This window comes from Malania oleifera, chromosome 11, assembly GCF_029873635.1.
Source record: "Malania oleifera isolate guangnan ecotype guangnan chromosome 11, ASM2987363v1, whole genome shotgun sequence".
NCBI lineage: Eukaryota > Viridiplantae > Streptophyta > Magnoliopsida > Santalales > Ximeniaceae > Malania > Malania oleifera.
Window position 1 is genome coordinate 12760350 of NC_080427.1, and position 144179 is coordinate 12904528.

General features: G+C 36.7%; 1 protein-coding gene and 1 pseudogene across 8 annotated transcripts; one reads left to right on the plus strand and one right to left on the minus strand.

Moving 5' to 3' along the window:
- The first annotated feature begins 1310 nt into the window (after window positions 1-1310).
- On the plus strand, window positions 1311-36155 carry LOC131167405 (multiple organellar RNA editing factor 8, chloroplastic/mitochondrial-like; annotated as a pseudogene).
- Window positions 36156-37384: 1229 nt separating this feature from the next.
- Window positions 37385-76157, minus strand: LOC131168156 (uncharacterized). Of its 8 annotated transcripts, none has more exons than XM_058127410.1 (9): window positions 75766-76157; window positions 70238-70463; window positions 56979-57126; window positions 40377-40465; window positions 40254-40296; window positions 39344-39400; window positions 39143-39236; window positions 37763-37857; window positions 37385-37665 (listed from the first exon to the last, which is right to left on the minus strand). In XM_058127410.1, exons 1-9 carry the CDS (start codon window positions 75920-75922, stop codon window positions 37570-37572), a joined length of 1005 nt encoding a protein of 334 aa, XP_057983393.1. In that variant the 5' UTR covers window positions 75923-76157; the 3' UTR covers window positions 37385-37569. The 8 variants fall into 8 exon arrangements, with proteins under 8 accessions (XP_057983393.1, XP_057983394.1, XP_057983390.1 ...); XM_058127411.1 differs by having other exon boundaries at window positions 70238-70400; window positions 75766-76118; XM_058127407.1 differs by having other exon boundaries at window positions 37385-37857; window positions 75766-76121.
- Between the last annotated feature and the right edge of the window lie 68022 nt (window positions 76158-144179).

Genomic DNA, 144179 nt, shown 5'->3' on the forward strand with positions numbered 1-144179 from the left:
TGAATATATATGTTCAAACCTTTTAAAACAAAACCCCAAAACATTTTTCTCCAAAAAGATTTTCAAGAAGGGAGTGTAGGAGAAATTTATCTTTGAAAAACATGATAATAAAAGGCCTTCAAGCAATATATTTATAAATGAAATATAAGCTCAAGCCATTATCAAATAAAACCCCAAAAAATATTTTTCTCCTAAAAGAAATTTTCAAATGAAGAGTAGAGGAGAAACTTTGGTCTTTGGAAAACATGAAAATAAAAAGGCTATGAAGCACAAAATATATGAAAGATAATAAAATAAATAAATTACTTCAAGAAAAAGGAGCCTTTGAAGCAAAAATATATGAGTGGATATATGCTCCAAACTTGCTTCAATAACCCTCAAAATTTTCTCCCAAGAAGAATTTTCAAAGTGAATGAGTAAGAGAAATATGAAATTTAATGCACAAAAGGGATATGAAAAATGAGGGAGAAACAAAGAATGTGTAGATATGCTTTCAAGACATTTCTCCTCGATTTTTCAAGTGTCTTTGGCTTGTAGTTATAGGAAAAAACCAAAACTAGCCGTTTTATGGTCGTTGGGGTATTAAAATATGATTTAATTTGAAAACTAGGGGTTTTTTCGGTCGTTGGGGAGCTTTCTGCGCGAACACTCTTCAGTGTTTTGCTCATAAAGTTTTCTATACAACTCCAAATTGAACATTATTAGTATCAACAAAAATCTAAGAGAAAATTCCACAACTTTTATGTTGAACACTTTTTAAGATAATAATTTATGGACTAATAAAACTGCCCATTAATGAGACGGAAGAAACATTAAGGGAGTTTTTCTGCTACGGACACCTTTCAGAGTTTTGACCATAACCTTTTCTATACGACTTCAAATTGAACGTTCTTGGTGGAAAAAGAAAGCTAAGAGAAAATATCATAACTTTAATGTTGAACATGTTTTAAGATGAGAATTTATTGATCGATAAAAGCACTCATCAATGAGCCGGAAGAAACATGAAGGGGTCTTTGAAAAACTTGCTTTGGAGTTTTTCTTTTCAAAAAAAAGATTTTGCACTTGAAATTATTTTTGCACATATGTGAAATAATTTTTCATGAAATATAGAGTGCCTAAGGTCAGTCTAAGGTCAAGTATGATGTAATGACCCAAAGAATAATGGTATTTAAATAATAAAGAGGGAGGGAAATGGAAACAGAAACAGAAGGAGACAGCAGGCTTCGTCACAAAATGTAGTGGCAGATGCTCTAAGCAGGAAATCAGAGGGACCCATACTAGCAGCTATGGAGATTCAGCACTCAATTCTGATGGATTTGGAGAGGCTCAACATAGAATTGATAGAGGAGAGTCCTCAGGCAGTCATTGTCAATCTAGTGGTTCAGCTTACATTATATGAGAGGATTAAAGCAGCTCAGGGTGATGATGCAGAGTTGGAAGAGGGAATGGCTAGGGTGCGAGATGGTCAGGGTGAGGAATTTAGCATATTAGATGATGGAGCCTTGTGGTTCCGTACTAGGCTCTGTATTCCTGCAGATACTGAGATCAAGAGAACTATATTAGAGAAGGCTCACAGATCCGTATACATCGTACATCCAAGTAGCACTAAAATGTATAGGGATCCGCGGGAGTACTTCTGGTGGAGTGGAATGAAGAGAGAGATAGATGAATTTGTACAACAGTGCTTGACGTGCCAGCAGGTTAAAACTGAGCACCAAAGACCAGCAAGGCAGTTGCAGCCATTGTTTATTCTAGAGTGGAAACGAGAACACATTTCGATGGATTTCGTTACGGAATTACCACCAGCGCGACAGGGGTTGAATGTGATTTGGGTGTTTGTTGATCATTTGAAGAAAGCCACTCATTTCATTCTGATTAAAGTTGTTATTCCATGGACAGATTGGAAAAAATATATATTCAGGAGATAGTTACCATCCATGGTGTGCCGGTATCCATAGTCTCCAACCGAGATCCTCGGTTCACTTCACAATTTTGGACGAGTTTTTAGGAGGCTATGGGTACACAGTTAGCATTCAGCACTGCTTTCCATCTCCAAACAGATGGATAGAATGAAAGTACAATTCAGACACTAGAAAATATGCTTCATGCTTGTGTGCTTGATTTTGGAGGCAGTTGGATTCAATTTATGTCGTTAGTTGAATTTGCTTATAATAATAGCTATCAGGCTAGTATCGGCATGGCACCTTATGAAGCACTGTATGGTAGGAGGTGTCAATCTCCTCTTTTCTAGAATGAAGTAGGCGAAAGGTGAGTTTTAGGTCTAGAAATAATACAGCAGGCGTCCAACAAGGTCCGACTAATTAAAGAAAGAATCAGTACAGCGCAGAGTCGGCAGAAAAGTTATGCAGATACTCATCGCCGGAAACTAGAATTTGATGTGGAGAATCGGGTATTCTTGAGGATAGCTCCCCTGAAAGGAATTATGAGATTTGGAAAGAAGGGCAAGTTGAACCCTAGGTATATTGGTCATTTTAAGATACTAGAGAAAGTAGGACCAGTTGCCTATAGGCTAGCTTTGTCGCCAGCTCTATCCAGAATACATGATGTATTTCATGTTGCTATGTTAAGGAAATACGTTCCTGACCCATCCCTCATAATCAGTTATGCAGAGATAGAGCTTAAAGATTCACTAGTTTATGAAGAAGCGCCAGTACATATTTTAGACAAAAAGACACAGGAACTGCACACGAAAGAGATCCAACTAGTGAAAGTTTTGTGGAGGAACCATGCTGTAGAAGAAGCTTCATGGGAACTCAAGGATGAAATAAAATGGAAATATCCACGAGTATTTCAAGAGGTTTAGTGGTATACAGGTAAAGTATAAGCAGATAGATAATAGTAATTTTATTTTGTTTAGCACAATGGAGCTGTAATGTAATATATAGGATAGGTAGTTTTTTAGTTTTGGGGGAATTTTCTTTTATAGTTGTAATCTCCCAGAACTACCCATGTAACCACGGTATTCCTCCACCATAAGTGAGGCCAGGTAATAAAATAAGTAGATCGTTTTGCCTTTAAAGAATAATTAGTTATATGAATAGTAAATTTCGAGGACGAAATTTTATGAGGGAAGAATGTAATGACCTGAAGAATAATGGTATTTAAATAATAAAGAGGGAGGGAAATGAAAACAGAAATAGAAGGACGCAGTAGGCCTCATCAACGAACATGAAGCATTCATCGACGATGTTGCACTTTGGATGTAATAACCCAGAAGATTTACACAGGGCCTCGTCAACAAACACAGGAAGTTCGTCGACGAGAAGATACCGAGAGGGGTTTTGGACAGTCTGAAATTCGTCGATGAGGAAGTAAGGTTTGTTGACGAATTCACTTAAGAACTCGTCGACGAGATGAAGTATCTCGTCGATGAATCTGAGCCTATAAATAGTGAAAACCCATATTTTTCATGCGAAATTTGCGCAGGAAACCCTCTATTTCTCTTTCTATGCCCCTCTCCCCTTCTCTCTTCGATCCTGACCCCATATCTCGTCGGATCGACGATATGAAGCCACCACAACGCTCTTGGGGAAGTTCTTTGCAAGTTTGCTGGAGCAGATCGTTGGGGGAGGTGGTTTGAAATTCATTCCAAATTCAAGGTAAGGTGTTTTATTCAAAATATGTTTTCCCTGCAGTTATAGGAAATGTTGTATGCAGGAAAATACTGATGTTTTGTTCTGGGGGATGTCATTTTCAGGATGTTGAGTGGAGAACCCTGTGGGTGTAGGGCTAGAGTATTGTTGGGGCTTTTCAGAAACTAGGTAAAGGAAATATGCTATGCTAGAAGATTTGATTATATTAACAAGAATTTTACATATGTGCATGTATACTAGTTATTATGTAGTTTTTACAGAATATGAGATTCTAAAGTATGTGTGGCCTGAGTAGATATTATTTAATGTAGAATTTTATATAGTTTTTCTAGTATATGATGTTATACAGAATATACAGATATAGCCGGATATTCACCAATATTATACATGTAGATATAAGTACATATACAATTTTTATTCAGATAGCTTCACAAATATATATATATATATATATATATATATATATGTACACCGATATTTATTCAGATCAGTATACATAGTATTTACAGAATGCTATGTGTTCCTAAATGTCATACCACTCAAAGTATACAGACAGATTACATTGATAGAAAGTACAAACAGATTATATAGTTATAGCATCAAGATGCTACAGATATTACAGTATTTATATTTCAAATTAATTGTGTTATGGTTATTTTTGAAACATAATGAAAACAGTAAAAAGAATATAGTATATATGTATATAGTATCAGATCCCTGTAGAAAGATTATAGGCAGATACAGTTACAGAGCACGGTACTGTTGCTATATACATAATAGAGTGCAACCACATATCTCAGATAGTGTGTAGGTATCATCAAACTGTGCTCGGAGAGGATTCAGCTCCCCAGTTCACTGGGTTGAGGGGGCCAGTTTGACGAGGTAGTAGTCAGTCCCGAGCTTAGGAGTGGATGTATTTTGGTTGGGTTGAGATAGTGTAGAGTATGATGACTTACCTAGAGGGCCGACCAGAGTTAAGTCCCGCCTATGGGCCGCACAACCCTGTCATGGGGGGTCAAATCATGACATACAGAATTCTAGAGAAAGAGCACAGTTATTTATGTGTATATGTATACAGTTTTACAGCTTTTGTCGTATGTAGTATGATATAGCAGTATGAAAGATAGAAAGTTCAAATGATACAAATATTTTAAGCTACTATACATGTGTTTTACAAATTTTCCAGATCATGCAGTTTTAAATACTATTATTATAATTTAACACCTTGGTCGCCACACATTAGTAATAGCATATTTCAACTTACTGAGTGTCGTCTCATCCCATTACTTTACCACTTTTCAGGTGAGCCAGCTAGGCGAGCAGATCAGGCTCGCGGATAGAGAGTTGACTTGGTTACCTTGATTGTAGGGTAAGTTTGTGACAGGGTTTTTGAATTTTTGGGGAAGATGATACTGGAGGGAGTTATTGTATATGGTTGTGGTCTTAATGTACTGAATTCTAATATTGTTTGGTATATATGGTTGTATAACTTGTATATCCGCTGCATATATATGGTTATATATATATATATATATATATATAATGGTGAGAATTTTGAGGACGTTACATATAAGCTTCAAATTAAATCATGAGATGCATGTACAATTAAATCTAATTAATTATTACAACCCAAAAATAAATAAAGTCTTCAAGCTTGTCCTCCTGATTCCCATGGAATACGCCGATTGGTGCAAGCTTGAAGTGCATTTACAGCTTCCATTTTGTGTCCTTCACTTGTGCTTCCAAAATTATAAACATGTATATCCACTAAGTGCACAAGTGAGATGTTGTTGTTTGTCATAATTAAAATAGGGATCGAACTCAAAAAGTCAACATATTGTATGTTAAAAGAAAGGGCACATTCGTTACACTTTCTCATTTAGAGGTGCCAAATGCAAGGATAGGAAAATGAAATAGGTAATAAAAAGAATCAACCCCTTAGGACCCAAGGAAGAATGGGTGCCAAAAGAAATTACTTAATTGTTTAGTACAATTCTTCCTTAGATTTTAGGAATTGTTATAAAAAAGGGTAGTGATGATTAAGTGCTTGGGAAGTGATTTATGCCTAAAATGTCAAAACTTAGTATACATATTTTCTATACTAAGAACTTGACAGAATCAAGCCAATATTAAAAACTAAAGTAATATATCCAATTTGAGTGCTTAACATATATATCCTAACAATTGGTTAAATTATGAAAATATTGGCTATAGCATGCTACCCTTGTGCTAAAAAGGAATGAGAATTCGAATCTGCGTGAATGGGACGTTTGTCTCCACATAATTCATATCATTCCTCTGAAATGTTCGAAGTAAAGGTTAAAGGCTTAACTGGCTATATTATTTGGAACCTTTTTCTGAGACAAATAAATCATAAATCATCAGCTCTTAAAGTGTCAGAAGCATGCTTAAATAAACCCAATTCCAAATGAACAAAGGAGCGTTCCTCAATTATTTAATTCTTAATGCTTAATTCATGTTTAAATATGAATATCATAAGCTAAGCATATTTTGTCCATTGCATATGACTGAGCTTTAGGAAATTAATCTTATACTTTGTATCATTTATCCCTAAACTCATCCAAGAGCTTTCAAGAAAGATCATATACTTGAATTGCTAGCTTTCTACATTCTTTTTGGAATATACATCTTTAGTGGAAAGTTTGGGAAGTATTATCAATGATGGGTTCTCTAAGTTAAATTCTCATACTAATACAAGAACCCTCACTCAACCATGAACTTCAAAGCATTAGTACCATGAAATGTGGTTTGTATTTTCATATACATACAGTTGAGTCAAAAAGAAAGAAATTTTTTCTGAATACTCTTCTGAATTCATAAATTGAATTATCCTTTTAAGAGTATTTATGCATACTCCCCTCATAAGCTCTCGACTTTAATTCAAATAAATCAGAGCTTTTGAATGGTATTGAATGGTTAAGATGGTTGCACTAGGTTTCAATCTAAAAGAAGGTTCAAATGTCTAAGAAACCTATTCACAATTAGTCAAAATGGAAAGTCATTCGCACTAGTGCCCCTCACAAGTTGCAAAGAAGTAAGATAAGCTTAATTCACTGAATGAATATTAGTGACTTCTTGGTCCCTTAAGCCTATGCATTCAAAGTTAAATGTAAAATTATTGAAAATTGAGGGCGTAAGATGACAAGTAGTTGGGTGCATAACTGAGGGGGAGCAACAGCAACCTTGAAATTCATCAGATAAACAATGTAAGGCATTGTGCTTATTTTAGGAATATCTTTATGCTTTATGTCGTTGTGAGAACTGCATATCACTATCCATATCTTACTATATGTTTAAATATATTTGATATATAGTTAATATTGTTTACAACATGAACTGTTATTGAGATATACTAAAATGAATGTTGTAGAATTTTTTAGGATACCTGCATGCTTGAATTGAAGGTCATCTACATGGCTGATGCATAATTGTGAATTGCATGCTAGTAGTTGATTTAGGGTTGTTGCATGTTGAATCTTAAATGATGAATAATTTAAAAACATGTACAATCATTGTTATGTCAAAATTCTTTGTATTTTCCTAGTCACTCTAAATCATATACATATTTTCTTGTATAGGAAAATCTATTTCATGGACTTCATTTGGTCTAATCTTTAGATTCTGAACTTCACTTAGAACCTCAATGGTTAATCATGGTATTTTAAATTTCATATCATCTGTCTTGATTAAAGTCCATAAACTAGGAAAAAGCATGATATAGGGGGTGTCTTGAACCCCAACAACATAGCTATTGCATAATCTTTTGAGTATAGCCTTGATGGCTATCGAATGCTGAATGAAATGCAATAGGCTATGTAATTATATGCTAAATGTTTTGTTGACTTGTTTGAGTCCGATCTCTATTTTGATTATGACAAACAAAAGCATCTCACTTGTGCACTTATTGAATACACAGGTTTATAATTCTGGAAGCACAAGTAAGGGATGCAAAATGGAAGCCGTAAATTCACTTCAAGCTCACACCAATTGTAATGACCCGAATAAAAGGTGGAATTTAGATAATCAAGAGGGAGGAAAATTGAAACAGGAACAGAATGAAAGCTGCCAAGCTTCGTCGATGAACACAGGGTTTCGTCGACGAGGAAATACCGAGAGGCGATTTGGGCTACTCTGAATTTCTTTGATGAACATAAGGCCTCGTCGATGAATTCACTGAAGGATTAGTCGACAAAATGATGTGTCTCGTCGACGAACCTGACAGTATAAATAGTGGACAACCGGGATATTTTGTCATTTTCTTTTCAGCACCTCTCTCTCTCTCTCTCTCTCTCTCTCTCTCTCTCTCTTCTCTCTCTCCTACGACTCTCTCTCCTTTTTTCTTCGTTTTCGGGCTAGTTTTACGCTGGATTGACAAACCGAAGTCACCACGATGCTCCTAGGAAAGTTCTCTCCAAATCTGCCGGAGCGGATCGTTGGTGAAAGCGAGTTGGAAATCATCCCTGAGTTGAGGTAAGGCTTTTTAAGCCGTATTTGGTCTTACGATAGTTATAGGAAATGATGTATGCATGGAAATACTAAAGTTTAATACTAGGAATTTTCAATTTCAGGGTATTGGTCAAGAAGTCCTACGGGAGTTAGACTAGATTGTTTTGGGGGCTTTCTCAGTAGCCAAGTAAGGGGATAAGTTAAGCTAGTTCTTTTTGAGAAAATGTATGTATGTATAGCATGTGATTTCTGGAAAGTAAATATGTTATTATATATGATTTATAATTTGGAAAATACAGTTAAAATGATGGTATGTTAAATATGCGGAAAATCTATTTAGTGTGGCATGAGTAGAAAATGTTGTGAATGGTATGGATTTTTATAATGGAAAACTGGCGTACGAACCGAGATTTTTATGTATTTTTCCAGCGTACGAGCTATGCTATGATATGTTTGCCGGCGTACGGGCCGTGCTATGATGTGATTTGCCAGCATACGGGCTGTATTATGATTTGCCGACGTACAAGCCGACCTATGATAAAATGTGTAATATCGGCATATGGGCCGATGATTTTTATGATATATGAATATATGCAAAATGATATGATTAATGTGAAAATTAATTATACGAAATATCCATGTATCACAGTTTCAATATATGTTATATGATATCAGAACCTGGTTGGCTTGGTCTAGGCTAGCACTTGCACGGTATCGTTGCTATGTATCCATAGTCTTCGTGATCATGATATTTGTGTTAACGCCGCTGTACGGAGTGGTGTGAGATTGGATGGTCGATGTGGTTATTAAGAAGTGTGTGTAATCGCCCCTGGTGTACGGACCAGGTTAGGCAGACCCATCAGACTTACAAACTGTATGTTTGACTTGGCAGTGGTCGGCCAACCATTGTCAGGTCCTGCCTTCGGGCCACACAACCCATTCATGTGGGGGTAATACATGACAATAGCCAGCTAACCCACCAGGGATGTTTTTATGTTACTATTATGATATGAGATGAGATATGTTATGAAAATGCAGTATGTTCTGCCATGTTTTGATATATATATATATATATATATATATATATATATATATATATATGTTTTCCCAGATTTGACAAACAGTTACTGGATATGTTATGTATGGTATAAAGTATAACACGATATGCTTGTGTTGCCACACACTGGTATTAGTTTATTTTTCTTACTGAGAGGTGTCTCACCCCTAAATTTTATAAACTTTTCAGGAGCCCCAAATAGGAAAGCAGGAAAAGCCTCGCTGAGCTAGAGTTGCTTATCTACCCTCTGTGAAGGGTAAGTTTTGTTAGGACAGTTAGATTTTGGGGGAAATGTCCCTAGATATGATTTTTGGGATGTATATACTTAGATACACTAATCGTAGTAACTCCAGTATATCATGATATATGGTATTGAGATGTGTATGATTGTATGTTCTCTACTGCTTAGGCTTCCGTATTGTGGTCTGATGTATCCCTGGTATCTACGGGTTCACGTGGATTATGATCAGCTGAGCTGGAATATAAAATATTGATTTTATTATTATTATGTTCAAAAAAAATGTGGAAAATGAGCAGGTCGTCACAATGTGGTATCAAAGCCTAGGTTGCTAGGTTTTAGGAAATGATTTGAGGTTTTGTTCTCTAGTCTGGAAGCAGGACTTCCGTGGTAGTTTCTGTGTTTTTCCTGGGGTGACGATTTCAGGAAAACCATAGTAAGCTATTGTCGGGTTGTGTTCCTAGAATGTAGGATTAGGGATTTAAAATGAGTTAGAAATGTTGAGATAAGTGGTGAGGATAGGATTTTTGAGTGGTGTTTGTTGTTTTCAGGATGGATTTGGGAGGAAATAGTGCCCATGCGAGTGGCAGTGATCGAGTAGGACCATCAAGTGCAGCTGGGACCGACTCTGATGCGGTATTACGTAGCGTGGCTCAGCAGGTTATGGCTGAGATCGCTAGGAGATCGAGAGAGCAGAGTGGTCCATCTGTAGGCCATGGGTGCACTATAGAGAAGTTTGCGAAGATGAATCCTCTGACATTCTCGGGTGGAGTTGATCCTACAGCCGCTGAGAACTGGATGTAGGAGACCGAGAAGGTCTTGACCATGTTGCAGTGTACTGAGGAACAAAGGGTCCTCTTCGCCACCTATAGATTGACAGGAGAGGCCGAGAGGTGGTGGACCGCAATTAGACTGTTGGCGCAGCAGAGGGCGACCCCTATATTTAAAGAATTGTTCTTCGATAGGTATTTTCCAGCTATTGTCAGGGAGGCAAAGGTAGAAGAGTTCCTGAGTTTGAAGCAGGGACAGCTATACGTCCAGCAGTATGCGGCGCGTTTCATCAAGCTCTCTCGTTTCGCCCCATACATTGTTCCTGATGAAGCAAGGAAAGCCAGGCAGTTTGAGAGAGGCTTAAGGAAGAGTATATTCAAGCAGGTGGTGGTACTTCAGATCTAGGACTTTGCTAAGTTAGTCGACAGGGCAGCCTTGGCAGAGATTGGTGAACGTATTGATGCAGAGGAGTAGGGACAGAGGAAGAGATCTGCTGCTACCGGTTACCAGCAGGGTTATAGACCGAGTCAGTGGAGGAGAGGAAATCATGGCAGGGGACAAAGGCAGGAGATGGGAGGACGCGAGGCGCAGGCAGAGCAGGGTCCTCCAGTCTGTCAGACTTGTGGTAGGAGGCACTAGGGGGAGTTTCTAGCTGGTGGTATGGTGTTCTATCGTTGTAGTAGATCGGGGCATATGGTGCGAGACTGTCCTACCCGACCAGATGGTGGTGTGGTGTGTTATCGCTGTGGTAGATCAGGGCACATGGTACGAGATTGCCCTACCCCACCAGATGCAGTTCTAGCTCCAAAACCCTATCAAAGAGGACATCAGACAGCCCAGGGAGGTTATCAAGCGCCACGTAAGGGCCAGCAGAGGAATATGATGCCAGCCAGGGTGTTTACTCTGACGCCAGGTGAGGCTGAGACGGCGGGTGACGTGGTGACAGGTATGGTTGCTATGTTTTCTTTTAAAGTCATTGCATTATTTGATTCAAGAGCTACGCACTCGTTCGTGTCTTCGGGGTGTGTTAAATTATGTGGGGCTGAAACACAATCATTAGATGTTGAACTATTGGTATCTACACCGACTGGGGTAGCAGTGAGGTGTAATAGGGTGCTCTGAGGTTGTCCAGTTGATATTCAAGGAAAGACTTTGTCGGATGATTTGATAGTGCTAGACATGCACGAGTTTGATGTTATCTTTGGCATGGATTGGCTAGCGGCCAATTTTGCTAACATAGATTGCCGAGCACGAGAAGTGATATTCAGACCTTCAGGGAAAATAGAATTCAAGTTCGTAGGGTCACGAGTGCAATCCCCGCCTCAATTAGTTTCAGCTATTCAGGCCAGTAGACTACTGCTAAGTGGTTGTCCAGGGTTTGTGGCTGTTGTGAAGGAGATGTCAGAGAATGAATTGAAACTTGCCAGCACACCTGTAGTAAAGGAGTTTATAGATGTTTTCCTGGATGAGTTACCAAGATTTCCAACTAATCGTGAGGTAGATTTCTCTATTGATCTACTTCCAAGTACAGCGTCGATTTCTAAAGTACCATACCGGATGGCGCCCGTAAAGTTGGCGGAATTGAAGAATCAGTTGCAAGATCTTCTTGATAGAGGCTTCATACGATCTAGTGTATCTCTGTGGGGAACTCCAGTTTTATTTGTGAAGAAGAAAGACGGGACCATGAGGATGTGTATAGACTATAGGGAGATTAATAAAGTGACAATCAAGAACAAGTATCATCTACCTCGTATTGATGATTTGTTTTACCAACTCCAGGGTACACGGGTGTATTCAAATATTGATCTCAGATCCGGCTACCATCAGGTAAAAGTGAAAGTAGAAGACATCTCGAAAACGTCCTTCAGGACCAAGTACGGGCATTACGAGTTTCTTGTTATGCCATTTGGTTTAACCAATGTTTCTGCTGTATTTATGGACTTGATGAACAGAGTCTTTCACCAATATCTAGACTAGTTTGTTATTGTGTTTATTGATGATGTACTGGTCTATCGAGGAGCTACGAGGAGCATGAGAAGCACCTGAGGTAGGTTTTGCGGACACTTCGGGAAAAGAAGTTGTACGCAAAGTTCACTAAATGTGAATTTTGGCTGGAAAAGGTCGTGTTCTTGGGGCATGTTATATCTGGAGATGGTATTTCTGTGGATCCTAGTAAGATTGAGGCGGTAGTGAATTGGGCTAGACCAAGGAATGTCTAGGAGATCAGGAGTTTCTTGGGGCTAGAGGGCTATTATCACCATTTCGTTGAGGGATTCTCAGCTTTGTCAGGACCTTTGACACGAATGACGAGGAAGAATGTCATAATTGAGTGGGACGATAGCTGTGAGCAGAGTTTTCAGGAACTGAAATGGAGGTTAGTCACAGCACCAGTATTGGTTATTCCGTCTAGGGGTGAGGGGTATGTCATTTACAGTGATGTGTCCTTGAAGGGACTTGGCTGTGTATTGATGCAACATGGCAGGGTAGTGGTGTATGCATCCAGATAGTTGAAAGAATATGAAAAGAACTACCCTACCCACGATCTTAAATTAGCTGCAGTCGTATACGCGTTGAAAATTCCGAGGCATTACCTGTACGGCGAGCAGTGTGAGATTTTCTATGACCACAAGAGTTTAAAGTATTTCTTCATGCAGAAGGAACTGAATATAAGGCATAAAAGGTGGTTGGAGCTGATTAAGGATCTTGATTGTACCATCAATTATCACCCAGGGAAAGCAAACGTGGTAGCTGATGCGTTGTGCAAAAAATCTAGGGAACCAGTGTTGACGGCTATGGAGATCCAGTATCCGATCATGATGGATCTGGAGAGACTCAGCATAGAGTTGGTAGAGAGTGATCTTCCAGTGTGTATTGCCAGCCTAGTAGTATAGCCTACTTTGCAGGAAAGAATTAAAGCCACTCAAAAGGAAGACCCAGAATTAGCAGAGGTGATGGACAGAGTGCAAAATGGTCAAGGAGAAGAATTCAGTATTGCAGACGACGAGGCTTTGCGGTTCTGTTCCAAATTATGCGTTCCTACTGATACTGAGATCAGGAAGACTATTTTAGAAGAGGCTCACAGATCCTTGTATACAGTTCATCCTGGTAGTATGAAGATGTACAAGGATCTGCGAGAGTCGTACTGGTGGAGTGGCATGAAGAGAGAGATTGCCGAGTATGTGGCCCAGTGTTTAACGTGCCATCAGGTAAAGGCTGAGCACCAGAGGTCAGCAGGGCAATTGTAGCCGTTATTTATCCTAGAGTGGAAGTGGGATCATATATCTATGGACTTCGTGTCAAGACTGCCGACAACATTACATGGCCAAAATGCCATCTGGGTGATTATTGACCGTTTGACTAAGACCGCTCACTTTATACCTATCAAGATCAGCTACTCCCTCAGCCGTTTGGCGGAGATTTACATTCAAGAGATAGTTCATTCTCATGGGGTGCCTGTATCAATTGTATCAGACCGGGACCCGTAATTCACGTCACGATTTTGGAGGAGCTTACAGGAGGCTCTGGGGTCTCAGTTATCATTTAGTACAGCATTCCATCCTCAGTTAGACGGGCAGACTGAGAGGACGATACAGATACTAGAGGATATGCTCTAAGCGTATGTATTAGATTTTGGGGGTAGTTGGATTCGATTCATGCCACTGGTAAAGTTCACATATAATAACAGTTACCAGTCCAGCATTGGCATGGCACCATTTGAGGCTTTATACGATAGGAGATGTTGATCTCCTTTGTTTTGGGATGAAGTGGGTGAGCGGCGAGTTGTGGGGCCAAAACTGGTACAGCAAGCGAGTGATAAGGTTTGGCTTATCAGAGACAGGATCAGTGCAGCTCAGAGCCGACAGAAGAGTTATGCTAACCATCACCGCAAGAATTTAGAGTTTGACGTGGGTGATCACGTATTTTTGAAAATAGCTCCGATGAAAGGGGTTATGCAATTTGGGAAGAAGGGTAAACTTAGTCCTAAGTTTATCAGTCCATTTAAGATTCTAGATAAAGTGGGTCTGGTAGCCTACAGGCTAGCTTTACCACCTGCGTTATCCAGGATCCATGACGTATTCCATCTTACAATGTTAAGGAAATACATCTTAGATCCTTCTCATAACATTAGTTATGATGAGTTGGAACTTAGTGATTCACTGTGATATGAGGAGGTACCAATACAGATTCTGGATAAGAAAGTATAAGAGCTGCGTAACAAGAAGATTCCTCAGGTAAAAGTTATGTGGAGGAATCACGCAATTGAAGACGCTTCATGGGAATCTGAGGAACAGATGAAACAGAAGTATCTGCATCTATTCCAAGAAGTTTGATTGGGTAAAATGTAAGTCACTAGGCTGTATTTTCTATTGCAGGTACATGTAATGGTTTAATTTGTGTAGCATTTTAGTTTTGGGAGAAGTTTCTTTCGTATATGTAATCTCCCAAGACTCGAAATGTAACCACGGTATTCCTTCGCCATAAGTGAGGGTAAGTAATAAGATAAGTAGACCATTTTTTCTAATCAAGGGATGACGAGTTACATGAACAGTAAATTTCGAGGACGAAATTTTATAAGGAGGGGAGAATGTAACGACTTGAATAAAAGGTGGAATTTACATAATGTAATGACTCGAATAAAAGGTGGAATTTAGATAATAAAGAGGGAGGAAAAATGGAAACAGGAATAGAAGGAAAGCTGCCAAGCTTCATCGATGAACACAGGGTTTCGTCGACGAAAGCTTTAAGGATTTCATCAACGAACACAGGGCTTCGTCGACAAACCTGGCAGTATAAATAGTGGGAAAACCGAGATATTTTGTCATTTTCAGCGACTCTCTCTCCTTCTCTCTTCATTTTTGGGCCAGTTCTACGCCAGATCGACAAACCGAAGTCACCACGATGCTCCTGGGGAAGTTCTCTCCAAATCTGTCAAAGAGGATCATTGGTGAAAGCGAGTTGGAAATCATCCCTAAGTTGAGGTAAGACTTTGTAAGCCGTATTTGGTCTTACGATAGTTATAGGAAATTATGTATGCATGGAAATACTAAAGTATAATACTGGGAATTTTCAGTTTTAGGGTATTGGTCAGGAAGTCCTACGGGAGTTAGACTAGATTGTTTTGGGGGCTTTCTTAATAGCCAGGTAAGGGGATAAACTAAGTTAGTTCTTTTTTAGAAAATATATGTATGTATAGCATGTGATTTCTGGAAAGTAAATATGTTATTATATATGATTTATAATTTGGAAAATACAGTTAAAATGATGGTATGTTAAATATGCGGAAAATCTGTTTAGCGTGGCATGAGTAGAAAATGCTGTGAAATACTGTTTTCTGGAAATGTGTGAATGGTATGGATTTTTATAATGGAAAACCGGCGTACGAGCCGAGATTTTTATGTATTTTTCCAACGTACAGGTTGTGCTATGATATGTTTGTCGGCGTACGAGTCGTGCTATGATATGATTTGCCAGCGTACAGGCTGTGCTATGATTTGTCGGCGTACAGGCCGACCTATGATAAAATGTGTAATATCGGCATACGGGCCGATGATTTTTATGATATATGAATATATGCAAAATGATATGATTGATGAGAAAATTAATGATATGAAATATCCATGTATCACAGTTTTAATATATGTTATATGATATCAGAACCTGGTTGACTTGGTCTAGGCTAGCACTTGCACGGTATCGTTGCTATGTATCCATGGTTTTCGTGATCATGATATTTGTGTTAACACCGCTGTACGGAGTAGTGTGAGATTGGATGGTCGATGTGGTTATTAAGAAGTGTGTGTGATCGCCCCTAGTGTACAAACCAAGTCAGGCAGACCCATCAGACTTACAAACTGTATGTTTGACTTGGTAGTGGTCGGCCAACCATTGTCAAGTCCTGCCTTCGGGCCACACAACCCAGTCATGTGGGGGTAATACATGACAACAGCCAGCTAACACACCAGGGATGTTTTTATGTTACTATTATAATATAAGATGAGACATGTTATGAAAATGCAGTATGTTCTGCCATGTTTTGATATATATATATATATATATATATATATATATATATATATATGTTTTCCCAGATTTGGCAAATAGTTACTGGATATGTTATGTATGGTATAAAGTATAACACGATATGCTCATGTTGCCACACACTGGTATTAGTTTATTTCCCTTACTGAGAGGTGTCTCACCCCTAAATTTTATAAACTTTTCAGGAGCCCATATAGGAAAGCGGGAAAAGCCCCGCTGAGCTAGAGTTGCTTATCTGCCCTCTGTGAGGGTAAGTTTTGTTGGGACAGTTAGATTTTGGGAGAAATGTCCCTAGATATGATTTTTGGGATGTATATACTGAGATACAGTGATCGTAGTAACTCTGGTATATCATGATATATGGTATTGAGATGTGTATGATTGTATGTTCTCTGCTGCTTAGGCTTCTGTATTGTGGTCTAATGTATCCCTGGTACCTATGGGTCCAGGTGAATTATGATCAGCTGAGATGGTGACTCACTCGAAAAATGAACAGCTCGAGAGCTATCCCAAGTATAGGAGTTACGTCGTGTAATATTAAGCCCAAGGGCTAGATCGTCTCCTCAGGGAATGCGTTTAATCTCAGATTTTGCGTTCTTCCAATTGAAATTAAAAAGGTACTGAACTCAGTTCAGATTCAGGATTTTCAAAGTTGTTGAGATTTATTTAAACTAATTAAAATAACACGCAAAGTGAAACCCTAAAACTAACGTACATGGAACTAAGAAACAAACAATCGAAACCCTAGCCTACTTAAGGAAACACTGGGACACGCGTTAATTAAAAATGGAAACCTAGAACATGAAATTAAAAACACACAATGGAAGCTAAACCCAACACACACACGCGTAATAAAAATCGAATTTTTAACTAAATAAGAGTTCGAACCAAAATTAAACCTTTAATAATTAAACCATGAACGAAAACGGGGTAAAAATTCAAATTCCAATTAAACTAAGATTAAAACAATTAAAACCCTACAAAAAATAAATAAATTAAACCTACTAACAATAACCCAAGAGGAATTCGAAACTCAATCTTTAATACAAAAAAACAACTCCAAATTAGCAATACTTAAATAATTATTTGTTTGCAAAAAAGAAATAAGGAAGTAAAAAAAACAAAACTTTAAGATAAACCCTACAAAAACATTGTCACTTAAATAATAATAATAAAACAAAAGATAAAAGTAAAGAGAGAGAGAGAGAGAGAGAGAGAGAGAGAGAGAGAGAGAGAGAGAGAAGAGAAAAAAAAGGCCATGGGAGGCTCTGTTTGCTGCTGCAGTTGCTGCTGTGGTGGACCAAGGGGCTGCTAGCTGGAACAGGGGGCTGCCACGGCTGTTGTGCTTCGAGAGAGAGGGTCAAGGGGCTGCTGGAGATAAGGGTTGAAGCTGGCATGGCCTGCTGGTATGGGATTGCAGTGATCTTTGAGGTTGTAGCTGAAAAAGAGCCTCGGCTGCACAGCAGGATGGTTGGAGATCTGGCCAAGGAGCTATGGAGGTCTTTGGGCTGGTGGCTACTGGAGAGTTGCTGCAGATCTATGGAGCTGTGATGGAGTCGTAACTGCTGGAACAAGGGCTGTAGGGAGTCTGGAGTGGAGCAGAGCAGAGGAAGTCGGCTGGAGCTGCTGCAGAAGAGCTAGTATTTGGTGGCTTCTCAGCTGGAATTGTTGACTAAAGGAAGAAGCAAAGGACTGAAAAAGAAGGGAGGACTGAGTCTCGGGTTTGCAGAGCTTAGGGAAAGAAAAAGAAAACAAATAGAAACAGAGAAAGAGCGAGAAGACGAGAATAAATCAAAGTAAAGAGAAGAGAAGAAGAAGAAGAAAAAGAAAAAGAAAAAGAAGAAAAGGAGAAGAAGAGAGGAGAGTTTAAGGGAGGGAGAAGGGTGCCGGAGGCACACACTATGTGGGAGAGCAAAGAAGGATTAAATAGGAGAGGCTGCCCTAGACCCGGATGGAGAGGATTGACCCGGATGGGAGACCCGACCCGAATTGTTATATTTTTTTTCATTTTTTTCATTCTCTGTTCATCGCAAATCTGACTCTTCTGGAGCCCGTATCTCACAAAACTTAAAACACGAAAGTTGTAGATAATCCTTTCCTCTTTCTCCAAAAATTTGAATTGTCTCGATCGAAGCTCGGACGGAAAAGGTATGCATGAAATACGAACAGGTGTCGGTTTTGGTTCCTAGGAATTTTCCTACGACAAAAAACTACCAAAACTTCATAAATAGTGCAATAAAGTTCAAGAATGATGATTTTGGCACTTTATTAAAATATTGGAGAATTTTAGACATTTAATTAAAAATATAAACCGTAAAGCCCGGGTTAAACGTCCAATTACGCAGTTTCGGCACGTAATCACACCCCCCAACTAACGTTTTGCTAGTTTCTAACAAATGACGTGAATGAATCTCAGGGTGGTGTCTACAACTACATACTCCAATAATCATGAAATCAATGCACATGCAACATAATTATACCACTTCACATACAAGAACATAACTGAATTTCACACAAGCTCGTTCATATTCATGCAAGTTTCATCGTTTATATGTGATTTGAGAGCAGTATACTCATATAAAGTTAATCAGTGGCACATTCAGAGTTAATGCAATCATATAAGTTCGAGTATAAACAGGTAAACTCTCGAGGTGTGCGTGATGTGTGTGACTCAGTACACCTAAGACGCCAGTGGACACCTACAGAACGGTCGCTTTGACTCGGCCTAACTAGTATACCCTCAAGAACACTCAAAGAAAATGGGTTCACTCATCATATGTGAGGAGGAGTGTCGCGATCAAACATCCCACATATTAAAGGGAACAACGCTAAGTATATGGAGTGGACTAGTTTGGAAAGGATCTAGCCTATCTATGAGGTGTCGAGTCCTTCACCCTAGCATCTTCTCAACTACTCGCCATATCCAACTGAAAGCACCCTAGATCAACTTATTCACAAACTTGTTGTGAATGCATCTGAGGCATTAATCAGTTGAAGAATCTTCATACGTGGAAAATATGTGTCGTCCTTGACTTTTTGTGATATGTATTTGGGCCAGCATTGACATTTCATTTCATGTGCATGTGTATTGCTTATTATTCCTTCTTTTGCTCATTCTTCATTTTCTGTCTTTTCTTGATCAATTAGGAAAATCATAACACTTCTTTTGTAATCTTCATACCATCAATGGGAATTGAGCTCGAATAGGAGTTCATGAATTAAGTCTATCTCTAGGGGTGGCTCAGCCTTCACATCTTGAGTAGGCTACAAGACTACAAGACCTAGGTTTCTATCTCCCCACTAGGTGTCACCTCTAGGCTAGCAAATCAAAACATAGACTAGTGTACAAAGGAATCATCCAGCAAAAAAGAATTGAGTTCCATGAACTCTGATTTGATATTAACGCTCAAAAGGATGATAAATAGCTCAAGGATATCTCACAAGGTGTCATAGTCACCACGGGTGTTCTCTCAGTGCTCACAAGGAAACCCTAAGTGCAATGAATCACGTGAATGTGTTTATTCAGTCTCGTGAGATGCCGTGTAAATACAGGAAATTATATAGTCAAATTAACACAAATGTACTACCAATCGATTCTTCATGGAGTCATAAGATCATATAGAAAGAAACTACGCATGATTGACTCAAGTGTGTAATTCGTAAGTTATGCGCAAGTATGTGAAAGGTATACACAGTGTTAAGCATGGCATAATGCAATGTAATCCTTCAGTGCTCCTCCTTTCTTTCTCTCTCTTTTTGATTTTTTGATTTTTTGATTTTTTTGTTTTTTTTGTTTTTTAAAACCCAGTACGTGTACGTGCACAGTGTCACATGCGAATGCTCATCCCCCCAAACTAAAGTAGAAAATTGTCCTCAATGTGAAAGCATAGGGGAAATAGAAAATACTATGCACGGGAAAAGTAAGGCATACCTGAGTGGCGAATTAATGGAAAACAAATATTGAACTACAAGAAAATAGACCTAAAAACTAACTAAAAATAAAATAAGATAAAATAAAAGGAAAATAAGGGAAAGAAAAACATCACAATTGTCTTGGCGGAGGCTCTGGAGGAATTTCGTCTGGTGGCCGCAGGTCTATAAATTGCATCGGCGGTTCTCCAAATTTGAGCCGCCACAGTGGATCAGTCTTCATACCTGCACGAAAATCAACCTCAGATAAATAAATGCGTGTTAAAATACCAAACAATTTGTGTGCAGGTCGACCCTCTTGTGTTGACAAGAAAAGGTCTTTATTCAACATTGTTTCCAGGAAATGTGCTTCTTTACGAACTAACGGTTGAGAGAAAGTGATCGGAATAATTACCTGCAGTTCTTCAGAAGCATTAACATTAAAGGTTTTACCTAGTTCTTTGAAAATTATATGCTCACCGGACTGGTCACCCTCTTTATCGGGTGTACATATCATCATACCACTGCAAGAGTCTGCCTCCACACTAGGCTCCTTAACATCTGATTCAGGCAGGAGTGACGGTTTCACGATTTCTGAGCTCGGAGTATGAGGTACCACAGGTTGGTACTCCGTATGAGTATCAATCTCATCATCAACTAACTGCTCCGCTTCTAGCCCCGTTTCCTTTGATTTTTCTTTGACCTCTTCTGGTTCAGCCATGACTTCTAGTGCTGGGACAACTGGTTGTTCAACGATGAGCATCTCAGGTTGGGGAAATTCTTTCTCGCTTCTTGAAGTAGTGGTGGCCTCTGCTGTCTCAAGAGAAATATCGTGTATTTGTTGGTGTGGCTGCTGGTACTCTTGAGGACTAGGTTGAGGTTCCACGGGCAATTCTTCATTTTCTAAGATGTCCAACTGCGTGCTTATCACATTAATGGTATCCTTCAATTCATTATTATGATCCACTTGAGTTTGCATGAATTGTTGGAGCATGTTCGCCATCTGTGTTATGCTATCCTCCATAAATTCTGACGACGTACAGCTCAGAGGGATCTGTTGTGGCTGATATTGAGGCGGAGGGTTGTTTGGGCAGTTTGGTGGCTCGTATACGTCTCCACCATCGATTGTGCTAATAGGGTGTGCAGTTATGGGTACCTGAGTGCATCGTGTGTTGCACTGTGGGACATTGTCAGCTAAGTAATCAAAGAATGATAATACCTGATCTGGATCCTCGTTGACGGGCTCTCCATTAGACATAGTCTGGACAAAACACTTGCAATCAGGGGTAAGAGCACTATAAAAATAATCAGTTAACCTCCATGAGTCGAACCTGTGATGTGGACAAGTGCTTAGTAGATCCTTGAATCGTTTCCAGCAAGCCCCAAATGTCTCATCATCATGTTGCACAAAATTAAGAATCTGTTCCTACAAAAATTGAGTTTTCTGTGAGGGACAAAATGCATGCAGGAATTCACGCTCCATATCATACCAATTAGTGATAGAATAAGGTCTCATAGAATGAAACCAAATCAGTGCCCTATCCTGCAAAGTAGCAAGAAATAAATTCAATCTAGTAGATGCGTCAGCTCTAGCATGAGAGAAAAACATGTTGTAGGTTAACTTAAACTCTGCTAGGTACTGATAAGGGCACTCAGATTCCGTCCCGTAAAACTCGGGTAGCAAGGACGTCCTCCCGCGCTGCATCATGAAATTAAGCTCGTCATAAGGCAAAACAGTGGAAGAGGATGCAGTGGCATATTCAAGCTGCAAAGAGTCCATTATTGTGCGCGGTGCAGGTGCAGCCATTTTTCAAAACTCAGAATTTTTTCTGTTTTTGTTTTCTATTTTTTTTTTCTTTTTCATAAAACTAACAAAAATGATGGGAAAAACTCAAATTTGAGACTAAGACTGACAGTCCCTGGCAATGGCGCCAAAAACTTGACTCACTCGAAAAATGAGCAGCTCAAGAGCTATCCCAAGTATAGGAGTTACGTCGTGTAATATTAAGCCCAAGGGCTAGATCGTTTCCTTAGGGAATGCATTTAATCTCAGATTTTACGTTCTTCCAATTGAAATTAAAAAGGTACTAAAATCAGTTCAGATTCGGGATTTTCAAAGTTGTTGAGATTTATTTAAACTAATTAAAATAACACGCAAAGTGAAATCCTAAAACTAACATACATGGAACTAAGAAGCAAACAATGGAAACCCTAGCCTACTTAAGGAAACACTGGGACACGTGTTAATTAAAAATGGAAACCTAGAACATGAAATTAAAAACACACAATGAAAGCTAAACCCAACACACACACGCGTAATAAAAATCGAATTTTTAACTAAATAAGAGTTCGAACCAAAATTAAACCTTTAATAATTAAACCATGAACGAAAATGGGGTAAAAATTCAAATTCCAATTAAACTAAGATTAAAACAATTAAAACCCTACAAAAAATAAATAAATTAAACCTACTAACAATAACCCAAGAGGAATTTGAAACTCAATCTTTAATAAAAAAAAACAACTCCAAATTAGCAATACTTAAATAATTATTTGTTTGCAAAAAAGAAATAAGGAAGTAAAAAAAACAAAACTTTAAGATAAACCCTACAAAAACATTGTCACTTAAATAATAATAATAAAACAAAAGATGAAAGTAAAGAGAGAGAGAGAGAGAGAAAAGAGAAAAAAAAAGGCCATGGGAGGCTCTGTTTGCTGCTGCAGTTGCTGCTGTGGTGGACCAAGGGGCTGCTGGATGGAACAAGGGGCTGCCACGGCTGTTGTGCTTCGAGAGATAGGGTCAAGGGGCTGCTGGAGATAAGGGTTGAAGCTGGCATGGCCTGCTGGTATAGGATTGCAGTGATCTTTGAGGTTGTAGCTAAAAAAGAGCCTCGGCTGCACAGCAGGATGGTTGGAGGTCTGGCCGAGGAGCTATGGAGGTCTTTGGGCTGGTGGCCGCTAGAGAGTTGTTGTAGATCTATGGAGCTGTGATGGAGTCGTAGGTGCTGGAACAGGGGCTGCAGGGAGTCTGGAGTGGAGCAGAGCAGAGGAAGTCGGCTGGAGCTGCTGCAGGAGAGCTGGTATTTGGTGGTTTCTCGGCTGGAATTGTTGACTAAAGGAAGAAGCAGATGACTGAAAGAGAAGGGAGGATTGAGTCTCGGGTTTGCAGAGCTTAGGGAAAGAAAAAGAAAACAAATAGAAACAGAGAAAGAGCGAGAAGACGAGAATAAATCAAAGTAAAGAGAAGAGAAGAAGAAGAAGAAGAAGAAAAAGAAGAAGAAGAATAGGAGAAGAAGAGAGGAGAGTTTGAGGGAGGGAGAAGGGTGCTGGAGGCACACACTGTGTGGGAGAGCAAAGAAGGATTAAATAGGAGAGGCTGCCCTAGACCCGGATGGAGAGGATTGACCCGGATGGGAGACCCGACCCGGATTGTTATATTTTTTTTCATTTTTTTCATTCTCTGTTCATCACAAATCTGACTCTTATGGAACCCGTATCTTACAAAACTAAAAACACAAAAGTTGTAGATAATCCTTTCCTCTTTCTCTATAAATTTGAATCGTCTTGATTGGAGCTTGGACAGAAAAGTTATGCACGAAATACGAACAAGTATCGGTTTTGGTTCCCGGGAATTTTCCTGCGACAAAAAATTACCAAAACTTCATAAATAGTGCAATAAAGTTCAAGAATGATGATTTTGGCATTTTATTAAAATATTGAACAATTTTAGACATTTAATTAAAAATATAAACCGTAAAGCCCGGGTTAAACGTCCAATTACGCAGTTTCGGCGCGTAATCAGTTGGAATATGAAATATTGATTTTATTATTATTATGTCTAAAAAAAATTGTGGAAAATGAGTAGGTTGTCACACCAATAGCTTTATTCCATTAGAATCAGGAAAGCAAGTTTGAAGACTTTATTTATTTTTGGGTTGTAATAATTAATTAGGTTTAATTGTGCATGCATCTCATGATTTAATTTGAAACTCATACTTACCTTAGACTGACCTTAGGCACTCTATATTTCATGGAAAACCATTTTATAAATGTGCAAAAATTATTTCAAGTGCAAAAATCTTTTTTGAAATGAAAAACTCTAAAACAAGCTTTTCAAAGACCCCTTCATGTTTTTTTTTTGGTCACATTGATGAGTACTTTTCTCTATCAATAACTCCTTTATCTTAAAACATATTCAATATAAAAGTTGTGGGATTTTCTCTTAGCTCTCTATTGATATTAAGTACGTTCAATTTGGAGTTTTTTTGAAAATGTTATGTTTAAAATACTGAAGGGTGTCCGTAGTAGAAAAATTCCCTTCATGTTTCTTTCTTCTCATTGATGAGGAATTTTCTCTATCAAAAATTCCTTATCCTAAAAAGTGTTTAACATAAGATTGTAGGATTTTCTCTTAGATTTCTTTTGATACCAAGAACGTCTAATTTGGAGTTGTATAGAAAAGGTTATGTCTGAAAAATAAAAGGGTGTTAGCGCAGAAAGCACCCCAATGACTGAAAAACAACTAGTTTTCAAATTAAATCATATTTTAATACCCCAACGGCCATAAAACGGTTAGTTTTGGTTTTTGCCTATAAATACAAGCCAAAGACACTTTAAAAATTTAAGAGAAACATCTTGAGAGTATATCCACACATTCTTTGTTTCTCCCTTATTTTTTATACCCCCTTTGTGCATTAAATTTCATATTTCTCCTACTCTTTCACTTTGAAAATTCTTTTGGGGAGAAACTATTGAGCGTTATTGAAGGAAGCTTGGAACATATATACACTTGTATATTTCTACGTCAAAGGCTTCTTTTTCTTGAGGTAATTTTGAAAATATTTGAGCATATATTCAAGTTTATGTATATTGCTTGAAGGCCTTTACTTTTTATTCTTGTTGTTTTTCAAAGATCAAATTTTTCCTACTCTTCTTGAAAATCCTTTTGGAGAAAAATATTTTGGACGTTTTATTTAGAAAGGCTTGAGCCTATATTCAAGTTTATATATATAGCTTGATAGCTTTTTTATTATCATGTTCTTCAAAGATCAAATTCCTCTCATACCTTTTATTTGAAAATATTTTATAAAAATTTATTTTGAAATTGTCTTGAAGGCTTAAGCATATATTTAAGCTTATACATATATTGCTAGAAAACCTTATTGAATTTTTTTTTATAAAGGTCAATCATTTTAAATGAAAACCCTTACTTCTACTATTCATTTATTTGGAAATGTTTTTATTAGAGAAAATCTATGGGTTAGTTCAAGAATGCTTTGAGGTTATATATTCATTGATATATATATGACAATGGCTTAGGCTAATATTCACTTTCATATATTTTGTTCAAAGCCTTTGTTGGCCATACAAGGTTTAAAATCTTCTTATCTTGTTTTGATGCTAACAAACCAGTGGAATTTAACATATTTGTGTGAGTAATGTTGTTTCAGGGCTCATATATGAGAAAGCAAGGTTAAAGTGCCCACAAGGATCATATATGAGAAAGTAAGGTCAAAGTGCTCACAAGGATCAAATGAAGCTTAAAAGGGTCAAAGCATGGATTTAAAGATGATATATGAAACCTTGAAGAATATGAGGACATGAATGAGTTGTTGAAAGCCAAGGCATATTAAAGTCCAAAGAGCCAAAGAAAGGCAAAGTGAGAAAGCTCAAAGAATATGAAAGCTTGAAGAAAAGATGGACTCAATCCAAGGACAAAGCATGAAGACTCAAGAACTTAGAATGTTAATATCTTAGAAGTTTTCATGTAATTACTTTAATGTTTAAAATATCGTTTGAAATATTTTGAAGCTCTTAGGTTTCTTGGACCTAGATACCTTTTAAAATGTCTGAAAAATATTTTTATAAGGTTAAAAATTATTTTAAAAAGGTTAGAATCATTTTTGGAATGAAAAGCATCAAAAAGAGTTTCTCCAAATGCTGTCAGTTTTTATACAGCTGCATTGAGGTGAATTTTTCTCTATCAAAAGCTCATATTTTAAAATTTGGTTAATATGAAAGTTGTAGTATTTTCTCTTAGCTATTTTGACACCAAGAACACCTAATTTGGAGTTATACAGAAAAAGTTATGGCCGAATCACTCAAGCAGGGTCATTGCTGTCAGACATCTAAACACTGTTCACGGGAGGGACTTCAGATGACTGAACAGCTGACCTCAGACGTCTGAAGATTTTCTGGACAGAATATACAGAAGGCAGTAGCAGTTCAGACTTCTGAACTCGCGACTTCAGACGTCTGAACACTGTTCAACGGGAAAATTTTTTAAATTCTAATATTTTAAAATATAGTCATTTGAGCTCTAAACTTTCTAAAATTTTGGAAAATACTTGAAGGAAACTTTTGCAACATGGAAACAAGTTTGAAAGCCTATAAATACATGGTTTTTCAAATCAAAATACAACCATGAATTAAAAAATTTGTTTTGAGAAGCTGAAAGCAATCTTGTTCTTCCAATGTTCTCTTGCTCACTCATTGCAAAACTCTTTTTCTGAGATATTCTGAAGTGCTAATCCTTCCTTCTCTGAATTCCTACTGCTAATCCTCATCTAAGAAGGATATTGGTGAATTTTACACTTGAGCTTCGTTCTATTTCATATTGATATTTTACATTCAAGTATATAGTGCTGAAATTGTACTAACTTGCTCTTTGGGAGAGTATACTTGTACGCAGATCTTATCTTGTGTTTCTTGTAGTTTTTTGATGTTCCAAGGATTGTTTGGATCGTTGGCTAAGTAAGGGGATATTGCTTAGAGAGGCGGGCTCTAGCCTAAAGAAGTGACCGAATGAGGGGACATCATTTGGAGAGGCGGGCTCTAGCCTAGTGAAGGAGTGTTTGAGCGTGGGGTATCGCTTGTAATCAGGTTTTTTTCCAACCATCAACGGAACAGGTTTAGTGAATCCTTTGGTAGTTTGCCAAAGGCGAGGATGTAGGCTGGGTATAAGCCAAACCTCGTAAAAACCTCCGCCTCATTCTCTCTTTCCCTTACTCTTTATTTTCAGTACATATTTGAATTGCGTGGATGGTTTAAATTTGAAAATCATATAAACTACATATATTTGGAAATCAAACAAACTTAAGGTTTGATTTAGGTTGCGGAAACCGAAAGGGAGTACGTTGGTTACACCATATCGTGCGAAAACCTTACGGGAGTACGTTACTTGGTTAACATCCCAAAGATAAATTTACTAAGAGTTTATTTGAGTTCTAAATATTTGGAAAGAGTGATTTGATTCATCTATACAGGGCTTTACATCAGCAAGCATAAATTCTCATTCACTATGGGGCTTGGTTCAAATTTGGAAAATATAAACAAACAACCATCTTGAGTTGTTATATTACCAAAGTGCTAAATACTTTATACCTTGGTTTGGTTGTTTGTTGTTTAATTTGTACTTGACAAATAAATAGATTGTTTGGCTTGAAGATATTGTTTAATTGATTGGTTGTTTAATTGTGTTATTGATCGGATAAAAGAACTAAGTTCTCGATTGATTAAATAATTAAACAAACAAGTCAAGAATTGGTTAAAAGAAATAAAGGAAGTTTAAGGTATCTCAAAAGGAATTAAAATAAATTTTTAAAAGCCAATTCACCCCCCCTCTTGGGAAGCTATTCCTAATTTCAGCCTTATTTAAATTAAATTTTAAAAGGTTATTTTCATAAAGAAAATCATTTTCCATACTCTCATTGGTTTACTTGAAAATTATTTTGAGAGGAATACCATACTCTACTGAACTTCATTTTTAAATTATTTGAGAGTGCATATTAGAGTTTTCATTGTGTACATCTCTGCTTGTCTGAGAAGCATTCTCTTTGTACGCAAATTTTTATTATTGTTGTATTCCCGACGTGCGATCAAAAGAGGATTGCATTGGCTTATAACGTGCACCGGATTAGTTCAAACCCGATTAGGAGAACTAGGAGCACCATCATGTAAGGTGTAGTTGTAGGTTGTGGCTCAACCCTGAAATTTGAGCTAGGGTTTACCTCATCCCGTAAGGAGAGGTTGTAACAGTGTCGCTCCACCCGGTAAGTGAGCAAAAGTAGTGGAATCCTCTAAGCTGGTTTGGCTTGAGGCGGAGACGTAGATAGGATTGGCCGAACCTCGATTACAAATCTTCTTTCTCTCTCTCTCTCTCTCTCTCTCTCTCTCTCTCTCTCTCTCATATTTAAATTTCACACTTTAATTTCTGCATGTGTATGAATGTTTATTTATTGTCATTCTTATTTTCATGTACGCTTTAATTTTTAAATGAGATTTAATGTGGTGAATCGGTGAAGTTTAAATTAAAAAAATATTTTAAATTCCAATTCACCCCCCTCTTAGGATCACACCATAACTCTTATGTTTAAAATTTATAGCATGCTGACTCTCACTATGAAGGATGAATGCATAATGAATGAGTTGATAGATAAAACTTCATCCTTAACTGTAAACGTATTTATGTGTGCATAAGATTATTCAGGGGAGCTAAGCTCCATCCTTAGGCACAAAGACTTTAATTTAACAATATTATGGATATCATATGTGTCAAATTATTATTGTTTTTTTTTTTTTGAGTCCTAAGCTCTTGCAAACCATGAACATCATATCCTGCGTTTATGAATCTATGATTAGATATGGATTGTTCTTGGAATTTATAAACACTACAAAAAACTTAATTTTAGTTTTCTGATGCATATATGTTCTATAGGATTGACTATACTGACTGGATGATAAAAATGGTTTAATCTTTATCCAGTAAAATTGTTTAAAGAATCAAAATGATTGCTAATACTGGTTAGCTCATATCTTGAAATCAACCCTCACAATCCGTATAAGTTTTTGTTTGCATCTAAGCTCGCATTAAAATTGAAAGTGGGAGTTTTTGATATTAAGATTCTATCTTTTTAACTCACCCATCCTTTTTGGCTTAAATTCCTAATTTTAAAAGCTTACTGTGGCATGAATGTTTAGGCTTGTTTTGCTCACAATAAATCTTAAGTGGATATATGTTACTTAATGTTAACCCTATGGGTCATACCCTGTTTTGAAAATGACAAATACTTAGGTATTTAATGTCTGCCGAATTGATGTGTAAGTTCATCTTGGCAACATCATATGATGGAGCACTCAAAGACCTGGAGGAAAATGAAGACCCTCACTATAATTTATTTGTTGTAATTTCGATTTGGGTCTGTAATAGTAATTAGGAGAAAAAGGTTTGTAATATTTTATGCATATCATGCATGTAGGAACTACAAAGCTCAAAGATCTTAGAACGACTCTAGGTCCCTATACAAAATCATGACCATAGATGGACCTTAGGGAACACCCTTCAGTCAACCTTCGACTGACATCGAATTTTTTTGATGCCCTAAAGAAGGCCTAGAATGACCAAAGGACACTCACACACACACACACACACACACACACAGATATATATATATATATATATATATATATATATATATATATATATATGGTTATATGGAAAAGGTTATCGTATAAGTTAAAAGAACCAAAATGCACTAAATATGCATGTTCGGTCAACCGAACCTCTCAAGCATATATCTGTCAGTCAATCGAACCAGTGCCGAGTCAACAGTTTGACCACTGCCCGATCGACCAAACTTGCCAAGTTCATTCTCACCCGATCAACCAAACTCCCTTCGAGTCAACTAGTTGATCGTACGGTCGACCGTGCCTAAATTGTATACCAACGCCCTGGTCAACCGAGTTCCCACGTGTGAGAACTCAACGGTCCGGTCGACCAAACTACCCAGTTCAAAAGCTCCTGGTCGACCAAACCATGCTAAAAAGGAAAATCGCCCTTGGGACACCATGTCCGGTCGACCAAACTTCTAGTTCATTTCTTACCCAGTCGACAGAACTCGCACAACTCAGTCAAACGAACCTCCCTTCGATTGATCGGTGCTCTCAGGTTGTCCCATTATTTTTACCGTGGTTAAAATATTTAAATGGTGTTAATTAGGGTTAAAATGGTTTAACGCAATATTAATAATACCCTACATGTCCTAACGACTATACTTTTTCCAACCTCTATAAATAGCCTATCATTTGCAAAGATTAATAAGGGGATTAGGATTTATGATTAAGAAAAATCCTTAGAAAATATTTTTGGCCCAAAATCCTCATACTCCTCTACTTCGTTTTCTTTGAACATCCAAGCCTAGAGAGAGTGTTTAGATTATTAGTGTTTTATCCTAATAACCTTATACTCTCATTGATATTTGTATTATTTGATTTTTTTTTGAGAGGTTGGCTAGGGTTCTTCCTACAGATTTAACTTGATAAAACTTGTGTTGAGAAAACTCTTTAGCTTGAGGATCTTTGCATTGTCATTGCAAGATTCCTTAAGTAATTATTTTTGTGTAAAAAATATTTTATAAAGCTTGTTTTCAAACAACTCTTATGCTTAATACAATTTGAGAAAATATTTTTGAGTATGTTTGAATAATATTGCTAGCATCTTTGAAACACTAATCTGATATTGAGATTTCATATACTTTGCTTTCAAAGATTTGCTTGCTTGAATATCTCTTTGTGCTTGAATATTGAGAAAATATTGTTTTGAGATATTTAGAATACTCTTGGTAGAAATCTTTGAAACCCTAGACTTATGATTGAGATATATTGATATAAAGTTTCAAAGATAGTTCTAGCATACACTCTTGTGCTTATTTGAGAACACACATTATAGTGAGTGTAGATTGCACACATTCGCATCAATGAGCTTATAGTTCCTATCGTGTTGATGTGCATTGTTTAGTGACTGTGCGTAGTGGTACAAATCTGCTTATTGGAGAAGCACTGAAATTGTACACAAAATTTATATTGTAAATCTGTTGTATTCCAGACACAGGCCTGAAGAGGGAGACTAGCCCTGGTAAAATAGTCCCGGACTGGCTTAGACCCGATTAGGAAAGCTAGGTGCGTCATCCTGGTAAGGCGTGTTGGTTAAGATCAGCCCCTTGAATTGACCTGGTTGTAATCGATGCCGCTCCACCCGTTAAGTGAGCCTTTAGTGGAATTCTCGGGCTTGCGAGCTAGAGGCAGGGACATAGGCACAATTGGCCGAACCCCGATAACATATCGTGTGTGCATTTAATTTTTCTGTTATTTATTTATCACACGTGTATGTTATATTGTGAATGACGCGCATGATTTAATTTTCCAACGTTATATTTATACGCACATTTGGAACTGCATAGACAAACCTTAGGTTGCAAATACATTGCTACTATTTAGGTCAAACCTAGGAAAAAAGTTTTAAATTCCAATTCACCCCCCCCCCCTCTCCCCTCTTGGGAATATACCAATTCCAACACTTACGCACAAAACTTTGTCATATGATCTAGCATAAAATTTTCTGATATTCTTAAAATATATATAATTGCATTTTCTGGTTAAAATATAAAATGGTCTTAATTGTCTACCAAAAAAACATAGCTTGCTTGATCTTTGTATTTAAGTTTCTTTTTCAAGAAACATTTTTCCCAGTATTTATTGATATCAAAAGGGGATTTTTTTTTTTATGATTTTTTTTGCAAGAAATGAACTTACAATAGTTAATATCTTTTCTATTGCTTCCTTTTTTTCTTTTTTTTTTTCTTTTTTTTTTTTTTGCATAGAGGCAATCATGACGTGTTCAAAATTTCAAATCTTTTGTCATGAAATTCATAATTTTTTTTTTAAAAGTCCTCTTGAATAATGGGAGATTTCTTAACCTTTTTGCCAATAACAAAATGGGGAGAAGTTAGAGCAAAATTATTCTTTTACCTTTAGCATCTCTTGTCCTCTTGTTATTCAAATAATGGAAATGATATTGACCTTGTTTGTTTTTAATTGAATTTTTTCAAAATCAAGCTTCAATACATAATGCACAATAATCCAAACTGAACTCACAATGCTCAACTTTAAAATAAATAAATAATTCAGAAGTCTTCTTGTTTGAATATGCTTGAATTATATTGAATATTCTTTAAATCGTGCATATTGTTAAGGGGAGCCTTTTCAGGCAACTCAATTTTGCTCCTATTTTTGTTGTCATAAAAAATGGAGAAATTATTGACTTTTTGAGTTCGATCTCTATTTTGATAATGACAAGCCACAACATCTCATCTATGTGCTAAGTGTATGAACATGTTCATTTTTTCTAAGCACGGATGACAGATGAGAAATGGAAGTCGAGAAGCACTTAAATGCGCACACCATTCAGTGTATTCCATGGAAATTCAGAAGAGCAAAAGCATGAAGACTTTGTTTGTTTGTTTTTGGGTTGTAATATTTAATAGGTTTAAATTGTGCATGCATGATCTCATGATTTAATTTGAAACTCAACCATGACCTTAGATTGACCTTAGGACCTCCCAGTTTACATGAAAACCTTTTGCATAAAAATATTAAACTCATACAAAGGTTTTTGAAATGTTTTTAAAGTTAAATCAGGGCTAAAATGCATATTTTCAAAAGGCCCAGTCGACCAGCCAGACCTCACGACTAGGATTTCATTTTGTAAAGGCCCCAGTTGATCAGACCTCACAACCCAGTCGACTGGCCAGTCCCTTGGCCATAAATTATAAAGCCTCAGTCGACCGGCCTCCTTAATATACCTATTGAAGCCCACTTGATCGGCCTTCATATGTATGATAAACAGTAGATCGGTTCATAGGGCCAATCGACTGAATTGCGGTAAAATGGAAATCGCCTTAGGGTCAGTCGACCAGACCTCAGATTTTTAATTTCAGGGCATATAACAGTCAAATCTTTTGAAAAAAATATTATTTTAATGCCCCAACAATAATATAATGGTTATATTTTGAAATTGCCTATAAATACTAAGCCAAAACTTTTGGAGAATGTTAGAAAAATCATTGGGAAGTTTACTTGCATATTGTTTCATTCCCAGACATTTTTATACTCTCAATTTGGAGATCAAATTCCTATTTCTCCTACATTCTTCTTTTTGAAAATATCTCTTGGAGAAAAATTTCTATTTGGGGGGTTTTTTGAAAGGCTTGAGCTTGTATCTATGCTCATATTTATTTAGCTTGAAAGCCTTCTTATTTTTCATGAGATTTTAAAGTCTATATTTTTCCATACTCTTCATTTTGAAAATTTTTTTGGAAAATTTTTTTTGAGTCATTCAAGTAAGGCTTGAGCATATATTTATATATACATATATTGCTTGAGAGTCTTCTTGCATTTCTCATATTTCAAAAGTCGATCATATTGAAAAAGAAAATCCTAATTTCTCCTATTCTTATTTTCGAAAATATTTTTGGGAGAAAATTTCTTGGGGTCAGTCAAGAAAACTTTGAGCATATTTAAACTCATATATTACTTGAAAAGTTTCTTGGTTTATCAAAGGTCAAATTAAAGAAAATCATTTTCCTACTCTCATTTATTCTGCAAAATATTTTTTAGAGGATTTTATAATCTCTATTGAGCTTCATTTTAAAATCAGCTTATAGAAGAAGCATTTCTTTGTACAAAAAAATTATTTTTCAAATCTTTTGCATCCCTACGGTTCGGGTAGTAAACCATGCTAGGCATGGGGTATCATCTAAAGAAGGGGGCTCCGCCCTACTGAAGGAGTGTGTCAAACATGAGGTATCGCCTGAAGAGGAGGACTTCATCCTATAAGAAGTGTGTAAAGGGGGGCTCCACCCTGTAAGGAGTTATAATGGTTTTACTCCGCCTGGTTAAGGGAGCTGGTTGGTTGAATCCTCAAGCGGGTTGGCTTGAGGTGAGGACATAGGCACAGTTTGCCGAACCTCGTAAAAAATCGTTGTATTTGCTCTCTATTCCCTAAACTATTTATTTTCCGCACTTGTATGGTATATTTAATTTGATATGCATGCTTTAAATATTTCCAAATCTTAATATCTTTGATATTTGTGATTGCTTAGAAAAATCATATTCACCCCCCCCCCCCCCCCCCCGCGCCCCCTCTTGGAAATACACTATAAACATCACCTTAAATTTTGAAAAATTAAAAAATAAATTATCTTTTTGACAAATATTTTAAAATTTAGAAATAAAAAATAAAAATTATTTTACACATTTAAACAAACTCTCTATTTTTCTATTTTTAAATATGAATCTTGAAAATATTAAAACAATCTAAAATTTTTATAATTTTTTTAAAAAATTAAAAATTTTAAAATGAAAAGTAATTTTCACAACTAAACGAACCCTTAATATTTCATAATTCTTTAAAAAATAAAAATGAGAAACATCATAACTAAACAAGCTAATTTCCTCAAAGTCAAGGTTCTTGCCCGGGAGGCCATGTTGGCTCATAACACTCTGCAAATTAAAAAGATATCGCAAGACTATGGTTGATAGTTGTGTTCATGCATATATTTTCTCTAATATTAAAGAAATTCTCCTTGAATATTCTTTGAAAAATATTAAATTTATTCCAATAACTACTAATAATTATCTTAAAATATTCCTTTAATATTCACAACTATTTCAAAATAACCTTATAATTATATCCGAAGAGCCTTTCGTGTAGTCTGTCGCTCTCTCCTCCCCAAGCAAACCCGAGCTTAGCTACTCGTTTGCTCCTCCCCCTCCCTCCCTGCGCCTCGTCCTCGGTCCCTTCTCCCTTCCTCTACTTTTTCTCTCAGCCTCCGCTCCCTGGTCGCCGCTGGCCACCTCTCTCGGTCGCCGACCGCTTCCCTCCGATGCTTCTCGACTCGCCAGACTGGCGTCCTCTCTCAACGATCCAAGCCCCAAGTGGTCAAACTATCCTCCCAATGAGACGATCTTGCTTGATGGGTGTGATTTCGATCACTGGCTAGTTGCGATGGAGAAACCCGAGGGTGACCCCACGAGAGATGATATTATCGATAGCTACATCAAAACCCCCGCGATGGTGGTCGGAAGTGAGGATGAAGCTAGGATGAAGATTTACTCTGTCTCGACAAAGCACTACTTTGCTTTTGGGGCCCTTGTTTCTGAAGAGCTTTCATACAAGATCAAAGATTTACCCAGAGTCTGTTGGGTTTTTCCTGATTCTTGTTTGGATGTTAGGAATAAAGATTATGGAGGGGAGCCTTTTATTGATGGGAAGGCGGTTCCCTATGACCCCAAGTACCATGAGGAATGGGTAAGAAACAATGCACGAGCCAATGAGAGAAGCAGGCGCAATGACAGACCTCGCAATACTGATAGATCAAGGAACTTTTGAAAGAAGAAGAGAGAATATGCAGAAGAGAGTGCAGGGGGGTAACATGCCTCCTTTCCAGTCTCCTGTGCCCAACACAGTAGGAATGCAGCAGCCCAATAACATGGGTGGAATACAACCCAACAATGCGAGTGAGATGCCACCAAACAATGCAGCAGCAAGTGGAATGCCACAACCCAACAACATGAGTGGTGTGCCGCCTCCCAATAGTGTTGGTGTACCACAGTCGAACAACATGCCGCCGCCCTACAACCCTGGTGGTCTTCCACAACGCAACATCGGTGCTATGCCTTGCCTCACAACAACCCTGGGATGCCACAGCCTCACACCATTAACCCTGGTACGCCACAGCCTTGCAACAACCCTGGTACGCCACAGCCCAACAACATGAGCGGCATGCCCTACAACACATCTGGGATCCCACAAGCCAATAATACGAGGGGTATGCCTCCAAACAATATGAGTGGGATGCAGCCCAACATGGGTAGAGGAATGCCAGAGACCAACAATATGGGTGCAGTGCAAAGTAATATGGGGAGAATGCCTCCGCCACCAAATGCAGGATGGTCCCGTAATGTGCCCAGCAATGATGCGCGGAACACATCACACTTGCAGAACAGGGATGCTCCCAACAATGGTAACATGAGCTACCAAAACAGGGAAATGCCTGGTGCAGTTGCCAACGGAGAACATCAGGATAATTACAACCCAACCAGGGACATGTGAAGCATTTTTCGTGGAAACCACTCGCAGCTGTTTCTTGGTTCTAAGATTGATAATTCTTGTTTGTTTGATCTCTGTTGTGCTTATGAATTGTAGGTATCCCTGTGGACTCTGAATTTATGGAATTCCTTGTGACAGAAAAAAAAAAATCCTAAAATAGTCCTCTAACTATTCACAACTAACTCAAAATATTCTTATATTATTTTTTTAAAAAAAATTTTTAAAAAAAGAGAAGTGTGAAACATCGACATAATGCGTGCCCATTATTTAGCAATAATGATTTTAGAGACCATTTGACATCCCTATCAAAAAATAGAGAAACAGTAAAAAAAAAAAAAAAAAAAAACAAAACAAAACAAAAAAAACAAAAAAAAAGTGATTAATATGAGTGATTAATATTTATAAAACTAAAATAAATTTAAAACTTAAATAATAATAATAATAATAATAATAATAATAATAATAATAATAATAATAATAATAATGCTCATTTTGGTTTTTTAATCAAATAATATTATTAAAATAAAAAATTATAAAATAATACACATTAAAAAAATATTATAATAAAAAATTATTATAATAATTTTACTTAATTGTTATAGTTTAAAATTTCATTTTACAATAAAAATTTTATTGGACATAACAATTAAAAAATAGTAAAAAAATTTTATAATTAGTTATATTATTATTTTTTAAAATTTATGAATATTTTTATTTCAATAATATTTAAATTCATATCATTTTATTTTTATTTTTATTTTAAAACATATAAAATGAATAATTAATCTAAAATAACTATTTCAGCATATCAAAATTACGTTGTCAAAAACACTATACAAAATAAAAAAATATATTTTTTTTCGCAAATAGCAGAACATCAACAATAGAAATAGAAAAATGACAACATAAACAAACATGTTTTTATAATCTATTTCTTTACTATGCAAAAATAAAAATAAAAAATAAAAAATAACAATGATATGAACCAGACCCCCTAAACAAATGCATTTATATAATATGTTTCTTCATTATGCAAAAACAGAAATAGAAAATTAAGAATAATAACAATACCAAACACGTCTTGAAAACTTTTTGTCTTTATATTTACTTTAGAACAGATTTATTTTTCTTAGTTCCTTATTGACTTATTCTTGGTTCTTATTTGGTTTGTAGAGTGGTTCATTTCAAGCTTAGCATGCAGTCGGGATTGGCCATCAAACAGCTCGAATAAGCTCAAGAGTCGCTTTGAAGATGATAATCCACAAAACACCATGACTTGAAAACAAACTAAATGGGGAAAACCTGATTTTCAATATGATAATCCATACACGTCTAGCTTCTAATTGGAGAATAAATACGCTTATTACTATTCAAATAGTGGTTTATTCTGTACAGAGATTGTAACTTAATGATGCACCCAAATAACTTCCTCACAAGCATAAACAAGAAATAGTTTGCTGGAGTGATGGAAAATGAAATAAAAGAAACAAAAAAATACTACATAACTTCCCAGCAATTTTTATAGGAGTTAAAAGGGAGAACCAATAGGAGCTGCGAGGCCAAGATACCGCATTATCCTGAACCGACGAACTTTCCTCACTGATTTCAGAGGGAAAGTAACCTCCTACAAAACAATGTCGGCGCACGTATAAGTACGGGAAGCACAACAAGAGTTCACCATGAGCACTCCAGACTCCAGACATATGAAGAAGACTACTTACATCAAAGTGAACTTTAGGCTTTCTTTTTCTCTTGCCCCTCCCTTTTCCAAGGAAATCATCCTCAGTTCTGCTTGAACTCGATGAATTCCATTTATCTGTTTAAGCTAAAAGTGCATGTTAGCATAGCAAAAAGGAAGGAAATGAGTTAACCCTGCTTCATATTTAACAAGTATTCATTGAAGTGAAGAGCACAAGTTAAAAACCTAGGTTGCATCGGGTTTATGGAATAGAGCTGGGCAGGAATAGAATTGAAATTATATTGGGAAATAACAATTCAAAATTATAAATATTAATATATCTATATATATATATATCACTCTGCAAAATTTGTTTTATCTCATTCAATGTGAAATTCAGTGAAATTTGAGAATGGTCATTTCTTTTCTACTCTCCATTATGGATTAATAAAAATTCTTGTATAGTCATTGACTTTATAATGACACTTAGATTACCACTTCACCTAAGAGCTTAAGCTACTAATCTGTGGCCAACAATGTATATCAAACCTTTTTAACACTCCCCCCACACATGCAGCTCAATTGCACACGGAGAGAAACAAACAATAAATACAACCATTACATGGAATAAGATAAATTTAACAACCATGCAACAAATGCAGGCAACAAGACTAGAACGGCAGCCATGATTCTAACACCATGTTAGATTTCCACTTTCACCTAGACGCTTAACAAACCACATTTTCTTTTGTAAGTGCTATTATATCCCATACTATGATCATTCCATTCTTTGCCTATTCCATTTTCAGGAACCACGCATACACTGACACTAAGGTACTTAGAAATCAGAAAATCATTTTATGCACTCATATATCATGGGAAGTTAGGATACAAATTGCATAACAAAAAAGGAAGTTTGGCTATTGTTTCAAGAGCTATTGTGGGAGGTTCAAAAGAAAAAGACCTACTGTTCCAAAAGAAAATGTGATTTTTTAGACATGCAACAAGTTCGACATCTACTGAAGTGTGTCTGAAAACCCAAGTAGAGAAGTTTGGGAAAAAGCAAATTTCAAATTCCAAGGATGAATAAATGATGAGATCGAGCAGTCCTAACATCATAAGGTAATTAATGCTTTGGAAAAAAAAAATCAGCAGGGAAAATGAATCCTTTGCAGCAGATAGAATCTCTGCTCTTGTTAATTTTTATTGTCAAGGATGAAATAAACATCCACAAATGAACTATGCTATTTTTCATCCCCCGGATACATAATGAGTTGTTTTTTACAAAGATACACTTATGCGGTGGTTTCACTTCTTGACATGATGACATCACAATGTTTCTTCTTAAGTCTTTTCATTAAAAATAATCAAAGGAAAGGTTTAAGACAAAAAGCATAACTGCAATTACAAATAAAGTACATACCAGATGACTGGTCCAGTCGATTTGAGTTACTGCACCCATTAGGGCTTCCAAACAATTGTCCGCATGAATTTATCCGTTCCTTCCTTCCTAAGGCCTGCAAACATTTTGGAACAGAATGTCTAAATGCAAAATTGGGCTAGCACATACGGCAGCAACAGGATTAGCAAAATGCATCAATATTGTTGCTAGAGATCAATGTACTTCTTGTAAAGCATCTTGAAAATCTTCCATTGGGTTAGAGCTCCTTTCTTCAAAGCACTGAAGAGAACAAAAACCAAATCCAACTGTCAGGCTCAAGATCTGAGAAAGGGCAATAACCACACTGCATATTGGCAAAGTCCAACTCAACTAGTTCATTAAAAGAATAGTGTAAAAAATGTCCATGAAATCAAAACAGACCCCACAATCAATGGGTCCCATCATATTTCCCATCATAGTACACAAATCATAATACAGGAGCCAGTCTCATTCCTAAAAATAAAAAATAACAACACTAAAAAGCATTGTCAAACTAGCACTGTGTTAGGTGGGTGACAATGCAATGGGATAACAAGGGGAAGATAATGACTACGCATAACTTTCCAGGGATTTGTATTGATAAATGAACTGCTTCTGTTAATGCCTTGTACTGTTGCCTTGTTGATTGTATAAAACAAGTAGACAATGTTATCATTGTGTTTTACTATACTTATTGTGGTGCACTTTACTCGTCTATGGACGCTTTCAGTGGTTGACTCTTGCTTATATAAACCGTGGTCATATTTAAGTTTACTGTCGTGTTACTATTCCTGTTGAGAGACCTTTGTGGTTCTTGTGCCTGTGGGCGTGAACATGTGAACTTTGGGTGAGTCAGTTGAGGAAGGGTTAAAGCCCTCATTGGTGTCAACACTTCCGGGTCCATGACACACTGCTTCTATATAAAATGATACTGATACACCTATGTTCTCAATGATTTTCAGTGGGCACCTGCCCAGCATGACCAGAGGGCAGAGCAGATAAGCCAAACCCTTAATGCTTGTCTTGAGCAAGGGATTGTAAGAGAAAGAGTCTCATTTGTTATGCATTTGAATAAATGAACATATAGAGCACTAAGAAAATAGTGTATGCTTACTTCCTCAAGCAGTGAAAGATCTCTAGTTGGATCAACCCAAGCACTGAAAGATATATCAGTCAAATCTTCTCAGTAGTTGCATTTCAAAAAGATATACCCAGCAACACTAGTTAGAAGTCTTACCTGCGATGGTTCCCATAATACTGTACTAAAACATGCCCATCGATGCCTTGGTTCCTTGAATTAGCTGAAGTTGATGTTTCGTCCATGATCTGAGGAAGCCCACGTATTCATTAGATAAAGAAAGAATGTACAAACAGGAGAAAAGACATCACCTAAACGAAATCTGAGAATCCCCAGAAAGCAAAACAAAAAAGGGAAACACAAAAACACAGCAAGCTCAAATCAGCACGCCCTTAGAAGTGACTTCCAGTCCCACTGAACATCTGTCAAACACATCCCCTTAAAAGTTTCATTGCCCACACACCACAAAGAAGCCATAAATAGCACTTTTTTCCCACATCAACCAATATGGGAACTTCTTCCCCAAAAATACGTAGATTACATTCCCTCCACAAGCCCTATAACACTGCAAATAAAGCAAAATTCCATAATGCAATACCTTCCTTCTTCCTACCAAACCCCACAAAAGATATTGCCAAGAACTCCTTCACTGTTCTCAAACAAACCCAACTTTCTCCATAATAATTAAATAACTTATTCCAAACGTTCCATGCAAAATCGCAATGCAAATAAATGATGAGAAATAGATTCTGAACCAAACAAAGCATACAAATATCAGGTGAGATAAAGCCTTTAAAGGTCTCGTCATCTGCAGCAAGTCATTAGTAATTTATTCTTTTTAAGCATAACCAACCAAAGAAACGCTTTGATTTTATGGGGGATTTGACATTCCAGATTACTCTGTAAAATGGAAAGGAATGATTAGTACCAACCAAGAAATGAAAGAAAGATTTACATGAAAAATCTCCCAAGGAGTACAACAACCAAGAACGACTATCATCCTCAGACGACATCCTACAGTTGTTCAACATAACCAATAAAGAAGATAATTCAATGGTTCCCCTATCATTCAAGGCTCTCCTAAAATGAAAATCCGAAGAAGGTAGAGGATCGCCCAAATCTACAATAAAAGAATAGATGGGATCATTTTTCCCTGAGCTCAAACGGAATAAGTGAGGAAAAAAAGGTTGCCAAAACAACATTCCCAAACAACATCTTTCCAAGAATGAATATTACAACCCTTATCCATCACAAATTTGGTATGGGGAATAAAGAGAGAATAAATCTGGGAAATAGATTTCCACGGGCTTTCTAAAGAACATCTAGAACTTAAATTAGTAACCCACCCATTCCCATCGAGACCAAATTTACTTTTGATAACTTTATGCTACAAGGATACCACCTCTAGCGGGAACCGCCAAAGCCATTTAGCCAAAAGAGCAGTGTTCTTGGACACCAAATTTCCCAACCCCAAACCACCCACTTTCTTAGTCCTACACATCACTTCCCAATTTACTAAGTGATCCTTAAAACCCCCTACCCCTAACCACAGGAAATCTCTCATAATTCTCTCAATCTTACCAGAAACTCCCATTAGAGTTTTTAAAATAGACATAAAACACAACTAAATACAAGAAAGACAAGCTTGAATTAGAGTAATCCTCCCTCCCAAAGAAAAAAAGGTTCCCTTCCACCCGTCTAACCACTTAGACTCTCTCTCCACCACCGAATTCCAGAAACTAGCTACTCTAGGATCCCCCCCTCCCCCCAAAAGGAACCCCTAAATAGGACATCAGCCAAACCAACTCTGCACACCCCATTTCAAAAGCTAATTCCCTAGCACACTCCATGGGAACACTAATAGTTGCAATACCCCTCTTTCCCATATTAATCCTCAGCCCCGATACCCTTTCAAAATTTGAAGAAGCCCCACTATATTTAGAACAAAGAACTCATGGTACTCTAGGGAAAAAATAGTATCATCCACAAACTGAAGGTGAGAAACCATAATCTCCTCCCTAGCCACGTTAAGACCTTTTCACTCACCTTCTATCACCACCCTATCAACCAACCTACTCAAAACATCTGCCGCTTAACACAAACAAAAATGGAGAAGGAGGATCTCCTTGTCTAATCTCCCTCGTGGCCCTAAACCAAGATTTAGGCTCACCAATCACTATCACTGCAAAATTCACATTAGATATACACCCTTTCATCCATTCACGCCATCTTTCCCCAAAAACCCTTTCTTAGTAAAATCTTATCCAAAAAGTTCCAACTCACTCTATCATATAAACACAAGCCCCTTCTTCTTCCTTCTCCTAATATCCTCAACGGTTTTGTTTGCAATCAAAATTGCATCCACAACCTGTCTTCACCCCACATATGCACTCTGGGCCTCAAAAAGCCCTAGCAAGCACCACACAGCCTATTAGCTATCACTTTAGCGATTATTTTATAAACACTAGAAATTAAGCTAATCGGTCTATAATAAAGAAATCTTAATTGACCTATTTTTATTACGCACCAAATTGATAAAAGTATAATTAATATTCTTGCTAAGAATTCCGTTCCAATAAAATTCAAAAAAAACTTTCATAAGGTCATTCTTCACTGCCATCCAACAATCTTGATAAAAAGCTAAATTAAAATTGTCTCGCCTAAGAGCTTTATCCCTCTCCATCTCAAAAATTGTGGTCCTAACTTCCTATTCCTTAATAGGTCTCTCTAACTAGGCTATTTTATCATTAGACAAAGGATCCCACTCTAATCCTTCAACCATAGGTCCACTCTCATCCTCCTTAAAATACGAATCAATGTTTTAAAAGGCGAATGCATAAGGCGAGGCATTTTAACCCTTAAGAGGCAAGGCATAAGCCTTAAGGCGTTGGGGTGTAAGCCTTTTGAGAATTTGTTTTTAAGATAAAAAAAAAAATGTAGATAAATATATGTATTGTAAAAATAAAGAAAAAATTAAGAAAACCACAAATATAATGTGAAAAATAAAAATTAGATATACTTTGCAAACTACTTGTTGGCCATTCAAAAATTGCTAAGTTGACTACTTGACTTAAATCATGCCGAGATAGCTATACTATTGTAAAGTTCAAACTATTTTCATGATCAAAGATAGAACTCTAATTTATTTTGGAAAACTTGAGGTTCAAGAACTTGAAAAATCAACTCATATTATTGCATTGCTTGTATATAAACATGCAGTTAAAATTTTCTAACCAATTCAAACTTGAGAATTACACACCCAAAATGCGTAAGCCTCAACTAAAAAGCCGCAAAAGGCATGCCTTTTTGTAAAAATGTGTAAGCCTTAGCAAGTAATGTGTTAGCCTTTTTGGAACTTGGTACTTTAGATTGAGGCATTTTAGGCATGCCTTGCCTTGAGGCGAGCCTCAATTGAGCCTTTTAAAACAATGATACAAAGTATAATAGAAATCTATGATCTCCAAAGCAATGCTATTAGAGTCTGATAATAGCCCCCCTTTTCACCCCCAACTCCCTAATAAAATTCTTTCTCATTTTTCCATTAGCCGTCCTATGAAAAAAATATAGAATTACAATCTCCATCTCTAACCCACTTAAATTTCGTCTTTTGCCTCCAACTTCTCATTTCCTTAAAAACCTTCCAATTCCTTTTTCAAAGAAATGCTTTTAGCCTCTTCATCCCTTGAATGTCTTAACTCTTCCAAATTTCCTATAGTTGACTTTTTAACCCTAATATCTCCCAAGATCTCCCTATTCCATAGTTTCAATTTATCTTTCAACCTTTTCAACTTCTTCATAAATCTAAACCTCTCCCAACCCCTTTCCACATCCTCACTCCACAAATCCCTAACCAAGGATTGAAAAGAGCCATGATCTAACCACATATTCTTGAACCTAAATGGGGTGGGGCCCCAAAGAACTTTCCTAGATTCTAGTAGTACAAGAAAATGATCGAACGTGGGTCTAGCTAATACAACTTGAGAAAAATTAGTAAACTCCTCCTCCCATCCATTAGAAAACAAGAACTTATCGATTCTACTAGCCACCCCCCTAGCCCTGCCCATTGACCACGTAAATTTGGCATTACTGAAAGAAAAATCCCTCAACCCACACTCCCAAATAACCAAATCAAACTAGTAAGATAAGGATAAATAAGATTTACCCCCAAGGGAACCTCAACCCACAGTTCCTTATATTTTGGGTCCCAAAGTCAAATCAAAACATCAAAATGTTCAATAGTAAGAAAAGGATCTGAAAAGTTCCTAAGCTTGAGAGCAACAAGATAAGCTTCCAGAGTTCTTGGGAGATGGTCACACCCTCACAAGAACTTCGATTGAGTGATTGTTGCATTACCATCTTAGCTAAAGGTTTTTAGAATAGAAAGGTTCCCCAAAATATAGTTATTATCTAAAATGGTGTACAAATCAATGTTTTGATGAAAGGTGAAAGCACATAGAGGATTTTAACCCTCACAAGCAAGGCAAAAAATTTTAGGGAATTTTATTTTACAAATAAAAAATTGAAATAAAGAAAAAATTTTAGGGAATTTTATTTTACAAATAAATAACACATTATTATAAAATAAAGAAAAATTAAGACAATTTTTAATAAAATTTTAAAAATATCAATACAATTTATAGACTACTTGGTCATTCAAGGAAAACAAACTTAAATTGATTATGTAAATCATGTCAAGAGACAATTACAACATTATGCTCAAATACCTTCTATGCTTATGAGTTTGTTTCGATGATTTCTAAAACAATGGTTCTAATGTTGAAATATCTTGTGTGCTTGTGTCATTCGCATGATTTGTTCTCAGGATTTTCAAAACGCTAAAGTCGTATTATTTTAACTTGTGATATTATTTGTTTTAAGAATTCAACTTTACATGAAAAGTGTTTCCAAGTTTTCTTTAGAATCAGTCTTACTTTAGATGCATCATTGGGCACATCTTTAGATGCATCATTAGACATGTCGACAAATGCAGTTTCCAGAAATCCAAAAACTGATTGTCATGAAATTCAGAAAATGAGCTGGTTCTTGTTGTAATTTGAATTATTATGATTTATTAACTAAAGACAATAAGACACAATTTTCAAAGGATTATATGAGCAAACATTTTGCAAGATTAGAAGATAATTCAAATTATGTTGACTTTAAGCTTCATTGTCTTAAAAATGAAAATATTTGTTTTGGAACAAAGTTTTTCTTGCTGTCCATGAGCAGCATGTTCTGTTCTTCATGTAACCATAAGCTTCAAATTTGAATTTAAAGTATCTCGTGCATTTTTTTGATAGCAAAAGAACAGATTTCATTAGAAAGAGAAGAATTTACAAAAAGAAGAATGAGACATCTCCCATCAAAATTCTGGAAAATCCAGAGAAAAGAAACTAAAAGCACAAAAAAAATACATTGAAGTATCAAAGCAAAAAATTCCTCCAATGTTGCTGAATTTTGGAAAAGCTCACTCCTTTAAAGCATCCAAAACCAACACACCATAAAGAGGCCAAGTAATGAATATTTTTCCAAAGTAGCTGCCTATTCAATTTTTTCTCTGAAAAAATCAGGGCATTGCGCTGCAACCATAAACCCACCAACACTGCAAATATTCAATATTTCCAAAGAGCAGCCCCATCCATCCTACTTCAAATTTTCCAAAATCCTCACAAAATAAATAGCAAACATTCCTTCCACCGATGCTTGACAAACCAAAGCTTCTCCCAACATGCCAATTAATTATTCCAAATGCTCCAAGCAAAATCACAATGTAAGAACAAATGAGATGCCAACTCAAAATTCAAGTAACAAAGCACACAAACATCTAGAGATGAGGCCTTCAAAGGTTTCCTGATTTGGGACAGATATTAGTATTGATTCTATTAAGCACAATCAGCCAAATGAAGGCCTTAATCTTTAGGGGAGCTTTGGCCTTCCAAACACATGTGAATAGAGGAAAGTAAGAATTTGAATGAGTAAAAACTAAGAAAGATTTACAAGTATAAATCCCCAGATGATTCAAAGCTCAAGACCGGGTATCCCTAGCTAAAGAAAGATGACAATTATTCAAAAACGACAGCAAGGAGGAGAGTTCTTTCAACTCTATCATTTAGAAATCTTCTAAAATGAAAGGTCCAACAAACTAGAGGGCTAACCGAATCAACCACAAAGAAAGAAATCATGCTGTCATGCCCCGATCTCAATCAAAAGAGATGAGAGTAAGATATAGATAAAAGATCATTCCCCAACTACAGATCTTTCCAAAAACGAATCCGAGAACCCCCTCCCCACCACAAAATTAATGTGAGGAGTGAATAAAAGATTAATCTGAGAAATAAATCTCCATGGACTCTCCAACATCGCAAACTAACAGTGGAAGCTCACCCATTCACGGATTCACCTCCAACTCATGCTTACATCTAATCACTTTATGCCAAAGGGAATGATCTTCTAGGGAAAATGCCAACCACTTAGCTAGGAGAGTGATGTTTTTAGACACCAAATTTCTAAGACCTAGCCCCTCCCGCCATTTTAGACCTATAGACCTCCTCCCACCTAACTAAGTGATCCCAAAAGCCCCAACTCCAAACCATAAGAAGTCTGTCATAATTTTCTTAGTCCTTTTTGCAAACCCCAATGGAATGTTAAACATAGACAAATAATATAAGGGGATACTAGATAAACAAGCCTAAATGAGGGTGAGTTTGCCCCCAAGGGAAAAGAGTGCCACCTTCCAACCATCCAACCTCTTGGCCACTCTTTCCACCACCAGGTTCCAAAAATCCATGGATCTAGGATTGCCCCCCTAAAGGGACCCCTATGTAAGTCAAAGGCCACTCTAAAAGACCACAACCCACCTCAGAAGTTCACTGCCTAGCACGCTCAAAAGGCACATTAGTATTAGCAAAACCACTCTTCCCCAAATTTATTTTAAGCCCCACCACCCTCTCAAAAACATGGAGGATACCCAAAATAGATCTAAAAGAAGGCCTATGATCCTCAAGAAAGAAAATAGTATCATCTGCAAACTGAAGATGACATACCACTATTGGCCTAAACAAGGCTTACGATTCTTAATTTTGATGATAACAAAGTAAGGTTATCTAATTTGTTTCAAAGCTGTGATGTTTCAGGAAAAATAGATATTGGAGCTTAGCATACTTCATATGATCACAAGGAACAATTTTGAAAGCTCACATCAATATTGGTGATCAAGATTGAAAGCTTGAAGAATAATAAGGCTCAGAATTAAAAGAACTCAAAGCAATAAACTCAAGATTTCAAGGAGTTCAAGAATTGAAGAGATAAATGAGTCAATAGGACAAGCTTTGTAAGTACTTCAAGCATATTCAAATATGAAATTATTTTTGAAGCTCATTAGGAGCAAGAGACCTAGAGACCAAAAACTTAAAATCTTGGAACATATTTTTCTAGAAAACAAATTGAAAATTCCAAGAATTGAGAAGCAAAGAGAGTTCTTACAAAAATCATTTTAAAATCAGCATTTTGTCTTGACAAGGCCTGACTGGAATCGTCAGTAGGCTGTCAAATTAAATGGTTTTAAAATACACAGACAGAAGGTTGTCAGGCTACTGCCAGGACCCTGACAGGCGCCTGACGAGGTAATCTAAGAAGCCTGACTGGGTTCTTCCAGGCGATTACCACCCTACTGATTTTGTTTTTAAACTGGGTTTTAACGTGACAGGTGCTTGACCAAAAGCACCAGGCTACTGCCACGCGGTAGATTTCAAATTTTGTAACGAAAGTTTTTTAAAATTTTGATTGCTTGGGGCTCAAGCTTAGTTAAAACTTGGGCACTACTCCAAGTAAACTTGGGGATCAAGTTAAATGCTTTTCTAAATCTATAAATAAGCCTCAAGATCATTGAATTAAATGACCAAGCATTAAATTCAGCATTCATACTCTCAATTGCTCTCAAGTATTCAAAGGCTCTCTTGCTCACTCATTGTGCACGAATTCTACTAAAGTTTTGCTGACTCTCAACACTGATCTTGTGCCTCAATTCTGAATCTTTCAATCATTGAAAGACTTAATCGATGATACACTCCCTTGAGCTTCAATTTAAATTTCATATTGAATTACTTTGGAGTATATAGTTTGAAATTGTACTAATCAATTCTTTTGAGAGCATCTCTTGTACAAATTCTCTTGAATCGTTTCTTGTAGATTGATTGACGGTTCAGGTCCTTGAATCCTTGTTGGACCAAGCGAGGGTTATCGTTTCGAGAGGCACAATCTAGCCTAATTGAAGGAGGGATTGTAACGGTGTTGTTCCGCCCAAAAAGGAACTGATTTAGTGGAACCCTTTGGTGGTATTGGCCAAAGGCGAGGACGTAGGCTGAGGATAAGCCGAATCTCGTAAAAAACTTGGTGTTCTTCTCAACCCTACTCTTTTAATTTCTGCACTATATATATATTCTTGTGTATGCTAAGTGCAGGTTGCAGGGTTGAAACACTAAATTCAAAGAAAACTCTTAATCTATAGAAAGTACGTTTCAATTAACCGTTTGCGGAAACCCACAAGGGAGTACGTTGGTTAATTTTCGGAAATCTTAATTAAGAGAATGCAATAAAAATCAATCCAAAATAGGGTTTGCATACAAATTACAGGGCTGTCATCAAAAGCTAAAAGCTTTCAAAGAGTTGCAAAATCTTGATTGTTTAAGTGCTTGTGTTGGTTATCTTAAATCATTGTGTGGTTGATTGGATTGTTTAATTTTTCAACTAATTGTGGTTTTTAGTTGTTGATTGAGAATTGATTGATTAACTTAAGTTTTGCTGTGAGAACTAAACAAAGAATTTAAAAGGAACTTAAAATTTTTAAATAACCCAATTCATCCCCCCCCCCCCCCCCTCTCTTCTTGGGAACACTATTCCACTTTCAACCACCACGCCCTCTCTTCCCACTTCCAAATCTTTCACCAATCCCTAATCCACAACCCTATCCACCATTCTACTCAACACATCAGCTACTAGGACAAACAAAAAAGGGAAAAGTAGGTCCCCTTGTCTAATGCCTCTAGAAGCCCTAAACCAAAACTTACATGACAAATTACCAAATTACTCCCTTGCTGTCCATGCTCACTTGTGCTGTTCTTTGAGTTTCCATAAGCTAAAAATTTGAATTAAAATTGTCTAATGTTTTAATCAAGTTGTTGACAGCATGTGTGCATTGGTAATCTTATATTAAAATTTAAAATTGACTATTGTTGTGTATTAATTCTAGTTATTGGCAGCTGGGCATTAACTCTAGTTGTTAGAAGCCCCAGCAACTCTTTCCTTGTGTTGTCTATAGATATGCAAGTTGTTCTTCAAACACTGAAAAAAAAAAACACACAAGAGTCTCCATAACATACAAGAGAGCTGCTGTGCTACACAAAGAGAGAGTTAAATTATTATATTCTTTGAGAAAGAAAAAGTGAGCAATATCATCTGAGAGCTTCCCTTGTGAATAACTTGATAGAGTGAAAGAAAGAGAAGAAATGCTGTGCTGAATTGCCTTCTTGAAAAACAGATAGCTCCACTAAAATTCTTGTGCTTTGATTTATTGTCTTGTTGAAGTACATTTTGAGTTGTATTATTTGCTATCGTTTGTATCTCTATTGTGAAGGTTCATGTTATCAGATTTAGCAGGATTTGAGCAAAGGCTTTCTAGCTGAGTGGGGTTTCTATTGAAAAGTTGTTTGGATAGGTAGTCCAAGTGCTTTGCAGCACGGTTTTGTTAGTGGCTTTTTAGCCCAATTGGGGTTTTACCCAGAGTGTGGACAATTTGACCATACGATCTCTAGCACAAGCTTTGCACTATATCCAGGCTGCAAACGAACCAAACTGCTTGTGAGTGGCTCGGGAGCTCGACTTTGTAAGAGCTTGTTCAAGCTTGTTTATTATATAAATGAGTGATTTCCAAACTCAATTTTTAGGCTCGTTCGAGCCTAAACACGGATGAGCTTGGCTCATCTTGGCCTGTAAGTAGCTCGCTTAAAGCCTGGATTTGGCTTTGTTCATGGAATCATTTAATAAGCTTAAAAGTGATGGGGTTGTCTAGATTAGTTATTCATTTATTTAAAACTTCAACTAAACTAACAGCATACTTGTAAAATTGATTCAGGTGGGGAGGGGGAAGTTCTTATAAATGTGGATGAGGGCTATTCTTTTCTTCCCTAAACAATGTGAGGCATGGGAGAAGACCTAGAATCTTTTATAAACATTGATGAGAGCTATTCACGTCTTCCTAAACGATGTGCGACAAGGGAGAAGACCTTGAATCCACTTTACAAGGCAGGCACTCCCCTCTTAGGTTCTATTTGTCCCACATTGGCTACATAAGAAATTGGAGAGCCCACTCCTCATAAAATATCACCTAGCACTACTGAACGGTCATGTCCTGGGCAACAGGCTTGAGCTTCATCTACTCTAACAGAATGGGCCTGCTCTTGGAGTCCACTTTGTATTCCTGATTCATAGCCCAATTATATTTTAGCTATTAAAAAATTAAAATTTTTCATAAATGGTTAAAACACTAAACAGAACTAGAAACCCCATGCCTGCAGAATGGTGAAAGGAGCTGAGCTCTAGCCCATATTTTTGAGCTTGCTCCAATCCGAGTCCATTGTGGTCTGCCCCTTCCCCAGACCCCGCATAAGCAGGAGCTTTGTACACCGGGCTGCCCTTTTCTTTTCTGTTTTTTTTTTTTTTTTCCCAATCCAAGCCCAAGTTGAGCCTTTAGTCTACTGAAACAAGCCTGAACACATTAAGCCTCGGCTCGGACTGGTTCATTTGCAGCCCTACCTCTTGGGTGCCATATATTGGACCAACACATTATAAAGTTCAAATTTGTTTTCAATCAGTCATGATCTAAGATACAATGCCCAATTGTTTTGGAAAGGCTTGGGTTCAATATGAAATTAGGATGTAATCCCAAGAGGGGGGTGAATTGGGTTATTTAAAATTATTTGCAGAATTTATTTACTTCAACCCTTAACTATGTTATCTTTCAAAACAAACAATATTTCTACTTAGCTATGTAAGTAAGAAATCCTAAGTTTGAATGTGAATAACAATATACAATATGAATTTAAAAAGAGAAGTACATTCAGTTAAGTACTAGTTCGGAATATAACTTTCAGCTTGATTCAAGAACAGTTACAATAATGTACTCAATAATAAACTCAGTGATTTGATTTATGCCTCAATATAATAACCAATATGAAAATCTGTTTTCCAGCAACAAAAGAATTTTCTTTCAAAACTGATTTTTGAATGCCACTAGTTTTGATTTCAGTTCTTATTTTTCAAACAAACTTTGGTGCTTATACTTTCAAAATGGATACAAGTTTAATCACAACCAATCTGTATTTAAAGAGATCTAATATTTACCGAACTCAGACTTTCAGCACAATGTAATATTTAACAAGAATGAATATTCAGCTGGTTGATGATGAAGTATTTAACATTCACAAGTATTCAATTTTTAACAAGATTTAATATTTACTATGACTCGATATACAGCACTACTTAATATTCAGCAAGATAATAAATAAAATAAACCCAAGCACGCAGGTTATATCTTGCAGAAACTAAAAAGAGTAGGGAAGAAGAAGCTGAACACCATTGCTTTTACAAGGTTCGGCCGCAGCCCACGACCTTGCCTCCAGCAACTCGCTGAGAGGATTTCCTTTACCAACTTCATTACCAGGTGAAGTTACAACCTTTCTCCCTCAAAGGTGAAGTTCGCCTCTCTAACAAGAATCCCCTCCCGCTAGGCAACGATTCAATCCCCTGAACCGTCAAAAATACAACAGCAGCAAAAACTTTGCTTGTACAATGAAAAGCTCCTCAAATGAGCAAATTAGTACACGTTAGATTCAAAAATAATACTTCAAAATAACAATATGAAAGTTGAAGCTCAAAGTATATCACCAAAACTAATTAAAGATGTGAGTTTTCGAAGATCAAATCAGTTTCTCGAAGTGAAACAATCAAGAACACAGCAGTCGCCTGTTAGCCAAGAGAATACAAAATAGTGTGCGTGCCATTTGCTTGTTCAATCAGTGTTCTTGCCCTAATGTGCGAGAATAATACGTTTAAATAGTGCACTAGGGTTTCAAAGACTTTCCTTTGAATTTTCTCTCAATTTGGAAATCATTTACTCAAGATTTGGAAACAAGATCAGCGTTGTTTAACGTTTAAACACTCGCATCAGTCGCTTGTACCCAAAGGGTTAGTCGCCTGTGCTCTTTTAAAATCAGCGTATTCTGAAAGTCAGAATGAGATCAGTCAACTGTGCCCGATAAGTCAGTCACCTGTGCCTATTTTGTTTAAATATTTTCAAACACAGAAGCACTGCAGTTGCCTGATGAATAAACATCAGTTGCCTGCCTTTTAGTAAAACTTGTTTTTCAATAATTTTTGGTTCCAAACTTAATTATCCATGATTAAAATCAGGTATCTAAGTCTAATGACATATCGTAGGAGCTTCAATCAATCAATATTGAGTTTTGAAGTACTTACATGAGATTTTCATATGATTTTCCTATCTTAGTGTCAAAGTCTTTCTGTTGTGAAGCTTCCAACATGTCTTCTGAGCTTTTGTGCATAGCTTCAATGAGCTTCATGTTTCACATGACTTGAACCTTCATGTTTATCATGTCTCATAGCCTTAAGTGTGATTTTCCATTCAACCTCTTCAAGTATATCCACTTGAAACCATAAGATCACTTAAGTCCTGAAACTCAAACTTGCATAGACATGTTAAGTAACCTTGATTTGTTATCATCAAAACGAGATTACGTCTTGTTAGGCCAACACAAGAGTTTTAGAGAATAACTAAAATTAGGACACTCCTTTCATATAAACCTGTGGTCAAAGTTATTCTATCCAAATCTAACTTAAAATTGGCATGCCTAGAATGCAAACTTCAACTAGAAAGGTGCAAAAGGCATGCCTTATGTACAACTGTGCAAGCTTGCTATATAATGCATTTGGTTTTTCATAGTTTGGTAGTCTGTGCTTCAAGGCATTTTGGGCATGCCTCGTATAAAGGTTTGGAAAGATCGGTAATATGCAGCTTCTCGCCCTCACACTTGCTGTCGCCTATCACTCTCATTCTTGCTCTCTCCTAGTGTTTGTTTTGATGGATTCGTTCAGGCAAATTAAAAGTAAAATCTCCAATTTGCAACTGCAGAAGGTTTGCAAAACTCAAAATCACAGCAGGTGGATTACAATTACTTTATCAACAACTAGATGGGTGTGCAAGTGTTTGCCTTTGCTTTTATCAAAATTGGAGGTCATTTAATGCAGGAAGTTCGGCAAGTTAAAATTATTGGTGGTGAGTCAAATCAGAAGGGCAATTTTATGGAGTTGTGTCTATGATAAAATGGCAACGGTTATTCAATCTTCACCAAGGAGATCACAACGGGGATGATTGACAGAGGCTTTTGCAAGAGTTGCAAGAAATTTTATGCTTGGAGAAGACAAGTAAAGTTGTGGTTCAACTTTCAGGGATTCATGAATTCATGATCACCATAGCATGAAAGGAAACGTACAGTTGTTCAGAGGCAGCGAAGGGTGGATAGCAATGCAGGAATTGTGGAGGTTACCAAATAGTGAGTGCTGGAGTGACTTTTCATGGAAACTAGGGGTAACACCAGAGAGTAGAGTGGGCTTCAAATGGGCTGCGCCAGAGTTCTTAACACTACAATAAATATGGCCCAGTTATTGGGAAATAAGGCAGGGATTTTTAAGGGAAATCTGGCCCATTTCAATTTGTTGGGCTCTTAAAAGAGCTTTTAAGGGTTTTTGAGTTCTCCAATGCACAAGAGACTTCGCAGGCCAGAATAGACAGCCCCCTCATCAAAGGCCCATGTTTCAGAGGCACACTGTGAAAGTGAAGAGGCTGTACAGTGGAGTACACCTCAAGGCCAACATTTACTTCAGCAGATTGGGAATGATGAGGCTTGTGATGTGGTGCGCTTCAAAAAGGAGGGATAAAGTAGGTCAGATTTGGGGCAACACAAGCAAGTGGAGGAGACATAGCTAATAGCTTCATAGTACATCCTACCGGAAAAAATGGTTTGTGCTAGTTGAAAACATAAGTCTTCACATAGTGGGCAGAGAGCTGAGGAAAGGGATGTTTTGAAAACTGATAGGCCTTTCAGAGGGGTTTCTATGGAGAACAAAATCACAATGTGCAGGCGGAGGATAATATGATTGCTGATCAGGCTGGGAATTGAGATGGTGTGAATTCTAATAACAAGGAGGGAATGTACGGCGTTCCAAAATTTTGGGCAGCAGGAAAGTCCACATCACCACAAGTTTATACTTGTCTAGGACAGGAGCAAAAAAAAAAAAAGGCCGACTCAATTGAGAGGCATTTTTCAGGTTTGATGTTAAGTTTTTGTAAAGACATAGTTATGGTAGTTCTTATATCAAGGAGCCCTCAACTGGGTCAAAAGTAGATAAAAAAAAGAGAGAAGGTAAAATTCTATTAAGGTGAAATGGGGTGATGTTTGAGACAAAAAGGGTGAGCGGGACAGTCGTTTTGATTATGATGAAAGGCAACTTATAGATGAGGTAATATGATTGCTGATCAGGCTGGGAATTGAGATGGTGTGAGTTCTAGTCAAAACAAGGGGGGAATGTATGGCATTACAAAATTTTGGGCAGCAGGAAAGTCAGCATCACCACAAGTTTATACTTGTCTAGGACAGAAGAACAAGGAAAAAAGGGATGACTCAATTGAGAGGCATTTTTTAGGTTTGATGTTAAGTTTTTGTAAAGACATAGTTATGGTAGTTCTTATATCAAGGAGCTCTCAACTGGGTCAAAAGTAGATCAAAAAAAGAAGGTAAAATTCTATTGAGAAGGAGAAATGGGGTGAGGTTTGAGACAAAAGGGGTGAGCGGGATTGTTGTTTTGATTATGATGAAAGGCTACTTATAGATGAGGTTCATGAACAACTCAGGTTTGGATTGGATTCTTCTGATTTATTGGGTGGTTTCTCCTTTAAGCCTCCATCTAAGTCTTGGAGGGAGGCTCTAGATTTGGAGAATGTTGGAATAGGCGAGGAAAAAGACAAGATTGAGCAGACAGAACGAGCACCTAGCTTGCTGGATAAAATGGGGTTTCAATTGGCTAATTCAAAGCGAAGGAAGTCCAATTGGATGGTGGTAAACGTAAAGCTAAGAAGGGTCAACAGGAATTGGCGAATTTGCTGTACTCTACTAACTATGATGGAAAGGGACTAAAAGGGGTTTTTTTTTTTTTTTGTTAGTGCTTGATAGGTTTTTCGGACAGTGGGCAATTCTTTTTGGGGTTATCTCTTATTCTTTGTTTTTTAGCTTTCTCTTTTGAGCATTTCTAGTCCTCTTTTGATTGTATTCTCTTTCTTTCTTCTTATATCTTTTTTTATCCAAAAAAACAAAGGCAAGGCAAGACTAAATTTAGACTTTAAAACTTTGGTAAGCAACAATACAAGAAGACAAACAAGATCATTTACAGGTCATGCAAAAAAAAGATGCAATAAGAAGTGTCTATAAAAAAGGAAAAAAAAATAATAATAAGGGCAGCCTATATGTGTGAATCATAAATTCATATCACACAATTACTTTTTATGATTTAGTTCCATTCATGCCTAAAATGAGAGACTAGCTTCAATCTTGGGTTTTCAAAGCTCGTGGGAAAGAACATGCTATTACAAACTTAAAATGACAGTTTCATTGGACACATTAGTGAGGAAATTGGGGGTTGTCATCTCACAGGAAAAGGGCATGATACCCATTTCTCACGACATATCTTAGAAACAAAGACTAAAGAGTGTTTACAAAAATTACAAAAAAGAAGTGTGTGCAAGTAATATGAAAATGTAAAAATAAACAAGCGGGCCACCGTTATGAATCATAAATAGGATCAAATTATATAATAATTATGACAAATGATTTGAAAATCCTAGGAATGATTCCAATTATAGAAAGTACTATTTAATTATTCCAGGAGTCAATCTGTGCTTCTAGGAGTTAATTCATAGCAGGCACAAGTGCTGAAGAACATTTACGTATTGTGCGGAAATGATATTTGATTAATTGTCAATCCAATAATCCAAATGATTTAAAATCATAGTAATGATTTCAGTCATAGAAAATACTGTTTAATTATTGTAGGACTCAATCCATACTTCAAGAAGTTAATTCATGGGAGGCACAAGTGCAGAAGAGAATGTACATACTGTGCAGAAATGGTTATTAGTCATTTCAATAGTCCAAATGCTAGACCAATGCTCCAATTAACTGCAGTGAGAATTCACACTACTTCTAAAAAGTCCAACCCACCTATAAAATTTACATTATTCCAATAATTTCACTGTTTAGAAACAAGAACCCCAATTAAGCAGCATTCTCTGACAAAATATTTTTATAATGGACCACCCATGAGGCCAGCTGCCACTTATATGGCACATATTAATGACCATGACTCATGAGTGCCACCAGCTACTCTATTACAGGGTTATATAAAATTAAAAAAATAATAAAATAAAATAAAATAAAGGCAGCCCGGCGCACAAAGCTCACGCATGTGCGGGTTCTAGGAAAGGGGCGGACCACAATGGATCTATATACGCAGCCTTACCAGCTACTCAATCGCAGGGTTATATATAATCCAGAAATATAAGCACTTACAGAATAAAAATTGAATGAACCATCCCCTCTCAAATTAAATTGCAACTGGAGTATAATAATAACCTACTTCAGCAGGCCACCACATTTGGCAAGCCGTTTTAGCCCACACAATGCTTCCTGGAGTTATGCTGACATCATTGATCTCTGTTATTTGGGACTTAATTGGAGTGAAGTCCAATGTCTCAGCAGTATCACATTGTTGTTCATCAAAATTCCTACCATAGAATATATAAAAAAATGTTAATCGGTACAAAAGAATCAGATCCAAACTATGCATATTAAATTAGCTGTAAAAGATCAACTCTAAGACAAGTAACCATGCATGACTCAAGCTAAAGAATGTACTTATCATTTATTACTACTCATTTGATCATGAAGGAAATTAATTCTGAGAAAAATAAAATAACTTGGAATTCAATGACCTATAATAATCAAGCTCTGGCAGACAAAGATCATGCGAATGTTCACAAGGGGCAGAGAAGGCAGAGATAGGAAAGGCTCAAGTAACGACAAGGTGGTGACAGTTCAAAGAGAAATGCCTGTGGTTAAGGGAAAATCAGCCACATGTGAGGTCTATAACTGTCAAATGCCAAGGCAGAAAGGATCAGAAATGAGGAATCTTTGTGCTGATATACATGACAACTCTGACATGTGAATAAGGAAGGCTAGTAAGTTTTTGAAAAGAAATAGCGAGGATAGCTTTTTTATTTAGGAGGATTTGAACAAGTCAAAGCTAGAAACAGAATTGAAGGCTGGCAAGAAAAACCTCATTAAGAAGCGAGGAATGGGAAGATTAGTCTTATGGTGAGAGTGTGTTGGACAGTGCTTTTTATTTGTGACGAAGGCTTACATTTAGATGAGGTACATGATAAATTTGGTTATGCATCAGAATCTTCTAATTCACTGGGCGATATACCTTATGATCCTCCATGTCCACATGACAGTTTAGAGGGTGTACCCATTTTGAAGATTATGAGAAACGGGTGAATGAGCTGACTGAGGCAGGCATTTGCCACCCTGATTTCTTGTGTGCGGGAGTCTAAAAGGGAAGAATTGAAATAGCCCATTTTCTTCAGCAAGTTTGAACTCAGCTCTCATCTGGTCAACTAACAGTTCCTTCTCAGATTCACACACACTACTCGTATCATCCTCCATATCGAACGAAGAGTCGAAATCTGTTCCCTCTTCGAAGGAGCCTTCTGATTTTCCTTAAAATCTGACTGTAAAGAAGAAAACTGATTAGTCAAATTTATGTTCAAATCCTATAAGCCAATTTGAAAGTTCCTGATAGAGTTGGAGCTTTCCTCTCTGCTATGAGAAGGATCATTGTATGCTGAACATTTACAATCTGTTCTGCCTTCCTTATTCCTGAGAGAGTTGGAGCTTTCCTCTCTGCTGTGAGAAGGATCATTGTATGCTTAACATTTACAATTATCTGTTCTGCCTTCCTTATTACTGACTACAGCCTTCTGTGAATTCTGTCCATCATTAATCTTCTCCTCCCCCCCCGCCCCCAAAAAAGTTCAGTTAGCCTTCATGACTCGGGCCAGCATTTAGAGGGCAACTTCCAGCCTCATTAGAAGGAAAGGCCCTCTTCTTCTCGACCCACACTAGTTTTGTCCTCATAGAACCAGCAGACTCGGGCCCCTGCACACAAGGCCTACTTGTTTTCAGCCCTACAAGCTCATTGCGATTTTTAAATTCTGACCTGTAATGTGCTTAATAGCATGGACAGATTTAGGAATTAATCCCTCCTAATCCCTGCTATTACAGGATTCAGTGTTCTCTGTATTAACCACCTTCTTCGCCGGAGCACCTCTGACTATGTCAGCAAAGGAGCTCGCTGAAGGCTTCTGAGTAGCAATTGGCTTTTCACCATCCTCCCCTACTCTATGTACGTTCCACAACCCACAATTGACGCACCTTAGCGTGCCCCTAAGGATGTCTGCTTCGGTCTTGCTAAGCCTCGACAATCCAGCAAGGCTACCAAAAACACCTCCACCCCATACACCATGCTGCCTCTTGCATTCCAATGTCCAACCACCTCCCTCCACTGTTTTCCTTCTTCAAGGGAAGAAAATTGCCCCTCTCGTTCGAAAGAGGCCTAATGCTAACTGATTGTCCCTTTAAGATGGTGAGGGCCCCTCAACCCACCACTTTTCCTCCGTTCCCTTCGAACAAAATCTCCATCATCTTCATCACACAAAGTCCTCCTTGTTCGGTTCATGAAGGAAATATGCCATCTTGCGAACTCAACGATGTGAAACAGTGAGGAGTCTAAACAGGTCACATTGAACACTTTTCTTTCTATTTTGATGTCAGAATGACCTCCCATGTCTAGTACGCCAAGGCAAAAGAGAGAGGTAGATGGTCGACTATGGCCAAGTCCAAGGGAAAAATTGCAATTGAACAGAGTGAGATCTCTAAGGAAGAATCAGCAACAAGAAAGGGCAGCAAGAGCACCGGAGGCAAGAATCTCTACATATGTGTTTATATGGGGAGAGAGGACATGCATTGCCATGCTCAAGTTCTAGGCAGCATAGGTCGTGGAAAGATATCATCATGACAAAAGTTGTCATCCATAGAGTCATCGGATGGCTCATCGTGCCTTGAGTCATCAGAGGACTTATCTCGTCGGAGGAATCATAGTGTAGGAGGGCTCATTGTCTATGTTCAGAGAGACAGAGCAGAACAGAGGAGAGAGGAGCATATCAATCATCAAACCCAAGTCAATCTGTGAACATAAGGGGATATTGTGCAATGTCAATTGTCAATCATCATGTTGAAAATCGTCTTCCTCAGAGAATCATTGGAAGGATCATCGTGTCTGGAGTCATCGGAGGACTCTTCTTGTCAGAGGGTTTCGTAGGGCTCATCATCTTTTAGATATTCTCCACCACAACAGAATTGTTCTTGTCAGTGTACTTGAACTTTCAACAATGGAGTCACCTTCAGCAACAAACTTATTAGCCCAAGTTGGTTTCTCATGGAGATCCCAATGACAATCAACAGTATGGTTTTGCTTGCCACGATGGGCTCCTCATCAAATACACTACCTCAGCATTCCAAACCCCGTCCTTGTCCTCCAAAACTTCCCTTACTACAGTTGGAGGTGATGCTAAACATGGCTAAACTATCACAGGAAGAAGCCTAAGGAGAATATTGAGAGCCAAATTTGGTGATCCGATGGATTTGAGCATATGCTTCGTTCATGGATGGTATGGAAACAATGGCAAGAATCTGATGGCGGATAGGTAAAGCGCACAGCTCAATTCAAATAAAAACTTAGCAGCCAAACTGCCCTTTACCTCTTAATCATCTCAATTTTGGAACTAACTGATGGATGGATGTTAAGTTCCTCCAACATACCATTCAGAGTGATATAATACTCACTAATGGACCAACCTTCTTGGTCATTTTCAAAGAACTTCTCATATAGGTCAAAAACACGAATTTGATGTTTACCTCAAGAAAAGCTTTCACAAAGATCATCCCATACGACCTTGGCTGTTCTATGAAACATCACATTCGCATCAATTCGCAGCTCCATGTTATTCCAAAACCACACAAGCAATATGCCATTCTCTTTCATCCAATATCCATGATCCTTGGTGTTTGGAGACAGAGGAGAATGCAACAAATACTTGGACTACCCTTTCGCGTTAATATACAGTTATACATGCACGCCAACTAAGATCACAACAGGTAGCTGGAGGATCTAACCAATTTGATGGCTGTGATGTGTACGTTAACAGTGTCAGCCGAAGCTCTCTCTGTAGAGGCCATCAAAACCACCCCCTATACGCTACAATTAGCGCACATTAGTATCTGGAATGAATAACACAGAAATTATGAAGGATCAGGCAGCAGACACAAGCACAACGGGCACTTAACAAACTGCATGGCAGCACAGCAGCTGCAGGAATTATTGATGACAGCAACTAGAAGTGAGTGCAAACTGCAAAGTCATTGAACACCAATCGAAACCACCAGAAACTGAAACAAGATTGCAAGCAAGCAAACAATCACGTACACGTAAAATTAAGGCAGCTTCATCAAGCAAACACCAGCCAAAACAGTAGAACAGCACAGGAAGTATACAAAACAGGGCATAACTGTTTCACATCAGTAAACCAGCAGAAATGGACAGCATCCTACAAAGGATGCTGCGCAGCCAAACCACGATGAAGAGGGTGACCCTAAATGACGCAAACCAACCAGAAAATCAGATTTGAAAATTAATTAGGGGAAGATGCGGAAAAAAAAAAAACCAAAAAATGGAATATCTAAAGAAACAGCTCTGATAGACTTGGAAGTGATTAATGCTCTGATTCCCTGCTTTAAAGTTAGAGATGGAGGAGAGAAGAATAAAAGAAGAGAAGAAGAAAGCAAGAAAGAAGGAGGCAGCAGTTTACCTGAGACTTACGTAAAACTCCAGGTCTGCCCTCTTAATAATAATAATAATAATAATTAAGGACAAAAATACCCACACTCACATAACCTAATTGGAGAAATAACATTTCTATTCTAACATCAAGTACATAACAATGACCACAATACCCTTATTAACTCATGCCTACTAACATGGCAATAACAGATGTCAAATGACCAAAATTACTAGTGAAAAATACAATTGGCTCATCTATAAGCCCATATCTGTACATAGACATGAGTCAAAATATTAGGTTTTCACATAACTCTAGCACCACCCCTTAAATTATCTCATAAGCTTATAAAAGAGGGGCTCCAACCAAAAGATAGAAACAAAATCAACTATGGAGAAAATCCTACTCTCTGCCGACAAGCTCTTGGGCAACTCTCCAAAAATCATAGTCACCTGCAATCCACAAAGTTCAATTAGTGATTAAAGAATCTCACATCATTCACCATTCTTTCTCAATCCGCCCTTCATTCAAACATTTGTCCAAGCTTGCACCAACAAAGACCACATCCATTTTCACACTGATTATCAAATCCATCATTTGGAAGGGCCACCATCACTCTATTTGAGAACACGCAATTTGAGCCCTCGTGTTGACAAACCTTCTTAAGAGATCAAATTAGAGATATATCAATTCTTCGTCATAAAGAATATTCAAACATAAATTGTACCACTTTTTATTTAATACATTTTTTCCAAAATTTCCTTGCCCTAATTCCCAAGGCAAAAAATTTGCAACTACAATTTTTGCCTTGGAAATTGGGACAAGAAAATTTGGAACAAATGCAAATTTTATATTAAATAAAAGAATGGTAAAATATGTGTTTTTATGTTCTTTACAATAAAGAATGGATATTCTTTTTATTGGATCTCCTTTAAAGATATGTCAATTTGAGGGCTTTCCCGATGAAGCAGCGGGGGATCTTATGGATTCATGAGAAGATGGATTTGTGTTCTATTAGAATACCACTCTACCTAAAAGCTTAAGTTGTTAGGTTGTGGACCAATAATATATATCAAGCTTTAACACTCCCCTGCACATCCAGCCCAAAAACAATTTGAGAGATAAACATACAATAAATAACACCCATTATAGGGAATAAATTTTTTTTTAAAACCACACAATAAACGCAAGCACAAGACTAGAACTTAGGACCTCATGGTAACCAGCTCTAATACCATGTTAGAATACGACTTTACCTAAAACCTTAAACTATTAGGTTGTAAGCCAACAATGTATATCAAGCTTTAACATGTACTTTGTGGACAGAAGCTTGATTACAAAGGATGGATGCTTGAAGGAAGTGTGAATTGCCAATAGTTGGAGAATTTTTGCTCTACGATCATGATTGATCGTTGAGACTTGTAGGCTACTCTGATTTTGAGAGAGTTGCCCAAAAAACTATAAGCGGTGGCTTGCAACAATTTATGTGCCTCTAAGTTCTTAGATCCCCTCTTTAGAGAGCTCAATACAAGCTTTACGAGAAAGGGACTATGGCTAAGTGAAACCCTAGGTGCAACAACAATTTAACTCATGCCCCAAGCACTAATGAGCACATTGAACTATCCATGCCCAGGAACAACGAAGCAATTATCAGGGGAGCGCTCTACCACTGAGCTAATAGCCCATTGTGCGAACCTTCCATTGGCGCCCACCATGCAACGAGCGAGAGAAACCCCATCCCTTTCTTTCCTTTTTACATCCCCATGTGTCACGAGCTAAGCTTGTTCAGAGCATTATGCTTGCCTGTGACCGCTTATCTCGTGTGCTTGGGATGGGTTTCCATCATGTAAATACTAGTGTAGGGTTATTTTCTGCTAGTAGAGTCTTTGTAAGCCAAATAAGGCAGTATGACTCCTCGGTCACTTTGATGTTTCCTAGTGCTAGGATGATAATTACATAAAATCCTCTTTAGGGGGAGGGTGAGTGTTCATCAGTCATTGTAAAACTCACTAGAAATTGTCAACGTGCTTAGCCTACTTGCCTCCCTCGCTAAGTACAACATGTCAACGGAAGATTTGTTAATGAATTACGTTAGCTTCAATGTTTACTGCTTGCTTGCCACGGCTTTCATGAATTGATTACTATTTCCGCTGCTATCTGAATGAATGTTAATGAAAGTGCTTTGTGGATGAATGTTGGTAAACGATAGACTAGCTAGTTAAGCAAGAGTGCTTTAGCTAGCACCGCACGGCCCTTCACAACGGTGTGAAAATAGTCGGACCGTGACATTTGGTATCAGAGCCAAGTCAGTGACACTTGGTGAGACCCCAAGGTTGAGTTGCTACGTGAATTCGATTGCCTGCATTGTTGGATTTGGGAAGCTTTGGTAAGTGACCATGGCACCAAACACTGCTGAGAGGATCACCGTGCTGGAAGCACAGGTTGAGACAACAACCAACACTATGGCCGCGGAGGTGGCCCAGATGAGAAAACTTGTTGATGAGGTGATGGGATCACAAAAACATCAAACAGGTTTGCTAGGCGACTTTGTCAGAGGACTTTCGCCACACAGTGGAAGCTTTGCAGGCCCGAATGGCAGATCTGGATGCAAAGATGAATGTGATGGTTCTTGCTATGGGGAACTCCAACACTCCGGGAGTTAGCAAGATCAAGGTGCCAGAACCCAGGACGTATGGGGGTGCCCAAGATGCCAAGGAGTTAGAGAACTTCTTGTTTGATGTGGAGCAGTACTTTCGCGTTGTGAGGATGGAGTGGATACTGCGACCATGTACTTGGTTGGTGATGCCAAACTGTGGTGGCATACCAAGTACAGAGAAATTGAAAATGGAAGTTGTGTAATTAATAGTTGGGCAGACTTGAAGAGAGAGCTCAAGGCCCAATTCTTTCCTGAAAATGTTGAGTATAATGCAAGGAGAAAACTGAGAGATCCCAAGCATATGGGGTCGATCAGCGAATATGTGAAACAATTTTTTGCTTTGATGTTGGATATTCAGGATATGTCGGAGAAGGACAAGTTGTTCTATTTTCTAGAGAGGATGAAACCGTGGGCAAGAACTGAACTTCATAAGCAAAGGGTTCAAGACTTGTCAACTGCACAAGCGGCTGCAGAACGCTTGACTGACTACGCTGGTGATGATACCGCTTCGTCTAAACGGTTTGGCGAAGAGGAAAACAGTGGAAAGTATTTCAAGAATGGCAAACCCAAGAGTGGGGGAGCCGACTCTAAATCATCAACCTCAAAGGAAGCTTTGTCGTCTCAAGGGTCCAACACACCCAATGAAAAGGGGAAGAGTAAAATTTCATGCTACTTGTGTGGTGGATCTCACAAAATGAGTGAGTGTCAACACAAGAGTTTACTCAATACCTTACAAGCTTCTACTTCGGGAAAAGGGGTGGAAAGCGAGGAGGAAGAGGATGATGCCCCAAGGGTGGGTTCAGTGCGGCTGGTGAACGCATTGGAAAAGCAGGCAAAAACGCCAAAAGTTACACGAGCAAAAGGGTTAATGTTTGTGGACTTGAGGATAAATGGGAAGAGTACTCGTGCTATGGTGGATACGGGGGCTACTCATAATTTTGTTTCGCAGTTGGAAGCATGGAGACTCAACTTATCCTTAAAGAAGGATACAGGACGCATGAAAGCAGTTAACTCTATAGCCCAGCCTACTCTGGGAGTAGCCAAGCAAGTAGCTATAAAGCTTGGACAGTGGGAAGGTCATGCAAATATCACAGCGGTGCCATTGGATGACTTTCCAGTCATTCTAGGAATGGAGTTCCTAAGGGGGACGAGGGCAATGTTGATGCCTTCGCTGGTTCCCTGTGTCTGATGGGAGATCACTCGTGCATGGTGCAAGTCGTTGCAACGAAAGGAGACGACAGGAAGTCCCTCTCAGCCATATAACTCAATGAGGGATTGGGTCAGGGTGAGCAAACACGTTTAGCTACGGTGGTGGTAGACAAAGAAGTAGGCCAAGAGCTGGAGCCTACGACGATCCAAACGGTGTTGGATGAGTACAAGGAGGTGTTGCCAGATAAGCTGCCTCACAATTTGCCTTCACAACGGACAGTGGAGAATGAGATCGAGTTATTATCAGGAGTGAAACCACCTGCTAAAGGGCCATGTCGGATTGCGCCTCGAGAGATAGTAGAGTTGGGGAAACAGCTTGATGAATTGGAAGCAGGATGTGTTCGCCCTTCCAAAACGCCATTGGGAGCATCGGTGTTGTTTCAGAGGAAACATGAAGAGCATCTACGAAAGGTGTTTGACAGACTGAGGGGAAACAGTCTAAATGTGAAGAAGGAAAATTTCTCTTTCGCTCGGCGGAGCAACAAATTCCTTGGTCAAGTGGTTGAACAAGGTCGTATCCGGAGGGGTATGGAGAAGGTAAGGATGATTCAAGAACGGAAGATCCCCACGACAGTGAAGGAGTTGCGTTCCTTTCTTGGCCTTACTAGATACTGCAGGAAGTTCTTTCAGGGGTATTTCGCAGAGAATGACTCCAATGACAAAACTACTAAGGAGGTATTATTGGCCGCACACGTGGGATGATGTGGTTGATTATACCAAAACTTGTCTCACTTGCCAACAAGACAAGGGGGAGCGGAAGAAGTATGGTACTTTCATGGCCGCACCAAAGTACTGTTCGGCAGAGGGGACGACACAATTGTTCCTTGTGACTATTGTGGGATAGTGGGGTTTTCCCCATGTTATTATTTGTGAACAAGATTTAATGTTCATTGACAACTTCTTGACAGAGTTTTTCAGGATATTCAGGTCACATCTTGACATCTCTTCAAGTTATCACCGACAAACAAATGGACAGATGAAGAGATTCAGAGAGCTGCTAGACGAGTACTTGTGCCATTTTGTCAACGACAACCAGAAGAATGGCGTGCAACTACTTTATGTGGCTCCGTTCTATGGCAACACCCAAAGGCGCTCAACAACCAACAAGAGCCCTTTTGAGCTTGTTACAGGCCAGCTGCCGCTGTTACCTCACACAGTGGGCGAGCCGTACAAACGAAAGAGTCCCAGGGCGCATCTTCACCAGTGAAGGAAAACAAAATGCAGAGTTTGCCCGAGCCTATTTGGAGAAAGCTTCTGAGCAGATGAAGAAGTGGGCAGATCAAGAGAGAAGACCGCAGTTTCATGTCAACTGCCTCAAGCCATTCAACGCCAACACCAACGAACTGAGCAAAAGTCAGTCAAACAGCGTAGAGTTGAAGACAGTGCAACTTGACAGACATGAAGTTGAAGAGATCCTTGCAGATAGAAAGTTCATATCCTCAAGGAAGAAGCGGCAGAAGTTCCTAGTGAAGTGGAAGTGCCTTGATGACAAAGAAATCAGCTGGATTTCTGCGGAAGATTTGAAGCCATTCGTGGACAAAGTTGAAGTGTACCTACCACCAAAAGTCTACGAGGACGTCGATTGCATAAGTGGGGGAGAATGTCACAAGCTAAGCTTGTTCAGGGCATTATGCTTGCTTGTGACCGCTTATCTTGTGTGCTTGGGATGGGTTTCCATCATGTAAATACTAGTGTAGGGTTATTTTCTACTAGTAAAGTCTTTGTAAGCCAAATAAGGCAGTATGACTCCTCGGTCACTTTGATGTTTCCTAGTGCCAGGATGATAATTACATAAAAACCTCTTTAGAGGGAGGGTGAGTGTTCATCAATCATTGTAAAACTCACTAGCAATTGTCAACGTGCTTAGCCTACTTGCCTCCCTCGCTAAGTACAACATGTCAACGGAGGATTTGTTAATGAATTACATTAGCTTCAATGTTTACTGCTTGCTTGCCACGGCTTTCATGAATTGATTACTATTTTCGCTGCTATCTGAATGAATGTTAATGAAAGTGCTTTGTGGATGAATGTTGGTAAACGATAGGCTGGCTAATTAAACAAGAGTGCTTTAGCTAGCGCCACACGGCCCTTCACAACAGTGTGAAAATAGTCAGACCGTGACACCATGTCACCGCACAAAAGGGGCGTGAGGATGTGAAAAAGGGGATCCTATCAACTTGTTCCAACCTAGGATAATAAACTCATGAGTTGTACAAGGCATGGGCTTGCAAGTAGGTTAACCATATTTTAATAGTCAAGCACACTTGTTGATATTAAGCCCAATGCCCACTTTTTCTAAATGAGACCAACATAAATATTTTATCAACTAAACCCATTAAATTAATTGGTGGAACACATTTATTTTTGTTTCAACTAATCAAATTATTATTTCAAGCATTAGTAAATTTCTAATGCGTACAAATGCACCCACTTAAAGGCCAAGTTCTTCACAGGCTTGCCATGTGATAAACATGGGGCTTGAACCCACAAAACATCTTGGTTGTATACACTCATCTTTTACCACTTTCTTTTCTGTCATCATTTTTTTTAAGTACTTGCATAAATTTAAACCATTGTAGGCGTGGGATAAATTGGAAACTAACATATGGAAAATTTGCTTTTACTAATTTTACTTTTCCTTGGTAAGGCCATGTGCTAGGGTTTTATTTGTCTGTGTGTAAACCTCCCTTGGGTTGTCTATCATTTTTGTGCACTGGCGCAGTTGACAAGAGAAACCCCACTCTCACACAAGCATAGAACACAATGTTCAAAATTTTCAAGTGAGAGGCATCTAATGCTTTGTCATGGTATGTTTATTCGAGAAAAGCCAAAGGTTTAACCTTTCAATTCCCCACATTGTTGACATGCCTAAGGTTTTGTTAGTGGTTCATCTCTCAACACTCATCATTGAAGATCATTCGCAATACGGAGCCATGACAAGTTCAACCTATGATCCAATATTTTCCTCGCTACCATCTACTTTGTGATGTGACCCCAGAAAGTTTCCTTAGTGAACTTTGCATGCTTTAAGCCTGAGGATGCACAGATTCGCCTCAAAGAGATGTTCATATTGGCTCGATACAAATCAAGAGCGTCACAAAGAAGAACTTGGAGTTTCATAAGAAATAGTGGAGAGTAAGGATATGGGAAGAAAGCCTACTTACTGAAGCAATGATGCAGATCCTGCCAAACTTGTGCATGGGAGATGCACAGGAAGCATGGACATGATTATATTTGGGGCTAGCTCATCTTGGCTAAATATTAGGGAGAGAAAAATTTTTTAGGATCAAATATATTTGTACCAGAATCAGTTTGACACCAACCATGCTCATTGAACATAGCCAGCCCCGTTGATTACAGAATCTCTTAGGGGATCAAGGCTGATTGAACTGAGGCATGCTCTTGATGCACCTCGATGAAAGGGTGCTGCTAAGATAATAAGAAAGGTCTTACTTCAGTAAACAGAGGGTTGGAGCATATTGAAGTGAGGGACTCAGCTCCAGTTCGCATTGTTGAACATTTTAAATGATATTCTACACAGTTTATATATTTGAAAACTTAGGAGAGGTTGGGCCGGAATGCAGATCACTACTATCTCTTGACTCTTGCTATTCTCTCATATCCAACTTGTAACAATAAATTTTGGGCCTTGGAAATTGGGACAATAAAATTTTGGAACAAGTGTAAATTTTATATTAAATAAAAGAATGGTAAAATTGCTGTTTGTATATTCTTTACAACAAGGAATGGGTATTCCTCTAATTTGATCTCCTAACAAGCTATGCTAATTTGAGGACTTCAAGAGTGTTTTTCCCAAATGGAGGTGGTGGATCTTGAGCATGACGAATTTGATAATGTGCGAGGATGGATTTGGATTCTCCATGGGCACAAGCTTGATTGGACAAGTGTTTGAATGAAAAACAGATCGAGAGAGAACTACAGGAGACTCATGGTTCCCCGATCACACTTCGCAGAAGGTAAGTAGCTCTGATTTTGAGAGAATTGCAAGAGAATTTGAAGGCAGAGGCTAAGATTTTCTCCATTGACTGTGTCTCTTTTTGTTAGATACCCCTCTTTCTAGAAGCCAATGAGACGATTTATAGAGCAGGGCTATGGTTACGAAAAACCCTACAAACACTCATATTTTTGAGAAATTTCCATGCACAAGACACAGGCTTATGGATGGGCCAAAGGTATTGTATTCATTAAGCTTGAAACCCTTTTTTTTCAATGAAGTCCAACACACAATTATCAATTCAACCCATTAAAAGAGTTAGTCAAATAACCATTAAAATAGTTAGTCAAACAAACTTTTTAGGCATTGACAAAATTTTTTAATGCCTACAAGGAGGTTACGTAGAAGCGTTTTGTAAGCAAAGGAAACAACCATTAATTAATAACAATATGGGTCTATTTGTCAAATCGGTATTATTAAGGGTGTTTATGAATTTGTTGCGTCAAGTACTTTAATATTATAAGTGGGTTGGCTCTCCCAAAAGAGTGACTATCACCCAATTCCCTCTCCTCCTCACATTAACCCTAACTCCTTCTCTATCTCCAACTCCAACCCCCCCCCCCCCCCCCCCCCCCAGGGGGCCAAAAAAAATTTTCCTTCTTCTTAAGAACCCAAATAACAATACTCAAGGAGATTTTGTGGGAAAAAAAATGCCATATATCTCGGCATAAAGAATTGTGAATGATCCCATTGGTACAGATACTGCTTCCTCTATGAAACTAAAACTCCAAAAGCAAGCAAGAAACTAAAGAGAATTAAATGCCTATTGACAGTTGATGCAACTTTCCTGCCTCAATTCGCACCAGGAGCATTTAGAATCAACAAGCGTACAGGTTTTATTTTTCTGAACCTACATATTGTGAGTGCAAATGAGGAAGTCATTGACTTATTGTAGGCCTGCATGAAAATTGTATTAAGAAAGAAATTGAAAGGATAACAAGAAAAGGGCAAAAATAATAGTCCTGTTCAATGCAGAGCAGTTTAGAAAATATTTTTCGTTCCGAAAATGTGTATAAATATCAAAGAACATGACATGCATTGTTTGATACTAGAAGACAAACCTCTTGTTGGAGGGGTCAGAAAGTGTCTTTTGGGCCACTGATTCAACTTCTGCAATTGGAACTTCAACTACATTTGAGAGGAATCCCCGTCCTCCATCCTTTGACTCTTTACATTGAATTCGAGAGCATGTGGACACTATATTTCCTATGTCCATCCTGTCATCTGAATTAGCCACAGTGACATTGGATAAGCCATCTTTGCCACTGGAGTACTCCAGCAAAGAAACTGTTAATAAAATGTTGCAGAACAAAAAGTTAGATGCAAACAAAATTTCATCAAGAAGGGGGGGGGGGGGGACATTCGAAGCAGATGGCGTCATTTAATTGAGGTTTTTTAATTTCAACTCAGTGTTTAAAAGACACATCTAATCTTACACATATAAAAGCGATAGCATTACAACATTGCCACCTTAAGAATGATGTGAATGATATCTTCCTTCACCATTCTGTCAATTATGAACAAGTTCTTTATTTAGACACAAATAACAAGAATTTCACTTAAAAAAATAAAAATAAATAATAAATAATCACTATATACAGCATCAATTTTCATTCCCATTTTAAAGACTAAAAATCCTATTCTTGATATCTAGATTTTTAAATTTTGAATATGTTCCTAATTAACACATAAGAGAATAAGAATATTAAAAATTTTCTCTCACACCAAAATTAGCTACTAAAAGGTTAACTATTTCTATCTCTTAATAGATTTAATTATCCCTTTCTATGATACATCAAATAATAGCACCTGTTATTTTAGGAAATTTTGATTATTTACTCATGTCCTATTATCTTTTTTTTTTTTTTTTTTTGATAAAAAAATATTTCATTAATAGAGAAAAAATTTACAATTAGAGAGGATAAGAATTTACGTAACGCCGTTACATAACAATTTTCTGGGTTGCCGATACCATTACGCACCGCGAAATCGGTGTAAAGAAAAATCACAGCTGTAGCGGCCGTTACGGACCGCAACCGTTACGTAAAGGCCACTACGGTCGTTACGTAACCGCTACAGGTTGTTACACCAAAAAATTATTTTATATTTTACCTTTTCTTCTCACTTTTTCCCTATCTTTCATAAATCATTCTCAATATACCATGTGGCGAGAAGGGGAAAAGATTATAATGAGGATGACAATGATACAAAAATTACTATTTCTTTAAATACTCACAATAGATGCATTAATTAACAATTTGAAAATACTAGTTAGGAAAATATTTTATTTTAATAATATTAGTAATGTGATATTTATGTTCTATATTTTTCAACTTCAACCATCTTTCTTTTCTAGTTATTTTATATTTTTGTATTACTTGTATGTCTTATGTGTCTAATAGATTAATGGAGTGTATAATGTATTTTGTTCTATTAATTAATTTAGCACACATAAGAATTTATCACAAATAAGAACAATGAGAAGTATAAATGCACACACACACACGTAACTTTTCTATCAATGGTGGTTTAAAACAAATGTAAACTTGTTGCCCTTACCAAAGAACTTTGTTACTTGAACTAAATGAACCAAAATACACTAAAACTCTTTCCAAGAAGGGTTAAAAGCTTAAAACATGCAAGTATGCTAATATGCACAAGGTTGTGTGTGCTTCAAAAAAATTCACGGCCGTTACACCCGCTTCCCGTTATGTAACATCCGCTACTCCCGCTTCCCGTTACACCCGTTACCGTTACGTTACGCTACCCGCAACCGCAATTTAAAACCATGAGACTAGGTTCGGTAGCACCCAGTTGATCTCACATCTGACAGCTCATTAACAAAAAAACACTCAGCAATATCTTTAGTTTCATAAGCAGTAACTGAGTCGCCATTCCTTTTCTCACAAGCCTGCATCACACAATTAAAGTCCCCAAGCAGCAACCATGGGACTAGCCTACTGGCCCCTTCTGAGTAATGCTCTGCCACAAGGGTCTTCTAGCAACCGTAGTGTGGAGCCCGTATACAAAGCGTACCTAAAAGCAAGTCGAAGAAATCAAACAAGTAACAGAGCAATGTATTACCTGAGGTGTTTTGTCTAACACTTGGATTCTAGCTTTTTGAGGATTCCAAACTACCAAAATTCTACCAGCTTCATGAACATCAAAGTTGTTGACATTACACCAGTTGGCTAATCTCTTCTTCATAAAGTCCTCCGGCTTTCTACTATTCAACTTGGTTTCCAAGATACTAAGCACATCAATCTTCTTCAATTTAATAAGGTTCAACACCCCATTGTGTTTTAGGGGCTTATTAAAGCCCCTGATATTCTAGCTTGCAATCTTCATTTTGATTTAGAAGGGGGCTTCAACCCCTTTCCAAAAGTCTGAATGCTGATTTGAGATCCCTTACCTTTCTTCTTTTTCTTAACTGGTACAAACTCTTCTACTCTTTCCTTCTCTTTAAACTTCTGTTTCAATATATCCACAATGGGTTCTTTGCCCTTGTTCTTATCAGTATCTCCTTCTTTTCCATTATCTACTACATCAGCAGCATCAAAAATTTCAGTCTGTTTTCCATCTTGGGCCTTAGGAGAAGCATTTCCCTGGTTTTGATTGCCATCTGTTCTCCCTCTAGATCCTGTGTTGGTGTTATCACCACATACGAGAGTATCAACCTCTGCTTGTGGATCCATTGGATTATCAGTGTCACTGTCAGCACCTGTATCTTTCTGGTCTTCCACTAACTTTATTCCAACAATCTAAGAGTGAACCACCCAATGGCTGCATTCAGCAGCATCAACAGTAGGACCATCTTTACTTGTGAGGCCTCCACCAACCTTCTCTGATATTACTTTAGATGCAGGATCTTTGCCTTTGTTCTTAGCCCTTGAAGTTTTTTCTTTTCCCTCCCTAGGATTGCAGAAGTTCTCTGTATGGCCAATTGCTTTACATCTTTTACAAAACCTGGTAAACTTTCATACACCACCTCCTACATTATGGATATATCTTCAAGAAGCCACACCTTAACCTTATGCTTCACCTCCTTTGCAATGTCTACTTCAACAAGAACCCTAGCATACGAAACCCTGTCCTTGTTAGAAGTTAATTTATCAGTGCACATTGGCTTACCAATCTCTGAGCATATTCTGCCGATAGCCATTGGAGTCCACAACTCAAGTGGTAAGTTCTTCAGCTGCACCCAAACAGGGAGGGTAGTCCTTGTTTAGAGTCAAATTGAAAGAACTTGGGCATCTTCTTCAATATCAGGATCCTCCCATAAATCATGTAAGGGCCACTCTGTAATACATTACAAAGGTCCTCTTCTCTCTGGAACTTGAAAATTATCCACCCCTTATCATGTTGAATAGAGTCCACTTGCACTTTCCATGACCTAACCAGAGAATTAAAAGTAGACTTACCGGGGTGCTTACCAGTGAAATAGCCCACCAGGTGTTGCTTGAAATTCCCATTGAATCGATCAGCTCTGAAGTAGGTATATGAGCACCATCACCATTTGCTGTAAAAGCTAGAATAACACCACAATTTGAAGGGTTTCTGTTGTTTGCAAACAACTCAACCCAGGCAACCCTTTTGTTATTCCTCATAATTGTCCTCCCTTCTTGGGTTTCCTGTTGAGATTGTTTACTCTCAACAGGATTTTGCTTCTTTAAGATTGGCTCCTGAACCCTGTCACAAACAATAGCAATCCCCTCTGTATCATCCATAGCATTACTCGTATCTTTCATACCCAATGTTCCTGATACAGAGGGCTCGTCATCATCCCACGACCTTCTCTTTCCATCCCCCTTATCACTGTTAACCCCTCCCATCTATGAGCAACTATCCTCAGTTAACCCCATTTCTTCAAGGATTTTTTTATTCAGCATCATAGGGACATTCTTCATTACCATATCCTTTTGTTTGCTGGTGGAAGGGCTAGCAACTATTCCCATCTATTTCTGAAGTTTATCAAGAAGGTCCGAAGGAGTTTGCTTGTCCCTCGAATCTCCTTGAGTTTTCTGTAACACCTCTCCAAAAAGTCAAGTAAACTCAACAAGTATTTCATGATTCTTCTTTTTATTCCACAATCCTTTCTTTCCCCCCTTTAATCTCAATGAACTTAAATGCATCTTCCACTTCTTTCTTCAAATCATCTTCCTTCTCAGACTTTTCTAGTGCCCTATTTGCAACGTTGCGACCCATGAGCACACCTAAAATTTCAATTTTCAGATCTGTCGGTGGGCAAGAACTAGGAAAAAATCTGAGATGACACTCGAACACCCCCGGAGGTTAGGGAGAAACCTTCATCCACCTTCAAAAGTGCAGATCCAGCAGCCAAGAACCAAGAAATCAATGGAAAATCCAAAGCAAGAAGATGAACCAGCCCAAGTACAGTGCATCCCTTAGAGAGGGAAGAGAGCTTCTCTCTCTAAACATGGCACTTACGTTTTCACCATCTACCTATCATTTAGAGGCCTCCTGATGAAGATTCCAAGAGACTAGAAAGCTACTCACGTTGTCCAACAAAAAAGAATAAACAAATAACTCTGTTCAACTCAGGGCATAGACTAAAAAGATGAGGAAAATAGTGGAAAAAGATATGTTCCCAAGCCATAGATCTTTCCAAAACCGAATTCATGAACACATCCCCACATCAAATTTAGTATGAGGGTGAAAATAGAGTAAATTTTGGAAATAGACCTCCACGGACTCCACAAAGAACATCTCAAACTAGCTTAGTATTCTCATGTCCTACTCTTAGAACCCATCTACAATCACGTATTATGCTTTGTCTCTTGATTCAATTAACTCGTAAAAATGAAATTCAAAAAACCCTAGCTGCAATGTGCAAGTTAATTTCTAGTTACCCAAAATAGTGCAGTGATGTCCTGTGGGATCAGTTCATGATGACACATGCCAAAATTTTGGAAGTATCAATGCCTGTGCTGCTGTGTATAGCTACATAATACTAAACTATTAACTGAACAACTAAAACAGAGCAGGAACTACATTCCAATACTCCTCTGCCTGTGATGCAAACCCAAAGCAACAAGTTTTTTTTATCTTCAGAAGGATATTACATGGAATTCCATTGTACTATCGCTGCAAAATTGATAATTAATAAGTAGAGCAGCAAAAGCAATGTCAAACCAATTCCTCTCGAAACAGAACAATTTTTCCAAGTCATATGATTTCTGTGCCCTACAAAATACTGAGTTTGGCTAAATTTGCAGTATTGAAAGAAATTAAGCAATAACATTTAACACTTGAAAAAAATAAAGTACATGAAAGACGAACCAATTCACATAAATTGGTTTTGTTAATTGTGCAAACTGCAAAGAGAAGGACTGATCGTGAAATTAACAGAATATTAGAAGTAATAGCACCGCAAATTTGATGAAAATTCATGATATAAACAAATCCAATATGAACTTAATCTAAAAACATGGACAGAGAGCAAAAGTTATTTAGGTTGCGGTAGGTCCTAAATTTTGCACTGGTGAAAAAAATTAATGTAATAGAAACTAACTCGAAGTTATAATAAACCGCAGTAAGTAGGAAGTCACGCACGGACATTCACACGTACCTTGATGAAAAGAATTGGTGAGAGAAGACGCAGAAGAGGAGCAGAAGAAAAGAGAGAAGTCAGTGCGACGTTTGCGCGGTGGGCTTCTCGGCTGCTGGAAGCACATTGGCAGACGATCGATTCGTTGTTTCTTCACTCTCTTCCTTTGCTTTGCCATTACTGAGGATCGACAAAGGTTATCAATCTTTCAGGCAGAAAAGCAGCAAGCAGAAGAATAAGAACCCTGGTGTAGAAGTGAAGGATACGTTGGGAGTCAGTCCCTCTCTCGTCTCAAAACGATTGGATACCTCGAAAGCTCAAATGTTGCGCCTAGCTGATGAAAGTGGTTATTATATTCATGACCTGGTCGCGCCAGCTCCGCAGCGTTTTGCTTGCCTTATATCCTAATAAAAAATAAATGAGTTTTGAAAAAGGAAAGTATGAACATGAGTTCTAGAAAGTTTTTAACATGCTCTTTTTTTCTAAATTTTTTGGGCTCATTTTTGCTCCTAAAAAACATAAATTTATTTCAAAAAATATGTTTTAGTTCTTAAAATGAGTGATATTTGAATAGTTACTTTCACTTAGGGTGCAATATGATTACTTTTTAACATAATTTAAATTAAAAATATTGATGTTTTCTAATTAATAATGTCATTATTAATTATTTAAATTATTTTTAATTAACATTTAAATTTTTTTAATAAATAAAATAATATAAGGTTATTATTTTTATTTAACAATAATCTTGTTAAGAAAATTTCAAATCTAGGGAAGGATAGCCAAGCGGAATCTTTAACGTAACTTCAACAAGTGAACTAGTTGAAAATAAGTCTTGCCATTGATAAGACAAATGAGTTGGAAGGCATGATCTGACATCCTCTATCAAGGGTTAAAAAACATCAAAATCCTCATTTTGATCACTCTAAACAGGGTTTTGTACTCTATTTTCATGATTTGAGTCTGAATCAAGACTGGACATTGCTGCATGAAGGATTAATTTGTAGTCTTTTTTAGAAGATGCTCCTGCTAGTGAAGCTTGAATCTTGCTCTTGGCTTTTAAGAAGCCTGAAGATCTTGAAAGATCTTGAATAGGGTGATGAAGAAGATTCGTTTTCATAATTTTCAAGAGATTTTTATGAGATCTATTTTTCTTAATTTTCTTTTCTTTTTTTCTTTTTAAATTTATGTGGTGTTGGTTTTAGCTTATAAGCTTTTTTCTTAAATTTTTTAACTCTTTCTCTAGAAGATGGGGCTTGAATCTTTCATAGCCACATTAAGCGCAAAATGGCCAGGATCAATGAATTGAAAAGAAAACAAAATAGATTTGAAATAAAACAACAAAATAACAATACAAGATATAGATGCTTCTAGGAAAATATTATTGTTACGAACTTGTGCTTTTGGTATTTTATATTTAATCTTAAGTCTAGTGTGCGATATGATTACTTTTTAACATATTTTAAATTAAAAATATTGATGTTTTCTAATTAACAATGTCATTATTAATTATTTAAATTATTTTTAATTAATATTTAAATTTTTTTAATAAATAAATAATATAAGGTTATTATTTTTATTTAACAAAATCTTGTTAAGAAAATTTGAAATCTAGGGAAGGATAGTCAAGTGGAATCTTTAATGTAACTTCAATAAAGCTAGTTGAAGATAAGTCTTGACGAACTTTCTTCAGAGTTGAGAAGACAAATGAGCTAATTGAAGATAAGTCTTGACGAACTTTCTTTAGAATCGATAAGACAAATGAGCTGGAAGGCACGATCTTACATCCTCTATAAAGGGCCAAAAAACATCAAAATCCTCATTTGGATCACTCTGAACAGGGTTTTGCACTCTATCTTCATGATTTGAGTTTGAATCAAGACTAGACATTGCTGCATGAAGGATTGATTTGTAGTCTTTTTTGAAGATGCCCCTACTAGTGAAGCTTGATCTTGCTCTTGGCTTTAAAGAAGTCTGAAGATCTTGGAGAAGGTGATGAAGAAGATTCTTTTTCATAATTTTCAAGAGATTTTTATGAGATCGATATTTCTTTTTTTTTTTTTCTTTTTTTCTTTTTAAATTTATGTGGTGTTAGTTTTAGCTTATAAGCATTTTTTTAAAATTTTTTAGCTCAGATGGGGCTTGAATCTTTCATAGCCATATTAAGCGCAAAATGACCAAGATCGATGAATTGAAAAGAAAACAAGATAGATTTGAAATAAAACAACAAAATAACAATACAAGATATAGATGCTTCTAGGCAAATATTATTGTTACGAACTTGTGTTTTTGGTATTTTATAATCTTAAGTCTAGTTTGGTTTGTCGAATATAGTTGTTCACTTGTTTTCTCAAAGAATTGAGTTGGTATAAATCCTTCTTGTATACAGTTTAAATCTGCTATAGAATCAACTGAAGTTATACTTTCTAAAACAAAGTTTGGCTCAATAAGAAGTTTGATTCGAACATACCATTTACGAAAGTTAATTTTTTATGCAATGTTTAGTGAAGTTGGAAGACTTTCTTCGTTATCTTCCTTTAAGATTTCTTCTTGCTCTTTTGGAGCTTCAAGATGTGTAATTAAGGTTAAGAGTTCAGTTTTAATTTCCTTATTTTCTTGTTGAAGGCCTTCATTTTTATTTGGTAATTCTTTGATTTGTTTTTTAATTTCTTTGATTTCAATCTGAAGGTCATTAATTGAGACATGTCTAGTAATTTTACTATTTTTGTTAATTATATTTCAAGCTATAAAAGACTAGTTTATGTTCTTTTTCTTGTCCTAAGATTTTCTCAAGATGTTCTCTTAAGTCTTGTATCTAAGATCTATTAATATCCTTTTATATTTAGAAATAACATTTATTGTTTTAATATTGCAAATGAAATATTAATATTGAATTAAAAATCCAACCTTTGCAGTCTTGTATGTAAAATCTATTTCATCCCCTCCAAAATCTAAATTTGAACCTTCAATATCATATTTATCCATTCTAATTCTAATGTACAAAAACCAAGGTTCAAAATCAAAACTCGTTGTTTCTACAAAACTAGACGCATGCTAGAAATTATGAAGTTTGTAAAATAAATGCATGCTTGTATGTTTTTAGGCCCATTTGAGGCTCATTGATCGAAAACTACATACTAAAAGTAACTTATATTCCATCTTGATTTTTTCTACTTGCACTTGCAAAATTTATAACTGAATCATCAACGTCACATTTATTGATTGAAATCTAATGTACCAAAAAAAAAAAAAAAAAACTAGAATTGAAAATTTATCAAAAGTAAAATTTTGTCATTTTGGGTTCTTTGGAACCCCCACTTTGGCATTTTTCATGCCTTGCAAAACCTAAACCTCTTTAGTGTTTCTCAAAAATAATAAATGAATAATTAAAAAGAAGATTCATTATAAAGGAGATAATGAAGTACACTTAATATTTATAGACAGAGGGGTTAGAATGAGCAAACACATGCAAGAGTGCAAAAAAAGTAGTCTTGATATACATGCATGTGTGATAGGACAAGTTGAGATTCTTTGTAGTTGTTAGGAAAAATATTATATATGAACTAATTCCCACAAGTAAATCAATAGAGTAATACAAATAATAAATAAAAATGAGACACACAAAATTTAACGTCGTTCCCTCAAATGTTAAGGTACGTCCACGGGGCACAGCGGTCCAAATTCACTATCACCAAAATGTTATACAAAGTGGATACAAAAGGCATGAGCCTTACAAATACATAAGAGTGTATAAACAAATGTAGTAAGATGGAAATGTCTCACCAAATATTCTAAACAAAGCTCCAAAGAACCAACCAAAATGAGCACAACCAAAAGCTCCCAAAATGTTGATAGTAGAACACAGCCGGAGTCACATGTAGGAGAGACAAGTAGCAGCAGGTTGCAGCAACTAAGAAGACGGCTTTGGCGTAAGGAGATGGGTGAGTGAAAATCCAAAAGAATAGAGAAATAAAAACGAAGGGGGGTGCAGGCTATTGGTCGTGAAGACTTGAGCTGCTGCAACAAAAAATGGAGAAAAGGAGATGAAGGGGCAGCTAGCTATTGCTGCACATGAGGCCTCGGTACTAAAGGCGTGAGTGTTGCTTCCTTGAGAAGCCAACAAGCATTAAAAAAATCACTTTCCAATTTATTGGGCCCCACAAGGAGGGAAAACCCAACAAACCTCCCCCTCCCCTACTTATGGGGACGACTCCACCAATCCGGTCAAAACTCTACGCTTCACATGCTTGTCCCTAGACAATGCTTTCGTCATCATATCCGAACCATTGTCATCGATGTGAATTTTGTCAAGTTCCAACAATTTCTTATCCAACACATCCCAAATCCAATGATATCTAACATTTATATGTTTTGACTTTGAATGGAAGATAAAATTTGTACTCAAATGAATTGCGCTTTGGATATCACAATAAAGAACATACCTTTCCTATTCCATCCCCAACTCTTTCAAGAATCTCTTCAACCAAAGAAATTCTTTGCAAGCTTCCATAATGGCAATAAACTCGGCTTCCGCAGTAGATAGAGCAACACATTTCTATAATTTAGATTGCCATGCCACAGCTCCCCCTGCAAAAGTCATCAAATAACCCGAAGTGGATTTTCTAGAATCAACATCACCAGCCATGTCAGCATCCGTGAATCCATAAAGCATAGATTTATCATTTCCAATGCACAAACTCACCTTTGAAGTGCCTCTAAGGTATCGGAGAATCCATTTTACCGCTAACCAATGCTCCTTTCCCGGATTAGAGAGAAACCGACTAACAACTCCAACAACGTGAGCTAAATCTGGTCTTGTGCAAACCATTGCATACATTAATGAACCAACGGCTAAAGCATAAGAAATTTTCTTCATCTCTTCATTGTCTTTCTCACTTGTAGGACTTTTTTTTGTACTAAGCTTGAAGTGACTGGCAAGTGGGCAACCAACGGGTTTTGCTTTATCTATATTGAACCTCTCAAGCACTTTTTCAATGTACCTTTCTTGAGACAACCAAATTTGCCCTTTTTCACGATCCCAAACAATTCTCATGCCAAGAATTTTCTTTGCCGGTCCCAAGATTTTCATAACAAAAGACTTGCTCAATTCCAACTTCAACTTGTCAATCTTGGAGGAGTCTTGTCCTACAACAAGCATATCATCAACATAAAGTAAGAGAATAATATAAGTGTCATTCGGAAATTTTTTTCACAAACACACAATCATCCGAAGAGGTTTTTGAGTAACCATGATCAATCATGAAAGAATCAAATTTCTTGTACCATCTTTGTGGTGCTTGCTTCAACCCGTACAAACTTTTCTTTAATTTGCACACTAAATTCTCTTTCCCTTTTTGTTTGAAGCCTTCCGATCGTTCCATGTAAATTTCATTTTCCAAGTCACCATGTAAGAAAGCGATTTTCACATTTAATTGCTCAACTTCTTAATTCAAGTATGCTTCCATGCCAAGAACAACACGAATAAATGACATCTTCACAACCGGTGAGAACATTTCATCAAAATCAATTCCCTTTTTCTGACCAAAGCCTTTTACCACAAGCCTAGCCTTGTACTGAAGATTATTTCCATCATTTTTCAACCTAAACACCCTTTTTTTTTTTCAAAGCTTTCTTTCTAGGAGGAAGTTTAACCAAATCATAAGTGTGATTGTCAACTATGGATTTCATTTTCTCTTGCACAGCCTCCATCCATTCAGCTTTATTTTCATGGTTCATGGCTTCTTGATAACTTTCGGGTTCCCCTTGATTCGTTAGAGTAACATAGTCACTTGATGGATATTTAGTTGAAGGTCTTAGCTCTCTTGAAGACCTTCTCAATGGAGCTTGCTCTTGAACTTGTTGCTCCCCCTCAGTTTCATCGTCAACATCACTAGGAATTTCTTCATTTCCAACATTTTCAAGAGGTGGAAGAACATCTTCCATATTTTCATCATGTGCCAAAGGTGGAGAAGGTGACTCTAAGTCAACAAAATCATTCCCATTAGATTGTGGTTGCTCAACCGTGCCAAAATCTTCAATTGTTTGATCTTCAAAAAATACAACATTCCGGCTTCTAACAATTTTCTTGTCAACCAGATCCCACAATCTATATCCAAATTCATCATGCCCATAGCCAAGAAAAATACATTGCATTGTCTTGTTATCAAGTTTGGATTTTTCATCTTTTGAAATGTGAACATATGCACGACAACCAAACACTTTCAAGTGATCATAAGTGACATCCTTACCTTTCCAATTTTTTTTGGGAATTTCACCAATTAAAGGAGTTGAAGAAGACAAATTAATCAAGTCCATCCTTGTCCTCATTGCTTCACCCCAAAATGATTTTGGCAACTTTGCATGAGAGAGCATACGTCTCATTCTCTCTAGAATGGTGCGGTTCATCCTTTCGACAATTCCATTTTGTTGAGGGGTTTTCTTGACGGTCTTTTGATATATAACCCCTTGGCTATAACAATACGCATCAAATGGGCCAATACACTCTCCATCATTATCCGAGCACACACATTTCACCTTCTTTCCAGTCTCTTTTTCAACTTTAACCTGAAAATCCTTAAACACATCTAAAACTTGATCTTTAGTTTTCAAAGTGTAAGACCAAACTTTTCTTGAACAATCATCAATAAAAGTAACAAAACAAAGTGCACCACCATGAGATTTAACTTTCAACAAATCACATACATCGAAATGTATCAAATCTAGAACATTAGTTTTTTTAGTAACAAACTTTGTACGAAAATGAGTTCTATGTTGCTTACCAGCCAAACAATGAATACAAGCTTTAAAAGAAGTACCTTTCATTCCAAGTAGAAGCTTATTTTTGAACAAAAACTGCATTCCTTTTTCACTCATGTGCCTAAGCTGCTTATGCCACAAATCGGTGGAAGAGTGACTCTCAATTGCATTCATAATACCATTACCAATTTTACCTTGCATCATATAGAGTGTACCAGTCTTCTTGCCTTTAGCCACCACCAAATTACCCTTTGTGAGCTTCCATTTTCCATCACCAAAATGGTTGTCAAACCCTTCATCATCAAGTTTTCCAGTAGATATCAAATTTAGCTGAATGTCGGGTACATGTCTCACATCTTTGAGCACCAACTTGCATCTTAGATTTGTTTCAAAAAAACATTTCTCATGCCAACAATTTTTGATAAACCTTCATTTCCCATCCGAACAACTACATAATTTCCTTTGGAATAAGAAGTGAAGAAATCTTCCCAAGAAGTGACATGGAATGACGCACCGAAATCAATAACCCAATCAGTCTTTTGACTTGTCAAATTAATACAACTTCCATCACAAACAATCATAAGATCAGCATCACATGCAACTGAAGTTGTGTCTTCTTGCTTTTTCTCAAAATTTTTCTCTTTGTTTTGCTCCTTGTATTTCAATTTTTTACACTCCCACTTCATATGCCCCTTTTTATGACAATAGTGGCACTCAATATCCTTTTTCGAAACTGAGCTAGACCGGCCTCTTGATTTATCATTGCGGTGAGAATATCTAATTTTGCTTCTGTCTCTCCCCCGATTTTCTGTCACAAGTGCCTCTGAATGAGAAGAGCCAACTGATTTTCTTCTAATTTCTTCATTCAACAAGCTGCTAGTTACTTGGTTCATAGTGACAATTCCATCGGGAGCCGAATTACTAAGTGTCACAACCAAAGTCTTCCAACTTTCAGGCAAAGAGCTAAGAAGCATTAAGGCCTACAATTCATCAGCAAAAACTATTTTCATAGTAGCAAGCTGATTGATAATATTTTCTATCTTATTCAAATGCTCAATAATAAGACCACCATCTTTATATTTCAAATTCACCAATTTTCAAAAAAGAAAAGTTTTATTTGTAGCTGACTTTCTATTATAAAGACCTTCTAATTTTTTCCACAATTCATGTTTCGAAGTTTCAGTAGAAACATGATGAAAAATACTATCATCAATCCATTGTCGGATAACATCGACAGTTTTTCTATCAAGCTTATTCCACTCATTATGACTCGTGTCTTTAGGCTTTCAACTATCACCCTCAATAGGTCCATCCAAATCTTTGCAAAATAAAAAGTTTGCCTTTTTGTTTTCCAAGTTACCCAATTGCTTCCATTGAAGCTAATCATACGACCAACATTACCATCCATGATTTACACAATACTAATGAGTCCAACTAACATGGCTCTAATACCACTTGTTGGGAAAAATATTATATATGAACTAATTCCTACAAGTAAATCAATGGAGTAATGCAAACAATAAATAAAAATGAGACACAAAATTTAACGTGGTTCCCTCAAATGTTGAGGTACATCCATGGGGCATGATGGTCCAAATCCACTATCACCAAAATGTTATACAAAGTGGATAAAAAATGTCACGCCCTGAACCCGCGAATGGGCTCCAAGTGTGAATTTAGTAACCTAACTTGTCTCTGTATCAATTAAAACATACATGATACTACACCGAATGAGGGTCCGACCCCGTGGGGTACTCGTATACACTATACATATTCCCATACACATATATACTCATCATATACGTAGCAAAAATGTTCTTTCTAATACATTTAATGTATTATACCAGAGTCTACGCATAACCAAAGTCTACGCTCCAAAATATAGTACATACCCTGAGTGTCTACAAAACCACACAATGACCACCTGGTTACAAAAATCAATACTTACTCAAGTACTATACGCTGCTAATCGACAACCACACTCCCGAACGCTAGGACGCTAGTTTCGGCTACTCGAAGAACTTGAAACACATTTGTATATTCGGGGTGAGACATCTCTCAGTAAGGAAGAAACAAGTTATATCAATGTGTGGCACATAAGTGTTATTTCGACATAAAACATAACACAATACAGTTCCAGTATTTTCACAATCCAGTTCCAAAACATACAATACAAAACATACGGTCAGTGTCATCATACTCTTTGGTCGAAACTGGCTGCATCACACGGAGCACCTGATAACCTGGCATTAGCCGAAGCCCCACAGTGATATCATTGCTAATAGGGTGTCCACTCACACCCATCAGTGACCAACTGAAAAAACAGGTGATATTTCACACCCTCGGATATAGAGTCGGGTACTTTCGCCCATGGTAATTAGCCGAGACATGGCATTTGTCCATAGTAATTAGCCAAGACGTGGCAATTTCACAAAACCTGGAACATTTTGGAACTCATGTTCCTATACCTCTCAGATTATGGTAATTAGTCGTCACGACTATATTTCACAAACCTGGAACATTTTACATACAACAGTTCATTCCACACTTATTTGGGTATACAACAAATCATATCGTTTTCAATTCGAGAATACAGTTTAATACAAATATAGGTATGATCATCTCAATACCACAATTTATACAAATATATGATTTTCCAACAGAAATAGAGATGATACCTAAGACCCCCTATTTTCCCCAAAAATTGCAACCCGAAAATCCCGTATTTTCATCCGATAAATTTTCCCAAATAAGTAGCCAAAACATTCATACAATCGTAAACTACAGGTTTACAAATTTCGATTTCAAAAATAACTGATATAAACAAAATCCCCTTACCTTTCCCCGAATACCAAAACCTGAACTCTACGACTCCAAAACAGCGAACCAAGTTACCAAAACCTAAACAACGAAGAACAATACTTCCTTACAATACTATTCTCTAAAGATCTACCGAAACGAAAATGGATTCAGAGCCTTACCTCAGTTTTGGGTCAAAACCCAAAAATCCTAAAAACAAAGATTTGATCCACTATCCTCGAAGAGATTCTCCTCCTAATCTACGTCGCAATGTCCGATCGTTGATTCTGGCAACAGACGGTCCGAAATCCTAGAGAGAGAAAGTGAGAGTGTTCGAGTTGTAGAAAGAGAGAGAGAGGATTTTGGTTTCTTCTACATTAAGCAAGTGAAATAAGATATTTATAACCAAGTTGACCCGACCAGCCTCGTTGATGAGACGACGTCCTCATCGACGAGCCGCAGAAGGAAGTTCATTGACGTCAATGTGGACTCGTTGACGAGCCTAAGATTTCAGGATTTCCTAAAATCTCTCAGTATCTCCTTGTCGACAAACCACTGAAACTCGTCGCTGAGCTGTACAAGAGACTTCGTCGACGGGAAAAGAAGCCTCGTCGACGAGCCCTGCTGATTTTTACCTTTTTAATTTCCTTCTCTTTTCTTATTTATTTAATAATCTCGGGTCAGGTTCTTACAACCTCCCCTCCTTACAAAATTTCTTCCTCAAAATTTGTAATCTCTCATTTACCAACTCAACAACATACCTAAACACATACCCGACTCTAGAAAGAACCGGCGGCCACCCACATAGCAGCCCCATCCCAAATACATACATACCCTTACTTATGGCGGAGGAATATCGTGGTTGTATACATACCATCTCGGGAGCTCATAATATTACAAAACTCTCCTAGAGACTATTCACACATCATTACTACGATAACAGAATATTACATACATACCTATATCGATCCTACTACCAAAGCTACTACTCAGAACAACTGTGGATATTTTCGGCGTATTTCCATCTTCAATTCCCAAGAAGCTTCCTCAACCGTGTGATTCCGCCACAACACTTTCACTAACGGTATCTCCTTGGCACGCAGCTTCTGAACTTTCTGGTCTAGAATCTGAACGGGTATCTCCTCATACGCCAAAGCATCCTCAATCTCTAAGGATTCATAACTAATCACATGTGAAGGATCCGACACGTACCTTCTCAACATGGATATGTGGAGCACATCATAGATTCGAGAGAGTGCTGGAGGTAGTGTAATCTTGTAGGCTATTAGACCCACTCATTCTAGTATCTTGAATGGCCCAATATACCTTGGGCTCAGCTTGCCCTTCTTTTCGAATCTCATCACGAATCTCATCACCCCTCTTATTGAAGCAATTCTTAGAAATATCTTACCCCCTACCTCAAATTTCAACTAATGGCAGCGAACATCTGCGTAACTCTTCTACAAACTTTGAGCCGATTTAATCATATCCCTGATCAAACCAACCTTCTCAGAAGCCTGCTATACGAGCTCAAGTCCCAACACCTGTCGTTCACCGACTTCATCCTAATATAGAGGAGATCGACACCTCCGACCATACAATGCCTCGAACGGTGCCATCCCGATACTAACTTGGAAGCTATTGTTATAAGCGAATTCCATTAATAGTAGAAATTGAATCCAACTATCGTCGAAGTCTAATACACAAGCCCATAACATATCCTCAAAGATCTGTATCATCCTCTCTGACTGTCCTTCAGTCTGGGGGTGGAACGTTGTACTGAAAGTAAGCTTCGTGCCTAGTGCTTCCTATAAGCTCTTATAGAATCGAGAAGTGAACCTCGAGTCTCGATTTGAAACAATGGATACTGGTACCCTGTGCATTCTGACTATCTCCTACACGTATAGATCTGCTAGCCTACTCAAGGAGTAGCTAACCTTCATTGGTACAAAGTGAGCAGATTTTGTCAACCTATCCACGATCACCTAAATTACATTTTGCTCATGAAGCGCTGGTGGTAATCCGGTGACAAAGTCCATGTAAATGGGCTCCCATTTCCACTCCAGAATACTCAATGGCTGCAATGGCTCTGCCAGCCTCTAATGTTCAGCTTTCACCTGCTGACACGTCAGATATTGCTCCACGAATCAGCCAATCTCCCATTTCATGCCACTCCACTAAAAGGACTAGTGCAAATCCTGATACATCTTCGTACTACCGGGAAGTACCGTATACAAAGAACAATGCGCCTTCTTCAGGATCTTCCTCTTTATACCTTCGTCGTTTGGAACGCACAGCCTGGTCCCAAACCTAAGCATACCTCCCTCGGAGATGTTAAAATCTGCAGCCAATCATTGCTGCACTTTCTCCACAGTCTCAACTAACTCCACATCACTAGCCTGCGTGGCTTTAATCCTCTCAAATAACATCGGCTGGATCACCAAGCTAGTAATGAAAGCCTGATGATTACCATCCACCAACTCCATGCCAAGACTTTCCCGATCCCGTTTGAAATGATGCTGAGCTATAACTGTAGATACTGCTACATGCTCTGACTTCTGACTCAACTTATCAGCTACCACGTTAGCCTTCCTCGGGTGATAGCTAATAGTGCAATCGTAGTCCTTGATCAGTTCAAGCCACGTTCTCGGCCTCATGTTCAACTCCTTCTGCATGAAAAAGTACTTGAGGCTTTTGTGGTCTATAAAGATCTCACACTGTTCACTGTATAAGTAGTGTCTCCAAAATTTCAACGCATATACTACTGCCGCCAACTCCAAATCATGCATAGGGTAATTCTTCTCATACTCTTTTGAGTTATCGAGAAGCATAAGCAATTACTTTCCCCTGTTGCATTAGCACACATCCCAAACCCTTCAGCGATGCATTGTTGTAAATCACAAAACCACTGTCCCTAGATGGGATGGTTAAAATCGGAGCAGTGACCAGTCGGTGTTTCAACTCCTGGAACTCTGCTCGCACTCGTCGGTCCAATCAAATCTCACACCCTTACTCATTAACTGTATCAGAGGGCTAGATAACTTAAAGAATCCCTCCACGAACCATTGGTAATAACCCGCCAGTCCTAGGAAACTTTGAACCTCTTGTACACTCTTCGGTTTCACCCAATCGACCACTGCTTCAATATTACCAGGATCAATTGAGATACCGCCCTTTGACATGACATGACCTATAAATGTGACCTAATTCAGCCAAAACTCGCATTTCTTCAACTTAGTATACAATTTCTTTTCCCGCAGTACCTGAAGTACCAACCTCTTATGATTCTCATGCTCTTCCGAACTCTTAGAGTATACTAGAATGTCGTCGATAAACACCACCATGAACTAGTCTAGATATTCATGGAAAACTCTGTTCATTAGATCCATAAACACAACCGGAGCATTAGTCAACCTGAAAGGCATGATTAAAAACTCATAGTGGCCATATCTGGTTTGGAAAGTAGTCTTTGCAATGTCCTTAGACTTAACCTTCACTTGATGATACCCTGACCATAGATCGATCTTCGAAAAGACCTGCGTTCCCTACAGCTGGTCAAACAGATCATCTCTATAGGGCAACGGGTATCGGTTCTTCACTGTTACCTTGTTGATCTTGCTGTAATCAATGCACATTCGCATTGACCTGTCCTTCTTCTTTATGAACAATACTGAAGCTCCCCAAGGCGAAACATTAGGTCTGATAAAGCCCTTTATCCAGTAGTTCCTTTAACTATTCCTTCAACTCTCTAAGTTTAGCTAGAGCTATCCGGTATGGAGCTTTAGAAATTAGTGCCTTGCCTGGCAGCAATTCAATAGTGAACTCCACCTCACGATTAGGAGGTAAACCCGGTAAGTCTTCTAGGAATACGTCCGAAAATTCGTTAACGACCCGGATATCTTTGAGCTTTAGATAATCTCGAGGTGGTTCCTGTTAGCTTTGGTGCAATCCTAAGAGGGGGGGTGAATTGGATATTTAAAATTTATCGCCTAGGTTAAACCAAATAAACAGTATTACTTAACCTAGGTTTTGTTTATGCAAATGTAAACCTAATCATTCACAATATAACATACACGTGCAGTAAGTAAATTGCGGAAATGTAAGTGAACACGCACGATATGTTATCGAGGTTCGGCCAACAGTGCCTACGTCCCCGCCTCTAATTCGCAAGCTAGAGGATTCCACTAATAGCTCACTAAAGGGTGGAGCGGCACCGTTTACAACCAGGTCAAATTAACACAGGGCTGACCTCAACCTTAACCAGGTCAATTAGCGGGGTTGACCTTAACCTACACGCCTTAATAGGACGACACACCTAACTTTCCTAACCGGGTCTAAGCCAATCTAGGACTATTCCAGGGCTAGTCTCCCTCTTTAGGCCCGTGCCTGGAAATACAACCAAAGTGTATTACAATCAAATGGTACAGTGATTGTGCTTTCGTGTAAAGCAGATATGTACCCAGTTACACACAATATAATCAATACACTACCAAAAGATAGGATTTGATAAGCTCGATGTAGTCTAAGTGTTTACTCTCAAATATTTATACAAATATAACAATCAGTGCGTGAGAGTGTAAATGATATGATCTTTGTGTCAAAATAGTATTTCAGTCACAATGCACAAACAAAGATCACAAGCACATTTCAAATATCTCAACAAATAATATTTCTCAATATAAACCACAAGAAATATTCAAAGATGGTTTGCAAAAATATTTATTTGATCTTTGTATTAAGAAGATATTCTCAATCAAAAAGTATAGTAACAAAGATCTTCAGCACACAAGCAAATATCTCAAAATATTTTTCTCAAGATAAATCACAAGAGATATTTGAAAAACGATTTGTAAAATATTTTTCGCAACCAAAACTCAATATGAATTCTTGAGTATCGCTATGAAAATGCAAAACTCGGACGCCCAAGGAAGTTTTCCTATGGAAGGCATATTTATGAAGCCTCCTACGAGAACTCGTAGCTTCTATGAAATATAGATCACAAATAAAACAACCAAAAGAGAGTTTAAGCTAGGTGAGATAAGCACAAGAATACTCTTACAAGGAGGTATTTGCAATATTAATGAGTAAGAGTAGGAGTTTAAAGCTCGAATATGAAATATGGGCTTTTTGAGATTGAGAGGATTTTGGCTAATTATATTTTCTAATCTCTTGCTAATTATTCCAAATGAGGGGGTATATATAGACTACCCTTAAAATATAACCGTTAAGGACACATATGGGATTATTAGGAAAATTTTATTATATTTTAACCAAGTTAACCCCGTTTAAAATATTAACCACGGTAAAAATTAAGGGGCAACCCGAGAGGTCCAGTCGACCAGAAATGTCTCGGTCGACCAGGACTCAAGTGGTACGGTCGACCAGGGGTATTTTGAACTGAAGGCTCGGTCGACCGTATATATGTGTCAAGGACAATTTTCTAGGTTCTGTCGACCAGGAGAAAAATGAACTAAATGGTCGGTCGATCGGGATAGGCGATTTTTCAGAATAGCGCGGTTCGGTCGACTGGGAGATTTTGAACTAAATGGTTCGGTCGACCAGACCGTTGGGGCATCTCCCGAGGTCCCTCGGTCGACCAGGTAGTTGGAGTACAAAAAGGGTCGGTCGACCAGATGGTCAAACTTTTGACCCCAGTGGGTTTCGGTCGACCAGGGCCTTATGAGCTACTTGGTTCGGTCGACCGGGTGGTCAAACTTTGACCCGGGAGGGTTTCGGTCGACCGAGGATTTTGAACTATAACGGTTCGGTCGACCATACTGTGGTCAAACGGTTGACCATGTCCGGGTTTGGTCGACCGTGAGTATTTGTACTGTGAAGTACGGTCGATCGAAAGTACCCATTTAAAGCATTTTTGTCCCATTTAAGCATGCAAACACTCTATTTAAATGAACATTCATATATATGCATGAGTGAGTGTCCTAGGGTCATTTATAGGCCTTTTTCAAGACACCGAAAAAATCTGGTGTCGGTCGATCGAAAAGTGTTCCCTAAAGTCCATCTATGGTTTTGAACTTATCGATCCTTCCATGCAGGTAAGGCATTAATTATTACAGACCATGTTCTCCTAATTACTATTACAGACCCAAATGAATGATTAAATACAATACAACATAAATAAGGTTTTCAGGTCTTCACTTCATGTGTCGTGTGCGTGCACCATATTATAAGTTTGATTGGTCCTGCACACAAACTCATCAAACCATTAAATAACGTATTTGTCATAATCAAAACAGGGTATGACCCATAGGGTCAACAGTTCCTTCATGCAAGCTAGATACCCCTGACATCCATCCAAAGGTAGCCTTCTCACCTCTATAGCTGATAGAATCTGTGGCATTGAATGCACACATGATCCTACGAACTCATACTCCTACTCCCTAGAAGGTTTGAACACTACTACTTTCTTACGACAATCAATCACCGCATAATTAGAGAATAATCAATCCATCCCCAATATGACGTCAAATCCACACATGTCGTACACTACTAGGTTCATCTGTAATGACCCAAAGAATAATAGTATTTAAATAATGATTAAGAGGGTGGAAAATGGAAACAAGAAGAGAAGGAGGCAGTAGGCCACGTCGACGAACGCATAATTGGGCTCGTCGACGAGGTGACGTGTCTCGTCAATGAGGAAATGCCGAGAGAGGTTTTGGGCAGTCTGAATTTCATCGCCGAGGAGTGGGTTTCATCGACGAAATTATTAAAGGACTCGTTGACGAGACGACGTGGCTCGTCAATGAATTTAGCCCTATAAATAGTGGAAAACTCGGATTTTTGATGGAAATTCAACACAGGAACTCTTTTTTCTCTCCCTTTGGTTTCCTCCCCTTCTCTCTTCAATTTCGGGCTGAATTTTCACCGATTCGATGATCTGAAGCCACCACGACGCTCCTAAAGAAGTTCTCTCTATTTTTACCGGAGCGGATCGTTGGTGGGAGCAAGTTGAAATTCATCCCCGAATCAAGGTAAGACTTTTTATGCCAAATTTGGTCTTACCATAGTTGTAGGAAATGATATTTACGAAGAAATACTGATGTTTAATTCTGGGGGTTGTCGTTTTTGGGGCATTGATCAAGAAACCCTACGGGTGTTAGACCGAGATTTTTAGGGGCTTTCTCAGTAGCCAAGTAAGGGAATAAACTAAAGCAGTTATTTTCCACGCATTTTATTATTATATATCAGCAAATTAATTTTCAGGGAAGCATGCATGATATTTGAATATTATTGAGAAAATGTATGTTATTGGGAAAATACTGCTATTATACGAAAAATGTGATTTCAGAATGAAATGTACGGAGTTACTTAACTTTGTGTGGCATAAACATTATTTTTCATGAAAGGTAATGATATGACAAATTTTATGAGTAAAGCATGTTTTCAGGAATTATGAAAAGATATAGTATATTATGATGATTTTGACAAGTACATGATAATTGATACCCTACGGGTGTTAGACCGAGATTTTTAGGGGCTTTCTCAGTAGCCAAGTAAGGGAATAAACTAAAGCAGTTATTTTCCACGCATTTTATTATTATATATCAGCAAATTAATTTTCAGGGAAGCATGCATGATATTTGAATATTATTGAGAAAATGTATGTTATTGGGAAAATACTACTATTATACGAAAAATGTGATTTCAGAATGAAATGTACGAAGTTACTTAACTTTGTGTGGCATAAACATTATTTTTCATGAAAAGTAATGATATGACAAATTTTATGAGTAAAGCATGTTTTCAGGAATTATGAAAAGATATAGTATATTATGATGATTTTGACAAGTACATGATAATTGATTTATTTTCAGAATGATATGTATGAAACGATTTCGGCACGAGGCCGTATATATATGAAATGATTTCGGCGCGAGGCCGTATTTATGAAATGTTCGACGCGAGGCCGTATTTATGAAATGATGTTCGGCGTGAGATCGTATTTATGAAATGATTTTCGGCGCAAGGCTGTATTTATGAAATTATGAAAAATGCTATAATATCATGTATTATATGTTATCTGGACCCACATGTTAGTTTAGTTCAGTTTCAGGAGCACGATACCATAGCTATATATATCAAATATCTATGTTCAAATTTGTGCTAACCACCCCACAAGGGGGTGGGAGATGGATAGTCAACGTGACTTTCAATGTAGAGTTGTAGATGTCCACGTGATAGTCCGAACCAGGGTGTGGCGGGCCCATCGTACTTATAGACATTTTTGACTCGACAGTGGTCGGCCAACCATTGTCGAGTCCCGCCTTCGGGCTGCACAACCCGTCATGGGGGGTAATACATGATATCAGCTAGCTATTCATCCTGGGTATGTTTTTAGTATTATTAGCTATAACATACATTTTATGAACGATATGATTTATTAGCAAATATGAAAGTATATAATTATTTAGTACGATATGATGAATTTTTACAGATATATGAAATGTACTGTATATGTATAATTGCATTAAATGTTCATATTGTCACACAGCTGTATTTAGTTTATTTTCCCTTACTGAGAAGTGTCTCACCCCTGAATTTAATTAATTTTTCAGAAGACCCTGAGAGACCGACGGGTCGTGGTTGCCATTGAGTTTGTTGAGTTACCCTTCTAGGAGGGTAAGATTTTGTACTAGGATCAAGATTATTTTGTTGTGAGATCCTAGTTGTATTTGGAATGTTATAAGAGATTGAAAATATATGAATGTTATTTTGGTGTAAGTAGACTCTAGTATTATGTCTTATGGTTGGATGGTTGTAATTTTATACTTACTGCTGCTTAGGATTCCGCTGTGAAGGACGGGTGTCCCCGATACCCACGGGTTTGGGTTGACCATTTTATTTATTATGTTTCATTTTATATTAAAATAAGCAGGTAGTTACATCAGCGGTAGCAGCCTTCCCTAAATAACCACTAGGAAGTTTCCTAACATCTTACTACAGATCGTTACACTCCTAGTCGGTGTAGCCACATACAACCACTCATCCATTACTTGGGTTTCAACCCCACATAATTTCACAAAACTTGCAGATTTAAAAGAATGGGTTGCTCCCAAATCAAATAAGACAACAATTTATTCTAAAGCAATAACATGGTACTTGTTACCATGTTTCTCGTATGCTCAGCATCAGTTGGAGTAAGCGAGTACACCCTTGCCGGAGCCGTGTTTTCCTGATAGTTTCCCCGAGGCACCTTATTACTTCCTCGGTTCTGGCTCGATGTAGGCGCATCGCTTCTTTGTGCCTGACAGTTTTAGGACATATGACCTTATTTGCCACAATTGTAGTAGTTACCCACGAAAGGCCGACATTCACCATCATTCCATTTACGGCACTTGGTGCATTATGCGGAAGATGGATCCCCTTGAGGACCCTGTCGTTCAGTATTCTGGCGATAACCCGAACCATAGTTTTTCTTCTTCCACTGTCCTTGTCGAGGACCAGTTTGAGAACTAGAAGATACTGGCCTCTTCCTCTGTTCTTGTACCACCTCATCCCTATGGAGGTCAGCCTCAACTATGGTGGCTTTATCCACCAAAACAAAGAACTCTAGAATCTGCAACATTCCCACAAGCCTGCAGATGTCCTTCCTCAAACCCTTCTCGAACCTCCGAGTCTTCTTATACTCATTTGAGATCAAGCACGATGGGAAACTAGATAGCTCAATATATCTGGCAACATATCTTTGCACCATCCTAAGTTAAGCTCGAGAACTCATCAGCCTTCGCATCACGAGTGGAAGCCGGGAAGTATCTCTCGAAAAATACCTCCTTGAAGCGGCTCCAAGTCATACTAGATAGACTAGCTCTCTGCTTCTTTAGCAGACTTTCAACCGTCCACCATTTTTCAACTTCTCCTGCCAACTGAAAAGTAGAATAGAGAACCTTCTGTTGGTTAGTGCAGTGCAGAACTTCCAATATCTGCTCGGTTTTCTACACCCAGTTTTATGCTACTATTGGATTAGGTCCTTCAGTAAACGTCGGAGGGTGCATGTGGGTGAAGCTCTCTATGGTACAACCCGTAGTAGTAGGAGAATGCTCACGTATCCTAACCCTTCACCCAATCTCCTACATGATCTGCCTCATCAAACCCCGAGGCATAGAAGGAGACTCATCACTCGTAGTCCCCTCGAAACCACTATAAAAGTTGTTATCCTTGGGCTCAATTCTGAAAGTAAGATTGGAATCGGTTAGAATTCCTATATCATACATAGTTAACACAATTATTGAAAGCTAATCATGTTAACTATAACTCTCATGGGTCCAAATCTGTCCTACCACACTGACACGAAACCATCAATGGTTTGCCGTGATTTTACTAAAATCATCATTCCAGGAAAAACACAGAACACCGCCAATGAGTCCCCGTCTAACTACAAGACAACCCTTAACCTACTTTATCCATTTCCTACATTCTATACTCTAATATGTTCACATAACTACGCCTAACCAAGTTTAGAAGACCCAACAACCTGGTTAGCTCTGATACCAAGCTATCACGCCTCGAACCCGCGGATAGGCCCCAGGTGTGAATTTAGTAACCTAACTTGTCTTTGTATCAATTAAAACATATATAATACTACACTGAATGAGGGTCCGACCTCGTGTGGTACTCGTATACCCTATATAATTTCACATACACATATATACTCATCACATACACAACAGAAATGTTCTTTATAATATATACAACATACCATAGCAGAGTCTACACATAACCAGAGTCTATGCTCCAAAATACAGTACATACCCCTGGTGTCTACAAAACCCAACAATGACCACTCGGTTACAAAAATTAGTACTTACTCAAGTACTATACATAGCTAATCGACAACCACGCTCCTGAATGCTAGGACGCTAGTTTCGGCTACTCAAAGGACCTGGAACACATTTGTATATTCGAAGTGAGACACCTCTCAGTAAGGAAGAAACAAGTTATATCAGTGTGTGCCACATAAGTGTTATTTCGACATAAAATATAACACAATACAGTTTCAGTATTTTAGAATCCAGTTCCAGTACATACGATATAAAACATACGGTCAAATCGTCACACTCTTCGGCTGAAATCGGCCGCATTACATGGAGCACCCGATAACCAGGCATTAGCCGAAGCCCCACAGCTGTATTTTTGCTAATACGATGTCCACTCACACCTATCAGTGACCAACTGGAACAAACAAGTGATATTTCACACCCTCGGATATAGAGTCGGACACTCTCACCCATGGTAGTTAGCCAAGACATGACGTTTTCCCACGGTAATTAGCCGAGATGTGGCAATTTCACAAAACCTATAACATTTTGGAACTCATGTTCCTATACCTCTCAGTTTACAGAAATTAGCTGTCACGACTGTTTTTCATAAACTTGGAACATTTTACATACAACAGTTCATTCCACACTTATTTGGGTATACAACAAATCATATCGTTTTCAATTCGAGAATACTGTTTAATACAAATGCAGGTATGGTCATCTCAATACCACATTTTATACAAATATACGATTTTCCAACAGAAACAGAAATGATACCTGAAACCCCCAATTTTTCCCAAAAACTGTAACCCGAAAATCCTGTATTTTCATTCAATAGATTTTCCTAAATAAGTAGCCAAAATATACATACAATCGTAAACTTCAGGTTTATTGATTTCGTTTTCAAAAATTACTGATATAAACAGAATCCCCTTACCTTTCCTCGAATACCAAAACCCGAACTCTTTGGCTCCAAAACAGCGAATCGAGTTACCAAAACCTAAACAACGAAGAACAATACTTCCTTACAATACTATTCTCTACAGATCTACTAAAACAAACATGGATTCAGAGCCTTACCTTGGTTTTGGGTCAAAACCCAAAAATCCTAAAAATGAAGATCCAATCCGCTATCCTCAAAGAGATTCTCCTCTTGATCCACGTAGCAATGTCGGATTGTTGATTCCGACAACAGACGACCCGAAATCCTAGAGAGAGAGGGAGTGTTTGAGTTCTTGAGAGAAAGAGAGAGCATTTTGGTTTCTTCTCCATTAAACAAGTGAAATAAGATATTTATAACCAAGTTCACTAGGCCAGCCTCATCGACGAGACGGTGTCCTCATCGATAAGCCACAAAAGGAAGTTCATCAATGTCAAGGTGGACTCGTCGACGAGCTTGAGATTTCAGGATTTCCCAAAATCTTTCAGTATCTCCTCATCGACGAACCACTGAAACTTGTCGCCGAAATGTACAAGAGACTTCATTGATGGGAAAAGAAGCCTCGTCGATGATCCCTGCTGATTTTTACCTTTTTTAATTTCCTTCTCTTTTCTTATTTATTTAATACACCTATCTCGGGTCGGGTTCTAACACAAAAGGCACGAGTCTTACAAATACACAAGAGTGTATAAACAAATGTAGCAAGATGGAAATGCCACACCAAATATTCTTAACAAAGCTCCAAAGAACCAACCAAAATGAGCACAACCAGAAGCTCCCAAAATGCTAATAGTATAACACAGCCGGAGTCACACGTAGGAGAGACAAGTTGTAGTAGGTTACTGCAACTACGAAGACGACTTTGGCGTAAGGAGCTGGGTGAGTGAAAATCCAAAAGAATAGAGAAAGAAAAATGAAGGGGGGTGCAGGCTTCTGGTCGTGAAGACTTGAGCTTCTGCAAGAAAAAAATGGAGAAAAGGAGATGAAGAGGCAGCCAGCTATTGCTGCGTGTGAGGCCTCAGTGCTGAAGGCGTGAGTGCTACTTCCTTGAGAAGCCAACAGGCATTAAAAAAAACCACTTTCCAATTCGTTAGGCCCCACAAGGAGGGAAAACCCATTAGTAGTGTCATTCGTTATTATGGTTTCTTAAAAGTTTAGGATTGTACATTTGTAATAAAAATAATAATGAAAAGAATACCAACTTGTTTCTTAGTTTTTCAATATTTGTATAAAGTAGAATATATCTTTTTTATTATCATTCAAAATCTTTGTATAGATATTCAAAAACTAAAAACAACATACTACTTTCGTATTTTTTGAAAAACTAAAATAAAAAAATGAATATACTTTTCACAATCAAACATACTTAAAACTTTTTTAATATGTTCTAAAACAATTCAAATTTTCAAATAGAGATTCACTTTAAATTAAAAACAAAGCACAAACAATAGCTACAGTTCATTTCCCATTAATATCAAGCTCCGAACCAATACAATGTAAATGTTTGGCATAATTTTCTATAAGGTAGACGTTTTCCATTAATGTAGACCACCAAGATAGATCTTATGTAATATTTAAAGTAAACGTTCTTTACAAAGTTACTTTCAATATTCTATACAATGTTTATTGTTGTTATTTCCTAAACTATTAAAGGTCAAATGTTTTTCTTGGGTCCTTCCTACGTTCACAAAAATATATTACATAATTAAGAGGGAAACTAGTTTCTCTAAAAAGAAAGAAAAAATTATCTCCCATTTATATAAGCTCTGTAACGCCCCCAAAAAAAACCGCTGATATAATAATGATATTCATAATAATACAACATCATGACATCTCTGATACCATACTATCACATCCCATTGCTCTTTTTTTTTTTAATACTTATCATGAACATATAATCATAATTTTACAAATATTACATCTGTCTATCGACTACCTACAAAAGCCAAAAGTAGACCCTTCCAAAACTATACAAACCATAGTACTATCTCTCAACCATTTCTACACCATTCCCTCAAGACAGAACTATAATTCAAACACTCAAAACATTAATATACATGGATCTAGGCTAGTACTTACACTATCTGTAATAATTACATCCCGACCCTGAACTCCTAGGCCTAGTTACCTAGCGACGCTGAAATGTTGAAATATATATCGGGGTAAGACACCTCTCAGTAAGACAGAATAAATTAGTGTCAATGTGTGACAATGAGTATATATATATATATATATATATATATATATATATATATATATATACATATGTTTCATCTCTTAATGAACTTAAATGAAATAGCAGTTTAAACTATACTCATACTTATACAATTTCATATCACATATTCTTTTTTAGCTCATCACTTGACTTAAAAGCCCTATACATGTAAATTACAAGTCACATGATATGTACACATATAAATCATTCGTTGAGATTGAGGCGTTTTGTACCGCCGTTCCTCAATCCAACCATTCATAGTCAATTCACAATTCAACCCAAAAGCCCTATACATAAAACCACAAGTTACATAATCTACACATATATTGAACATTTGCTATATGGTTAAGGCGTTTCGTATCGTCGTCGCTCAACCCAGCCATATATAACATACATTTATCATGATTAAGGTGTTTCGTACTATCGTCCCTCAATTAGCTATTCATACAAACATTCACCATGATTGAGGCATTTCGTACCACCATCCCTTAATCAACTATTCATACAATGCTCTTTTTGAGTTTTGGGCATTTCATGCCGCCGTCCCCCAAACCAACCAATCATACCATACACTTGCTAAGTTTAAGGTGTTTCATACCATCACTCTAACAAATCCCACTGTTTCGGTGAGTGTTTTCATCGTGTAGTTTTATTCGCAAGTTTTGGTTATCCTAAGCGTAATTTGTGTGTTATCGTTATTATTAAATATATGTTTCATGGTTTAAGATCATATGTTTCATGTTCTATAATTTGTCTTATTTAATTTATACAATTTTGTGTGTAAGGTAGGGGTTTCTAAATGCATTCGTAAATGGTGGGGGTACAGTGACCAAACTTTCACATGAATACAACATACCATCATACTATAGCTCACATATACAAAAATTGTGTTTCATAACAAACTACCATATCTATCCAACATTCCCTGAGTTCAGTATAAAACATACTTTGCCCTATAACATTACGAAATGTTTTATCAAACTTACTTATGCTATAGCACAGTTATTTCTCATGCCCCACAATTTAGATGATAATTCATATTATAACTTATATACCAGTATATCATTATTGTTCTATATTAATTTCATGTCACACAAAGGTTAATTTAATTCCCACATTTTCCCAAAAATCTAATTTACTCAAATCCCTGCAGGTTAATTTAATCCCAGAAATATTCTAAAAATTTTAATTTAATCAAATCCTTGTAGGTTAATTTAATTCCAAAATATTTCCAAAATCTAATTTAATCAAATCCCTGCAGGTTAATTTAATTCCAAAATATTTCAAAAATATAATTTAATCAAATCCTTGCAAGTTAATTTAATTCCCATATATTCCCAAAAATCTAATGTACTCAAATCCTCGTAGGTTAATTTAATCTCAGAAATATTCGCAAAAATCTAATTTAATCAAATCCCTACAGGTTAATTTAATTCCAAAATCTAATTTAATCAAATCCCTGCAAGTTAATTTAATTCCCACATATTCGTAAAAGTCCAATTTACTCAAATCCTTGCAGGTTATTTAATTCCAAAATATTTCAAAAATCTAATTTAATCAAATCCTAGCACATTAATTTAATTCCCACATATTCCCAAAAATCTAATTTACTCAAATCCTTGCAGGTTAGTTTAATCTTATAAATATTCCCAAAAATCTAATTTAATCAAATCACTGCAGGTTAATTTAATTCCAAAATATTTCTAAAATCTTTTTTAATCAAACCCCTGTAGGTTAATTTAATTCCCACATATTCCCAAAAATCTAATTTACTCAAATCCTACAAGTTAATTTGATCTTAGAAATATTCACAAAAAACTAATTTAGTCAAATCCCTGCAGGTTAATTTAATTTCAAAATATTTTCAAAATCTAATTTAATCAAATCCTTGCAGGTTAATTTATTCCCAGAAATATTCTCAAAAATCTAATTTAATCAAATCTCTACGGGTTAATTTAATTCTGAAATATTTCCACATTCTAATTTAATCAAATCTTTGCATGTTAATTTAATTCCCACATATTCCTAAAAATCTAATTTCCTCAAATCCCTGCAGGTTAATTTAATCTCAGGCATATGGAAATAATTAAATTAAAAATAATCAATTTAAACCAGACATATTTTTAAAATAATCTAATTTACTCAACCTTATAATACCTGTTTCACAAAAATATACTTATAACAATAATTATCTAAAATTCCCATATACCTAACCATTCAAAAAATCACGTAAAACATTTCTGTACTTAAAATCTCAGTTTTAAACAGTTAAATTTCAAAAAACAAGTTGACCTAATTTATTCCCCTTTCCTTGGCCCTAGAGTGGTGCTTAGGAAACCCAAATCTAAAATATGCTCTGATTAACTTGTTAAGGATCGAAGTCGAGATCTCGTGGTGGTGTCTAATCGTCAATTTGACTGGGAAATGGCCAAGAAATTGAAGAGAGAGGAAGAGAGCTTGAGGAGAGAGAGAGAGAGAGAGAGAGAACGTGAGAGAGCTTGCAGAGGAAGAGAGACACGACTTTGCGTGGGAGACGATCTCAATTTGAGGTTGAGATTTCCAATCTCAATCTTCTCTTTCCTTATTATATATACATATATAACTATATTGTAACGACCTGCTTAATTGACTACATAATAAATCACATATAATATAGTCAACCCGAACCCGCAGGTAGCGGGGACATACCTATTATACACAGCAGAAACCTAAGCAGCAGTAAAAATAAATTACATTCACCAAATCGTATAGTGCATAATACTAGAGTTAACTACAATCCAAAAAAAAAAAAAATACTGTGTTTATATACAATCCCCAAAACATCCAAAAATATATCTAGGATCCCACAACAAAAATCTTCTGATCCTAGTTCAAAACTTACCCTCCTAGCGGGGTAGCACAACTAACTCAACGGCAGCCTCGATCTGTCGGTCTTTCTAGGTTTCCTAAAAATTATTTAAGCTGGGGTGAGACATCTCTCAGTAAGGGAAAATAAACTAAATACAGTTGTATGACAACATGAATATTTAATGCTACAGTAGATATACAGTACATTTCACATACTAAAAAACATTGATCATAACATAGCTGAGTAAACATATAATTTCATAATTCTAATAAATCATACTGTTCATGAATTGTCTGATATAACTAATAATACTGAAATTTACCCAAGATGTATAGTTAGATGATGTCATGTATTACCCCCTATGACGGGTTGTGTAGCCTGAAGGCGGGACCTGACAATGGCTGGCCGACCACTGCCAAGTAAAAAATGTCAGTAAGTACAATGGGCTCGCCACACCCTGGTTTGGACTATCAGGTGGACGTTTACAACTTTACACTAAAAGCCACATCGACTATCCATCTCCCACCCCCTCTACTTGCAGGGGCGGTTAGCACAAGTTTGAACTGTAACAATCTGAACTATATAGTTACGGTATCGTGCTCCTAAAATTGAACTCAACTATCCGGGTTCTTATAACATATAATACATGATAATATACTATTTAACGTAAATAGATTGATAGCATTTTCTGTAATAACATAAATAAAAGCAGCTTTGCGCCAATTACTTTCATATCTGCGGCCTTACGCTGAAATCATTCATAAATACGGCCTTGTGCCGAAATCATACATAATACACGGCCTTGGGTAGGCTATCAATCACGGTCTTGCGCCAAATATTTCATACATATTGATCTGAATAAATATATTATTATCATGTATTCTAAAATCATAATGTACTGCATTATTCCATAATTCTTGAAAATCACTGAAATATACTTTATCTGTAAATTACCTTAACATGGTATAATTGGCATAAAATAATATTTATGCCACACAATGCTGAATAAAGCCATACATTCTACTCTGAAATCATATTTTCTAGAATTTTATACTAAAAACATACATTCCAGGGTAACAACAGTATTTTCCCAAATATGCATTTTATAAAAAACAATTAGATATAATACATGCCTTTTAAGCATAAAAAAAGCTATAATTTATTAATAATTTTCATGGAAAATTACTGCTTTAGTTTATTCCCTTACTTGACAACTGAAAAAGCCCTTATGAAATTTTAGTCCTGCACCCGCAGGGTTCCTCGTTTGACACCCTAAAAACATCTCTCAGAACTAAACTTTAGTATTTCTCCATGTACAACATTTCCTATAACTATAAAAAAACCAAATTCCGAATAAAAAGTCTTACCTTGAATTTGGGATGAATTCCAAGGTAACCCCACCGATAATCCACTCCAGTAGAATTGTAGAGAACTTCCCCAAGAGTGTCGTGGTGGCTTCAGATCATCGAATTGGCGAGAATTCGACCCGAAATCTTAGAGAGAAGAGAGGAGGGATGAATTGAGGAGAGAGAGAGGGCGCATGAAATTCAACTAAAAAAAATAATCAAGTTTGGGCTATTTATATACTGACCTTTGTCGACGAGCCACGTCACTTTATCGATAAGGTCAAGAAGGAAATTCATCGACGAATGGTCACCCCTCGTCGAAGAAATTCAAAACTCCGAAACATCCTCTCTGTATCTTCTCATTGACGAGACACGTCCCCATTGACGAGCCGCTTATATGTTCTCTTCGACGAATCCCTTGTGTTCATTGACGAGACCCTGCATAATTTCCTTCTTTAATTCCTTTTCCCTCTCCTCCTCCTATTATTAAATTACGATAATTATTCGGGTCTCTACATTCCCCCCTCCTTATAAAATTTCGTCCTCAAAATTTACTATTCATATGATTCATCATCCCTTTAAAAATAAATGGTCTACTTATTTTATTACTCTCACTTATGGCGGAGGAATATCGTTGTTACATTCCAAGTTTTGGGAGATTACATATATAAAATAAAATTCCCCAAAAACTAAAATATTACTTACTAATTAAATTACTACAAGTACCTGCAAAAGAAACATTGCATAACTATATATACTAAACTTGGTTGTAATTAAACTTCTTAGAATAATTGTGGGTATTTCCATTTTATCTGTTCCTCGGGCTCCCACGAAGCCTCTTCATCTGCATGATTTCTCCACAAAACCTTTACCAGAGTAATCTTCTTATTACACAATTCCTATACTCTTCTATCCAGAATCTGTACTGGTACCTTCTCATAAACTAGTGAATCACTGAGCTTTAGTTCACCATAATTGATTACATGAGAAGGATCTGGAACGTATTTCCTCAACATGGAAATATGAAATACGTCGTGTATCTTGGACAATATAGGTGGTAAAGCTAACTTATAGGTAACCGGCCCCACTTTCTCTAGAATCTCAAACGGACCGATGAACCTAGGGCTAAGTTTACCTTTCCTTCCAAATCTTATAACCCCTTTTAATGGAACTATTTTCAAAAATACATGGTCATCAATATCAAATTCCAATTTCCTGCAGCGATTATCAGCATAACTCTTCTGTCGGCTCTGAGCTGCACTGATTCTATCTCTGATAAGCCGAACCTTATCATACGCTTGCTGCACTAACTCTGGTCCCACAACTCGCCGCTCACCCATGTCATCCCAATATAAAAGAGAACGACATCTCCTACCGTACAGTGCCTCAAACGGTGCCATACCAATGCTAGCCTGATAACTGTTATTATACGTAAACTCTACCAGCGGCATGAACTGACTCCAACTACCCCTAAAGTCTAGCACGCATGCTCGAAACATATCTTCTAATATCTGTATAGTCCTATCAGTCTGCTCGTCTTGCTGTGGATGGAATGTTGTGCTAAAAGATAACTGAGACCCTAAAACTTTCTACAAGCTTCTCCAAAAACGTGACGTGAAATGCGGGTTTCAATCTAACACTTTAGATACTGGCACTCCGTGAGAATGGACTATCTATTGAATATAAATCTCCGCCAAATAGTTAAGGGAATAGCTGATCTTGATAGGTAGAAAATGGGCGGTCTTAGTCAACCGATCTACAATCACCCAAATTGCATTCTGGAAATGTAGTGCCGATGTTAACCTTAAAACAAAATCTATGGATATATGATCCCACTTCCACTCTAGGATAAATAGTGGCTGCAATTGACCTACCGGCCTTCGGTGCTCAGCTTTTACTTGCTGGCACGTCAAACATTGTGCTACATATTCAACAATCTCCTTCTTTATACCACTCCATGAATAAAACTCTCGCAGATCCTTATACATTTTCGTACTACCGGGATGAACTGTGTACAAAGACCTGTGAGCCTCCTCTAGTATGGTCTTCCTGATATCAACATTGGTTGGAACACATAATCTGGAATGGAACCGCAAAGCTCCATCATCTGTAATACAAAATTCCTCTCCCTGACTAGTCTGTACTCTGACCATCACCTCTGCTAATTCTGGATCTTCCTTCTGTGCAACTTTAATCCTTTCCCGCAGAGTAGGATACACCACTAAACTAGAAATACATGCTTGAGGGTCACTCTTGACTAATTCAATGTCGAGTCTCTCCAGATCCATTATAATCGGATCCTAAATCTCCATAGCTGCCAACGCTAATCCCACAAGCTTTCTGCTCAGTGCATCAGCTACCACGTTTACTTTTTCTAGGTGGTAATTGATTGTGCAATCAAAATCTTTAATTAGCTCTAACCACTTTCTCTGTCTCATATTCAATTCATTCTAAGTGAAGAAGTACTTTAAACTATTATGGTTGAATAAAATTTCATATCGCTCGCTATACAGGTAATGCCTCCAAATTTTCAATTCATGTACTACTGCAGCCAATTCAAGATCATGGGTAGGGTAGTTCTTCTCATACTCTTTCAACTACCTAGAAGCTGTCATGCTGCATTAATACATAGCCAAGTCCCTTTAAGGACGCATCACTGTAGATAACATAACCTTCATCCCTTGACGGGATGATTAGTACTGGTGCCGTGAAAAGTCTTTGCTTCAATTCCTGAAAACTCTACTCACAACTATCGTCTCATTCAAATCTGATGTTTTTCCTGGTCAGTCGTGTCAGAGGTCCTGATAATACTGAGAATCCCTCGATAAAATGACGATAATAACCAGGTAACCTTAAGAAACTCCTAATCTCTTAGACGTTCCTTGGCCCAATTCACTACCGCATCAATTTTACTAGGATCCACATAAATTTTGTCCCCTGAGATAACATGACCCAAAAACACAGCTTTCTCGAGCCAGAATTCACATTTACTAAACTTGGCGTACAACTTCTTTTCCCTGAGCTTCTATAAAACTTGCCTCAAATGTACCTCATGCTCCTTATAGCTTCTAAAATAGACCAGTACATCATCAATAAAAATAACAACAAATTGGTCTAAATATGGATGGAAGATCCTATTCATCAAATCCATAAATATTGTAGGAGCATTCGTCAGACTAAATGGCATAACAAGAAACTCGTAATGCCCATACCTGGTCCTGAAGGTCGTCTTCGATACATCTTCTGCCCTTACCTTTACTTGATGGTAGCCTGATCTGAAATCAATCTTAGAATACACCCATGTACCTTGGAGCTCGTCAAATAGATCATCTACACGGGGTAGAGGATACTTGTTCTTGATTATCACTTTGTTAATTTCCTTATAATCTATACACATCCTCATGGACCCGTCTTTCTTTTTCACAAATAATACTGGAGCTCTCCACGGAGATACACTAGGTTGTATAAAACCCTTATTAAGCAAATCCTGCAACTGATTCTTTAATTCTGCCAACTCTATTGGCGCCATTCGGTAAGGTGCTTTAGAGATCGGCGCTATACCTGGAAGTAGATCAATAGGAAAATCTTTCACGATCAGGTGGCAAACTTATTAATTCATCTGGAAAAAAAATTTGTAAATTCTTTCACTACTAGCATATTAGCGAGCTTCAATTCATTCCCCGATCTTTGCTTCATAAAGGCCACAAATCCCTGACAACCACTCAGGACCAGTCTCCTCTCCTAAACAGCTGAAACCATCTGAGGTAGAGATTGCACTCGCGGTCCTATAAATTTGAATTTTGGTCTTCATGGGGGTCTGAATATCACTTCTCTCGAATGACAATCTATATTGGCAAAGTTAGCTGCTAGCCAATCCATGTCGAATATGACATCAAACCCATGCATGTCTAGCATTATCAAATCAGTAGATCAAATTCTCCCCTGAATATCAACTGGACAACCACGAAGCTCTCTACTACACATCACTGCTGACCCAATCGGTGTAGTTACTATCTATTTAACGTCTAATAACTATGTTTTCGCCCCACATAATTTAATACACCCCATAGATACAAATGAGTGTGTGTCCCCTGAGTCAAATAATGCAATAACTTTACATAAAAACATATTAACCATACCTGTCACCACATTGCTGGCTGTCTCAGCATCACTTAACGTCAAAGCAAAAACCCTAGTTGCAGCCATATTCCACTACTGGCCTCCACGTGGCGCCTGATAGCCTCCTTGAGTAGGTCTAGGAGCGAGAGCAGCACCAATATGAGCTTGACAATCTCTTATCACATGCCCTGGCTCCACACATCGGTAGCAAATACCTCGTTTGGCATGACACTCCCCCGGGTGCCTCTTCCCACAAGTCGGGCAAGCTGGAAGTGGCTGTATACCCTGAAAAACCACGATTCCCTATCTCCTACCTTTGGTCTCTGTAGTAGCTACCTCTCTTCCACGAACCACGACTAGACCCCTGTTGGGAACCAAATGGCGTGGATCTCTTCCTCTATCCCTGCTCGTCAGTCTCCAACCGCTCTCCAATTTCTGCTATAGTTGCTCGGTCTACTAGCTCATCAAAATCTTAATGTTCAGTATCGATACCTGCTTATATATCTCTCTCCTTTGACCTCTTTCAAATTGTCTTACCTTCTTCGTCTTATCTGGGATAATGTACGGGGCAAAGCGAGATAATTCAATAAACCTCGCCACGTACTGCTGCACTATCTGCTGTCCCTACTTCAGATTCAGGAACTCCTTAATTCTAGCTTTCCTGGAAGAGGCTGGAAAATACTTATAAAAAAATATCTCCTTAAATAGCTCCCATGTCATCTCCATAAGTACTGTCCTCTACTGCTCTAGGAGTTTCACTGCCATCCATCATATCTCGGCATTTTCAGTCAGTTTATACATAGCGAACAGCACCCTCTACTCCTCAGTACACTGTAGCATTGCAAACACTTTCTCAATCTCCTGCACCTAGTTTTTAGTAACTGCAGGATCAGTTCCTCTTGAGAAAGCTGGAAGATTTATCTTAATGAACTCCTTAATCGAGCTGTTGTGGCATGCCAACCGACCACCCTGTTCTCTAGAGCTTCTGGCAATTTCAGTCATGACTTACTATGCTACGCTGCGCAGTACTGCATCTGAATTACCACCTGCAGCGCCTGAGGGCCCAACACCCTCATTACCACTAGTATGGGCACTAATGCCTCCAGGGTCCATCCCAAAAAATAATAAACTTAACTTAGGACCCTATCATCGTAACATGCCATCTAATTAATATATTACATCTTAAACAAATTCTTCACTCCTGATCTGGATTCAAGGTTCAATCCTATAACCTAAATACCTAACCTGACGATAGTTTACCATGGCTTTCCTGAAATCGTCACCCTAGGAAAATCACACAAACCATCACGGAAGTCCTGCATCTAGACTACAAAATCAGACCTCAAATTCCCTTATCCTATACTCTGGTATCATTATTGCTGCATTCTAAAGTCTACAGAACATAGAATCTTAGGCTCTATTTCCAAATTGTAATGACCTACCTAATTCACTACATAATAAATCACATATAATATAGTCAATCCGAACCCGCGGGTAGTGGGGATGCACCTGTCATACACAACGAAAACCTAAGCAGTAGTAAAAATAAATTTCATTCACCCAACCATATAATGCATAATACCAGAGTTAACTACAATCCACAATAATATTGTGTTTATATACAATCCCCAAAACATCCAAAAATATATCTACGATCCCACAACAAAAATCTCCTAATCCTAGTTCAAAACTTACCCTCCTAGCGGGGTAGCACAACTAACTTAACGGTGGTCTCGATCCGTCGGTCTTTCTGGGGTTCTTGAAAATTATTTAAGTTGGGGTGAGACACCTATCAGTAAGGGAAAATAAACTAAATACAGCTGTGTGGCAACATTAATATTTAATGCTACAGTAGATATACAATACATTTCACATACTAGAAAACATTGATCCTAACATAACTGAGTAAACATATAATTTCATAATTCTAATAAATTATACTGTTTATGAATTGTCTGATATAACTAATAATACTAAAATTTACCTAGGATGTATAACTAGATGATGTTATGTATTACCCCCCATGACGAGTTGTGCAGCCCAAAGGCGGGACCCGATAATGGCTGGTAGACCATTGTCGAGTCAAAAAAGTTTGTAAGTACGATGGACCCGCCGCACCCTAGTCTGGACTGTTAGGTGGACGTCTACAACTCTACACTGAAAGCCACATCGACTATCCATCTCTCACTCCCTCTACTTGTAAGGGCGGTTAGCACAAGTCTGAACTGTAATAATCTGAATTGTATAGCTACGGTACCGTGCTCCTGAAACTAAACTAAACTATCATCCGGGTTCTGGTAACATATAATACATGATAATATACTATTTAACATAAATAGATTGATAGCATTTTCTGTAATAACGTAAATAAATACGGCCTTTGCGCCGATTACTTTCATATCTGCGGCTTTGCGCTGAAATCATTCATAAATATGGCCTTGGGCCAAAATCATACATAATATACGACCTTGCGCCGGCTATCAATCACGGCTTTGTGCTGAGCATTTCATACATATTGATATGAATAAATATATTATTTATCATGTATTCTAAAATCATAATGTACTGCATTATTTCATAATTCCTGAAAATCACTGAAATATACTTTGTTTGTAAAATTACCTTAACATGGTATAATTGGCGTAAAATAATACTCATGCCACACAATGTTGAATAAAACCATACATTATACTCTGAAATCATATTTTCTAGCATTTTATACTAAAAACATACATTCGAGTGTAACGATAATTATTCGGGTCTCTACATATATTATATTAATATTATATATGTATATCTATTCCAATAAGTTTTTTTTCTGTCATTATAATACTATTCATTTTATTTGTTTATTTAATTAATTAATTTAATATAATATTTTTATTTTTTTTTTATTTTTTTTAGGATTACACTTACACACATATTATTTTTGGGGTCATTACATTCTCCCTTCCTTCTAAAAATTTTGTCCTTGAAATTTGCTGAACATAACTCTAAATAAAATTTCTTCTTGTCTTACCACAAAAAACTCTATAGACGAGTCTTAAAGTTACAATACCCGTTCCTAAATCAATTCATTCGCAACTCCTGCCTCCAACTCATCTCATGGGTTTCTAACTCCTAAAGTATCACAGTCTTAGTTCTTAAAATTATTTTATCATACTTAAAACAAACATATTCCTAGTAAGTACTCACAATAGATGCATACTCAGTTTTTGCGTTTTAGTCAATTAGACAAGGTCCTTCATCTAGAATGTAAGAACCCGACCCGAGAATTTTGAATTAAATAAATAAGAAAGGAGGAAGAAAATTAAAAAGTGAAAACTAGTAGGACTCGTCGATGAGGCTTCTTTGCTCGTTGATGAGGTCCCTTCTACTGCTCAGAGATGAAATTCAGAGGTTCTTCGATGAGAGGATGCCGAGGGATTTTGAGAAATTTTGAAATCTCGGGCTCATCGATGAGGCAACTCTGTCGTCGACAAACTCCCTTTTTATGCTCGTCGACAAGGACGTCGTCTCGTCGAAGAGTCCGTTGTCTCGTTGACGAGTTTGGCCGAGTCAACCAAGTTATAAATATCTATTCATTTCTTCATTGCTAAGTAAACTCAGAAACCTCTGTCTGTCTGTCTCTCTCTCTCTAACTCGAATCTCTTTCTCTCTCTCTAGGGATTCGGGCTATCTGTTACTCGAATCGACGATCCAACGTTACCACGTGGATTAGAAGGGGAATTTCTACATTTAGAGAGGATCAGAATTTTGTTTTGAGGATTTTCGGGTTTTGAATTAAAATCAATGTAAGAGTCCGATTTTGTTTCTGGTTTAGTAGATCTATAGTAGTAGTAAATATATTGAAGTATTGTTCTTCGATTTTTAGGCTTCAGGGGTCCTATGTCATTGTTTTGGACCGATTAAGTTCTTGTTTCAGTTTGCGGGAAAGGTAAGAGATTTCTATTTATATCAGTTGTTTTTGTATTCTGAATCGGTAGAACTGTAGTTTACAATTCTGTGGATGTTTTGGTTACTTATTTGGAAAAATTTATTGGGTGAAATTATGGGATTTTCTGTTTACTATTTTTGAAAAAATTGGAGGTTTCGGTTATCATCTCTGTTTTTGTTGAAAAACTTTATATTGGTATAAACTGTGATATAAAGATGACCATGCCTTCGATGATTTTAAATTGTATATTTAGAACATCGGATATGTGATGGTTTGTTTACCCAAATGAGTGTGGAATGAGATGGTAAATTTGAGTGATGTATTTTTAGTAAAGAATGTCGGTTAACAACCGTAGGCTATGGATTATTCAAATGAGATATAGGGACGTGAGTTCCAAAATGTTCCAGGTTTTGTGAAAATGCCTTGGCGAGATAATACCAGTGGGAATATATCAAATCGGGCTGAATTAAAATTTCGTAGGCTGCGATATTGAACCGAGCCAGGATAAGACCGCATGTTCTGTAGTTCGATTTTTGCTGATGGATGTGCAATACCACCAGATCGGCCGATTTTACCGAAGGGTGTGTGAACACCAGACTTGCATTGGTTCAACACTGTGGGGGCTTATGCTATGTTAGGTTACCAGGTGCATCGACTTTTGCCGAAGGGTGTGAAATACCACCAGATCGTTTGGCTTTTGCCGAAGGGTGTGAAATACCTCCAGACAGTCCGACTTAGGCCGAAGGGTGTGACAAAACCAGATCGTATTGCTCTCGTATGTATGTATATTGGAACTATATTTGTGAAAATACTGTATTGTGAAATGTATATTTTGCTGTTGAAATAACACTCATGTATCAACACACTAATATAATCTGTTTCTCCCTTACTGAGAGGCATATCACCCTTATCATACAAATATTTTTTAGGTCCTTCAAGTAGACGACACTAGCATCCTAGCGTATTAGGAGCGCGGTGGTTGGTTAGCTGTGTAGGAGTACTTATGTAAGTATTGTTTTTGGCCAGGTTGTCATTTTGGGTTATGTAGACACCCGTGGTATGTAATGTATTTTGGGAGTTAGATCCTGTTTTGTATAAACTCTAGTATGGTTTTATAAATGTATTAGGTTGAATTATTCCGCTGCGTATATGGTACATGTGATTGTGTATAGGGTATACGTGAACCCTACGGGGTCAAACCCTTACATTGTATAGTATAATGGACGATTGTATGATACAGGGACAGGTAGGTTACTAAAACACACCCTGGGGCCCATTTTTAGGCTCGGGGCGTGACATAAAATGTAACGTAACTATCAAATTTAAAAGAAAAGAAATGCTCAAGCAGTACATTAGACTTCACAGTAAGGAATCTTATTAGCAATACCACGACAACCAAGAATCCAATAATTCTTGGCATATCTGTTAAGCCTAATTCCCCAATACCTTTATGATCACTTTAAAAACCTTCTAGCACAAAACTCCACAAGGAAACCCCAGTGACAATCTTATCCTACAATAAAAACAAATGTGGGTACCAATCTTGAAAAACTCTTGTATTATCCATGAAGACAATACGAAACTCATCATCATAGGCGGCACTCAAACTTAATTTATTGTTGTCCTATACCAATATATTGTATTCTTGCATGCACACACACCTATAAATCCAAACCCAAGTTAAATAGAATTTAATTCACAACCTAACATAGACATTTTCATTTATTTATACGCATATGTATTTTTGAATCTACTATTCCCTTAAATACATCACCAAAATCTCCTTACACCTACTACATGAGTCCAAACCACAAACAGCCATAAGCTCTGTACATTCACTCTTCTTAACCCTATTATGAGTGGACGCCTTATACAATAGGCCAATCCCAACTTAAGTGACCTCCAAAACTTAAACAAAAGTTGTCAAATATTTCTCTAGTACAATTGGTTTATCTACAAAATAACTCTTAACTAAGACATTATCATTGACTTCCAATTCAACTTCTGAAACAAAAGGAAATAGTGAACCTCCATAATAATTGCTTCATTTCAAAATTATGGATTTAAAGAAATATGAGAAAACTTACCAAGACTAGTGTATCCTAAACTTCCTTTATGTTGCATCACCTCCATAAAAATTTTAGAAACCCCAAGTAAAAAAACATAATTGTAAGACAGGGCAATTTTCCTACATGCAATGATACAAAATCAATATCCGACAACTTTGATTCTCAATTTCCATCCCTCCAAATTAATGTATGCGGACCTTCATAGACCTATACTTAGAAGATAAGGAAACAAAATTAAGAAACCCAGTTAAACAAAAGTATCAATTTCCTAAATAACCTAAAATCTTGCTTTCCAAGCAATAGTATCCTAAAATTATGAAGATTTGCCCCCAATGAAATCACCATAAATAAATAACCAAATATATTGTTAACATTAGAAAGTTAATAATAATCTCTTGATAACAAATTGCATTATTTATCCACTATCAGAAAGAATTCAACCTCAAACTTTAAAACACAAAAGATGAATAACAAAGACCATTACTACACTCGCCTTCTCCAAACCCACAATTGCCAGCCACTCTTGCAAGAACTCTTGCTATTCATTTGTAAATCCAATTCTATGAGCTTACCATTATAATTTTCTTTTGTCCCCATCCAAGCCCTTATCTCACTAACTTTTTGTAATGAGTACTTATTTTAAATTTTCAAAAGCGGAGGCAAACACTCACAGATCCCTCTATCCACCAAATAAGGGAATCCAAATCCATCAGCTGCAAATTTGGGTTTTCTCTCCAAGCAAACCAAATACCCTTTCCAAACTTTTCCACTTGCAAATTGAAGGGTCCTCTTTCAATCTGACATTATTTTGTCGAAGTTTTGCTTCCATACTATATATGTATGCTCGTTTATTTGAATTCTATTTCCATACATTAAAGAACTTTGCTAGTTTCCAAACTAAAATTTTCCTTAACTTATCAACTTAATATATTTGATTATCTTGTTACACAGATGCAAGAATTGTAACTTCAAAATCTGAGATGACTGGTCCAATTGATCATGGGACGAGTCTTAACACACCTTATGTATCGTAGTCTCTTTTACATGTTGATATTCCCTTGGGTGTTGCACACATTTTTATGGGCTAGTAATATGATTTCTTATTGCAAGATCTTCTCACACTCACCTGAATTTATTATTTCCATATCCTTTTATGTGTAGCCCCATTTAATTTAAATTTATTACATTGTTGTTGTCTCGTTTCCTTTAACCACTTTAAAGAGGTCTTCACTCTTTGAAATTCTAAATTCATTTAATTCTTGACTCATGGGCTATAAAAATATCTTCTATTCTGTTTTTGCTCGAACAAAATCTATATTTACTTCCGTGACATTTCTAGTGCAGACTAGGATTGAAATTTTTATTTTTATTTTTATTTTATTATTATTATTATTATTTTTAACCCTATACTCTCCTTAAAAAGTGGCCCAAAGACCCATGACTGACTTATGGAAAGATTGATTATTTTCTTTAAGTACAAGAAACACGCAAGAGAATAACATACACCAAAGAACTATACTGTTCATGAAACCTGAGGATAATCAGTATCCACATGGACTTCACCATTAAAGAACCCCTGGGATTTCTAAACATCTAAATCCGAGGATAACCGCTAACATTCTTCTAGTTGCTCTCAGATCCACGCACACTAAACCATAAAGGATTTATAGAGAGCTAGGAGTATATTCTGATGGGCAAAAAGGGCACACATTCCAAAAGTGCACAAAATTCTATTTCAAGTATTCCAATATTGCAAATGGTAGCTCATTCCTTGCAGTGACTATTTACACAAGATAAGATCATAGTGCAGCATTCTGTGAGAAAAATGTTAATGGTTTTCTAGAACTTCTGGCTGTTCCAGAAAAATCGTATAAAACCCTCGATGGATTTTTGCTATCAGTTGTGAGACAAAACTTCAAAATTCCAATTGCTTGTTGTGTTTTACATCGCTACGCATCCTATATCCGATCGCTCTTTCCACACCTAGCCTACTCATTCCTATCCTCATCCTACTTCATACCTATACTCTGGTAATAATAATCTCTAGAGTCTACAGAATTTGTATCCTAAGCTCTGATACCCCAACTGTAATGCCCCCCAAAAAAATTGTTGATATAATAATGATATTCATAATAATACATCATCATGACATCTTTGATACCATACTGTCACATCCCATTACTTTTTTTTAATACTTATCATGAACATATAATCATAGTTTTACAAATATTACATTTGTCTATCCACTACCTGTGGAAGCCAAAAGTAGACCCTTCCAAAACTATACATACCGTAGTACTATCTCTCAACCATTTCTATACCATTCCCTCAGACAGAACTATAATTCAAACACTCAAAACATTAATATACATGGATCCAGACTAATACTTACACTATCTGTAATAATTACATCCCGACCCTGAACTCCTAGGCCTGGTTACCTAGTGACCCTGAAATGTTGAAATATATATCAGGGTAAGACACCTATCAGTAAGACGGAATAAATTAGTATCAATATGTGGCAATGAGTATATATATAAACGTATGTTTCATCTCTTAATTAACTTAAATGAAATAGTAGTTTAAACTATACTCATATACAATTTCATATCATATATTCTTTTTCAGCTCATCACTCGACTTAAAAGCCCTATACATGTAAATTACAAGTCACATGATATGTACACATACAAATCATTCGTTGAGATTGAGGCATTTCATACCGCCGTCCCTCAATCCAACCATTTATATTCAGTTCACAATTCGGCCCAAAAGCCCTATACATAAAACCACAAGTTACATAATCTACACTTATATTAAACATTTACTATATGGTTGAGGAGTTTCGAACCGTCGTCCCTCAACCCAACCATACATAACATACATTTACCATGATTGAGGCGTTTCGTACCGTCGTCCCTCAATCAACTATTCATACAAACATTTACCATGATTGAGGCATTTTGTACCACTGTCCCTCAATCAGTTATTCATACAATGCTCTTGCTGAGTTTGGGGCATTTCGTGCTGCCATCATACACTCACTGAGTTTGAGGCATTTCATACCATCACTCTAACAAACCCTAGTATGTTTCAGCGAGCATTTTCGTCATGTAGTTTTATTCGCAAGTTTCAGTTATCCTAAGGATAATTTGTGTGTTATCATTATTATTAAATATATGTTTCATGGCTTAAGATTATATGTTTCATGTTCTATAATTTTTCTAATTTAAGTTATATAATTTTGCGTATAAGGTAGGGGTTTCTAAATGTATTCGTAAATGGTGGGGGTACAGTGACCAAACATTCACATGGATACAACATACCATCATACTATAACTCTGTATGTACAAATATTGTCTTTCATAACAAACAACCATATCTATCCAATGTTCCCTGAGTTCGGTATAAAACATACTTTACCCTATAACATCACGAAATGTTCTATGAGGCTTACTTATGCTGTAGCACAGTTATTTCTAATGCCCCACAATTTAGATGATAATTCATATTATAACTTATACACCATTATATCATTATTGTTTTGTATTAATCTCATGTCACAAAAAGGTTAATTTAATTCCCACATTTTCCCAAAAATCTAATTTACTCAAATCCTTACATGCTAATTTAATTCTGGAAATATTCCCAAAGTCTAATTTAATCAAATCCATGTAAGTTAATTTAATTCCAAAATATTTCCAAAATATAATTTAATCAAATATCTACAGGTTAATTTAATTCCCACGTATTCCCAAAAATCTAATTTACTCAAATCCCTGCAGGTTAATTTAATCTCAGAAATATTCTCAAAAATCTAATTTAATCAAATCCCTATAGGTTAATTTAATTCCAAAATATTTCTAAAATATAATTTAATCAAATCCCTGTAGGTTAATTTAATTTCAAAAATATTCCCAAAAATCTAATTTAATCAAATCCCTACAGGTTAATTTAATTCCCACATATTCCCAAAAATCTAATTTACTCAAATCCTTACAAGTTAATTTAATCTCAGAAATATTCCAAAAATCTAATTTAATCAAATCCTTGTAGGTTAATTTAATTCCAAAATATTTATAAAATATAATTTAATCAAATCCCTGCAGGTTAATTTAATTCCCACATATTCCCAAAAATCTAATTTACTTAAATCCTTTCAGGTTAATTTAATCTTAGAAATATTCCAAAAAATCTAATTTAATCAAATCGTTACAAGTTAATTTAATTCCAAAATATTTCCAAAATATAATTAAATCAAATCCCTATAGGTTAATTTAATACCAAAAATATTCTAAAAAATTTAATTTAATCAAGTCCATGCAGGTTAATTTAATTTCAAAATATTTCCAATATCTATTTAATGAAATCCTTGCAGGTTAATTTAATTCCCACACATTCCCAAAATTCTAATTTACTCAAATCCTTGCAGGTTAATTCAATCTCAGGCATATGGAAATAATTAAATTAAAAATAAACAATTTAAACCAGACATATTTTAAAAATAATCTAATTTATCCAACCTCATAATACCTGTTTCCCAAAAATATACTTATAGCAATAGTTATCCAAGATTCCCATATACCTAACCATTCAGAAAATCACGTAAGTCATTTCCGTACTTAAAATCTTAGTTTTAAACGGTTAAATTTCAGAAAACAACCTGACCTAATTTACTCCCCTTACAGGTCCAGAAGTGGTGCTTAGGAAGCCCAAACTTAAAATCTGTTCCAATTAACTTTTTAAGGATCGAAGCCGGGATCTCGTGGTGGTGTTTGATCGTCAATTCGACTGGAAAATGACCAAGAAATTAAAGAGAGAGAGAGAGAGCTTGAGAGAGAGAGAACGTGAGAGAGCTTGTAGAGAAAGAGAGACACGACTCTTGTGGGGTAGGGGGGAGACAATCTCAATTTGAGATTGAGATTTCCAATCTCATTCTTCTCTTTCCTTATTATATATACATATATAACTATATTATATTAATATTATATATATATATATATATTCCAATAAGTTTTTTTTTCTATCATTATAGTACTATTCATTTAATTAATTAATTAATTTAATATAATATTATTTTTATTTTTTATTTTTTTTAAGATTAAACTTTCACATATATTATTTTCGGGATCGTTACAAGCTCCCTTTACTGATATCATAACCATTTACCTATTACTGTGCTGACACCATGAAAGGATTAAGATCTACAAGTTGAGCTGCCCTATTTTGTTATATGAGAAGTATTACCATCTAAGTTTAACCTTTTTCCCTTTATACATCCTTAAAAGTTTATTAATCATCCAAAAAATTTGACTAATTGGTTTAAAATTTCAAACTATGTGGCAAAGAACTTTAAGAGCCAGGAGCCCACTATACATCCTCAAATGTTTCTTAATCATTCAAATATTTGTTGAAAAATAGAAATACACAATTAATTAAAATTTGGGGTACATTTTGTTGGAATTGGTGTGATCCCAAGAGGGAGGTGAATTGAGTTTTAAAATAATTTGGCTAAATTTAAATATTTGTCGATTTACCACAGTTCATATCTCATTCAATATACATGCGTGTATGTAAAATAATTTTAATAATGAAAGCAAACATACACGTGTGCAGTATATCTTATTTAAATCAAATATGTGTATGCAAATAATTATGACATTAAATAAACATTCATACACATGCTGAAATTAGAGTGTAGGAATTTAAATTAGATAGAGAGAGAGCGACACATGATATTAGTTATCGAGGTTCGGCCAAACTAGCCTATAGCCTCACCTTGGGCATACCCCTAAGGATTCCACTAACCTTGCTCACTTAAATGGGCGGAGCATAAGTCGTTACAACCTCTCCTTTCAAGCCGAGGTAAACCCCAACTCAATTACAAAGCGGAGCCCAACTTGTCTCCCTTACGGGGCAGAGACTCCCCAATTCAATTTTTGAGCTAAATCGAACCAGTCTCACTTACAGGGCTGAGACTCCCTAATTTAATTTTTGAACTAAACCCAACCGGTCTCATTTATGGGGCTGAGACTCCCCAATTCAATTTATAGGATGACCCCAACCGGTACAATAAAAATTATTTTTGTACATATAAAAAGCTTGTGAAAATGCCAGTAAAGATGTAGATGTTTAAGCTCAAAATACACTCTCTAATGATATGAGTTATGCTCTGTAGAGTAAGGGTGCTTATCAAATATTATTTGCACAAATAAAATATATGTGTGTGTATAAAATATATAATCTCCAATCAAAGATTTTTGCTGATAAAAACGTTTGGAGAATTTGGAGTTTAAGCTCAAGAAAAATATTTATACAATAGATAATTTCTCCCAATAATATTTATCATGAAAATAATCGGGAGAAAACTAAGCAATATTCTCAAAAATGATTCTCAGAAAATAAATAACAAGTGAGAGTATATGCAAATAAAACACCCAAAATAAAATTCTCTCTTCAAAAATGATTTTGAAATAAACAAGCAAAAGAGAGTTGAGAGAGATTTGTTTGAAAAAATTGCCCCAAATAAATGATTTTATCAATAAAAATTGGTTTGGGGGAACTTTGATTAACAAAGGGTTTAAAGAGAATTTGGAGTTAATCAAAGTTACTAATCAAAGAAAATGAAGGGGTATTTATAGTTTTTCTGAAAATTATGACTGTTTGGGACAAAAGAGGAACTTTGGAAAAAGTTTAATGAAGTTTAATTAAAAATTACCCCCTAATTACCATGGTAAAAGTGGCTGAACCCAAGAGGTTCAGTTGACGGCAGAACAGACACAAAATATTTGAAAAAATTTGAGTGTTCGGTTGACCATGGCAAGTGATTGGTTGGCTGAACCGAGGCGATTCTCGAACCTTTGTAGGTTCAGTCACCTGATCCTAAGGTCGGTTTGTCGAAGGGACAGTTTCGGTTGACCGAGAGTATTTTATACTAATAGTTCAGTCGGCCGGGGTAGGTGGAAAAAGTCAAGTTATATGGTCGGTCGATCGTGGATGTTGCGTTCAAATTGGGTTAGTTGACTGAAGCTTTGACTTCGGTCAATTTCTCAGTTCGGTATTTTGAGGTGATTTGAACTGAAATGGTTCAGTCGACCAAGGCTTTTAATTAAGCCTAAAAGACCCAACGTTGGTCGACTGAAGTCTTTATAAGCCCTAATTTGACCCTAAAGCTATATTAAAACTTTTGTAAGATTTTATCTTTTTATGAAAAAAGGTTTTGCATGAAGCGCAGGTGCCCTAAGGTCAGTCTACGGTTATCTGAGCATTCAATCCATATCACACAGATGCATGAATTATTACAAACCAAAGATAAAAACTAAATGCAAATACAAATGAAATTAGATGTCTTCTTCTTCTCTTTCTCTTCAAATTTTCATGGAGTATATTAGGATAATGTGAGCTTTACGTCCTTTCTGACTTCCATTTTCAGTCTCCTTATGTGTGTGTTGAACTGCAAACTTGTTCACATGCTAAGTACACACATAAGAAACATGTGCTTTGTCAGCATCAAAATAAGGATTGGACTTAAAAAGCCAACAATATCCCCCTTTTTGAGGATGACAAACGCACTAGAGCAAAATGGGTACGGCCTGAAAAGGCTCCCTCTAACAATATGATAATTTAAAAATAAACATAATAGCTCATGCATATTCATGAAAGAAGACATAACAAATAAAGTTATGCATTTAATGTTGCATTAAAGCACATGCTCAGATATTTGTCCCCATAATATTTGCCCCAAAGAAAATTCTCTTTCGGTCATTATCATTTCGCTCATAAATATTCTTCCCGTTTTGGCATCAACAAAAGGGGTTAAGCTAAATATAAAATAATTTTATCATTTAAAATAGACTTAGCCAAGAGAACCCCCCCCTTTTTTGAAAAACTCTCCCCTATTTGGCACAAGATTTGGGTATAAAACCAAATTTAGAACTGTTTTTTTTTTTTAAATAGCAATTAAGCACACAAAATAGTTTAACTGGTCATTTAAAAGATTAAGATGACATGTTAACAAGATCAGACCAGAAATATCCTCAAACCATTACAATTTTAACCACTTCATAATATCCGTGAAAGATTTGAGTTTAAGACACACGACATATGAAGGCAATGATAGGTTTGAGCATAAAAGTGGTTTAACTAGTTCGCATATATTTTCATGTAAGATCCATGAACCAGTTATGTAACACCTTTAAAAAATACTTGAAATTTAATAACATAAAATTTTAATATAAAGAAAGCACAAGTCATGATAGGTATTTAAGCATAAAAGCAAGAGATAAGATATGTCTCATTTTAAAACTATTTCTTGCCATAAGAAAATAGATGTATATAAATACATATATATAAGTAAATAAATAAATAAATAAATAAATATATATATATATATATATATATATATATATATATATATCCCCCTTATGATATTATCAAGAAATGTTGGGGGCTATGCTTGCTGAAAAAAAAAACTTGAATTGAAGGACCAAGCAAGAAATATTTTTCTAGTATAGCATTTAAATATGCTCAATAATATAACCAGAAAAATGCAACCATATGGATCTTAAAAGTATCAGAACAATTCAAAAACAAGAATCACATGGCTGAACCTAATACACTGTGGCAAAGCAGAAATTTTCAATCAAGGTATTCAATAGAATCATTTCATTTAAGCACAAGCCACAATGAATTCAAAAATAGATCTAAGTCTTAAAACATTGGTGAGCATAAATAGATGGAAATTTATTTTCAGATGATCCCCCTATCAATTTGAGTTCGTGCTTAGATACTGTCACCTACTTATACTGATATTAAATGTGAAAAATTCATTAAGAGTTTGAAAAGTATAAGTATTATTTTTCATTCTTAATAGATTTTATTGGACATGAGTTAAGCCATTTGTATTTCACAGTAAAACTGTTCCTAGAGCACACATGCACTAGAAATTTAATATTAAATCATGTGCAAGGTGTCTATCCATACCATACAAAATCCATATCAAAGATTGATTTAGAAGAGATAGTATATGACGTTCAAGATACTTAAAACAAATTAGGACTCTAAAAGTGGAAATAATGAAAATATGAGTCCACAAGTCAGACGCTATTAATCCTTTTTGCAAGGATGGGGCTTAAACTCCCCGGTATATTCTCAGGCATACATAAGTGCGTTTATATCCAAGGATGAATTTCATTCAAGCATATCCATCACATGTTCATCCTTCTTAATATTGCTTAGCATGCAAGAGATTTTAGGCATTAAGTTCTTATTCATTTTTCCTAAAAGTGGGGCTTAAGCTCCCCTGTATATTTGCATGTACACATACTTGCATTAAGTTCAAGGATGATGTTCATTTAAGTGCATTCCTCATATGTTCATCATTTCAAAGAATTTCAGCATGCAGTAAATAATAAGCATTCAACATATGACATGACATATTGCATTTCAGTTTAAAGTACAATAGCCAATCAAGACTATACTTAAAGGTAATGCAATAGGGGTTCAAAAGGGATGACACAACTCAAGAATACAATGAGTGTGTGCGAATGAAAAACTCCCCCTAAGTCATGCAATTCCCCTAGTTTATGGACCATCATCATAACATGTGACGTTTAATTTCAAAAATGATGCATTACCATTTAGGTCTCGAGTGAGATTGCATAACCCAAAGTGTTGGACCAAATGGTGTCCATGAGCTAAGTTCATCCTAAGACACAAAAAAAATGTGTACATGTCTTCAAAATATCTAGCGGTTTGGATTTTACATGTACTAAATTATTTAGTTATTGTGCATCTTAGGAAAGGAAATTTGTTGCTTATACTGATCAAGAATTAATTTCACTGAGTATATCAGGCAGTATAAGCGGTCCTTCTATGCAACTATACTAGTTATCTGTTAGGACATTTTATCATTTGTTCAGTATAGTCTTTCCTATATGTTCTTGTGTATGCATTTTCAACTAAGGATGTAAATAAATATTTTATGTTTCACTCATCCTTTCAAAAATTATTTTAGCATGCATTATATTATTATTATTATTATTTTAGTGCATGTTTTGTGATCTTTGATTATGTTGGAAAAGTCTAACGAAATTTCGGCAGCATGCCGTTTGTAAATAGGACATTTTCCAAAAATTTTGTACACTAAAACTTGATAGATTCAAGCAAGCAATTTATAATAATATGCATCATGCAGATACAATTCAGATTGAGCATGCGAGAACCTATAATATCTACCAGCGTGCAATTCACATCACTGCATTAGCCATGCAGGAGGCATTCAATACAAGCATGCACATTAGTAAAGCAGACAAAAATATTTATCCATTAAATGAAATTGTCATTTAAGCGAAGAATGGATGATTGAACTTCAGTTCAAAGCAGTTAAAATAAAACATTCATTCATTAGAAAATATAATCATTTAGCACAAATGGACATTTGCATTCGGCTCACTAATCATAAAAATGTCTATGTATATTAAGCTAGATTGGATAAGATCATTAAGGCTCACGTATTGGCTTGATTTTCTTATGATTCATACTATGATAATAGTGTATATTAAAATTTAGAGTTTTAAGCAAAAAAACTATTCAGGAAATTGACACATTATCTCCCCATTATAAAAAATTACAAAAGTCTTATGAGTATTAAAAAAAATTTCTTTTAAAGTACCCCTCATAAGATATCATGCAATAAAAGAAAATATCATGATTCATACAAAGATTTAACACAAGATATATCATGCAAATCATGACATAAATTCAACGCTAGATTCAACATATGATTCACAAATAAGATTGATACAAGATATAGCACATGAATCAATATATGAATTAGCTATAAGGTAGAAGGAGGAAGATATACCATATCAGTTTACCCCTTCTTAGTCATTAGAGCTCAAGGTGGCGTTCCTCTCTCTCTCTCTCTCTTGGTTTTTCCAAAATTCTTAATGTTTCCACATCTCTTTAGTACCGGTACTAAACATGATCTTATAAAAAACATTAGTAACTAAGGCACAATATGAAATATGCACGACACTCATATGATATGCATTAAACCATGTCATGCACAAATCATTTTCAAATATTGGGAAACCATGCATTTTTTTTTATGGGATATGCTTTCCTTTGGCAAACACTTTTCAAATCCTCGGATCATTTGATTTTACAAATACATTTTCAAATTTCAAACTGTAAAATCTACGCAATAAAGTCAGGGGGAATTTGCAAACAATTGACCCTCAAAATAGGGATACATCAATCATGAGTCGTTGTAATCTTTATGCAAATAGCGATTAAGCTTATTGCAACCTCGCTCTGATACCAATTGTTGGAATTGGTGTGATCCCAAGAGAGGGGTGAATTGGGTTTTAAAATAATTTGTCTAAATTTAAATATTTGCCAATTCACCACAGTTCATATCCCATTTAATATACACACGTGTATGTCAAATAATTTTAATAATGAAAGCAAACATACACGTGTGCAGTGTATCTTATTTAAATTAAATGTGTGCATGCAAGTAATTATGACATTAAATAAATATTCATATACATGCTGAAATTAGAGTGTAGGAATTTAAATTAGGCAGAGAGAGAGAGAGCGACACACGATATTTATTATCGAGATTCGACCAAACCGGCCTACGTCCCTGCCTTGGGCATACTGCTACAGATTCCACTAACCCTGTGTTGACCTCATAGGTCATACCCAATTTTGATAATGACAAATACTTAAGTATTTGATGACTATCTAGTTTATGTGCAAGTATATATTAGTCGATCAATTGATGACACATGAAGTAAAGTATAAAGACCCTAAAGTTTTTATATGTTGTATTTTAATTTAAGTTTTTATTTGGGTCTATAATAATTAAAGCTCAATGGACTTTAATAATCAATGCATTACATGCATGATAAGATAGGTAAGCTAAAAAATGACTTAGACTGACCTTACGACCCTCATATTTGCATTAAAATGTGTCATATCATTTTAATATTAATCATCATATATATAGAGACAACATCATAAGTGGAATAGAACCAAAATGCTCTAAAAAAGCATGTTTGGTCGACCGAACTATAATGAGTAGGGACCTTCGGTCGACCGAACCTCCTTCGGGTCAACATTTTGACCCTTCGGTTGACCGACCAAAAAATATAAGGCAGCACCCTGGTCGACCGAACCCCCACATGGGAAATCTCAACGCCATGGTCGACCGTCCAATCTATTTCATTCTCATGTTGGTTGACCGAAGCTAGTACAGTTCGATCAACCGAACCCAGTTCGGTCAATCGAACTGCATAGGTTCAAAATCACCTTATAAATAGCCGACCGAACACATAGTTCAAATTTTCCCTGGTTGACCAAACTTAGCACTTCAATCGACCGAACTCTCAAGATGGTTGACCGGTCCTCTCGGGTTGTCCTAATTTACCGAGGTTAAAATACTATTAAATATTATTAACCTCACTTAAACTTTTGTTAAAATGGCATCTATGTCCTGAACGATTATAATTTTGAGGAAGTCTATATATACCCCATTATTTGCAAAAATTAGGAACTTGATTAACATTCTTAATTAGCAAATACTCTCTGAATTTCAAAAATCCCTACACTCATTTTCAAGCTCCCTATACTCATTCTTACTCATTTCTATTGCCAAAAATCATCTAATAAGAGTGTTATTGTGACTTTCTTATTAAGCTTGGGCTCTCTCTTGCTCTTGTTGATTGAGATAAATTTTATTAGAGAGCAAACTTCAAGTTTTTCTAGGAGGCTTTGTTAGTAAGTCTTCCATAAGAAAACTTCTTTGAACTCGTGAATTTTGCATCTTCATTGCAGTACTCAAAGAGTTCGTATTGCGTTTTGGTTGTGAAATATTATTTTTCAAACCGATTTCAAATATCTACTATGATTCATTTTAAGAGAAATATTTTTTAAAGATATTTGAAGTGTGCTTGAAATCTTTATTGTTGCATTGTGATTGATTCCATTATCTTGACACAAAGATTCTCACATATACACTCTCACATATTGATTGTTATTCTTGCATCATATTGAGAGAAGATATTAAAACTACATTGAGCTTATCTTATCATTCAGTAGTGTGCTGGTTATATTGGTACAAATTTTGCTTGATTGAGAAGCATATAGTTTGTACGTAAATTTTATTATGAAATCTATTGTATTCCAGGCGTGGCCTGAGGGGGCGGTAATCAAGCCTAGGAAGAATTGTTTGTAAAGGTTGAAGTCAGCCATGTGCTAATTTACCTGGTTATTTTAGGTGCCACTCCACCCATTAAGTGAGCTTATAGTGTAATCCTTCTACTTGTTAGCCAAGGCGAGGACGTAGGCAGTTTGCTGAACCTTGATAACATTTTTGGTGTCATCTCCATTTACTGCTTTATTGTGCATGCCTAGTTAAATTACTTGTGTAATTTTATTTCCGTTGATTATTTATATTGATTTATTTTATATGCACTAGATTGACCTAAGGCTTATGTAATAATGCTGTTAATGGATTGACCTAGGGAACAAATTTTTAAAATACCAATTCACCCTCCTCTTGGGATTACAGTAAAGCTAACAATTGGTATCAGAGCCTAGTAGCTTAGACTTAATAGTTATTTTGCAAAAGTTCTAGATGACTCATAGCATTATAACCCCTTTCCATGAGCTACCATCTTCCACACACCCATCGATTTTCAATGGTGTTAATTACACCTTTTGGAAACAGAGGATGCACATCTATCTTCAGAACATTGATTGGAAGGTGTGGAGAGTTGTCTCTAGGGGTAATTATGTTCCTATAAAAATTAAGTGAACAACTAGAGTTCCTAAAACTGAGGAAGAATATAATGATGATGATATGAAACAGTTAGTTTGAATGTCAATGCTATGAATAATTTGTATTGTGGTCTTGATATAAATGAATTTAATAGAGTTATGGCATGTTCATCTGCTAAGGAGATATGGGATAAGTTAGAGGTCACATATGAGGGTACTAGAGATGTAAAAGATAATAGGATTAATATGTTGACCAGTGAGTATGAAGCATTTAGGATGAACACTGGCGAGTCCATTTAGAGCATGTACACTAGATTCACACACATCATTAATTCACTGCATGCATTAGGAAAGACCTATCCCACATATGAGATGATTAGGAAAGTTCTTAGAAGTTTGCCTTCTGTTTGGGAAGCAAAGGCTACGACTATTTCTGAGGGTAGAGACCTTAAGGTCATGACATTAGATGAGTTGACAGGTTCACTGATCTCCTATGAATTAACTATAAATGAGAGACTTAATGAACATAATAGGTTGAGAAAAGTGACTGCATTGAAAACTTTCACTAATACATCTAGTGAGTGCAGCGAACCTGATTTTGGAGATGATATGGCCATACTAACTAGGAAATTCAGTATATTCTTCAGGAAGAATAGTAAACCATACAAAAGGTATAGGGAGTTTGCATCTGAGAAGGGAGAGTCGAGTAAAATACTTTAAGAAAATAATTGGATAACAAATAATGCATGGAAATAGAGAAGGAATCGGTTATAATGGAATAACAAATAAAAGAAAGAAGAAGTTGTTCATGGGGTACTTTGTGAAAGAAGCTAAACACTATGCTAGTACTTCTTGAACTAATGTACATGAACATACCACTTGCTACATGTGCAAGAACAAAGGACATATCATGTTTAACTGCCCTCTTAAAAATAAGTATATTAAAGTTAAAAATGAGTGGAAATAAAACAACGGAACTAGAAATAATTTAAAGAAAATTAAGAAAGTTTGGATTCCAAAAGTAACATCTTAAATCTTTCATTGTAGGTATGCTTTAGGACAACACCATTAGAGGAATAGTGGTACTTGGACAGTGGGTGTTCAAGAGACATGACTGGAGATAGAACCAAGTTCACCACATTAACTCAAAAATATAGGGGATATGTAACCTTCGGTGACAATGCGAAAGGTAAAATTGTTGGAATTGGTAAAATAGGTAAAGAACCCTTTTTAACTATTGATGATGTGTTCTTAGTAGATGGTCTAAAACATAATCTCTTGAGTATTAGTCAACTTAGTGATAAAGGGTTTGAAATTATCTTTAAGAAAGAAAAATGTATAATACAAAACCCTAAGAATAATTAAATCCTATTCACAACACATAGAACAAATAATGTGTATTGCATAAAACTTGATAATTTAATATCTCAAAATGTAACTTGCTTAGCTGCCCTAAATAAAAATAGATGGCTTTGGCATAGAAGATTAGGTCATACTAGCATGGACATTATATCTAGATTATCAAAGAAAAATTTAGTGAAAGGCTTACCAATTACTAAGTTTATTAAAGATAAAGTTTGTGATGCTTGGCAACTAGGAAAACAAGTCAAGACAAGTTTTAAAAAGAAGAAACATATATCAACTAGTAGACCCCTAGAACTCATACACTTAGACTTGTTTGGACCTACTAGAACTCAAAGTTTAGGTGGAAAATAATATGCTTTTGTAATTGTTGATGACTATTCTAGATATACATGGGTATTGTCTTTAGCCAACAAAAATGAAGCTTGTGATATGTTGATAACTCTTTTCAAGAAAATTCAAAATAAAAAGGAGTATAAAGTCACTAACTTTAGGAGTGATCAAGGTAGAGAATTTAAAAATAATGATGTCGAAAAATTTTGTAATGATCATGGCATAAACCATAATTTCTCAGCACTTAGAACTCCACAACAAAATGAAGTTGTGAAAAGGAAAAATAGAACCCTTCAAGAAATGGTTAGAACTATATTAAATGAAAACAATTTACCTAAGAATTTTTGGGCTGAAGTTGTAAATACAACTTGTTATGTAATAAATACGGTACCTATTAGATCAAATCTAAATAAAAAACCTTATGAATTATGGAGAGGGAGAAGGCCTAACATAGCTTACTTCCATGTATTTGGGTGTAAATGTTTTGTTCTAAATAACAAAGATGACTCAGGGAAATTTGATGCCAAATCAGATGAAAGAATTATCTTAGGATATTCTACAAATAGTAAAGCCTATAGGATCTATAATAAAAGAACACTTACTATTTTCGAATCAATGCATGTAACTTTTGATGAATCAAATCCCTTTGTAAATGAAATCAAGAATGATGAAAATGAGGATATCTCACAAAAGGTGGAAAATCTTGAAATTAAGGAAGAAAAAGAAGAAAACAATGAAGAAACTTCAAAAGAAAAACCCATAGAAAATCAAGAATTACCAAAAGAATGGAAATACATAAGAAATCATCCTCAAGATCAAATCATTGGAGAACCTTCAAGAGGAATAACCACTAGATCATCATTAAAGAATATATGCAACCATTATGCTTTCCTATTTCAAGATGAACTGAAAAATGTAGGAGAAGCATTGAATAATGATTCATGGATTATGGCTATGCATGAAGAGCTTAATCAATTTGAAAGAAATCAAGTATGGAAATTAGTTCCCAAACCTGAAGATCATTCAATCATATGAACTAAATGGGTCTTTAGAAATAAGAAAGATGAAAATGGGATAGTGGTTAGAACGAAGGCTAGGCTAGTAGCTCAAGGATACAATCAAGAAGAAGGTATTGACTATGATGAAACCTTTGCCCCCGTAGCAAGAATGGAAGCAATTAGAATGCTCCTAACCTATGCAGCCTATAAGGAATTCAAGCTATATCAAATGGATGTAAAAAGTACTTTCTTAAATAGGTATATAAATGAAGAGATTTATGTAAAACAACCACTATGTTTTGAAGATCTAAAATATCCCGATCACATATTTAGATTAACTAAAGCCTTGTTGGTTTAAAACAAGCTCCTAGAGCTTGGTATGACGGACTAAGTAAATTTTTACTCAAAAATGATTTCTCAAGAGGAATCGTAGACAACACACTTTTTATAAAAACTAAAAACAAAGACATGCTAATAGTTCAAGTGTATGTTGATGATGTCATATTTGGTGCCACAAATGAAGAACTATGTAAAGAGTTTGCCACATGTATGCAAAAAGAGTTTGAATTGAGTATGATGGGAGAGTTAAATTATTTCCTAAGGTTAGAAATCAAACAAGCCAAAAATGGAAAATTCATAAATGAAACTAAATATATTAAAGATATGCTTAAAAAGTTTGATATGGAAGAAAGTAAACCCATAAAAACCCTTATGAGTACCTCAACAAGCCTTGATAAAGATGAAAAGGGAAAACCAGTAGATACAAAACATTATCAAGGAATGATAGGTAGTTTACTATATTTAACAGCTAGTAGACCCGATATCATGTTTAGTGTATGCATGAACGCTAGGTTTCAATCAACACCTAAGGAATCTCATCAAGTAGCAGTCAAAAGAATTCTAAGATAGTTGATAGGAACCCTTCATCTAGGCTTGTGGTATCCAAAAGACACTGATTTTGAAATTACAAGCTATTCAGATGCGGATTCTGCCAGATGCAAAATTGATAGGAAGAGTACAAGTGACACATGTCACTTCTTAGGAAGATCATTAGTATCTTGGTTCTTAAAGAAACAAAACTTCGTGGCCTTATCGCTGAGGCTGAATATGTAGGAGCCGGGAGTTGTTGTGTGCAAATACTATACATGAAACAACTTTTAAAAGATTTCAATTTAGATTATCAAATAATACCAATTAAGTGTGACAACACAAGTGAGATAAACATATCTAAAAAATCCTATTTCACACTCAAGAACCAAGCACATTGACATAAGACATCATTTTCTAGGAGATCATGTTCAAAAAGAAGACATAACTCTTGAATTTATCAATACAAATTATCAATAGGTTGATATCTTTACTAAACCTCTCTTAGAAGATAGATTCATAAATGTTGGCCCAACTAGGCTTACAACTCTTGATGTTGATGATAGCAAAGTAAGACTATTTAATTTGCTTCAAAGTGGTGATATTTTAGTTAATGAAGGCAAAGTGGATTTCAGATGATAAAAGGGACAATTCTGAAAGCTCATGTCAAAGTTCTTATCAAATGAAGCTTAGACCTCAAATGACATAGCTTGAAAGCTCAAGGAACATGGAAGGCCCTATATCAAATAAATGATCCATAATGAAAGCTCAAAGAAGTTTGAAAGATCAAAGTTCAATGACAAAAAGAACTCAAAGCAAAGAAGAGTCAAATTAGTTTTTTAGAACAAGCTTTCTAAGTACTTCAAGTATGATTCAAGTATGACTTTTCATTTTGAAGCTCATTAGGCAAACGAGACTTACAGACCTTAGTTTTAAGTCTTGGAACTTATTTTTCAAAGAAAAACAAATTGATATTCCAAGATTAAATAAACAAAGAAGAGAGAGATAAAAAATGTTTTAAAATAAGAAACAATTGTTTGATAGGCGACTGACTGCACATGGGCAGTCAACTATCATGTTAAAGGACCTTAAATAAGCAGACAAAAGTATGACAGCCAACTGTCTAGTGCTTGATAGGTGACTGTCGGTGTAAATTGAGATGACTACATGTGTTTTGCCAACCGTATGTCACCCTTCTGGTCTTTTAAAAAACCCAGTTGTTTAGTGACAAGTGCCTGAATGCCTGTTGACAGGCGACTGCCACCTTATTGGTTGTGCATTTTAAACGTGAAATACACTGACAGCCGACTGCCAGAGTTCTCATAGTCAATTGTCACGCGGTAAAATTTAAAAACATAACGGACACATTTTGAAATTTTAAATTGCTTGGGGCTCAAACTTATTTAAATCTTGGACCCTACTCCAAGTAAACTTGGGGAACAAGTTAGATACTCTTCTACATCTATAAATACACCCAAGCTAAATTGATTCAACACCAAGAATTCAATTCAGCATTCAAAATCTCTTTTAAGTATTCTGAAAATCTCAAAGCTCTCTCTTGCTCACAACTTGCACGAAGTTTACTAAAGCTTTGCTGATTTTCTCACCGATATTGTGCTACAACTATTAATTCTTTCATCCATTAAAAGAATCATACGGTGAAATACTTCTACAGCTTCAATCTGAATTTCATATTGTGAATTACATTGAAGTATATAGTTTCGAACTGTACTAATCAGCTCTTTGAGGAGCAATTCTTTGTACATCTATTTGATTTGTATTTTGTAGATTGATGATTCCAAGGATTATTTGGATTGTTGGCTAAGCGAGGGGGTATCGCTTAGAGAGGCGAGCTCTAGCCTATTTGAAGGAGTGACTGAACGAGGGTACATTGTTTGGAGAGGCGGGCTCTAGCCTACTAAAGGAGTGTGTAAACGGTGTTGTTCTGCCTGACAAAGGAACTGGTTTTAGTGAATCTTTTGGTGGTTTGCCCAAGGCGAAGATGTAGGTTGGGTATAAGCCAAACCTCGTAAAAATCCATGTCTCATTCTCTCTTTCTCTTACTCTTTATTTTCAGCACATTTAAATTGCGTGGATGGTTTAATTGGTAATCATATATACTACGAATATTTAGAAATCAAGTAAACTTAAAGTCTAATTTTGATTTGGGTTGCAAAAACTGAAAGGGGTTATGTTGGTTAAACCATACTTTGCGGAATCCATGCGGGAGTACGTTACTTGATTAACACCCAAAGATAAATTAACTAAGAGTTTATTTGAATTCTGAATTTAGAGAAGAGTGTGAATGTTTTTTTGAATATTAAATTGAGAAACAAATTACATTCTCTACAGGGTTTTCCAATTTATATCCACAGGGCTTATATAAACAAACAACCATTTTAAGTTCTTACATTACCTAAAGTGCTGTATATTTTGATCTTGGTTTGGTTGTTTGCTTTCAAATTGTGGATGATTAGTTTGGTTGATTGATTGGTTACTTGATTGTTTAAATAGTTGAATTGTTGATTGTATAAAAGGAACTAAGTTCTTGTGTGATTGACAAATTAAACAAACAAGTCAAGAATTGGTTAAAAAAATAAAAGAGGTTAAGAAGTCTCAATAGGAAAATTTTTTAATGTCCAATTCACCCCCCTCTTGGGACTACACCTTTGTTTTTAATAAATATTAGAAGAGAGCTTGGCCTATTACACAGTAAAGAAATTGAGTAAAAGTCAAATTTTAAGAAAGATTAAACAGTCAATCGATTGATTACAGGCCCAATTGACTGACTGAACAAATGCATGAGAAGAGCGTTACAGTCAGCCGCCTGACCCAAGACCCAGCCGACTGACTGAGCTATATGTTCTGAAATAGAGACCAGCCAGCCAACTGAACCTGTAGTCAGCCGACTGACTAATGGAAAAACCCTAGACTCGTTTATAAAAACCCGAGTCATTCGAGTGGTCAGCCATCTAACCTAGGGTTTCGTCACACCTGTGCTCTCTTTCTCTTCCTTTCCTTAGTTCCTCCTCTTCCAAAAATCACCAAAATCTTGCCTTTCCATTTCCAAAATCTAACACTACCACCTTCGTTTTTCCATAGAAAAGGTCCAACAATGCCAAGGATAAAGTCTGTAGGAAGTAAGAAACATTCCACCTCATCTCAACCCACTGAAGATCCTTCAATCGAGCAATGACTCGTTGCCCCACACGCCAAGAGCTTTTATCGAAATCATCTATGCATGGCTGATCCAATCCTAGGTAAAATCCATGATGCTTCATTTTTCCAATATGATTTTCCATAAATAATTTCCAATTTTACTTTTGGTACTTCTTAGATTCTAGAACAGGACTTCACTCCAAAAGAACTCCTTCCTTTGATATTGGATATCGAGCCCGTTTCTTTTGACAATCCTCCGCTATACAAACATTTGAATCTGCAAGCTCAAATTTTGCAAAAAATCATCACATATAATATACTTCCTCAAGCTGGATCACATGCATATATCTCCTATGCATACTGCTTTGTCCTCTAGTGTTTGCTCAAGGGCAAGAAACTAGATTTATCGAGTCTTATGCTTAAATGAATGATATTGCGTGTAGAGGCATGACAAGTCACCCTTCCCTATGGAGGAATCCTAAACATGCTTTTTGCAAAACTCCAAATATCCTCCTCTTCTGATTTCTTTGTAAAACGCACCCATTATGACATTTTCAATTCCAAAACTCTCAAATTAATGGGCTATGAAAAGTATGAGGATGGATGGATCCTAAAGGGAAGTGGAGGTCAAGTACGTCAACCCCTTGTTATCGTTCCTCCTACATGGTTTAATCCATTTTATTTGCAATTCTCCACCTTCAGCCAAAACATGCAAACATGGCTCCAATCCCTTAAAACCAACTTTTCTTCCCTTCAAGCTAATTATTCCTTACTTGATGACCATTTGAGTAGCATCGAGAAACACTTAGCTAGTTCCTCTAGTACCACTGATCCTATGCATATTAGTTCTGCTCCTGCCAGTGATGATGGAAGTGATGATGAGGACTCCAAAAATGGAAGTGGTGATGCTGATAAGGAAGACACGGAAGAAGAGCATGGTTCTGAAGAAGAAGAATACGATGACTCAGGAGAAGAATAAGGGAATGCAACAGAAGAAGAACATCATTCTAATGATGAAAACTGTTGTTGTTTCTTAAAAATCTAAAACATGAATTTTGGCACGTTGTATGACAAAACACTTAGCTTGGTTGCTTTGCCTACTTTTTATGACTTGTTTCTTTCCCTTGTTTTTGAATGATGTACAAAGAGGGAGAGATTGTGAAAAGCAAATATGTTATATTAAATGTATGGAATATTTATGATGTGTATGGAATATTTATAATGAACATGTTGAACAATGATGAGCCTTATTTGACTTTGAGCATATTATTATCTTTGACTTTGAGCATATTGTTATACATATTTTATGTCATATGTTAAAGAATGCTTATAGTAAGGGGGAGTTTATTTTATCCCTATCATTGCTCCTTATTTGTCATCATAAAAAAGGGGGAGATTATTGGCCTAACTAGGCTTTTCAATCTTGTTTTGATAATAACAAATGAAGGATATTTTAACATGTGTTGTTGAGTGACTTTATTTCAGGATTACTTAAAACTACACTCATATTTTTCATGGAAGCAAGTTGGAAATCATAGCAAATCAAGTGAAAGCTTCTCAAAATATTGAAGCAATAAAGAAAATATGAAAAAGCTTAAAGGCTAAGTGGGACTCAAAGTCAAGATGAAGATCAAGAGACTTGAAGACTTAGTGCTTAAAAGTCATATTCAGTAAAGACGTTTGTAAGTACTTCAAATCAAATATAATTTTAAAAATATGAAACTCATTAGGGTGCAAAGACTTAGAGACCAGTTTTTGAAAACCCTGGAAAATGATTTTGTAAAGTTACATTAGTCTTTTAAATTAAAAGGGTTTACAAATCACAATTGGAAGTTTTTGGAAAAAGAATGGACTGGTCAGCCGACTGACCAGAACACCCTAGAATGGCTCAGCCGACTGACACACGCTACATTATGAAAATCTACCCAGCCGACTAACCATTATAAATAAAGATTAGTCAGCCGACTGATAGAAATACAATGGTTAAATAAACTGCCCAGCCGACTGACCAAATGAACTAACCTTACTCAGCCGACTGACAATGTCTAGCCGACTGACATTTTTTGAATGTGGTTCAGTCAGCCGATTGACAATTTACTGAATTTAATTTCTGGTAGACAGAAGGGTCTTAGCCGCCTATCCAACCAATTGTCCCTGTGAAATACACTACCTAATCGCCTGTCCAGCTGACTAACTACAAGGGATTTCAAATTTTTAAACTTTAACAGGAAAATTTTAAAAATTAGTTTTTTAATTATGAACATTATAAAAACTGGGTGGACACTCCAAGTAAGTTGGGAAACAAGGAAGCTAATCCTAAAATGCCTATAAATACTTCCTTAATCCCAAGAAGTTAATTACCAAGTAATCACGCAACATTCTTGCATTCTAGCTTTCAATCTCTCTCAAAGTTCTCTATTGTTCACACTCCATCTGGGAGATAACTTTTAAAATTACTGTCTAATCTTCAACCTACGGTTCTAACACTGAGTTTCTCAATCACTAAAAGATCCCTTGGTGATCTCTATACTTGAGATTCATACTTTTTTATTATTAGTATTTTATTGGAGTATATTCTGCGCTTTAACTTGTACAACTGTGCTCTGTTTTGAGAGTTTCACTGTACTTAGATTCTTGTAGCATTCTCGTTGTATTTTAACGGTTCAAAATTGATTTGGATCGTTGTACCAAGTGTGGGTTGATTGCTTGGAGAGGTTTTTCTTCCTGAAAAAGAGGGAATATTGTAAAAGTCCTGCTCCACCCGGAAAGGAGCATATATAGTGGAATCCTTTGGTGGAATTTACCAAAGGCGAGGACGTAGGCTGGGGATAAGCCGAACCATGTAAAACTTGGTGTTCTTCTCATCCCTACTCTTTTTTATTTTCTACATTATATATAATCTTGTGTATGCTAAGTGTAGATTGTAGGACTTAAACACTAATTTCAACGAAGACTCTTAATTTATAGAAAGTATGTTTCAATTAACGATTTGTGGAAACCCACAAGGGAGTACGTTGGTTAATTTATGGAAATTTTAATTAAGAGAAATGCAATAAAATTCAATTTAAAGCAGAGCTTGCATTCAAATTACAGGGCTAATTACAAAATCTGAAAGCAATTCAAAGAGTTGCAACTTCTTGATTATTTTGGTTGTTGGTATTGTGTGGTTGATTGGATTGTTTAAGTTTTCAGCAAATTGTTATGTGTTTTGGTTTTGATTGATAATTGATTAATTTAATTAAGTTTTGCTGTGAGCACTAAACGAGCAAGTAAAAGAATTAAAAAAGAACTTAAAACTTTTAAATAACCCAATTCACTCCCCTCTTGGGATCACTATTCTACTTTCACCCCTGAATGTAAATTGTTTGTCCAAATTATGTGCAACGGGGAGTTCTTCAACAAGGAACCGGATGAGGCTTTATCATTCTTTGATTATTTAGATGAAAGTGCACAACAATGGAACACACGAAATGACCGGGCACCAATGGTAGCACAACCCCTCAGAGTGATCAGTGGTGGAGGTAGATACGAGGTCAAAGAGGAAACTAGTATGTCGGCTCTTGTTGCTGCATTGTCTAAGAAACTAGAGGTTATAGAATCTGAGAAAGTGAAAGCTACGAAATCAGTAGAGGAATTCTCTATATGTGAGACCTTAGACCATAGAATTCAGGATTGTCCATTGCTACTAGTATGGCAGGAGAGTAGATCTGATCGGGTGCAATCAGCGAATTAAGTCAACAAATCTCAAAATCAGCCATTCTCGAACACTTATAATCCTGGATGGAGAAATCACCCAAACCTATAATGGAGGAATGATCAGTTCAGTCCATCATCCTCAAAGTATCATCATGTTCATCAATCTTATGCACCACCTCCGCAGTTGCTATATTATCCAGCTGCAACCCCTCCATCACAGTTGTAGTATCAGCCACAACAAATCTCTCAGAGCTATGCACCACCATGATTCCAACCGACTTTAGCTCTTATTCCGTCAAAGAAACCTTTTGATGATGGCATGGCACATAAAGCGAACACTCTTCAGTAATTCATACAGAACAACAATCATACCATGAATGAGCTACAGGGCACTATTAACAAGTTGAGTATACAGGAGAATGCTTTGGAAAAAGTGAAATTTCCAGCACAGCTTTAGCCCAATCCCCAGGTATATCGACAACAATTGCAACCGATGCATAATGTTTTAGGGGATGCTTTTGAGTCAGCTAAGGTCGTCATTACTTTAAGGAGCAAAAAAGAAGTTTCCCGACCTAAAATGCATATTGATCAACAAACAGTTGCTCCAACACCTGAAGTGGCAACCAAGACAGAGGAAGGAAAAGAAAAATTAGATGAAGCGGGCTCAAATTCAAAGAAGTCATATAATAAGGAGGATGAGACTACTAAAGAGTATTAACCTATGGTACCCTATCCTCAGAGGTTGACATCTGGTTAGAAGAATAAGTATCACATTGAGACTCAAGAAATCTTCAAATAGGTGAAGATCAACATTCCACTTTTGGATGCCATACAATAAGTCCCTGCATATGCAAAATTTTTGAAAGTCCTATGCACAGTAAAAAGGAAAATGAACGTGAAGAAGAAGGCTTTCTTGACCAAGCAAGTTAGTACGTTGATATTGAGTTAGACTCCTCCGAAACTTAGAGACCTTGATTCTCCCACTATTTTTGTCATGATTGGTGAATCTCGTATCGGGAGAACTTTACTTGATTTGGAGAGTAGTGTGAACTTACTCCCATATTTGATATATGAGCAACTGGGTTTAGGTGAGCTAAAGAAAACTTCTATGATACTACAGTTTGTAGAAATATCCGTAAAAGCTCCACGAGTCGTTATTGAGGATGTATTGGTTCAAGTTGACAAATTTTACTACCCTGTGGACTTTGTTGTTCTGGACATGCAGCATCCTATCTCCACCATATATCACGCCCCTGTTATTCATGGGCAACCATTCCATACTACTTCGAATGCCTTGATTAATTGTCGAAGTGGAGTACTTAAGCTCACGTTTGGAAATATAACATTGGAAATGAATTTGTTCAATGCTCACAAGATGTCAAGTGGGTGTGATGACGCAGAAACATATACAGTTAATGTAATAGTATTGTCAGTACTTGATGTTGATGGCACGTTTGAAAATGACTCTTCTGAACAACTTGAGGTGTTTGATGATAAATTTCCAGAATCAGAGGGGTAGTCTCCAGAGATAGATGGTTCCCCTCACTTGTTGGAGGAAGGTTACACAAGTAGTTAGCGTAAGCCAACGTTGGAGGCTATTGACCTGCCCGAAATTATGAAGTCATTAGAAGAGGAAATTCCGACACTTGAGTTGAAACCATTGCTTGAAAAGCTGAAGTATGTTTTCCTAGGTCTAGTAGAAGGCACATTCTCTGTGGTAATTTCTTCTCACCTTACTCTTAAAAAAGAAACTGAGTTATTGCAAGTACTTAGGAAGCATCAAGGAGCGATAGGATGGACCATTGCAGACATCAAAGGTATCGACCCTTTAATTTGTACTCACAACATCCTTCTGGAAGGAGATGCTAAACCAATTCATGATGTGCAACGGAGGCTGAATCCAACCATGAAGGAGGTGGTAAAGAATGAAGTGCTGAAATTATTAGCTGTCGACATCATCTATCCGATCTCCGACAGCAAACAGGTAAGCTCGACACAGGTAGTTCCAAAGAAATCTTGTTTGACTGTCATTGAAAATGTTAATGGAGAGTTGATCCTATTTAGGAAAGTAACAAGTTGGAGAATGTGCATTAATATCGTAAATTGAATTAGGTTAGCCGAAAAGATCAATTCCCGTTACCCTTCCTAGATCAGATACTCGAAAAAGTAGCTGGTAATTCCTTTCACTGTTTCTTGGTTGGATTTTATGATTATTATCAAATTACTGTAGCATTTGAGGATTAAGAGAAGACTACCTTCACTTGTCCCTTCAATACTTTCTCCTTTTACAGAATGTCATTCGGTCTATGCAATGCGCCTGCTACTTTCCAACGCTGCATGATGAGTATTTTCTCTGATATGTTAGATGATATGTGTGGAATTTTCATGGATGATTTTCCTGTGTTTGGTAAGTCCTTTGATATTTATTTGAAAAATTTGACTACTATTTTGAAAATACGTCAGGAAAAGAATTTGCTTTTGAATTAGGAAAAATGTCAATTTTGGTAAGTAGCGGTTTAGTACTTGGTCATTTGGTTTCTAAGCGTGGTATAGAGGTTGACATGGCCAAGATAGAGCTGATTTTCCAGTTACTTGCCCCTAATATAGTTAGGGATGTCCATTCTTTCCTTGGTCATGCCGACTTTTATAGGCATTTCATTTAGGGCTTTAATAGTATTGCTAAACCATCGTGTATTTTATTGTAGAATGAGACTGAATTCTTGTGGACTGATTAATTTCAACAGGCTTTTGAAACTCTAAAGAAACATTTGACTATTGCACCTATCATGCAACCTCCTCCGTGGGACTTGCCATTTGAAATCATAACTGAGGCTAGTGACTACGCCCTCGGTGCCGTTCTGGGTCGAAGAATTGATAACAAGCCGTTTGTCATTTATTATGCGAGTCGAACTTTGAATGATGCTTAAAAAAATTATACCACCACTGAGAAGGAATTGTTAGCTATTGTATTTGGCTTAGAAAAATTTTGTCCTTATGTCATTGGATCGCCTGTCATTATTTTTACTGATCACCTTGTTTTGAAATATTTGTTAGCGAAAAAGGATGCTAAACCCAGGTTGATCAAATGGATTCTACTTCTTCAGGAATTTGACCTCACCATTCAAGATAAAAAGGGCATGGAAAATGTTGTAGCTAGCCATCTCTCTCATTTGCAGCTACCTGATGTATCCGTATCTCCTTCTCCCTTAAATGATGATTTTCTTGATGAGCGTCTTTTTGCAGTGTCACACACTCCGTGGTTTGCCGATATTTTGAACTACCTTGTCATAGACCGAATTCCAGAACATTGGTTAACTTAGGATAAGCGTAAGTTCCTTGCGGAGGTATGACATTACTATTTTGACAATCCATACCTGTTTAAATATTGCTCTGATTAGTTGGTTCGTAGATGTGTGCCTAATGATGAATTCACTTTTGTAATGCATTCTTGCCATAGTGGAGCATATGGAGGTCACTTTGCTGCAAAGAAAATCGTTTAAAAAATTTTGCAAAGTGGACTCTACTGGCCTACTATGTTCAAAGATATTGAGAATTTTTGTAAAACTTGTGAGGCATGTTAGAAACTAGGGAAAATCACAGCAAAAAATGAAATGCTTGTCTCTCCTATTTTGACTCTTGAAATCTTTGACTGTTGGGGAATTGACTTTATGGGACCTTTCCCAAACTCTTTTGGAAATTCTTATATTCTAGTGGGTTTGGATCATGTTTCAAAATGGGTGGAAGCTATACCTTGTAGGACAAATGACCACAGGGTTGTCATCCGATTTCTCAAGGAATTATTCGCACGTTTTGGCATGTCCAAGGTGATCATTAGTGATGGCGAGATGCACTTTTGTAACAAACCATTTGAAAAATTAATGCAAAAATATGGAGTTACCCATAAGGTCTCTGCTCCATACCATCCTCAAACTAATGGTCAGGCCGAGCTAGCCAATAGAGAAATCAAGATCATACTTGAGAAAATGGTTCGTCCTAATCAAGAAGACTGGTCAAAAAAGCTGGTTGATGCACTCTGGGCCTATCGAACTGCATTCAATATGAATTTAGGGATGTCTCCCTACAGGTTAGTTTACGGTAAGGCATGCCATTTACTCGTTGAAATTCAACATCGTGCATTATGGGCTATTAAACAAATTAACTTTTCTCTTGATGATGCCAAAGGTTTGAGAAAGTTGCAGGTATGTGAGCTTGAAGAATCCAGGAGAGAAGCCTATGACAATGTTCGTTCAGCGAAGGAACGCATAAAGCTGCTGCATGACAGGAAAATCAAGGACAAGCACCTTTTCCCGAATCAGCAAGTTCTCCTCTATGACTCCTAATTACATTTGTTTCCTAGGAAGCTGAAGTCCCAATGGGGTGGCTCATACATCGTTAAACATGTTAATCCTCACGGTGCAGTGGAGATTATGGATCCAAAGCGTGGCAATAGTTTCACAGTCAATGGACACCGAGTCAAACCTTTCATGATTCCCTTCGACTCAAATGAAGAGGTCTTGCTTCTGCAAGACCCTAGGGGAGTTTTCTGACCTCTCTCTCTCTCTCATTACTTTTCTTTTTCTTTTTATTTAAATGTTTTCTTTATTTGCATTTTTTTTTTCTGTTGCATTAGTTGGTAGTGATTTTTTGTATTTTTTTTCTATTAGTTTGTTCATCCGTGCATAGTTTTTCTATTTCCCCCACGCTTTCACATTGAGGACAATGTTCCACTTTAGTTAGGGGGGGGGGGGTGAGAATTTACATTTGACATGTGACACTGTGCACGTCCACTTGCTGAGTTTTGTCTTATTTATAAAAAAAAAAAGAAAAAAAGAAAGAAAGAAAGAGTATCGAGGATAAATGATTATGCCATGATTAACACTGACGTATACCCTTCACATACTTGCATATAACCTAATAATTACACACTCGAGTCATTTATGGGTAGTTCTCTTTACATGACTTTGTAACTCCATGAAGGTTGATTGGTAGTTCATTCTTGTTAATTTGGTTATATAAACTCTTGTATTTATATGGTATCTTATGAGGCTAAATAGACACATTCACGTGATTCATTGCACTTAGGGTTCCTTGTGAGCACTGAGAGAACACCCGTGGTGACTATGACACCCTGTGAGGTATCCTTGAGCTATTTATCGTCCTTTTGAGCGTTAACATCAAATCAGAGTTCATAAAACTCAGTTTTCTTTTCTTCTTGATGATTCTTTGTACACTAGTCTCTGTTTTTGACTTATTAGCCTGGAGGTGGCATCTAGTGGGGAGATAGAAACCTAGGTCTTGTAGCCTACTCAAGATATAAAGGCTAAGCCACCCCTAGAAATATACTTAGTTCATGGACTACTGTTCGAGCTTAATTCCCATTTGTGGTATGAAGATAATAAAAGAAATGTAATGATTGTCCTAATTGACAATGAAAAGGTAGAAATTGAAGAATGAGCAGAAAAAAGAATAAGAAAAATAGAAATGCACATGAAATGAAAGGTTAATACCTACTCCACACAAATACCACAAAAAGTCAGGGAAGTGACCCATATTCTCCACATATGAAGACTCTTCAACCGCTTAATACCTCAGATGTATTCACGCCTGGTTTGTGAATAAGTTGATCTAGGGTGGTCTTGGTTGGATATGGCGAGTAGGTGAGAAGATGCTAGGGTGAAGGACCTGACACCTCACAAATAGGTTAAATCCTTTTCAGGCTAGTCCACTCCATACATTTAGCGTTTGTTTCTTACAATATGTTAGATATTTGATTACAAAACTCCTCTTCACATATGATAAGTGAACCCATTCTTTTTGAGTGTATACCAGTTAGGCCGAGTCAAAACGACCATTCTGTAGGTATCCACAGGTATCTTGGGTGTAACGAGTCATACACATTACACATACCTTGACATTTTGCTTGTTTATACTTGGATTTATATGATTACATTAACTCTGAATTGTATTGCTGGTTAACTTCATGAGTGTATATTATTCTTAACGACTATATAACGATGAGACTCGCATGAATGACTTACTTCGGAGTTGCGTGCATTGTATATGATGAGCTTGTGTGAAATTTGGTTATGCTCTAGTATGTGACACGGTATGGTTGGATCGCATGTGCATTCATTTCATGTTTGTTAGAATTAGTATTTGTGGGTACCACCCTGGAATTCATTCACGTTATTTGCTAGAAACTAGCAAAACCTTAGTTGGGGGGTATGATTACGCGCTTAAATTGCATAATTAGGTGCATTAATTCAAGCATCATGAATTATATTTTTAATTAAATGCCTAATTACACTCAATATTTTAACATTGTGCTTCATTCATAATATTTTGGTTGTATTGAATAATCTATGAATTTTCGGTATTTTATTTGCAAGGCAATTATTAGAAGCTAAAAAGTAATAATATTTCGT

Coding starts and splice junctions, on each gene's coding strand:
- LOC131168156 (XM_058127407.1), bottom strand. CDS start 75,922: ATGGCAAAGCAAAGGAAGAGAGTGAAGAAACAACGAATCGATCGTCTG. Junction 40,466..56,978: donor AAATGTGGTGGCCTGCTGAA/GTAGGTTATTAT, acceptor GGGCTTCCTCAG/ATCATGGACGAAACATCAAC. Junction 39,237..39,343: donor TTCAAGATGCTTTACAAGAA/GTACATTGATCT, acceptor AAATGTTTGCAG/GCCTTAGGAAGGAAGGAACG.